General features: G+C 42.4%; 2 protein-coding genes across 2 annotated transcripts; one reads left to right on the top strand and one right to left on the bottom strand.

Annotated features, from left to right (window-relative positions):
* Positions 1-983: 983 nt before the first annotated feature.
* Positions 984-65,441, top strand: tprn (taperin). Its single transcript, XM_052037268.1, has 4 exons — positions 984-3,476; positions 56,819-57,017; positions 60,090-60,217; positions 61,919-65,441. Exons 1-4 carry the CDS (start codon positions 1,038-1,040, stop codon positions 61,979-61,981), a joined length of 2,829 nt encoding a protein of 942 aa, XP_051893228.1. The 5' UTR covers positions 984-1,037; the 3' UTR covers positions 61,982-65,441.
* A 13,409-nt stretch (positions 65,442-78,850) lies between these two features.
* Positions 78,851-91,331, bottom strand: ssna1 (Sjogren syndrome nuclear autoantigen 1). The gene is made up of 3 exons (XM_052037307.1): positions 91,166-91,331; positions 81,849-82,048; positions 78,851-79,115 (listed from the first exon to the last, which is right to left on the bottom strand). The coding sequence occupies exons 1-3, from the start codon at positions 91,323-91,325 to the stop codon at positions 79,029-79,031; spliced, it is 447 nt and encodes a 148-aa protein (XP_051893267.1). The 5' UTR covers positions 91,326-91,331; the 3' UTR covers positions 78,851-79,028.
* Positions 91,332-103,832: the final 12,501 nt, after the last annotated feature.

Below are 103,832 nucleotides of genomic sequence, written 5' to 3'. Positions count from 1 at the left end.
GTATCTTCACCGTGCCTCTTGCAGGGGCTCACACTCACTTCTTGGGGGCAATTATGGATGGCTTTGCCGATGAGCCTAGCATCCATAAATTATTACATTCAAGCCTGTAAGGTTACAGACAAGCATGGAGACACAAGTGGTAAAGGAGATGAATAAGAAAATATACAGGGTCTTCTTAAGCTCCTCTTTACTCTTTGGAGAGGAGGTTGAGGGGAGACATGATAGAGGTGTACAAAATATTAAGAGGAATAGATGGAGTGGACAGCCAGCGCCTCTTTCCCAGGGCACCAATGCTCAATACAAGAGGGCATGGCTTTAAAGTAATGGGTGGCAAGTTCAAAGGAGATGTCAGAGGGAGGTTTTTTACCCATAGAGTGGTTGGGCCATGAAATACACTGCCTGGGGCAGTGGTGGAGGCAGGTACATCGGTCAAATTCAAGAGATTGCTAGATAAGCATATGGAGGAATTTAAAATAGAGGGATATGTGGGAGGAAGGGGTTATATAGTCTTAGGCGAGGTTCAAAGGTCCGCACAACATCGTGGGCCGAAGGGCCTGTATGGTGCTGTACTGTTCTATGATTCTATAATAAAAGCAGGAGTCGGCCATTCGGCCCCTCTTGCCTGCTTCACCATCCAAATAAGACCAAACCTTTTACCTCATCCCCACTTTCCTGGGCTAACCAAAGATTCGTTCGACATATTGCAAGATAATAAGTCTTGGAAGTATCTCCAGAGGAACAGTTGAAGATCAGAGGAAGTTAACGCGGGTTTGAAGAAGTGGGCTGAAAGTTATCTGGGCTGCCCGTCACATCGAACTTCTCGCCCCCGCTGGGCTCGGCCACTCGGCAGTTTCCGGCAGGTGGCGCTGCGGGGCGGTCTGGGACCCGCCCACCGGTGACTGTGTTGTGGTCGCCATGGAGATGGGGGAGTGCCGGGCGCCGGGGCGCGGTGGTTGGCGGGACGGCGGAGGAGGGGAGCGGGAGGTCCGGGCTGGGCGGCACAGACGCTGAAGGAGGGAGGGAAGCGGTCGGTCGGGATGTCGCTGCTGTCCCGCACTCAGGAGCCGAGCCTGGACGCACAAGCGATGGCGAGGATGCCGGCGTGGAAGAGGGAGATCCTGGAGCGACGGAAGGCCAAGCAGGCGAGCCCGGCGGCGGACGGCCGGAGCTGGGAGCGAGCCCGGGCCGCGGGTCAGGGCGGCTGGGCGCCGAGCCCGGGCCGGGGGTCGGAGCGGCGACCGGAGGAGGAGGAGGAGGAGGGGGGTGGCGCCGTGCTGCTGGAGAGCATCGCTCCCGTCCAGGAGAACCCGTTCATCCAGCGGGAGAGGCGGCAGCGGCGGCTGGAGGAGCGGGAGGCGGCCCCAGCCCCGGGCCGCTCCGTGCCGCCGCTTCTGGAGCTCTACAGCCACATGCCGGGAGTCCGCACCATCCGCGCCGACAACATCATCATCATCGAGTCCGACCCCGACTACTTCGCCGAGGCCGGCCCCAGGCACGGCGACTCCCCTCGGGTGGGCGAGCTGCTGCGGGACGGCGAGGCCGCGCTGGCCGAGATCCGCGCCGCCGAGGTCTTCATCTACGAGGCGCCGCTGAGCCGCAGCGAGGAGAACCTGAGCAGCCTGGGCACCGAGGAGGCCGGCCCGGGGCACCTGCACGGCAAAGTCAGCCGCTTGCTCGAGAAGTTCGACCAAAACTACGTGAAGCCAGCCCGGTCGAGGAGCACGGAGAATCTGCTGGACGGCTTCTCCGCCAAGGACCGACAGAGCAAGCCACACTTGTTGCCAAAGCCCCTGGTCCTCTCCAAGCACAACCAAGCACGGTTGGGAACCCAGTCCAGGTCCTGGGGTAGCTCGCTCTCGGAGGCTGGGCGATCACCTGTCCCTGTCCCGGGCAGCGTGTCCCCCTCTCACCGCAAATCACCCCAGCCGTTCTCCCCCACGAGATATCCTGCTCCACAGTCTCCTGGCAGTGCGTCTGCGCTTTCCCACGTTGCCTTAAAGGATCAAGGTACCAGCATTTCCGAAGGTAGACCTTACTCGGTGTCCTCTTATCGTAAGCAGTTTGAAGGCTTGCACAGCGATGGATGGCAGAAGGATCTGCTCCTTAGGAAAACCCCATCACACAGGAACAACGAGAACGTTTTGAAAGACTGTACCGACAAGGGGGATAAGGTAATGGAAAATGGTCACCCCGAAGTTGATTTTATGGGGAACGATGTCCACTCAGTGAAGGAAGGAGAGACAGAAAACGAACTTCAGGCAAATACAAGTGACATTGGGATTGGCCATGTACCCACTCCTCTTAAAGCATCCAGCATGGAGGTTTCTCAAGGAGCTGAGAAGTGGAGGCCAAAATATGAAATGGATCCAAGAAAATCTCCAAAATCATTCCCTGAAGTACTCCCACCTATGGCAGCTGATGGTTATGGCATCTCTTCACCTGTGAATTCCAGTGCCACTCCTGTGGGGAAGGTGATGCAGAACCATAAGGTGGGAGGTTCAGCCAAAGTCACTCCAAACCAATGCAATGGTGTGTCTGCTTCCACTAGTCTCAACAACTCCTTTGAGATTGTTCCTGCCACTCCTCCAGATTTTACATCCATTCCAGAAGATGATGTCCAGGCAAGAGCATTAGCAAATCTTAAAAAGCAATCCAAGAACTCATTTGTTGTGATTCCAAAGAAAAGAGTGGGTGCCTCTGTGGCATCCAGAGATGTTTGTGATTCCAGGGAAACGAGCAATAAATCCGATGAAAAGCCAAAACCTGACATTAGTGCTTCCACTCCCAGTGAGATTCAAACAGACAGAATTTCAGGTGTTTCACAGGAAAGAATCAACCCATCTGACTGTGATCAGAGAAAAGGAAAGCTATCTGATGCAGAACCTCCTCCTTCCAAAGCAGATTTTGAGATGAAAGAGACTTTAAATAAGCCGACATCAAAAGGTAGTTATGATGTCTCTTCTAGGCACATGAGTGCTCAACTTTCATCGGGGGAAGAAACTTCAAGCATATTACCTACTGAGTTGTCAGAAGCAGAGCAGGATGCTGAATCGAGTGTAATATTAATTAGAAAAGGCGATCTCCCTGTCACTAATATAGATGATATTTTGGTGACAGAAGAAATTCCTAAACAGCCAACCATTGCAAAACCATCTGTTAAAAAGGACAAGCCTTTCAATGAATCCTTTGCTGGGCTACACCACCCCTTCATGCAACGAAAGAGTGGAAATACCTTCACTGTTGTTCCTCAACGAAAGCCAGCAAACAGTAGTCATGAGGTGTCAGTCAATGCAAATGACATCTCTCATGCAAATGGGGCCGATGAGCAGCCATCTGAAGAACTTGAACCAGCACTTGCCAAACTGGGGGTGTTATTAAAGAAGCGCTATCCAGCTGCTGAAGATATTCAGGTGATAGGAGGATATCTGTCATTGGAGAGATCCTGTTTATCTAAGAGTGGTTCCACGAGAAAGAAGGTAGGCATCTTATTCCAAGTGAAAACCTGCTGCCCATATGCAAGGTGAATTTATGTGGAGAGGTGGTGGGGATTGCCAAATTTTTCCATGTACGTTTGTCCCAAAAAAAGTTACCAGGATGAATTATGTGATTTATTTTCCATTGTCTATTCTTGAACATGGTCTTGTGAGAACATTCAGGTTAAGTTCCATCCCGCTTGTATTTTATCACCTTCTTAAGAGTCCGTTCTCCAGTCCACTTTTATTTTCCAACTTCACAAATGCACTGACAGTAGTTTTGTGCTCTCATGAAGATCCCATGGTCTTCAGGGTGCTATTTTCACTATCGAGAAGGAATGAACAGTTCAGTGACTTAGTCTAGTGATCCATGGTTAAGAACATAGAACAAAACAGCACAATACAGGCCCTTCAGCCCACAATGTTGTACTGACATTTTATCCTACTCTAAGATCTATCTATCTAACTCTCCCCCTCCCCCATCATTCATGTGTCTATCTAAGAGTCTCTTAAATGTATGTAATGTATCTGCCTCTGCCAGCAGTGCGTTCCATGCACCCACCACTCTGTGTACAAAAAAAAACTTGTCTCTGACATCCCCCCCAATACCTTCCTCCAATCACCTTAAAATTATGCCCACCTTAAAATTATCACCTTAATGTTAGCCGTTGTCGCCCTGGGAAAAAGGTCTCTGACTGTCCAATCGATCTATGCCTCTTATCATCTTATACACCTATATTGTCACCTGTCATCCTCCTCCATTCCAGAGAGAAAAGCCCTAGCTCGCCCAACCTCTCCAAAGCTTCCACATCGTTCCTATAATGATGTGACCAGAACTGAACACAATACTCCAACTGTGGTCCAACCAGAGCTTTATAGAGCTGCAACATCACCTCGTGGCTCTTGAACTCAATATCCCGACTAATGAAGGGCAACACACCATACGCCTTCTTAACAACCCTATCAACCTTTGCGGCAACCTTGAGGGATCTATGGATGTGGACCCCAAGATCCCTCTGTTCCTCCACACTGCTAAGAGTCCTGCCATTAACCTTGTATTCTGCCTTTAAATTTGATCTTCCAAAGTGTATCACTTCACACTTTTCTGGGTTGAACTCCATCTGCCTCTTCTCAGCCCAGCTCTGCATCCTATCAATGTCCTGTTTTAACCTACAGCAACCTTCTACACTGTCCACAGCACCACCAACCTTAGTGTCATCTGCAAACTTAGTAACCCACCCTTCCACATCCTCATCTGTTATTTATAAAAATCATAAAGAGCAGGGGTCCCAGAACAGATACCTGCGGAACACCACTGGTCACCGACCTCCAGGCAGAATACGCTCCATCTACATCTAGCCTCTGTCTTCTATGGGCGAGCCAATTCTGAATCCACACAGCCAAGTTTCCCTGGGTCCCATGCCTCCTGACTTTCTGAATGAGCCTTCCATGAGCAACCTTATCAAATGCCTTACTAAAATCCATGTACACCACATTCACTGCTCTTCCTTCATCAACGTGCTTTGTCACATCCTCAGAAAATTCAATCCAGCTCGTGAGACGTGACCTGCCCCTCACAAAGCCATGCTGACTGTCCCTAATTAGCCTATGCATCAACAAATGTTAATAGATCCTGTCTCTAAGAATCTTCTCCAGTAATTTGCCCACCACTGAAGTAAGACTCACTGGTCTGTAATTCCCAGGGTTATACCTATTCCCTTTCTTGAACAAAGGAACAAGATTTGCCACCCTCCAATCATCTGGCATGACTCCTGTGGCCAGTGAGAATGCAAAGGTCATCGCCAAAGGCGCAGCAATCTCTCTTGCCTCCCATAATAACCTTGGATATATCCCATCTGGCCCCAGTGACTTATCTATCCTAATGTTTTTCAAAAATTCCAGCACATCCCCTTTCTTCACATCGACATGCTCTACCATATCAGCCTGTTGTACACCATTCTCGCAAACATCAAGGTCTCTCTCACTGGTGAATTCATTGAGGACCTGCCCTATCTCTTCCTACTCCAGACACATATTTCCTCTTCTATTCCTGATTGGTCCTACTCTCACTCCAGTCATCCTCCTATTCTTCACATACTTGTAGAACGCCTTGGGGTTTTCTTTAATCCTACTTGCCAAGGCCTTCTCATGCCCCCTTCTAGCTCTCCTAAGTCCATTCTTAAGCTCCCTCCCGGCTGCGTTGTAACTCTCCAGAGCCCTGTCTGACCCTTGCTTTCTGAACCTTGGGTAAGCTTCTTTCTTTCTCTTTACAAGATATCTTGCGTCTCTTGCGTCACTCTACATCCTTACCCTGCCTCAATGGGACAAACTTATCCAGAACCCTATGCAAGTATTCCCTAATCAACCTCCACATTTCCGTTTTGAACTTCCCCAAGAACATCTGTTCCCAACTTACGCTCCCAAGCTCCTGCCTGATAGCATCATAATTCCCCCTCCCCCAATTAAGTACTTTCCCATATCGTCTGCTCCTATCCCTCTCCAAGGCTATGGTAAAGGTCACTGGTTATGGTCACTGTCTCCAAAATGCTGTCGCACTGAGAGATCGGAAACCTGATCAGGCTCATTGCCTAGTACCAGGTCCAGTATGGCCTCTCGGCCTGTCCACATACTGTGTCAGGAATCCTTGCTGGACACACCTAACAAACTCTGCCCCATCTATCCCCTTTACACTAAAGAGGTGCCAATCAATATTAGGGAAGTTGAAATCACCCATGACAACAACCCTGTTATTTCTGCACCTCTTCAAAATCTGCCTCCCGATCTGCTCCTTAGTGTCTCTGCTGCTGTTGGGGGTGGTGGGGGGGGGGGAGGTCTGTATAATACTCCCAATAGAGTGATCGCTCCCTTCCTGTTTCTGACTTCTATCCACACTGACTCAGTAGATGATCCCTCCAGGACGTCCTCCCTTTCTACAGCTGTGGCACTGTCCCTGATCACCAAAGCCACTTCCCCACTTTTTTGACCTCTGTCCCTGTCCCTTTTGAAACATCTAAACCCCAGAATATCCAGCAGCCATTCCTGCCCTTGTGACAGCCAAGTCTCTGTAATGGCCACAACGTCGTAGTTTCATATACTTACCCACGCTCATCACCCTTGTTCCTGATACTTCTCGCATTAAAGTAGACACACTTCAGCCCATCCAACTGACTGCAATTTTGCCCTTTCAACTGCCTGTCCTTCCTCACCTTCTTTCTACACGCTGCATCTACTTCTACACTAAATGCACCAGCCCCTAACCTATCAATCGGGTTCCCATCCCCCTGCCAAACTAGTGTATAGAAATCACCAACAGGACGGATTGTAGATGTAGCACTGTCTGAATGCTTAGGGCATTTTTAAAAATTTCTGATCAGCAATCCACTTCTCCCAAAAATAAATCTTGCTTTGTTATCCAGGCAGTATAATTCTCACGCAGGGGATTATTTTGAGTTTAAGTGGGATGATGACTGATTTTACCAGGAAGCTAGTTATAATTTGGAGCTGCTTAGCAGGTTCATTGGATTACGCAGGAAATATGGGACACAAATGGGTTACGTGGCCCCGCCAGCCCATGCTGCATTCAGATCTCCTTGTTTTTACTCAATAACACCTATTAGCTTCACCCTCTTCCTTATGGTTCGTTCACCTTTCTCTTAAATTCGTTTATGCTATTTGCTTTAACTTCTTCCTTCGGGACTGGGTTCCATGTCCTCAACACTCTTTGGTAATGAAGAATCTTCTGAATTCACTGCTGGATTTCTGTGCGATCACCTTAATTTGATTTCCCCTAGTTACATACTTCTGCACAAGTGGAAATGTTCTCTTTATCAAAATCTTTCATAATTTCAAAGAGCCTGGTATGTTCATCCTTTCCATAAGACATATGAGCAGAATTAGGCCATTCGGCCCATCGCATCTGCTCCGCCATTTGATCATGGCTGATTTATTTTTCCCTCTCAACCTCATTCTCCTGCCTTCTCCCTGTAACCTTTGATACCCTTGCTAATCAGGAACCTATATACCCAATGACTTGGCCTCCACAGCCGTCTGTGGCAATGAATTCCACAGATTCACCACTCTCTGGCTAAAGAAATTCCTCCTCAACTCTGTTCTAAAGGGATGTCCTTCTATTCTGAGGCTGTGCCCTCTGGTCCTAGACTCTCCCACTACTGGAAACATCCTCTCCACATCCACTCTATCCAGGCCTTTCAATATTTGGTAGGCTTCAATGAGATTCCCCCCTCATTCTTCTAAGCTCCAGTGAGTACAGGCCCAGAGCCATCAAATGCTCCTCATACATTAACCCTTTCATCCTGGGATCATTCTTGTGAACCTCCTCTGGACCCTCTCCAACGCCAGCACATCCTTCCTTAGATATGGGACGCAAAACTGCTCACAGTACTCCAAATGTGGTCTGACCATCTCATTATAAAGCCTCAGCATTACGTCCTTGCTTTTATATTCTGGTCCTCTCAAAATGAATGCTAACATTGCATTTGCCTTCCTTATTTACTGTCTCAACCTGCAGGTTAACCTTCAGGGAATTCTGCACCAGGATTCTTAAGTCCCCTTGCACCTCTGATTTACGAAGTCGCTCCCCGTTTAGAAAATAGTCTATGCCTTTATTCCTTCTACTAAAGTGCATGACCATACACTTCCCTACGCTGTATTCCATCTGCCACTTCTTTGCCCATTCTCCCAACCCGTCCAAGTCCTCCTTTAGACTCCCTGCTTCCTCAACACTACCTGCCCCTCCACCTATGTTTGTATCATCCGCAAACTTGGCCACAAAGCCATTGATTCCATCATCCAGATCATTAACATGTAAAGTGAAAAGTAGCAAACCCAACACTGACCCCTGCGGAACATCACTAGTCACCGGCAGCCAACCAGAAAAGGCCCCTTTATTCTTACTCTTTGCCTTCTGCCGGTCAACCAATCTTTTATCACTGCTAGTACCTTTCCTGTAATGCCGTGGGCTCCTATCTTGTTTAGTAGCCTCATGTATGGCATCTTGTTAAAGACCTTCTGAAAATCCAAGTAAACAATATCCACTGACTCTCCCTTGTCTATCCTCCCTGTTACTTCCTCAAAGAATTTCCTGATGTGCACACCCTCATATTTCATTCTACATCCTTTCCATAGTATACCATCCAGAATCATGCATAGTACTCTGTGGTCTGACCAAGATTCTGTGCAAGTTGAACATAACCTCCCTACTTTTCCATTCTGTCCCTCTAGAAATAGCTCCAGTTTTGTCTGATTATTTTCTTTTAATGAGCTTGCTAACCTGCGGTGCATCTTCTAGTGCTTGATGGATTTGTACTTCAGGATCTTTTCGATCCCCTACCCCATGTAGAACTTTACCGGGTACGAAGTGATCCCGCACCCCCCTTTTTTTTGTCTAACATTTATTTGCATTGAATTAATTTGACATTTGTTTGTCTCTGCGGCAGTTTAGTGTCCTTCTGTCCAATTTTATTCCTCAGTATTGACTATTCTACTTGCCCCCATCCCAAGTTTGGTCTCAACTACAAATTTAGTAGTTCTACTTTTGGTTCCAGATTCTAATTATGAATTTGCATTGTAAATCATGACAGTCCCAGTGATGATTCCCCTGAAGCACCTTACCTAGTGTTGTGAAGAGCTACCTTTTGCTTCCACTTTCTGCTTTCTGCCCAGAAGTGATCTAGCAATCCATTCTGCTATTTGGAATGAGACACTGTATTCTCAGGCCTTATTGGACTATTATGGGGAAACGTTATTGGAGGACTTTAGAAAATTTAAATAAATTGCATCTAATGCAATATTTCTGTGTGCTCTGCTGCCTCAAAATATTCAAAAGTTTGGCCAAGATACTTTATTTTCATGCTTCTAGAAGTGCCTCTATCCTCTGAGGATGGTTCCATTATTTTTGTATCAGTGTTAAGCTGACGGCCTGTAATTCCTCGGGCACGTGCTATTCCCCTTAATACAGGTATTGCATCGGCTATCTGCTAGTCCTCTGGCACAATGGCTTTCTGTAACAAATTATTAAATATGTGTAGTAATGTTTCTACTATCCCTTTCCTTCATTCTTTTAAAATCCACTTGAACCAGGGATTTATGGTACGAGTTTGATTATTTACTGCTCATTTTTCTATTAGAAAAGCACTCCTCTCATCATCTAATGTTGCATCCACCTGTTTTATCTTCCTTGAAAGTATGAAACAAAATTAGCAAATTAATATTTTTGCCAATTCCCTAACATTACCCACGGCATTCTTCTATGTCTTCATTGCCTTATTGCCATCCCATCCTTTTCTTTCCATTGACATTTGTGAAATACTTTACTATTTATGTTCCCTGATAAGTTAATATCATACTTTCTCTTTGCCTAACTAATCTTTTATTTATTTCTCTCATAATCCCTTGGCAGACAGAGTGTAGTGAATCTCTCTGTATTCTCTGCCCCCAAGGGTGTTGGAGTCCAGATCATAAGGTATACTTGAGGTGGAGATCGATAAACATTTGAAAGATATAGGAATTGAGGGATATGGGGAACCGACACAGAAGAGACCAGTGCAAATCATATTGAATGGCAAAGCAGACTTGAGGGAACAAGTGGCCTCCTCATGTTTTCTTGTGTTCTTGGTGTTCTCTTTTTACCATGCAGCTCTCAACTGTCTATGTACTTCATGCATGTGTCTCTTCTGACCCTCAATTCATGGATAATTGAATACATAATTCCCTTTAGTGTTTAGTATGTTCTTTTTGTGGAATGTTTTTTTCTTGCATTCTAAGTGCTGTTTTAAATCTTTCCAAATTGTTCAATTTTGTTGTTTGTCACCTCTGGTCATTTCAGAAACTGCAATCTTATTTGAATTGGAGCTATTTTAGTACTTTTCATGAAAGCTTACTTTGATTTTCATCTTTGAATTCCTGAGAGATTTTGGAGTAGATGCAATCTTGGGCTTTTGACAGCTCCACTTTCTGAATACATGTGACATTCAACTGTACAAGGTGATGAATGTCATTCTTGTGCCCAGTGTATATTTTAGTTCAGTGAAAAGGATTTCTTGATTATAAGTCTGATCCTTCATTCTGAGCTCCTTTAACTTGGCTGTAATTAGTTGGATTTCTACAAGAACCCAGAGGCTTTCAGGCTCATCTGGGCAACAGCAGGGATGTAAAATACAGATAAATCCATTGCAACGAATAATCTGCTGGAGGAATTCAGCACGTTGAGCAGCATCTGCAGGGAGAGGGGGGGAAGGAATTGTTGACATTAATCCATTGCACTGGACTGTAAATGGTAAACACAGGTTTCAGCTTGGTTGTAAAAGGCTGAAGTGTTTAAAAACATTGTGCTACGCTCAGTTATGGTGATAGTAAATCTCAGTTGTTACTTCAATGAATTACTAGATACTGTTTTTCACACATGGAGTGAGCACAATACTGTAATCTTTGAGATTTATTGAAGATTTTTTGTTTTCTGTTGTAAGTTCTAGTTTTGAAAATTCCTCATGCAGAGAATGTGGATATTGGTCCTTCTGAAAATTTACTGTGGCACTATGTTTCAATTAATGCAGGAGCTTCCTCATGTTGCTATTGAAGGATCACAAAAATCATGCTTTTTTTCTTTAAATTCTTGGTCATACAAGGGAGATGAAGTATTCTGCTTTTCTTTTTACTTGCCTTGACATATGCAATACAGTTGACGGATGGTTACCATGCACATGGTATATCTGGGGGTAAGGGGCAGGTCCAGACTGAAGAACACCATTATCTGGGCAGGGGTTCTGGATCAAGTGTGAGGGTCATGTACTGGGACATGTGGTACTCCCACTTGTGAGTGCTAAGGAAACATATTATTTCTACATGTGAGTGGCAGTAGAGATTATAGGAGCTGTGTGCAAGAGTCTATGGTTTTCTAGGATGTGAAGTATGACATTGTGAAATGGAGTTCTTAACTTGTCATGATATGACTTTCTTATTGTGCTAATTGCAAATTTAGTGAGTTGGATTTAATTGTAAACTGGTTGCACCCTCTACATTTATCTCATCACTGTATCTTGCATTTATTATAGCTGTGAACATGCTGATTGTTTGTCACCTGACATCTATGTAAACAGTCCCTTATTTGGATCACACAGCGAGTGATAAAATGAGTCATCTGGAAGGGTTGAGAATCATCCTGTTCATGACGTGATCTAAGCTCCAAGTGCACTGGCAGATTTTTATCTGGTTAACATAGCTAGTCATTGTTTGGATTTCTGATTGGAGTTGGCCCTTGTGAATCATCAGCAGGTGGGAGTAGGTGATTTAATGCATGAGTTGAATCATACTCATTGTATGCTTTACGTGAGAGACTGCTTTCAGTTTGGTTCATGGTGTCCAAAATTTGATGTTAGTGTTGAGTGTAAACCAAGATGGTCCAATTGTTCACTCTGCAAGTGTGTGCATTGCCACTTATCTTTTGGGGTTAGTGGGGTATTGTTACAATGGGATGTGCCACATTAGCGGTGTGGGTGAAAAGTATATCACAATTTAATATTAAAATAAATGTCGCTGATGCCAGAAATCTGAAGTAAAAGCCAAAACTGCTGCAAATACTCAACAAGTTGTGCAACGTCTGTGGAGATGTGGTACATTCACAAAAAAAAGTTTCAGGTCGATAACCTATAATTATAACTGGAATAAATTTGAAGTGTAACAAATTAAGGTGCAGAGAAAATGGGGGGAGTGGGGAGAAAGCAACAAACAATCTGCTGTCGACGTTTTAGGTCAAAACCCTACATCAGGACTGACAACTCCTTTCCCCACAGATGCTGCTCGACCTGCTGAGTTCCTTCAGTAGATTGTTTGTTCCTTCAGCTTTCAGCATCTGCAGTCTCTTGTGTCTCCAAGCAACAAAAGGGAACCATGGCACTGTGGAATGAAGGAAAGATTAATGCTAGGATGGGAAGGATGATGGGGCAACGCAAAAGAGGGTGGTAATGGGACAAGTAAGAAGAGAGATGTGGAGGAGGTATAAATGAGTAGCAGAATCATTATCTGGTCATTGAACTTGGTATAAAATACTCCAAACCAGTGTCCAATTGCTTGGAAATCCTGATGGTTTGGCATCTGGCTCACTTATTAGTCCAGAATATGAGCTAGGGTCCAGAATGCAGGCAGGGTGCATGGCCAGAGCCAGAGATCAAGAGTGCAGTAATGGTTAGGGTCCACACTGAGGGTTCTGTATGTGGCCGGAGCCAGTGTCTGGAGTTCTTGGGTCTGAGTCTCCCTTTGAACCTGCTGGGCTCGCTGGAAAATTTAGTATACCACTGTGCAATATATTTAAAGAAAAGTGTATTAATGGGAGTAACATCCAATGGTCTGGAAAATCTGCTGGTCCAGCACTACCAAAGTCCCAAGTGTGCTGGATCATCGGAGGTTTACTGTATTAAAGCCAGAGGTTGTAATCTGCTTGGTTAAAATATGAGGTTTGTGCTCCTTGAACATGGAACGTTGTGTTCATCTTCATCGGAACATCAGCTCATTCCAGCTTTCTGGAAAAAGCACCATACAATAATTTCAGAGAATGAACTACGATGTGATTTGTGTCGTCTCAAATCTATTTTTAGGTTCTCATTCCTGTATGACCCTCTTTGCCATGCACAATCATATTTTGGTCATGTAGTCCCTCTGTGTTCCACCTTGTCACAGATTTTTCACTTGTCTTCTTGTCTTTGCTTTCTAAGCTTTGTTTATCTCTAACTCGTTCCAGTATGATAAAAGATCATTGACCTGATACCATTAACTCTAGATGCTGCCTGATCTCCTATGTCTTTATATAATTTTATGATTTTACAACAAATTAAGATGTTGATTGGAAGCATGAAGGGTGGGGAACAAACACTCTCTAACGGGCAACCTGAAGAATTAAATCCTTCACCACTCCCCCAGGTTGCTTGTCAGCTGCTATTTAAGGCATACTATTTATCTTGAAATTTCCTGCTTTATTTACACTGCATGGACTGTACATGGTTAACAGTGTGCTAAATATGAGTGTGGTATCCAAGGAGAAGAATAAAAAATAAGGGTTATTTACCTACTGCCCCAGTGTTTTATATGTTTGGGAGTTGCAGCCCAAGCATTTACGGTTGTCTAATCAACAACGTTCTTCCATCATGGAGACAAGAAGAGATTCTGCAGATGCTGGGATAACTTTCTTCCATCATAAGGTCAGAAGTGGGGAAGCTTGCTGATTGTGCAGTATTTAATTCCATTCATTTTCTTAGCAAATTAAGTAGTTCATGCCTACATGAAGCAAAACCAAGGCAACATTCAAGCATGGGCTGATAGGTGAAAAATAGCATTTGTACTATGAATATATTGGACACTGACCAATTCCAACAAGAGGGGCTCTAACCTTCCATCCTTGATGTTTAGTGGCATCAACTTTGAGTCCCCCACCATCAACATCCTGGGAATTACCACTGATTGGAATCTCAACTGGACCAACTACATAAATATTGTGGCTAAAAGAGCAGAGGCTGGTATACTATGATGAGTAACTACTGAAACCTCAAATCCTTTCCACTATCTACAAAACAAGTCAGTATGAAATATTCTCCACTAGTTTGGATGAGTGTGACTTGAGAAACACTCAAGAAGCACTTCAGGCCCAGACAAGGGTTTCAACAGTAGGTGAGCTGCGCTGGAGAAAAGGTTGAGCAGTTTCGTTGGCGGTGTGGATATGTGCTTGGAGCTAGTCTCTTTGTCAACTATGACAATAAATGTAGACAGTCTGATACAAGCTTAACATCCATGGGAGGGGTTGTCATGGCTGTGGCAGTTAGGATTAACAATGGTCTTACTAGTATGTAGTTTCAGGTAATTACTGCCATCCAGTAATGGGAATCAGGTAAACAAGACAAGTCAGGAACAGGGGAGAGGTTGAAGCAAATGTTTGGTGTGGTCATTTGGTGGCTAAACTACTGGACTAGTATCCAGAGGATTATATTTTATTATTCTGGACATGTTGAAATCCCACCTTGGAAACAGTGGAATTTAAATTAAATCTAGAATTAAGAATCTTGACTGTGACCATGAACATAATTAATTGTTGTGTAAACACTTCTCCATTTCAGTAATGGCCTTTTGGAAATCTGGCATCCTTGCTTATTCAGACTGGGACCCTCAATGCAGTTGACTTTTAACTGCCCTCTTGAAAGAAGCCAATCAATTTACAGGAGAGTTCTTTGAAATTTGCGGCACTGCATTAGTGTATAGCCCTAAAATTTGTGCTCTCTGGAGTGGGATTTGAATTCTCCTTACCTGGACTGTGTACTGTCGACTGAGCTGCAGCTAATGTTATTGGAATGCAGGTGGCTCAGCATGAGAACAACTTGCTTGTACTTTATCTGAATTGTCAGTCATGTGCACAAGTCTCTGGAATGGGGTTTGAATCTTGATCTTCTGACACTGAGACAAGAATGCTGACTCTGAGCTAGCACTAAGATTAAGCAAAGGTGCATTTAGACATTTTAAGTTCATTAGTAGAATGATGAATGGTTTGTTCACAATTTCAATCCATTAATCTTGCCTGGAGGATTCTTAAGACAACTCTTTTGGGATAGGAAATGGTGACTGCTGCTGTTCTGCTTGGCTTCTTATTACTGTGCTGTGGTTTTTTAATAATCCATGATGAGATGCAGAGTTTTAAGGACCTGTTTCCACTAATGAGTTAACAGGAATTGGAGCTCAAATTTCACATTCCCCTGTGGCATTTAAACAGAACAAAATGCAGCAAAATATTTGTCACAGCAAGACTGTTCTTTAGCAGTCTCCTAGTTTTCAGTAGAATAATGTGGAACTAATTAATACTTCGAGCAGAACCTGATGATCTGTACTTCCCAACCTTTTGTAAATTACTTCTCCCCTTTGTATCCCTGAACTGAACTCAGTTGACCTGGACCACCTTGTAAGTGATGTATTAACAGTTTCTGCAAAGTATAAATAGTGCCTGCCTTGTGAGTTCATTTTTTATAGCTAAGTTATGACTTGCAAACTTTGTACTATGATGACTACACAATGGGTTAGTTTGAGGTTTGCAGATAAACCACACCTTCTATGCAGTTTGTCTGGAGTCCACTTTGTATTTGTGTACGAGTGTTCCAAATTTCATCATCCTTCTGTGTGAGAAAATATTTTCCGATTTTATCTGGAGCAGCCTTACTCTATCTTTAAGATATTGGATTGAATTGAGTGACTCGCAACAGATGAGAAATAAAGGACCGCAGATGCTGGAATCTAGATGAAAAACACGATGATGCTGGAGGAACTCGGCAGACCAGGCAGCATCCATGGAGAAAAGCAGGCGGTCAACGCTTCGGGTCAGGACCCATCTTCAGGACTGCATTAGTCCTGAAGAAGGGTCCTGACCCGAAACGTTGACCGCCTGCTTTTCTGCATGGATGCTACCTGACTTGCAACAGATGTATCCTTGGGGATCTGCTGTCTGTCACTGTTCAGGCCTCAGTGCATCAAGAATTTCTGTCTGCTCTTGGCCTAACACAATCGTTCATATTACCTTAAGTCCAGATACCATCACATCCCTCTCTGCTGCTGGCCACAGCACTGGTCCCAGCTAAAGAACACTGAAATTCTGGAGAGAAAGTCTGGAAGCCCCCTACATTTACACAAAGATGGCTAATATAAAAATGGGGCTGCTCACCCTGTAGGGAAAAGGTAATTAAGTATAAATGATTTGTTTATTCCACTTTGCTTTATTTTCATTTTATTACTGATTGCTAATATAATTAAAATATTTTAACAAGTTCATTCTTAATTCTTTAAACTTTATATAATTTTACCTTTTTGAATAAGTTTTTATCAAAGATCAAAAGCCTTTGTCAGGGGCAAACCATGAAAGACTGCCAGAACACACTGGTGATGCAACCTTTGTGCTACATCGCCCAAGACCTTTGAGCTACTTGGAAGCTGCTCCACAGTGTGGGATGCCTCTGAAATGAAGGAAGTCAGTTTGTTTAGCTTTTTGTGCCCAAAAAAGATAAGAGTGGATATGTGGCATCCAGCCAATGGGCTGGGTGCAGCCTGATTTGGCCCCATCTCCTTTACCTTTGCTTTCCTCCACCAGAGAAAATAGTCTGAATCTACCCTATCAATTCTGTTATTTTAAACCCCTAAACCGAAGGGATCACTTAGAGATATAATGGCCTGTAGGGTGAGGAGTGCACGTTCACCAGAATGATATTGAGCCCTGGTTGTATACAAGCCAAATTTATACAACCAGGGCTCAGTATCATTCTGGTGAATGTGTGCTCCACACCCTTCAAGCCATTATATCTCTCTTCACAGTTGGTGGCTGAAATTGCTTGTAGTTCTCCGGAGAGGGTCTGCTTAAGGCACTTCCTTATTTTTAGTTTCAGTCCTTGAGCAAAGGCCATCAATCCTGTGCATTTGTTTTAGTGAACACCTACATCCTTATTTGCTGCTCATAATATCTCACCCTGAAGTAACTGTCTTTCTTGGATAACCTCCTCAATTTCTTAAATCAAACTCCATCTGCAGAAACTCAATTTGTCAGTGGAGCTTTTGTAATTTGCTGTTTCCCCTCGACAGAACTAACAACACCTAATGTACTGTCACTCACCAATTTAGCTATGCAACCCCATTTTTCTTTCAATTTAATGAAAAGCTGAGGTGTTAGTCCACCACCTTGAGTATCACACATCAAGATCCCATCCCATAGAGAATAAGTGCTCTTTCATTCTGTCTTGGATAATAAAAACAATAAAAATATATAATAGCCTCATAACCACCTAATTTACCTGTCCTGCTATCTTCAGAGATCTGTGGATATGATCCCTCTGTTCCTCCACACTGATCAATATCCTACTTTCTTGTATATTCACTTGCTTATTTGCTCTCCCCATATACAGTACATCAGATTGAATTCCATTTTCCACTCCTGTGCTCGCCTAATCAGTGCATTGATACCTTCTACAGCCTAGAACTTTCTTCCTCTGTATCAATCACACTGAACAATTTTGGTATCATCAGAAAACTTGTTAATCATGGCCTTTGTTTATAAGTCCAAGTCATCATCAATATATTGAACATAAGGTAAAGAACCAAGTCCAAAATACTGCAGACTGCCACTGCACATTGCTTTGCAGTCAGAACGTTTCTGCTAGCCATTATCCCTTGCTTTCTCCTACTGAGTTATCTTGTCACATTTTCTCGTGTCCCTCAGGCTTCTACATTCTTGGTCAATCTGCCATGTGGCAATTTATCAGTTATCTTGCTAAAGTCCATGCAGACCTGTATCAACCCTCAATATTATCTCCTCAAAAGGTTCATTTGATAGTCGGATTTGACTTGCCTTAACAAATTCCCACTCACTCCTTCATTAACCTTTCTTCCTTTAAATGCTGATTTATGCTACCTCTCAATCTGTTAGGCTGACTGTAACTACTCAGGTGTTCACTTCCTCCATGCTGGTGGACTTGCTTCGGGCATGGTGTTGGTGAACTGCCTCGGCATTACAAAAGGATGGAGCCTAAGCTATTTCCTTTCTTGCTCTTTTGAAGAGGCCCGGACATATTAACTGGGTGGCGCGGTAACGTGGTAGTTAACGCGACGCTATTATAGCCCCAGTGATCGGGGTTCGATTCCCATCGCTGTCTGTAAGGAGGTTGTACGTTCTCCCGTGTCTGTGCGGGTTTCCTCCGGGTGCTCCAGTTTCCTCCCACATTGCAAAGACGTACGGGTGGGTTAATTTGGGTATAAAATGGGCAGTGCGGACTCGTTGGGCTGGGAGGGCCTGTTGCCATGCTGTAAATAAAATTTAAAAAATTTAAATTTCAAACAAACAATCTGCTGGAGGAACTCTAGGTTGAGCAGCATCAGTGGAGGGAAAAGAATTTTTGGTGTTTTGGGTCAAGACCCTGTATCAGGATTGAGAGTGAAGAGGGAAGACAGCCAGTGTAAAGAGGAGAGGGGGAGGGGTGAGACGGTCAGTAGGTGATAGGTGGACGGAGAAGGGGTGAAGGATGACGGTTGGGGGGGGGGGGGGAAGGCATGGAGAGGGGTGGAGTTGGGAGACAGGCAGGTTGATGATAGATGGAAACAAAAAAGGCAGATGGAGCCAGGTAGGGGGAAGGGACGATCAAGGTAGAGACATCTGGGGGAGGGAGGTGTGATAAGCAGGAACACAAAGGCCACCAGTGCTGGAATCTGTTAAGAAAAGAAGGTGAAGAACAGAGGGAACTAGATGGGGGAGGGTTTCAGTGGGTGAAATATGTGGGTAGAAGGTGGATGGAACCAGGATGGAAGGGGGATGAAAATGGGGGGTGAGGTATGGAAACGGGAGGACTGGAGTAGGATTGGTAGGAGAAAGGGGGTGGGGGACACGAGCTAAGGGTTATCTAAAATTGGAAAATTTGGTGCTCATACTATTTGGTTGTCGACTACCCAGGTGGAATATGAGATGTTTCTCTGGTTTGCATTGGGCCTCATTCTGGCGATGGAGAAGGTCAGGGATGAACAGGGTGGTATGGGATCGGGAACTGAAATGAAATATTTTACCCTGGATTGGCAAATTGTCCGCTGTTAATGAAGACGGTGCAAACTGTTCATTTGGAATTTTTTGTTAGTCCTGTGAAGTACTTTGAGGTGGTGTACCACAGTAGAGGTCCTGAATACATGCACTTTGTTGTTAAAACTTGGCTAGACATTGTAGAAGATCTATGGAAATAAAACCCTCAATTGTCCAGCTCTTCAGTGATTTTTTTTCTAGATAAAGCAAAATTTAGGCAGTAGGGTATTGCTGTGGGTATTTGACATTCTGTGACCTTTGCTCTGCTTCAAAAGGTGATAATGACAATGATCTGGCATAGGAGGTGTCTAGCTATCAACATAATATGGGCTAAGTACTGAGCAGACAATTAGAATGCAGTTAGAGCCTTTTTTAAAAAGGGTACAGAGTTACCGAGTGTAGTGAGAACCTGTGTTGGTTTCTGCGTTGTTTATTGGTTATTACAAGTGGTTGGTGGTTTCGTGCTAGTACAAATGCTTGACATTTCCTGAAGGTATTGTTCAGTGTTGGGCCCCGTTCTATGTTAAGTGCTTTTTGTTTAAAGGAATAGCTCACAAAAGAACTTCAACCCAGTCACTGGATTACCTTTGTCCGAGAATTGTTCAGGAAATCCAAAAAATAATTGATAAAGGATAGGGAGTCATTCCCTTGGCATTTGCCCCATAGTTAATTCTTTTATATCTTCGTTGTTCGGTAAAGCCATTTGTTTCCTGATTATGCTGACTGACTTTTGCATACGTGGAAGGCTAGAGTTGCAGTTATGATAATTGGGTGGGAAAACTTTTAATAGTTAAAGAACACGTGGTAGGGAGGCATGTCTGTTCAGTGGCAGGGTGGCAAAATCAGTTATACAAAGGTACAGTGAAGGTCTATATATGCAAATCATTTTGAAATAGGTTTCTAAAATTGTGTGATGTCAAATATTATGTTTCCAATGGGGCTTTATGACAGTTAAGATATTTGAAGAAAACCCCTATTAAGCTTTTATCATTTTTCTCAATGAACCAATAAAGGAGAAATAAGCAATTAATTGACCTTGTTTGCTGTCATATAATCAGTGTCTGAGGATTTGTGGAGTGTCAATCTTTTATTTACATTAAATTCCTTAAATTTTATGTTATGCAAATCTGTTGGAATAGATTGAGTTTCTGTTCTAAAGCCTTTGTCAGTGGTGAGTTGTCAAAGGTTGCAGGAGCACCAGTGGTACAATCTTGGTGCATATCGTGTGAGGCCCATTTGCCACCCAGGGCCTTGCGGGCTGATTTTTAGGTACAGGCAGTCATTGCTTTTCTGCCTTGTATGTTCAGAAACGGTACATGTGGATGGGTGACCAAGTCCAGGCAGTGGGCTGCTTGCAGCTGATCTGGCCCCTCATCCTTAAGCTTTGCTCTCCTGCACCAGAGAAAGTTGTCTCTCTGAATAAACCATATCAATTTCTTTCATCATATTAAACACCAAAATTGAATAGAGGGCTCATCTTTTAATGCAAGCCAGATTTATATGACCAGACCCCATTATCATTCTGGTGACTGTGAACTTCACACCCTACAAGATCATTACATTTTCTTTCACAGTTGGTGGCAAAAACGGCGTACAATTCTCCACAGAATATCTGCCCTTGTTAGGTGTGCTGCTCACATTCACTTGAATATAGGCCAACAATATTATGCCTTTTAATGAATGTCTACATCCCTTTCTCATTTACTGCTTGCAATATCTCACCATGAAGAAATTATTCTGATTTGTCTCTCTTGGATAACCTCTCATTTTCATATATCAAGCTCCATCTGCACAAACTCTGCTCACTTAATTTGTCAGTGGAGCCTTTGGAGTCATCTTGGTTGTCTCTTATCATTTGTTCTTCCAGTGAACAAAGTCAGAGAAGACTCAAAGGTATAATTACTCTTGTATTATAAATGTCATGTATGAATTTCAAGCTGCCACCATCTCTCATTAGAACTTGTGTTTGTTTTATTTTGCAGCTTGAAGTAAGTGTCCACATTTGTTTTTTTGAAGGTCTTGAGTTCAACTGAGCAAGCTATCGATTGATTTGAAGGAAATAGGTGCTTTATATGTAGAGTTTAATCAAGATTGTTGATGCGCTTTCTTTATCTACACTTTCAGGAAATAGATTTATACTGAAGGACTTTAATTAATCTGCATATCTTTCACCTGATTAACGTGCAGAGAGGAATTTTTTTTATTATCTTGTCTGATTATACCTGATTGGGTATCAGTTAGATATGGAAGGGTTACTGAATTGTGATTGTAAAGTGGTGCTCCTGGTCCTAATCTGAAAGATGTTTGTCACAGTATGTCACCATATTCCTGATATCTTTCTTAAAAAAATCTAAAAGTTTAAGGCAGAAATAGATAAGTTCCTGATAGGCAAGGGAGTTGAAAGATTATAAGGGAAAGCTGGGAATGCAGAGCTGGGGTTAGAGTTAGATCAGCAGTGATCTTATAGAACGGTGGAAAAGGCTTGAGGGTCCAAGTGGCTTACTATTGTTCCTAACTCTATATTTGTACATCCAGTTGTCTCCTCACTCACGAACTACCAGAGGAAGAATGCTATTTTATTTGCCTTCAAACACACTTTAAAGCTTTATCCCCATTCTTTTCCCACCCAAGAGAAAATTTTCTATATTTCCTTTTGAAAACTCTTAATATTTAAACCCTCGGTAAGAAGAACTATAAATTATTTAAATACAAGGAAATGGCTGCTGAAAAAGGCAGTTGCTAATCTTGTGGAACAGTAACCACAGGCAAAGTTCACAGGTTAATTTGATAATGGGGTGGGGTTGCCGAAAAACTGTATTTCCTGTGAACGAAAGGTGTTTGGAGAAAGCAGATGACATAGGGCAGTTTTGTTCCAAACGGCCCAGCGGATGGATGATTGGGTGTAGTAAATGGGTGTTGTCCTTCTGCTGTACTTAAACTATCAAAAGGTCTTCAATAAGGTGCCACGTGAGATTATTAAACAACATTTAACTGCTTGATATTGTGAGTAATATACTTGTGAGCATTGAGGATGGGTTGGCAGATTTAAAAAAAAGTGTCCTTTGCTGGTTTGGATGCTACAATTAGTGGGGTGCTGCAGAGATCAATGTTGAACCCCAGCTGTTCACAATCAGTATGAATGATTTAGAAGAGGAAATCTAATTTATGCAAGTTTTCTGATGATTCAAAGCTTGTGGTGGTGGTGTGGACTGGGAGGAGAATGCAGAGGTTTCAGGGGAATATGGACAGGTTAAGTCATGAACAAGGACATGGGAGATGGAGCACAATGTGGAAAAGTGTGAGGATATCCACTTTGATAGGAAAAAAGTATGTATTTTTTAAAATGGTGAGATAGTGAAAAGTCTTGATGTTCAGGGAGACCTGGGTGTCCTTGTATACAAAACACTGAACTTTAACACACAGTTACACCAAGTAATTAGGAAGGAAAATAATATGTCACCACTGTCATGGGCCGATCTCAAACAATGAGGAGACAGTACAGGAAGGAGGTAGAGAGTCTAGTGGCATGATGTCAAGACAACAAGCTTTCCCTCAATGTCAGCAAAATGAAGGAGCTGGTCATTGACTTCAGGAAGTGGGGTGGAGTACACACTCCTGTCTGTATCAGTAGTGCTGAGGTGGAGGATATGGTTGAGAGCTTCAAGTTCCTAGGTATAAATATCACCAACAGTTTGTCCTGGTCCAGCCATGGATGCTACAGCCAACAAAGGCATACCAGCGCCTGTACTTCCTCAGAAGGGTAAGGAAATTCAGCAAGTCCCTGCTGACTCACCAATTTTTATAGATGCACCATAGAAAGCATCCTATTTGGATGCATCAGTTTTGTATGGCAACTGCTCTGCCCAAGACTGCAAGAAACTGCAGAGAGTTGAGTGCAGACCAGTCCATCATGCAAACCAACCTCCTCTCCACTGACTGTCTACACTTCCTGCTGCCCCGGGAAAGCAGCCAACATAAGCAAGGACTCCTCCCACCCTGGTCATCCTCTCTTCTCCGCCGCCACCCCCTCCCAATCACAAGATACAAAAATCTGAGAGCACGAACCACCAGATTCAAGGAGAGCTTCTATCCCACTGTTATCAGACTCTTGACCGGACCTCTCGTATGCTCAAAGATGAACTCTTGATCTCACAATCTATCTGGTCATGGTCCTCGCACTGTACTCATCTACCTGCACCACACTTTCTCTGTAACTGCAACATTATATTCTGCACTCTGTTCCTTTTTACTACCTCAATGTATTTGTGCATGGCATGATATGGCTGGATGGCATTGCAAAACACAAGTTTTTCACTGTATCTAGGTACATGTGACAATAATAAGCCAATACCAATATGTTAACCTTTATTGCAAAAAGATTTGAGTAGAGTGCTCCAGTTATATAGGGCTCTAGTGAAGGCCACATTTGGAATATTGTGTACAGGTCTGGTTTCCCTACCTCTACATCAAAGGCTCATCAGATTGATTTCTGGGATGGCAGGCTTGTATGAAAGATTAAGCAGACTGGGCCTATACCCTTTTAGAGTTGAAGACTGAGGTGTGATTCCATTGAAACATCTAAATGTCTTGTCAGGCTTGACGTGGTAAATGTGGCGTTGTTTTCCTGTGACTGCAATGTCCAGAGATGGGGGTCACAGAATCAAAATAAGGAGTTGGATCTTCAGCACAGCTTGAAGGAATTTTTCAACCAAAGACTAGTGAATCCTTAGAATTCTGTCTGCAAGTCACTGAGTATATTCAAGCAGACTTTTGGATATTGGGGGAAAACAAGGGACCCAGGAAAGTATGTCTGAGTTGAAAGATCAGCTTTGATCTTGCTGAGTGGCCTACTCCTATTTGATAAAACTGCAGCCTTCTGCGGGACAAGGAGTATATCATGAGGGTGCCTGGACACAATAGCTAATGTGGTTGTGACTTTTTTCATTTTCCATTTATTTTTGATCCCTGGATTATCTACAATCGGTAGAATTATAATTGAAATTTAGCAGTGATTTAGGATGGTTACGACAGAAATCAGTGTGAATATTGAATGAAGTGAGTATATTTATATGGTCCTTATCTTAAGGTGTGCATAGACTGTGGACCGATTCCATCTCCTCTTAGTCTGTGTGCTAATTTAGAGTCGTGGAGATAAAGCACGGAAAAAGGCCCTGTAGCCCACAGAGTCAGTGCCAACCATCAAACGCCCAATTTAACAGCAATCTAACACTAACCCATTCTATCCTCCCCACGCTTCCATCACTCCCCCCAGAACGCTCATCTACATACTCGAGTCATAGGGAGAATCAGCACGGAAGGGCAGTCTACAGTAGCCAATTAACTTCATGTGACCAAATCACACTGCTGGTTCTTTAATAAACTCTTCCAGCCACAATAATTTTTCTATGAACCCAATTTGATCTTGCAGCTATCTAAAGCAAATTGTATGTAAGCTCGTGTGTTGCTAAAATGTTCAATCACAGAAAATACAATGCATTTTTTACCGGCTCAGTCAGCCCATCAGACGGGGCTGATTGCAGCATCCCACAATGATTTGGATAGTAGCACAAGATTTAATGTTCGAGTGAGTGAAACAGCGGAACTTTAAGAACAGCAGTGAATTTTAAAGGCCAGTTTCACAAAATGGTATGAACCCAAATCAGTCATTTCTTTGTATTCGTATCATGTTTGTAGTTGAAGGGTAGTTTATTTTCCTGGCTGGGAATTCAAAAATAAAGACTCTTTTGCAGTATTAATATTATGGGTGAACTATGGAAGGGCAACTCGTTGCTCTACTCATTTTTTTTATTGGAGGTTGTGCCTGATCTGAATACATAGCAGAGATAATGCTAATGGGGAAATTTGGCAATTAGTCAAGAGCTATCCACAGGTTATGGCAAACCAGGCAGTGTACAGTGCTTTGATCTTGAACTGACCCATCATTTTCATCCTGACTGTGGCGTTGCTGACTCCCCATATTTAATTGTATTCTCTTGGGTAAATCACCCAACTTGCATTGTAAAGCATGATAAAGAACAATTTCTCATTGGTCTGCAGACTGGTCTCCTCCAAGTATCTCCTCCCCAAGTCCATCTTTTCCTTTGGGAGACTTCACATTAAAATTGGGAAATAATGTCGGATGATTCCATTGTTCTTGGAGAATGCAGACTGTCCTGAGTCACTATGTCGAAGAGTTTTTGCACCAGGGAGTATCATTGGTTGACATGGGCCTCAGCTGTTAATGACCCCATACTAATCCAAAAGCCACTCAAATTAACAAATTTCCTTGGAGCCCAGAAGTGCCATGTATCTAATTTGGCAAGACACTCACTAATTTGAAGGATCATGATTTGAACAAGAGGAAAGAATTATGAAATGGTATACTTCTCAATCTAATACTATTTATTTCAAAAATAAGGAGGTTTGGAAAGAATTTTGCATTTCCTTTTGCCCTTTACCAGATTCAAAGAGGGTCTGTCCTGGTCAATTGCCCTTAAATTACTTTTATTTTTTAAATCCACCACTGTCAATATCATTTGCAGCACAGCTGTGTCTTGTTCTCCTGAGGGTTGTGGCTCTCTGCAACAGAAATGGCTATTTGAATTTCACACTCCTGACACTTAAATGATTACAGGACAAGATGGAAATTGCAGGGGGACTTGTGTTAAGGAACGAGTTGTCTTTCTGCAATATGGTAATGTATTATTTGGTCCCAGCACCAACAAAATGGTCTCATTCTGTCTTCTTGAGGTTTCAGCTGAAGTATCTATACGGTAGCTAGTGTATTCCAGCTGGGCAATTCTCCCTGCTCATCTGACCACATTGATTATGCAGGTCAAATTGCAGACTGATGCTAATTTCTTTTCATATTTGTAAAACAAAAGGTACTCTTGCAGCATTATTACTTTTGCTCTTGCTTCCATTCACCTCAAGATTCTAGTGCTCACACACTTACAAAACAGATTGTTTACAACTGAGTCTCGAGCAGTGTCTTATTTTTCTCTAGTCTTCTGAAGATTTGCATTCCGGTGAATGCATTCAGATGCAGAACAAATTGCAACTAATTCCTTTGAGAATATTTGTGGAGTCACTTTAAGATTCACTATTCCACACACATCCTCTAAGTGGCTGGTTTCACCCAATTGTATGCTGCTATGTGTCACAGAGACTGCGGTTCAGAACAGATCAGCTTGCTGTGACTTGGCATTCCTTTCAAGTATGGTAAATAATGTAGGTGTCTCTGGAGCTGCTGAATGATAAAGGATCTCCCTACAAGACTTTAATGCGCTACTGACGATGCATGTCCTGGATAAAATCATCTTTCAATTTGAAAGATGCCTTAATGGGCTAATTGGCATTCTGTTCTGGGATGCATATTGCTCCCTGGGACATTTGTAATGTTTCCAGGGTTCTGGCTCTTCCACTTCTCAGCACAAGTGAATAATGAACAGTTTGAAAGCTGGCTCCTCTGTAAAGATCTGCTGCTGTGCATTGTGGTTAAGTAGGGCAAGATCATCGGTGGTGTTTCACTCAGTGTCGTGGTACTGCCTGATGGAAACAAGATTAGCATTCTTTTATTAAATCTAATCCTTGTTGGGTAATTAACGGTTCCTCTATTGTCATACAGCCGAGAGGCATTCCTGTCTGATGTCTGGAGAGAAAGATCTTTCTCGTTTCTACAAAAGGCTGAGAAGAAGCCAGTTGCAGTCCAGACAAATTAGGATGTATCCTCTGAGTCGGACCTAGACCAGCAGTGTTTTTTATGGGAGAAAACGTATCGGAAGAAACTCCACTGAATTAAAGAGTATACCACCCTCTCTTCTCAACCCACCCTTTATGTTAAAAATATCTCCACTGACAAACTGTCTCAATGTCAATAATTGTGCTAGGCTTTCTTGAACAGAAATAATCATCTCAATGCCAACAACACTGGAAGGAGGTCTTTCTGAACAGAAGCATTCATCTCATTGTAACATTCATCTAAATGCAAAAGCAGCTGCCTTGTGCTGCTGTACTTTTTTTCCATATATTCACTTCTTTGAAAATCTATGGCCAGAATAGAAAAAAGGAAAGCTTTGAGCTCTTGTCCATCTACCACTGGGCAGACTGTGTCATTTTAATGACTCCTTTATTTGGCTTTCAATTGATTTTATAACTTTATTTCAGGAAAGAGGAACAGATGGGGAAACTCAAATAAAATCTAGATCCAGTTTTTTTTAATGCTAAAAATCATTCAGCCAAGCAGGGTTTATTTTATTCCTGTGCAGTGATTAGAGATCAACGGCTATTTCTGCTTTGGGTATGGGTTTTGACTGCATGCTGAGTGGAATCTTGCCTGTGGCTGCAATGTACCATTAGTTTATAAGCTTACGTGTTACATGCTTTTGGTTTTACTGGCTGTAGAGCACCTGTGGCTGTAGTGAGATCAAGAATGTTGCTGTGTAATACACCTCAATTTTTCTTTCTGCCGATTCTTTAATTTACTCAGTCGCATTCATTTCTGCCATTGATCTTTTTCTATTCTTTATTTCTTGCCTCCTGGCACCTAGTCACATTCCCCACTTCCCCAGAGTCTTGTTCCCCACCTCCTGCTGTCCCTTTCATTGTTCAGGTTTGCTTATTTCCCACTTGGAGCAATTTCACTTTCAAAATGGGGGAGTAGTGGACCTTAGTGATGCTCAGCAAAAGGATTTGAGCCTGTGGAGTTGCGTCAGTAGGGAGGCTGAACTAACTGTCAAAAGCAGCAACCAGACCCAGAAAGTTTAGCAAACTGTTTGTGTTCAGGACTTTCTTGAGTATTAGTACAAGTTTTTGTTTTGTCATTTGAAACTTTTCGGTATTCGGGATCTGGAGTATTCGTTTGGTGAAAGCCTTGTAGATGTTGTAATGTCAGTGATATGCAAGCTTATTGCTTATTCTCCATCCAGGTAATAGATCCGTAAAGCTAATCAGCTGTGACCCTCCACTGCTTTTTAGTACAAGTTTCTCCCATCTGGCAGGGAAGGAGGATATTGGTTACATGCAGGATGGCTGCAGAGTGAGAATAAATTGGATAAATCTCTGGGGTTATACAATTGGCTGATGTTAGTAACACTGTTGTTGGGGGATACTGTTTACATTGATGTGTTAAAATGGATGCTTGTTGTGCAACCAATTTCTTCAGGATAATCTCTGCTGTGAAATTAGAAGTACAGTTTTCAAGGAGGGCCAGTATCTGAGACACACATAATTCTTAACAAAACAGGCTTTGTCAGCACTTGCTGTAAGTATGGTTTTTGACTTTGATACCCCTTTATGAAATGCATGCAAGTTTGTGTGAGGACATGGTGATACAGAGCTGATCTATTTGGAATTGCAGAAACTCCAAGCTCAATTTGAAAATACTTTTCAAATGGACGTTAAAACCATCAGAAATTGGATCTGCACAGATTGGCTTCAGAGAAATCATAAAGGGTTGAAATGAATTTGTTTCATCTTCATAATTACAGTTCAGTCCTATGCTCATGAGTATTCTGATTAATGAAGGATGTTGGTAAATAGGCAGACGCTCCCTGACCATAAAATGTTGGCATTGATTAAGCAACTGTTTTGAGAAAGTAAACTTGAACAATGCTATGAGTGAAAAATGAAAGGTCCTCCTTTTGTGGCCCTGGTGGAGAACAGGTCACTTTGCTGGTGAAATTGGATGCAAGTTTTATTCTGCATCACGTGTGTACACAGTTCTGAATGTGGCCTCCAACTGCAGTGCAAAAGACTTGGCCAAAGTGACAAAGCAAGATATAGCAGCATTTGAAAGGGTGACATTTCTAACAGAGACCCCTGGTTAAAAGTGAACCCATCTTTCCCCCTGTAGAAATTAGTGTTCTATGCATTGGATGTGGTTTGATTGAGCTTCCAAGAGAGATTTAGCTAAAAATACAGAAAGGTCAGGTTGCTTTCAAATTCTGCCAGTGATTGAGATTTTAAAAAAATGTTTCAATAACATGTTACCATGTGCGCCAACTTTTACAATGGAAAAAAATATAACACCATTACCTTTTTGTTTCTTGCAAAGGTAGCTTCCTAAGGATTATTTTCTCCATTCTCAGGAGTTTGTGCTTCAAAATCATTGAAGTGGTTTCAAAAATAAGTTGTGCATGCTTGTGTGTTCAGTGAAAATGTGTTGACAGGAAGTGTCTTCGAATAGCTGCCTCTCCCGGGACTGCAGTAAAGGAGGAGAACTGATGCTGTGGCCAACCAATACATCTGACTAAGTGGATGTGCGTAGAGGATGCTAAATATTTCAGATTTAATGGCTGAAGGTCAACCAAATTGCAGTCAGCTCCCTCCTCCACCTGTGCATTTCTTTCGACATCAACACTTGGTTTCAGCAAATTCTCAAAAGTCCAGTGTAATTATATATTGAGGTGATAGGTCGTCCTTTGAAATCTATTTGCATTGTTATTCCTTAATTGTAGCAACTGGGTGGTAGAATTTGGGTTGTTTTCAAGACCTGTACTTGATCTGAGAACCCTACAAGTGTAAACATTTGTAGATTTACTTCACATTTCCAGCAATTTTGTTCTCTACTCTAACCTCATCCTACCTACGCCTCCTCCAGGTAGAGCATCTGCAGGTAACAAGCCTTCACCATCCCCTCTCAGCCAGCAAGCACCACTATTGGCATCATTTATTCTCTCTTGGTCTTCACCCAGCCACACACACTCCCTTTGTTCTCTCCACTCCTCCCCCTCTTCTGCAATTTAAAATATGCTTGTTTTCTAATTTTGCCTAGTTCTTATAAAAGGTTACCAACCTTTAAATGTTAACTCCTTCTCTCTTCATACTTGCTGCCCAACTTGCTGAGATTTCCGGCATTTTGTATTTTTAAGTCTTGATGCTAAAAGCTTAGGTTGCATGTATTTCTGAAATGCTGACAGTTGTTAGTACTGTAATAATGCTTGGGTTTGAAACAAAAGAGACAGGTGCCCCCCTTATTTTTCACCTTCAAGGCAACTTTGTGCAGATGGCTAACGTTTTCAAAGGAGTGTGTTGTGCTGTTAGTGATCCAGGAAGGTGCAGCCAAATTTCCAAGGAATCAGAACACCAGTAATGTATGAATAATGTGTGAAATAATCTCTTTGAACTTGTTTCTTCTCTGGAGCCAAAACATTTTTTGAGATTGAGGTTTGATGTGTTCATGAAGTTATTTTGGTTCCTGGACTTGCACTGAGATGAGCAGAAACACACACTCCCTGAGCCAGGTGAGTGAATTGCCTGGCACTTGTTGTACAAATCAGGGTACAATAGTGCTCATTACATCAGTAGTTGGGGAGGAAATAAGGAAATTAAGAGAAGATAAGATAAGATATCTTTATTAGTCGCATGTACCTCAAAACACAGTGAAATGCATCTTGTGTTCTGGGGGCAGCCATGTTTCCGGCAGCAACATAGCATGCCCACAACTTCCTAACCAGTATTGTAGAGTAGTGGTTACCGCTGTTGTTTTAGTTATTAGCTGATTTGCTCTTTGGTAACAATATTGGAACATTCTTGGGAATTAACTTTTGAGAGTCGAGAGCAAGCAGGAATGCAAGTTGACTATCGACAGATGTAAGTTGGCTCTGTCAGACAGGATTCATGGTTCTGGTCATGAGCAAAATAAATCTGAGACAAGAATTGGTGCTGATGGTTCTCCTACCAAACCTGCCAATGAGGAAAGGGCAAAGTGAAAGAGGGCAACAGGCACCTGTGGGACTGTACTCCAGCAGATTGGTCCCTTTTGAGTTGAGAACATTAACAAAATTAAAGATCTAAGTAAAAATAAAATGCTGATTAATACTTTAACCAAATCTTGTCCCCATCTTGACTTTGGTGTGCAATCCTTGCTCAGTCACTTTTAACGACGATACAAAATGAAATGACAATCCTGTTGGAATATTCAAGTGCATGGGAGAAATGCATGCAGCAGAACAAAGCTGCTGGAGGAGGATGTGGTGTCTGTGATGAGTTTTGATACTTTACTATTTGTGTAAAAAAAAAGGAAATACCAGGAACCCACGTTAGAACAGAGTTGTGGAGGATTGATGCTTTGTTAACAAACTAATCTGATCTCCTCTAGTGGTCCAATTTTTAATGGGAAGAGAATATTTTGTGGTGCTGTAGAATTGTATAGAGGATGAAAGCTTCTGAAAACAGAACCCAAGCAATCAACCATCACCATTAAAACTGGCATTTGGAATATTTAATGTATTGTCAATGTATTAGTCAGCTTCTATTGTTCAGGCTCTGAAATTGCACATTATGATTTTTAAAATATTAAAAATGTATGAGAAAACAAGCTGACATTTCCAATTTTTGAATTTCCTCTCGCTACTGGTCTGAGTTTTGATAACTTTTGCCTTCTGAGTCAACAGTCCTGCTGCCTTACAGCTCCAGAGACCCCAGTTTGATCCTGACCTTGGGTGCTGTTTGCAAATCCTCCCTGTGATCATGTGGGTTTTCTCTGTATGGTTTAATTTTCTCCCACGTCCCAAGGATGTGCTGGCAAATGACAAAATAAATCAAAGGGGAGAGAATGGGCAAGTGTGAGAGAAAATAAGTTGTGTGGGTACAAGAAGGTAAAGAGATGGGGAATAGGACTAATGGGATTGTTCCCCTGGGAGCCAGCGTGGAAAGGCTGAATGCCCACCTCCTGTGTCTTAAATATAATTTCAATGATGAAGATATTTTGTTTATGGACATCCATTTCCTGAATTGTGTTTGAATTGTAAAATACTTGCTGGATCCTCCCCGAGAATTAAAATATTTGCAAACTGCAAAAAAAATTGCACATCAATGGAGGGTGTGTCTGTACTGAGTGATGTAGCTCTTCCTACCCTCAAGCTAAGGTGGAATGTAGCCATTTAAGTGCTTATTTTAACATAATTCTCCTAACAAGGAGTGTCCTAACTGTAATACTCTTCCCCTCTTTATTTATTTGAGAACTGGTCACATAGAGCCATTAAGGAAGAGATTCCCATGTTGGGTGAAAGATGAACCAGCAGATCCAGAACTCTCTGGGGGTGAAAGAGATAAAGAGGAAGATTTAAAAAAAAACACGCTGCATGTGACAAGGTTGTAAATACCAATGAGAACCAAGCTGATTGCAAGAAATATCGGAACGGAAGTTAAAATGAAGACAAAAATGGGAATGCGTGTCTACCCAAGTTGGTGTTAAGGAACTAAATAAATATTTTGTATCTGCTGTCACCAAGGAAGAGCCTGCTTCTAAAATAATAGTAAAGGATACTGGATATGATTTTAAAAACGAATAGCATGGAGGTATTGAGACCAGATGGGATGCATTCAAGGATTTGAAGGAAGGTATGGGAGGAAAGTAGATTCGCGGAGAAATACAGCATGTAAACGTGTCCTTCAGCCCACTGAGTCCACATCAATCACCCATTTACACTGATCAGACATTAATCCCATTTTTATTCTCTCCACATTCTCATCAACTCCCCCCAGATTCTACCACCTATACACCAGGGGCAGTTTACAGTGGCTAGTTACCTATCAACCCACATGTCTCTGGAATGTGGGAGGAAACGGATCATCTGGGGAAACCGATGTAGTCATAGGAAGAGTGCAAACTCTGCACACAGCACCTGAGATCTGGATTGACTCTAAGTCTATGGTGCTCTGAGTCAGTGGCTCTACTCGCTGTGTCCCTGTGCTGCCCCATAATGTTCCAGTGCTCTTTTGACAGAGGGAGGGTTGGTGCCAGAGGACTGAAGAGAAGCAAATGTTTACTCCCTGTTCAAAAAAGGGAAGTCCAGTAACTACAGGCCAGTTGGCTTAAGCTCCGTGGTGGGAATATTTTTAGAAATATTGATCTGGGATTCATAGTCAGTGGAGGAAAATGGAATACTTGAGGCAAGCCAGCATAGAATTGATAAAGGAAAATCTTGTTTAACCAATTTAATGAAGTTCATGAGGGTAATGCAGTCAGTGAGGCTTTTGATAAAGTGTTGCATAGCAGGCTTATCAGCACAGTTGAAGTGCATGGCATAATAAGGACATTGATAGCATGGATATAAAGTTAACTAAATAACAGACCACAGAGAGTTGTGGTAAATTTTTTGGACTGGGGCAAGGTGAATAGTGGTGTTTCCCAGGGGTCAGTGTTGGGATCATTGCAATTTTTTGAACCACATTGATGACCTAGACTGGAGGGTACAAGGCACGATTTAAAAATTTGTGGATGAGATAGACCTGACAGTATTGTGAACTGCACAGAGGACAGTAGTAGATTGCAGCAGGATTTAAACCGACTGGTAGAATGGGCAGATGATAGTAGAAGTTGTTTAATGCGGAACACGTGAGATGATGCATTTTGATAGCAAGAATGAGGGTGGCAAAATAGGATGCTGCTCTATAAGAGGTGCAGGAGCAGAAGGTCCTGGGGGCACGTGTGCAGAAATCGACATTTCAGGGTGGGTTGAGGAAACACTTAAAGGCTGGAATTATGTATTCTAATTTTCAATTGAGTGTAAAAGCAGGTAAGTCGTGCTGAAATTTTAAAACTCTGCTCTGGCCTTAACTGGAGTATTGTGTTCAATTCTATTTGCCACATTGTAGGAAGGATTTGAAGGCATTAGAGAGGGTCCAGAAAAGGTGTTCAAGAATAATTCCTGGGTGGGGGAACAAGAATGGATTAGGAAGGAGTGCTTTCTTTGAAGAGCAGATTGAGGGGAGATCTGATAAAGTCTATAAAATGATGAAGGGTCTGGACTGGATAAATAGTGGGAGGCTGTTTCCTTTGAGGGAAGAACTTGGCAGCTGGGTTCACAAATTAAAGTGTGCGAATGAAGTGTAATGTAAGGAAAGTCTTCTCGCGCAGCATGTGCTTGGGATCTGGAATGCACTGCTTGCAGATGTTGTGGAGGCAGTTTCATTTTGGCCTTCAAGAGAGAACTGGATATAGGACTGGTAGCTAGAACTAGAGCTACCCTGGTATAGATCTAGCATGGACATGTTGGGCTGAACAGTGTCCTGTGCTGTAACCATTCTATGATTCTATTGAGATTGAAAATTAATGCTGAATTTTGGCAACTTTATCCTCTGATATAATGGATATGTAATGGGTTCAGGTGTAGAACCTTTATTACCTTTTAGAGTTGGGAGATTATCATCCAATTGAACTTGCTCTGTACTTGAGCCTCAAACTCTGTGCCATAGGGTATAGACTGCGGCAGTTGCACTTGGGTCAGCCGTCTCCATTTCTGACTGTCCGTGTAATGGCTTGTTGAATGAGAGGAGCTGTAATCTATACAGTGTGTGTTTAAAATTAACAAAAGTAATACTGATATTCAGCAGTTTCCTATCGGGCCTACATTAATATATGTCAAAATAAAATTAACTCTGAGTCTCCACCCTCTGACTGCCAGACTGTATCAGTATGTTCTTCTTTGTTTCCAGATTGAATAGCCACTGTAATTTGTGAGTAGAATCTGTGGCAGGCTGGTGCTCTGGGTATCTTTTGAACAAGTGAATTTCAGACCTGTTTTTTGACTGGATGTCCTTGCTGTGTGTACAATGTGGAGACTTATGGGTAGTTCGTATTGTAGAAAATATTTGAATAAATTATAAACCTAGGGGGAAACTCCAATTCTTAAAAAAAGATATTTTTGTTTGGGATCTGAGTTCACTGGTAAGGGCAGTATTTATTGCTCATCCATAACTGACTAGCCTGCGAGGCCATTTCACACAAGCTGTAATAATCTTTTTTTTAGATTCCAGTTCTTTAATTTTACAGCCACCATTGTGGGTTTTGAACTTGGGTCTGTAGTTCCGGGTGCCTATATTACCGGTCCAGTAATTTAACCACTGCACTGTAACCGAACTCCATGTGGCTGTTTAAAATACTGCATATGGATAATGCGTTAGAGAGGTGCTGTTTTGGAAACTGTATAGAGCTCTGAAAAGGTCCTGTCTCATTTGAGTAGATGATATATTCATCAGACTTCACTGTTCATCAGTAGCAGTATTTCATCTGATAGTAAAGGAGAACATCCTTTGAAAGAGCAACCACACCTTGCTTTTCGATGCTGAAGCATCATCATCCAAACTATTGCTTGCTCATTGTGGTTCTAAACCAGAGTCTGCATGACTATTCTTGGCCTAGCTAACATTTGTGTTTCATTAAGAATTCCCCTCAGCCAAGGGCTTCAGTGAAGGAGACCAGGTTCTGGAAAAATAGCAGCAGCAACTTTTTGTTTTAATCTGAATGTTTATATTTTGTCAGCACAAATTTTAGGGGTTGACTTCTTGCTGTTCTATTTCTGATACCAGTGTGTGATGGTGGGTGGGGTGATTGCACTGAGGAATGCAGAGTATTATGGGCTTGGTATTAGCTTCACTTTTTTTTATAGTTCACCTTTTGTGCTTTGGGAGTGGCGTGGTGCTGCACTTAACTCAAGTCGCATTGCTTTTGAGGTTACCCAATATTCCTGCAACAGGTAATGATACTAATTGCAGTGATGGAGCTGGTATGAGTGACCACACACTACACTGACTCATGTTTCTATGATCTTTCCCTGATAAGCACACATGGTTGGTAGAAGCTGGAGTGTAATTATTTTTTACAAGCTTGCATTTTTGATCAGGCCTAGACTATAGTTGGAGACGATGCAGGTTTTGCATTGGGCACGATTGTCCTGGACCTGGATGTGCTATCTGGAGTGCCTCCCTGCCAAAAAATATACTTTATTCATGAAATATACAAGAATACAATCAGCACATGTCATTACTTTTATTCACTGCATCGAACGGTTCAATACATTCACTTACAATGTACCAACATCACTAGTTTCATCCTTAAACATTGCATCAGTGTCTGGGCCCTAGACCGTGGTCTTTCCCCACAAAGCCTTTGCAGTGACGGCACAGAGCTTCATTGTGTCCCTCAGCAAGTGTGCTAGTCGGCAGCATTTGGTTGTAGACGTCTCTTTGTCCTGGAAGACCAGTAAGTTTCGGGCAGACCAAAATGTCTTTTTCATCAAGTTGATAATCTTCCAGCAGAATTGATGTTTGCCTTGGTGTGCATCACTGGGTACCGCCCAAGGAACATGGAGTCCTGCATTTACCGGCTGCTTAGACAAAACTTTGATAAAGACCACTGCATTTCTTTCCAGGCCTCCTTGGAGATGGATGACCATCTCATCTGCATCACAGCTACTTTGAGGGCAGCTTATGGTGGATTGTGTCTGGCTGTGCGAGAAGGATCTGATGGGGGAGGGTTCTTCTCGCCACCAGTCAAGCGAGGTCTTGTTGTTTTTCTGTCGATGAGGCATTCCACCGAATGACTTTGACGTTCTGCTCAGGGAATCATCTGATAGTATCCACCACCGCTGCCTCCCTCATGCAGAACACTGCCTGCCTGCCCAGAAGGCTGAATATTCCTGGAGGCATCCTGTGAGGTGAATGAGTTCAGAGGTAGGTAGGTCTCAGCAGCATATCGATGAGATCCCACTCCTGTAATGCCCCGGTGGGTTTATGAACCATTTATAAATACCTCCAATAGTCAGAAACAATTAAAGGCTATTCAAATTAATTCAATATTTAATTTAATAATTTAAAGATGTTTAATAAATTAAAATCATTTAAATAAAGTAACATAATGCAAACCTTTAGAGGCACTTTTTCCACAAAGTTGGAGACATCATTGAAATAAATGGATTGTAGCTAACCTTGAAATTAAATTGAAGGGTTAAATGCAAAGGTGAATCCAGTGGGAATGGGAGATTAGATGCTCCTTTATCCAACATTTTAGTTTGTTTCAGACTCAGAATTTGGCTGAACATGCACAGAAGTCCAGAACAGTTATAAGCTCCAATTTAATTGGACAATCAACACCAACTAAATTTCAACTAAAGCCAAAGGATGACAAAGCCAACACAATAGAATGTAATCCAGAGAGAACATGACCACACAGTGCAGAACTTGGGTCAGACAGACCTTAAGTACTGAATTAGCTTCCAAACAGTTCTGGTCAGGCTACACCTTGGGGACAAGGTTCAGTGGCCAGACTCAGTCTGTGGTTTAGTTCTTGTCAGACTGCACCTGGAGTTTTGGGACCAATTCTCAGTAGTCCCAGCATGAGTGCTGGATCCAGTTCAGGTTGGCAAGAGATGAGAAAAATACTCAAGCTTTGGAGGCAGAGCACAATCATGAGATTGGTCACTAGTCGGAGGATTGAGTTATGAGTAGACTTGGCAGGGTTCTATTTTTATCCATAAACACCTCCAATTTCACCTGACCCTGATTAACAAGAATTCCATCATTAGGTTTAAGGTTCGTGTATGCACTCAGTCGCCAACGAAAGTTTTTATCTTTTAATTTATATTTCTTCTGTAAAGTTACTGATAGTGAACAATACAAATTCAAGCAGGTATGATTTATTTGCTTTTTATAGTCAAGTTGAGTTTATTGTCATATGCAGAAATACATGCATGCACAGCTTCAATGTAAAACTTGCTTGCAGCAGCATCACAGGCACATGGCATTAGAGATGCAACGTACACAAGAAAAACAAATTATACAAGGAAGGACACAATTAAAACATAAAAACCCGAAGTCCACTGTAGTGCAAATCGGTCATAGTATTTCACGATCACATAAAACTTTTAATTGTGCATTGTCTATGCCCACGTTCTTCTTTTTGTGCACTCCTGAAAGTTATAATTGATGAAATGAAATTTGGGCTTTAATTTTGATTTATCTATCAAAATTATTAACAATCAAATCCTATTATCTTAAGTTATAAGGAAAGGATGGAGAAATGAGATTTTCAGTAAACTTGCACTTTTAAGATAACAAACAGGAAGGAAAAGGTAAATCAGAATATTTAGAAAGAATTTGAGGTTGAAATGTGGAAATGAAGTGTACAACTGATACAAATAAAATTTAGGATTGCTACTGAGTTTTTTTTTCCCCCCTCAAACATTAATGGGCTCCCAGATATTTTAGTGTAGGTCTTGCCCTGAAGTAATTTAAGAGCCAATTGCAGCTGCAGTTAAGGGATTTGGTGTGCAGGCATGGGTGAACACGGTGTCTGAATAACATTTCTTCCCAATGATTTTCATGTGATCTTGTATAAAAGACCTGTCTCAAGAAATTCACTCGTGTTCTGGTTTCAATGATTTTCATGTATTATTGAATATTAAGATAATTATTGATGCATCTTCGAACAAGTAAGAGAATTATGAAGGATTATCCTGACCTTAATGCTAACAACATTGTATAGCTGCTGACGTGCCGGCAGAACACTTACTGCTATTTTATTGTTATCGAGCAGTTAATTTTCCACCTTACTGGAATAGTTTAAAGTAAGCATTTTTATCTCGAATCTTGTCAAGACTGTCAACTGGCAAACCCTTAAAAGAAACAGAATTTAACTCCAATACCAATAATGGCACATATATATCAAAGTTGCACACAGTTCATTTTATTTCTTGTCGGGCATTGAGAGCGATGTAAAATGTGATGAATTTCCCAAATACATCTGTAACATGAGAGGGTTCAGTGAGATTTCGTGATGTGCATATTTTGGAATGAGGTACTTATAAGTTCTGAAATCTGTGTTCATTTATTTAATTCTCTTTAATAAATTTGATTCATAACTTAGTCTGAGAGCTATAATGTGTCGGTGTTATTTGGACACAGAAAATGAGGTTGCTTTCAGTGATTTGTCAGCAATGTGTTGTTCAGCCAGGTAGATGATCATCTCAGATACATTTTGCAAAGAATTACGCACTGATTCATGGATTGCAAGAACTTATGGGAACGGTAAACTGCATGACTTAAAGGCATGTGTAAAACAGCCAAGTCTTAAAAATAGGATTGGCCCTAAGAGACTGTTAGCACCAAGCTGCTTTCTCCTGTTCCACTAATCTTTACAGCAAATTATTGCACATGGGTAATTTTCCTTTCAGCTAGCAATAGAGCTGCCAATTGATTGTCATAATGAGATTACAAATTAATGTGTTAATTATGTGTATTAGTGGAGAAAAATAATACCTCACACAGGTCACAGTTGGTCAAGCATGCCACAGGTAGAGCAGGTGGAGTCTTAAGTGTAGTCAGACCCAGATCTGGACCCAACCACCTGGTTCCCTCACTCCTCTCCCTTTGCAGTGGTACATCCAAACAAAACTATTCTTAAAGTGCAAGATTACTGGTAACGTAAGCTGGCTATTTGATGTTGGGCCACAGTGGTGGGACAAAGGAAAGAACAAGGGGCTGAAATTGGATGAATTGTGAATTGTGGGACTAAAATTGGATGAATTGTGGGACTAAAAGTGGTTAAGAGATGGGGGCAAATCGAGAGAGGGATTTGAACATAAATTTTAAATTGTAGCAACAAGGGGGAAATATCTTCCACTTGTTTATTTGAATTTAATGGCAAAAAAGTCTTTGAGCACAAGGTAAAGTTATTGTATGATTAGAAAACAACATTGATTTTTTAAATCATCCATCAATTTCAAGAATAACGTCAGTTTTATTGACAATCCTGGTTAGTTTTTAAGCATACCAGCAGACATAAATGGCATGGGTGGAGCATTTGAGTTGGTGTCCATGATTGGACGTATGTCTTAAAGATAAATTGCTAGTTGGTATCAATGTAAGAAAGTGAGGGTGATCCTTCTGTTACAGTTTCTGGGTTGTCAGTCTTGGGTAAGTAGCACTAACCTATTCAAGTTACGGGATGACCATCGAGTGGAGAAAGTGATACAGTGCAGCAGAGTAATTGCCCATATCCTGCAGGTATAATTCTTTCAATAGCACAGCTTTTTTAAAAATCAGATTTGGTGATATAAAGGGTTCATTGACGAGCTTTCCTTTTGTTTTTGTATTTGAATATTTTAATGGGCTGGTATAAAACTGGCATTTGGTGGCTGTGGCCTTTTTATGCACACTTGGACTTTCCATTGCTGCTGGGTGTTGTTTTGCAGGCACGTGAGCTTTGTTACTCGGGTTGTTTGCATGTGATCTCAGAGCTCCTTGCTGGACTTAATCTGGGTGTGAGCTTCCTGTTATTTGGCAAGCTGATTACCGTGTTTTTTAATATACTTATTTAAGGGCTATGGGTGTTGCTGGCAAAGTCAGCCTGAATTGCCTTTGAGGTGGAGGCGGTGATGAGCCATTGCACTGAACATTTGGAACAGTACTCTCACCATACTGGGGTTCCAGGATTTCAGTAATGAAGAAGCTACAGATATCTTTCCCAGTCAGTGTGGTGTACAACCTGGAGGGGAACCTGCATGTGATGCTGTTTCCTTGCACCAGCTACCCCGTCTTGCTGTTAGAGATTGTGGGTTTGGATGCCCTCAGGGCAGCCATGGTGAGTAACTGCAGTACATTTTGTAGAGGGCGCTTGTTGTAGCTATAAGGTGTTTGTAGAATGGTAAATGGGGTGACCATCAGAGAGCACTGCTTTGTCTTGGATGGTGTTGATCTTCTTAACAAGTTGCACTCAGCCAGTCAAGAGGAAAATATTTTGTATATTCCTTATTTACTGCCATATAGATGCTGGAAAGTCTGTGGGTAGGTGGATCATTCACTACAGGATATTCACCCTCTGACTTGCTCTTGTAGCATAGTATGTGGACAGACCAGTTGAGCTTCTGGTCAATGGCAATACCCAGGAAGTTGATGATGGGAGACTCTGGTGATGGTGATGTTGAAGGGTAGATAGTTCAACCTTCCCATTTTGGCGATGGTCATTGCCTTGCAGATGGTGTGGCACAAATAATACTCGCCGTGTATCGGGGTGAACTGCTTCATTTTCTGAAGTTGCAAGTGGATCGAACGTTGTGTAGTCATCATTGAGCATCCTACATTTGACCTTGTCATGGAAGGTTGCTGATGAAATTGCTAATAATGGTTAAACATAGGACACTGCCCCAAGGAGCTCCTGCAACAAAGGCAAAACTCCCTGACCCTCGTTATTGAGTACTGGAGGTCAGAATCGAACCTGGGTTGCTGGAGCTGTGCAACGCCTACACGATCTACAGTGCCACTATCTTGAAGGGCATTGGTGTCAGACTGGGTTTGCAGCAGCCTCTCCACCAAGTATTCTTGAAGGACGTGGATTTGCAATGCAGCTTCAATCACCAGTGAATCATTTTTCTCAATAGCCTTGACTGTCTTCTGAAAGGTGGCTATTTGTTTACTAGCAAAAGCACAGTATGGTGCACGAGTGTTCAAAGCTATTTCTCAACAGTGTTGAGGACTGGAAAAGATGTCTTCAGTGTCTCAAAAATAAAATTTGTCTAATGCTGGTGGGAATTTTTTATTGCCATATTCTAGCAATTTAGAACACTCTCAAGTTAGCAGAAGTCTTTAATTTCTTCTCCATGAACAGTGTAAATGTGAAAGTGATTATAAACTTTCACAGCAAAGCACTCCAGGTTAAGTGGAAATCAAGTCAACTGTTGGCTGTAGACAGTTAAAAATGATATGCACACCGCAACTAATTACAAATCTCTTTCCCTACCTTGATCTGCAATTTTTGCCATACATTGTTTTTCTCAGCTTGCTTAGTACTGCAAAAATTTGAGGCTGCACAAAATCCAACAAGCTTGTCATTTTCCTTGATCAGTTGTTGAAGAAATTGACATTGCAAGTCAGATCACCTTTTCTAGAGGAGATTTTGTTTTCACTGGGGTATTGGGAGAAAATAACAAAACTGAATTGGGAACAGTATGTGGTCCTTTTTTATTTGATGCATTCTACATCAGTGACATAAACACTTCAATAAATCAGTCAGTACTTCACAATATAATAATAGTAGTGATTGACAACGGCACCAATATGTTGTAAATGATCGTATTTTGTATGTGCAGATTAAAAATTTTGGTTGGAAAAATTTTTAAACAACTGAATTAACTGTTGCTGGATCTTGTGTGATCATGATCATCTTCTGTATTTTGTTTTACAAAGTGGTACACTTTGATCACTGTCCTTGTGCTTTCTACTGTCCTTGTGGGCTTCGAAAGTGCTGAACAGTATCACTTATGAGAAATTGAAAAGGTTTTCCTCCATGTGTCTGACAAATTTAAAAAGTTAAATTGTTTTTGAAGGTCCTTGTTGAAAGAACAGGCACTCTTTTGTGATGAGGTTAGTAAAAGGCTTGTTAACAAAATTAAGAAATAGAGAATGGATGGGATGGGAAAGCGGTGAATAGTGATAAATGGTGTTTTTTTTCATACTGGAGAATGGTCTTTCTCTTGTGTCCATCAACCAACTCCTGTACCTTGATGTTGACAAAATGCAAAACTTGAGAGTTGGTCTCAGCAAGATCCCAAACCATCCTTGGCCCATCTTCTGGCATTGGCAGGTGTTGTCTGGGCTGCTGCTTAAAGCGGTCACAGCTCTTGAATATTGTATCACAGCTCCATTTCATCACGTCAGTTCTTGACCAGCCAACTTGGGTTTGGAGGTGGTTGGTGCCTTCCAGGTGTTCCATTTTTCCTGTGCCCTACAAGAAGCCTTATGGTCACACAGACAAGATCTGTAACCTGTACCTGCCACCGATTGTGGGTAGTGCTGGCAACTGGTATAGCATGAGGAAGCTCCAGGGTACCCTAGTTTTTTTTTACAGTAGCATGACTGCGTAGAGAGTGTCAGGCATACCCTGCATGCTGTTCCCTCTCTGCTTGGCTGGCCACAGTTCTCTAACTGTTTAGTCCTATTCCACTGAGGAGCTAGAAGCTGTTCATTTTCTTTTGCTGCAGGTAGCTGGTCATGGTTTTTGCAGCTGTTGATCAGTATCTGGTCTTTTTTAATTTCTTGCATGGTCGGAGTGCTCCCATAGTGGAGAACAATGCTCAGCACTGAAGTAACATGGGGCGAACATGGGGGTTCTATTCATGGGAGGGATGCCCTCCATTTTGAATTTGCAAGCTTCCTGATGTTTTGGGCACTGACTTTCATCTCACTGTGTCTTCTGTGAGAGAGAGAGAGAGAGAGAGAGAGAGCATTTGTGCAGTGAGTGAACTGGGGACCGTTCCAGCTCATGTTTACATTTTTATTCACATTAAGATTGGAATCCAGTGGAATCTGACCTTCGATTTGTTTAGGTTTGGCTTTAGTAGATTAATACCATTGCAGTCAGCCTGGGTTGTATAGCTGTTCTAGTCAGCTCAATCTGGGCAGAACCCAGGAGCCACGATTATAAAAACAGGGAATCTCTCGTCTAACATTCAGTAAAGGTGTTGCTAATCTGTGACCCAACTTTGCTTCCTACACTTTGTTCATTTTCCTCAGCAGCTTTGGTTCAAGCAAATTCAATTGGATAATAGGTCAGTGTGGGATTTGAACTCCTGTCTGATGGATCATTAGTCTAGGTTTACAGATTACCAGTACGTCACCTGCACACCAGAATTCCTTGATTTTATAGAGTATTATCAAGCTGACTCTCTCTCTCTGTGGATGAGGTTGGTGGTGGAGAGCTGACTTAAACTGAGTGCTTCCTGTTCCATACAGTAGTCCACATTACTGCACTGAGTCCTGAGAAAGGGATGGGTTTAATGTCCAGGTAAAAATATGCTTTTTATTAAACTGGGCCTGCTTAAAGACTTGACAGCAATCATTTTTGCTACATTGATGTAGGTAACGTGATGAATCAAGTTGGAACTGATTTGTAAGTGATACCACTACTGGGGAGAGAGGAACGATGCCAGATTTTTGTTTTGCTTGATTTGATATTGTCTGTTTATCTGTTGCTGGGAATGGTGCTCTGTTTATCCATTTAGCCCCGTCTGAGCACAGAGTATATTGGAGAAAGATCATTAATGTAGAGTGTATAAATCTGTCTTCACTGATTTATTTAATGTAATTTATGCCGTGCATGCACTTTTAAAAGAAACACTCAGTACCTTTCAGCAAATGGAATTGGTTGAATATTAATTCTGTTCAGTGAATTTGGGGCATGCTTTTGCTCTGAAAATTAATGTGACTCTTGAAACACATGACAAGAACAGTTTTAAATGCATCATCTCCCTGTGTGCAGCAGTGAGCCCACTTTGCAACACAAATGTGTTTAGTAAAGAGCGTGGCAGGGAGTTAGCACAGATCATCTAAATCTCTGACAGAGAAGTGCATGGAACAAAATGCATAGTTTGAATGATCTGAGAAGCAGGATTTATTGTATCAGGCACTTGTAGGTAGAGTTCCTGTCAGGAAATGTGAATCCATCAGAGAACATGAAAGTAGCTTCCTCAGGGTGCAGTAGTGGGTAAGAGTTCAGGCTTTCTGATCAGTTTGAATTTGCATGGATGCAGGTTTCATGTACATTTGGTACAATTATGGCTGAATGGTTAGTGAATTTGGCAAATGCAGCATGAGTTTAGACAAATTATTGGACTTCACTTGCTGTTGGGTTACTGCACAAGGCAAAGCTTTCTGATAAAGTTTATTAAAGTATTTGGAATATCATTGTATTTTATATGTTGGTAAAAAGCTAATTGTCCTCTTCAGTAGCCTTTTAGTATCTTCATAGAGTTGATGCTTGATTATCCAGGGCATTGTGATGGAGCGTCTCCATGGATAATACAAGTATGAAGAATGCAGAACACCTTGCCCAATCATGAAGTCCAGAGGGTGGTGATCTTCCCCCCAGGACTCCAGCTGGGATAGTATTTTGCAGCAGGAATGGGATGTTTGGGTCCAGGGAGATTTTATGTGAGTGGGAGTGTGCAAGACTGATCCACAAATTGGATAATTCACTGCCAAATAAACAGGAGCTGATTGTAAACACTATATTGGCTAAGTGGCAAAGAAGAATTAGCACAAAGAGCTGGCAACTACTTACCACTTCGAGGTGGGCACTGGAATCAAAAGTAATAACTGCACGGTGCTGTAGGGCTATTCTATACCTGCTGAGCTTGAGCAAGGAATAAGAGAGTGAGATGCCTTGTGCAGGGCTTCAAAATGTAGGAAGGGGAAAAAATCTTAATTTCTCTGTGACTGGATTGAGAATGTCTTGGAGTTCCTGCGTGAAAAGCTTCTAGTATTATGGCATGAAAGTTGGCAGGATTCAACCTTGGCCCTGGTAGAAATGAAAGGAATCACAGAAATCAATAATATCTTAAACTGCAGCAGCACAAGAGAGTTCCTTTTGTATTGCTTTCATAAGGATGGTATGGGCTTTTGATAAATTGGGAGTTTATTCCATGCAACTGGAATTTGTGGGATATTGTAAATTAAGGAAAACCTGGAACAGGACTTTCTCCTGATGCATGGATGCAATTAGATTTGTAGGATCCAGAAGAAAACTCAGAACTATGGCACACAAAGGATGGGCAAAATTGTGCTTACTTTACTAATTTCCTTTCAGATTGTTTTTAAAAATGGAGAATATTTTGGCCGTCTTCAGCAGTTCATTTGGAATTATTGTTGCTCTAAGCTTTTCTTCTAAATAAGGAAATGTTAGACTTGAGCTGTCACCTCATAGTAGCTCAAGCAGACTTTGCAAATGAGCCAGAAAAGGGACTTGTATGGCGATGGGAATGATTGGATAAAATCATTTTGTCTCCTTCAGTAGCCTACTGCCTAAATTCAGGTCCAAAACTGCATTGCATACTTCCCTTGTAGTGATACTTTTGTGTGTGAATGTAGTGCTCATCAAAGTTGAGTCAGAGTCTTGAGTGGTTTTGTTTGAGCTGCACTCTATAGTTTAGGCACATGTTAAATGGCCATACGTTTAAATAAAACTTCGGGGATGCACTTCAGGGTCATTTACAGCTAAGGCTGCTAATCTTGGGTGATGAGCAATTACTGAAATAATGCTCATTCTCTTTTTATAGCATCAATGTACCAATGCATTGGGGAGTAGACGATGAGTAGTGTCTGATCAAGCTCTGGGTGCTGAGCAGTGCTGCCAATCAGCACGTACACTTTTGCTCGTGGGACCAGCATTACCTGGGTTACTGTTATCTCTTGGCTGGTTTGATCATTATGACCCCAATCATTGATTCAGAAACTCCTTAATTCCTAGACAGGTGAATTAAACTGGTGGTGGGTAACAGGCGAACAAATCTCTTTGAAGGCTCCATGACTACAAAATTCTATTATGAATATGACCTGTTGTGCACTTACAACAGAATAGGCCTTGCATGTTTAACGTTCTCAAAGACCTTTCCTCTGCTCATTCTGCTATTCCAGGTGGCAGTGTGGGGATGGGGATTAAGGGGGGTGGTGCTGAGAAGGGGCGGGGCATCAGTATCCTGAGTTGTGAAGAGCAAGAAATAAATATGGTTTTTACTGATGATTTGATTTCACTGAAGGATCTTGTCTTAGTTTTCCCTCCAAGCCATTGGCCCCAATGTGAGGAATAGTTTCTGGATGCTCTTTGGTACCCTCCCCAGATAATTATCTATTAGTCTTGACTGGGAGAGACTCAGTGGCCAAATAGCCAGATAAAATCATGTCCTGTCTGAAAGTCTTTCCCCACGTGCTTCCAGCAGTGGTTGTTAGTTGGCGATCATTAGTGCAAACAAATCTGCATTTTCTTCCTCACTAATCCAAGGAGACAAGTCCAGTTTTAGCCTGCTAACTGTACAGTGATAGAGACATTCGCAGTCAACGTCGTTTGGCTACTCACTGATCCATTTATGAGCCAATCTCAAGTTGTAGCCATCAGAAAGTAGACGTGTTACTGAGACTGCTGTGGATTAACAGGAGGCAGGCGATTGAGCTTTTAGTCTCCTGATGTTTGTCGGAAACCAGGCGTCATCCGTTCTCACAGGACTCTACCCTCCAGTGAACCATGAAGAAGGGTGCCAGTGTCTCTACCTTCTTAGACATTTAAGGAGAGTTGGCATGTCATTTGAAGACTCTGACAAACTTCTGCAGATGTACCGTGGAAAGCATTCTGACTGGTTGCATCACAGCCTGGCATGGAAACTCCAATGCACAGGAACATACGAGGCTACAGAGTGTGGTGGACGGTCAGTTCCGTCACAGGTACAGCTCTCCTCACCATCAAGGACATTTACAAGAGACTATGTCTGAGGAGGGTGACATGCATCATCAGGGACCCCCACCATCCAGGCCATGTCCTCTTCTCGATGCTGCCATCAGGCAGGAGGTACAGGAGCCTGAAGACCCACACCTCAAGGTTCAGTAACAGCTTTTTCCCCACTGCCATCAGGTTCTTGAACTGACCTGAAAAACCCCAACACTACTTCGGACTATTTTTTTCTATCTTTTAAACTTGCACTAGTGTGGTTATGTTTATTTTGTACACATGTAAGTTGTGTACTATTTATGTTTATTGTTGTCTTCGAAGGTACAGTGTTGCTGCTGCTGCTGCATAGAGCTAATTTTTGTGGCATTTATGCAGTGTGTGTATGCTTATGATGACAATAAACTTGAACTTAGTTGATTCAGAGGTCTTCACATTAGTCCCTTATGCCACTATTTTCAGTGTACTGCTTTCTTGCGTTGGTCTTGGTCTGACATTAAAGATAGTTTGAATCACGTAGACATCAGGGATTAATAGAGGGGTCCAGGAAGGATGGTCTTGTACTGAATTGTTATGTTGAGATGGTTGGAACTTTATTCTTTGTTCATGATGCTGAACTACAGAAATCTGGCAGATAGTCCTGCTGCTTCATGTCTATTTGGACCAAAATAATGTTGTATGATCAATTTCCATCATCACACAGCTACTATGAGCCATGCTGGTCCCAAGCTACTGTTCATCTGCTCCCTCAGTGAAAGATGAGTGTTGCTCTCATTGTAGGGGAAATGTACTTAAAGTACATCATCTCAGGCACATTTGTACCATAGAATGAATTGTCTTCATAAAAACAGCTTCCTGTGGTCTCTCTATTAATCTTCAACTTGCAGGGAGCATACCTGGCTGGACATTTGCATTGGTAATGTAGACAATTGTCCACTAAATCAGTCTTTAGTCTTGATGCCACTTAAAATGAAGCTGGACACAAACGTGGAATCTTAGATGATGTGAATGTTAATATATGTGTCCTGTTTGTAGAGATTTCATAATCTAACATGAGACAATTAAAGTTTGTCAGTGTATTTGTTTCAGTTTTATTTGCTGAATTAGCAAGTAAAAGACCCCATGAGTATTTGTACCATAGATATTTGGTGTTGGAGCTGTGTCAGAATATGTCTGATATTAGTGTGAATTATTGACGAATTTAAAATAGGTAAATTGGTTTATTATTATCACATGTAGCAAGGTACAATGAAAAACTTTGTTTTGCCTACCTTCCATAGTGATCACTTCATTACAATAGTATATTGAGATAGTACAAGGGAAATGATAACAGGATGCAGAATGAAGTGTTACAGTTACAGAGAGAGAGTGCAGTGCAGGCAGACAAAAAGGTGCAAGGCCATAATGGGGTAGATTGTGAGGTCAAGAGTCCATCAGATCATACTAGGGGACTGTTCAATAGCCTTATAACAGCAGGATAGAAGCTGTCCTTGAACCTGGTGGTACCTGCTTTCAGGCTTTTGCATCTTCTGCCCGATGGGAGTTGGAGAGAAGAGAGAATGTTTGGGGTGGGTGGGGTCTTTGATTATGTTGGCTTCTTTACTGAGGCAGCGAGAAGTGTAGACAGAGTCCATGGAAGGGAGGCTGGTTTCTGTGATGTTCTGAGCTGTGTCCACAACTCTCTGCAGTTTCTTGGGGTCACAGACACAGCAGTTGCCATACCAAGCCATGATGCGTCTGGATAGGATGCTTTCTATGATGTATTGATAAAAATTGATGAAGGTCAAAGGGGACGTGCCGAATTTCTTCAGCCTCCAATATCTCTGATTATAATATCTCTGCAGCAACATGACTAGCACATCAAGTTGGAGACTTCAGCAAGGTGTGATGTCAGCTGATATCCAGTGGAGACTGGAAGGGGTAGGTGAGTTGGTTTGATGTACCAGAGTTGATTGTGCTTTTTGTCAGATGTGTATATTGGCACCTCTTATCCAACACCCATGTGGAACCAATGATTAGTTCATTCTGTTTGATATTCCACAGCTGGTTTTCCTTGCAAATGGTTGGAAAGAGTTTAAAATTTAAAATACTTTAGGTCTACTTGCCTTGAATACAAGTAGCTGGGATCTGAATGAGCTCCTATCTTAACATGCTACACCAAGCTGCGTGATGGAATTAATGACTGGTTTTAATTTTAATTCTGTGATTACATTGTTGGGCTGTGGAGTACTCCTCTCCCTAGAACTGAGAAGCCTGATGCAGTTGGAGGGAGAGTGTGTGGCAACAAACACTGCAGATCCTCAAACTTCCTCGCATCCAAAACTTTGCTGTCCGTATCTAATCCTGCATCAAACACCATTTGCCCATCATCCCTATCTCCACTGGGAAGCTGAAAGGTAACGACTCAAATTTAAAATTCTGCCTTTCATAACTTTGAAATAAAGCAGAAAATACCGTAAAAGAGGGGAGTTGAGAGGATGGTGATGTGTGGAATTCACTGCCTGAAAAGGTGGTGAAGGCAGAAACTCCATTTTATTCTTAAGGTACCTGGATAACCACTTAAACACAGGCTGAGAGCTCAGAAGTGGCAGTAAATTAGAAGGTTCATTTTTGGCTGGCATGTACAAGAAGGGCTGATTAGCTACCTTTTCTTTCATAGAGTTTATGATTCTATGATTTATTCAGTGTCTTTGAGACACCTCTGAATTGTTGCTCCCTGCAGGAACATTTGCTGAGGAAGCTCATTAACTTAATTGAAGGCTTTATTTTGTGCTGGAGTCTTTATTACAGAGAAATGATAAACAGCCATACTAACTAAGCAGGTTGAGGTAGGTCAGTCTGTGTGGAAACCCAACTCTTCTGCAGGATTTATTGCAAATTTCCATGGTAAAGTACAGTAACTTACTGAGTGAAATGATTTTTTTTTGTTCTCTGTGAATGATGTGACAAGCCTTTGATTTTGTGCCCATCCCTAGTTGGAATGACAGCTGAGTGACTTGCAAGGTCACTTCAGCAGCCACTAAATGTCAATCATGTTATGTGAGCCACAAACAGGTTTAACAGGGTTGTTGTTAATTTTCAGTGAACCAAATGATTCTTCATAACTGTTTGATGGCCTTCATGATAATTTATGAACTGACTCAAAAATACCAGATAATTGAATTCAGTTTATGAACTTTAAATTTATAACCTTTCACACATACATACACACACACACACACACACACACACACACACACACACACACACACACACACACACACACACACACACACACACACACCCCTACCTTATGTACCATAACCACTGGGCTGTCATCCCCAGTATGTCCTGGTATACATTTCTTATACTGTAATAATTATTTTGTCCTGATGCAGGGTCTTGACCCAAAACATCGACCATCCCTTTGACTCCACGGATGCTGCTCGACCCACTGAGTTCCTCCACTTTTTTTTTGCTCAAGTTATTTTGTATATTTCTTCAAAAGAATCACCGAGTAATTTAACTAAATGAGAAACAAACATTGACAACCTCTGACACCACAGGTGATTTGTGGAGGTGGATGGGGGTGAATTCCATGTATTCATTTAAAAAAAAATAACAGCATGGGAGTAACCCATTTGGCTAATTGCATCCATCCTTGCCAAAGAAGGGCTACTTGGGTTAATTCCATTTTCTATCTGTGCATTGTAGAGTGGGGATAAGTACATATAAAAGTATTTTATAAGTGCATGGAGGATCTCTGCTTACATCACTGCTTGAACCCTAACACCTGGGTACAAAACAATTTTTCTATCTTCATTTTGAGTCCATCAGTCAATACTGAACAAATTCAAGGCCCTGTTTGTTGACCATTCTGTTAAGTTTCCTCCACACTATCCAATCTGACCCCCTTTAAACTTGTACACCTCTGTTAAATCTCTCTTCAAATTCTTCCTTTCCAAAGGAACAAACTGATCTATTCTCATAGCTAAAATTCTTACTGGTAAAGTTTTTGCAGGCTGGCAGCCTCCTTGTGAATCTTCATCCTCTGGTACTGCACCAAAATAACACAATATCTGTGACTTTGAAACCGTGGTGGTTCTTCAGAGACAGAATGCATGTATTCCCTATTTCAATACTTGAACAGGACAGAGAGAGAGTCGTTCCACTGATCTGGAAGATGCTTCTTTGTGTGGAGGACCAGGTTTGCAATCAAACCACTTCAGAAGCTCTCATGAGGAATGTGTTTCATTGACGTGGTACACAACTATACACTGACGTTTTCAGTTTTGTGGAAAGTACCATAGACCTTGAGAAGCAAAGGACTGCAGATGCTGGAATCTAGATGAAAAACACTGACGCTGGAGGAACTCGGCAGGCCAGGTAGAAGGGTCCTGACCCGAAACGTTGACCACCTGCTTTTCTCCACGGATGCTGCCTGGCCTGCCGAGTTTCTCCAGCATCATCGTGTTTTTCATTTACCACAGACCTTGCTGCTGCTTTTACAGCACCCCCTTCACCATCCCTGCTGATTGGTTCTCTGCCTCCCCAGCCCAACAACTGCTCTGCTCCCTGCAGTAAATGGCAAACGCAATGCAATCTAGAGAGGTGTGAAGTAATACATTAAAAGATGCAACAGAGCAAGGAAATATACAGTGAATGGGAGGATATAGAACATAGAACAGTACAGCACAATACAGGCCCTTCGGCCCACGATGTTGTGTTGACCTATATAAACGTACTCCATGATTGATCTAACCCTTCCCTCTTACACAGCCCATAACCCTCCATTTTTCTTACATCCATGTGCCTATCTAAAAGTCTTTTAAACGTTCCTATTTTATCAGGCTCTACCACCACGCCCAGCATTGCGTTCCAGGCACACACCACTCTGTGTGTGTGTGTCTTGTTATATGTGTGTCTGTCTGTCTGTCTCTGTCTCTCTATCTAAAAGAAACTACCTCTGACATCTCCCCTAAACCTTCCTCCATTCACCTTAAATGGATGTCCTGCCCTGGGAAAAAGGTGCTGGCTGTCCACTCTATTCCAATATGGAGTGGTGTAGAGAAATAGAGTTTTTGAAGTCTATGTCCATTGACATGTGTCAATAAGTTGGATAAAAAGGCAAATTGGATGCTTTCCTTAGCAGAGAATTTATCATATTTTCTTACAAGATACAGGGAGGCTATTTCAGCCCAGCAAGTCTATACTGGCTCACAGAGCAATCCTATTTCACACTAGTTTTCCCTGTAATTTATTCCCAACACTCCTCCACCTCCCCTGCGCCCCCCCCCCCCCCCCCATTCTATTGCTTACCTACATACTATGAGCATCTTTGGGATGTGGGAGAAAACTAACACGTTGCAGGGAGGACATTGCAAACTAAATACAGACAGCACCGGGGTTCAGGATTGAACCAGATCACTGGAACTGTGAGACAGCATCTCTCTGAGCTGTGGGTTACATTCTAATTGTAAACAAAGCCAGCTAAGCTGCAGCTTGAGTACTGCATGGACAAATATTGCCAAATTACAGGAAAGATGTGATGCACTGAACAGGATGCAAAGGAAATTTTGAGGCTGTTGCCAGGACTGAAAAATTGTAGCCACGAAGAAAGATTGGTAAGGTAGCAGTGTTTTCTTTGGAAGCTGAGAGGAGATTTAATTGTTTTTAATATTATGATGGGCCTAATAGAGTAAAGAAGAAGGAACTATTTCCCATGATGGAGGGGTCAAATTCCAGGGCAGAGATTTAAAGTAAATGGTAGGATTAGAGGGGAATCTTTTTAGGAGTCTGGAATTCTCTGCCTGAAAGGGTGGTAGGAGCAGAAACTCTCGCTATATTTTAAAAGTACTTGGTGTTTACTCAGAGCCATGACCAACAGGGCTACAGAAAGTAGGGGTAGCTCTTTGACTAGTGCTAGAAAGTGGGGATAGCTCTTTGGCACAGATACGATGGGCTGAATGGCCTCCTCCTGTATCATAAGTTTTCCTTGGAGTTAATGATTATGGAGAGAGAAACTGTTTATTTTTTGTGATGATGACTGATGAAAGATCGTTGACCTGAAATGTGTTTCTCTCTATAATTTTGCTTTTACCATATCTCCCATGTTTTTAAAAAGGGAAAGCCTCGTCCTGATAGGTGAGGCATAAAGATTTTTATTTGAGTGCTCAGTGAAAAATGAACAGCCACTAACACCCCGAGGCAGAAAGCAACATCACATTCAGAGGTAAGTGCTGAAGACAACACACTGAGCGATTCTTTAAAAAAAAAGACATTAAAATTATGTGTGTTTGTTTTAAAAATCTCGCTGTTCACAACTTCCTCCCATGAGAACTGGAACTGTTTGCCCTCTAAGTCAGGAAGCTTGACTCATTTCCTCTTTGTCCACCCTGAATTATCACTGAACTTCACTACATCAGCTTTATGTGGGAGTCTTTCAAGTTCATGTACATTTGCCCCTCTAACCAGAGTAAAATCCAGGAGTGAGGCTGTGGCAGGGATGGTAATTCAAAACAAAAATCTTTGTTGCTTAATTTGCCTTTAAAAGCTCTCTCTCTCTCTCTCTCTCTCTCTCTCTCTCTCTCTCTCTCTCTATTTTATATATATATATATGTATATATGTGTGTTTTTAAAGAATTATAGTGACAGACCTTTCCCCTCCAGTTCTATCCCCACTAGTACTTGTACCCTAGGAGTCAACTGGTAGAACACTTGAGTGTGCAAGAACAGTAGAGAAGGTAATGGAAGCAGCTACACAAAATAGTTAAGGAGGCACATAAGAGAGTTTCCTTTAATTAACCAAAACGTCTCATATCTTGCTCAGATTAGCGTGTGTGTGAGAGAGTGATGGGACAGGGCAAATTTCTTAAAGGAGTCATCAGTGACGACAGTGCCTATTCTATCCTGCTGACCTGAAAATGTGTTGTGGAGGCTGCGTGCCACTGAAGACCTGAGCTAAGGACGTGAATCCCTCTCGTTTGCTTGGTCCCAGGAATCCGATGCCAAGCCTGCAGGCAGGGTCTTGGGGACCAGAAATTCATGGATTATGTTGGGCCCCAACTCGAGATCCAACCCTAAATGAAGGTGTTCTGTACTGGTCCACTGTCTCTCTGTAACAGTGGGATAGAATACAAGTGGAGGCAGGTCTGTCGCTGTACACTGCTGGAGGACAAGTACTGGAGGGGAGAAATCTGTCACTATAAGACTTGGATACCATACTTGTAGACATGGATCTCCTGGCTCATGTAACTAATATTTATGAACAGCTTTTAAAGAGCTGTTACATGCAAAATAGAGAGCAAGATTTTTTGGATTGCCATCTCAGAGTTTACTCTGGTTAGAGGGGCAAATGTACATGAACTTGAAAGACTCCCACATGAAGCTGATATAGTGAAGTTCAGTGATAGTTCAGGGTGGACAAAGAGGAAATGAGTCAAGCTTCTTGACTTAGAGCAAACATTTCCAGTTCTCATGAGAGGAGGGTGGGAACAGTTAGATTTTTAAACAAAAGCACATTTTTAATGTATTTTTTGAAAAGCTTGGAGTGTTATCTATAGCATTTGCCTCTGAACTTGGAGTTTGCTACTACCTCTGAATGTTGGTGACTCTCCTCCCCCCCCCCCCCCCCCCCCCCCCCCCACCCCACACTCAGCCTGTGACCCCTGACACCCATACCTGTTGCACAGTAATTATGCTGGTTGGTGCAAAGCTCTCTTTTGCCCAGCCTTGCCATAGTAGAAGCAGATTAATGCAGGCTGCATTATGTTTTAGTCAGTGTCTCACTGCAATCTGTTATGCTTCACCTGGTCTACATGCAAGTCAAAGATGGTGATAGACTGTGTATTTGGATATTTAAAGGAATTGAGGAAAATTGGGCTTCATGAAGGAAAGTGGCGCTGAAGTAAAATAAGGGGCGCTGAGCAGGCATGAGTGCTAAGTTATCTACTGCTGCATCTGTTTCTTGTGTTCTTATTGTGTGTGGCCTTGTTTCTCTTTCTTTCTGCCTCTCCCCTCCCCATACCCAACCCTGCCCTTAAACCACCTTGTTTATCATGATTTTTATATATTTTAAAATGGCTTTGATGTCATTTACCAACTGTTTTGTTGTCCTAACGTCCTTTTAATTTTCAGTTTTCACATTGAGATCTCTGTTTCTAATAAGTTTTCTTTTTTGCCTTGCACTACTGTGTATAATCTTTTGACATTCAGTGGGGGTCCAGCTTTCTCTGTCTCTGTGAAGATGTGGTCTGAGCTCTCAACTCTTTGAATGCTTCCCACAGCCTGGTCACTAATTCACCCTCAAGCAGCAGTTTCCAGGCCATACTTGATAGATCACATCTTGACCTCTTGCCTACCTAAGCTAAATTTAACTGAATTCTGATTATTACCACCAAAATTATCCCCCACCGCCCAGCTTCCTTTTAGCAAGTGTAGAACTGTCACCTGTCTTGTTGAGTTTGCCATGTATTGGGTAAAAAAGTTTCCAATGCAATTTAAGAACTCCTACCTCCTCTATATTTTCAGATACTGATGGCTATCTGAGTTGATATCTGTTGGTGTAATAGAAGTCTCCTACTTTTACTCTTTTTCCCTATTTGAACTTCTCAAAAATATACCGCTGTCTTGTATGTTCCCAGCAGTGTGATTGCTGAACACCTTTGATACCTCAGGCTTGGCTCTGGCTGTATTCCTCAAAGGACATATCGTCCTTGCTGCAATTCAGAGCCGAATACTACTTTAGTGAGGAGGTCACAATTGGGGAATGCCTATAGTACCTGCCTGATCCTATTGCCTCTCAGGCTGTTACTCACTCTTGTGAACAGTGCCATCTATCCATAGCCCTCAGCCTCATGGATGCGCTGCTGCACAGTCAGCTGCTACTGCAGTTCTGGAGTCCGAAGCTGGAGCTCTGGCTGATGATGCTCCCTGCATGTGTGCTGGTCCACTCATGCTGGAGTTGCCCATCGCATTAGATGTGCAGTTGATAAGACAAAGGTACCCCACATTGCCTTTTTTTTTAATTAACTATTAAATAAACCTCATAAATGATATTAAGACTTGTCATTGATCTGAACAAGGAGAAAAAGCATTTGTACTCACTCAGCAGCTACTTTCCCCAGGCTGATATCACTTCAGAATGTGTTTTTCTTCCCTCTTCCATCATGCTACATACCCTTGTCTTATGGCTGTCTGATTATCTCTTAAATTAATTAATGTGCACAGTGTAAATTGTTTAATAAATCAAGTTCTATCTTCCCCATTGCCTGTTTAATACATTATCCTAACTTCAGTAAATTAAAAACTGAGTTATCATCCACCTGCTGTTGTGCAGTGACAATAATTCTCTGGGCCATTTGGCCGCTGTGCTGGCTCCCAGCTCTTCACATTCTTAATTTTTGCCTGACCCCTTGCTCGCGTTCAGCTCTTGCTGTCCCATAGCCTGTTTCTTTATGCTGAGTGCTTACTCTCAGTGGCTGCCTTGTGTCCCACTACTAACTCTCAGCTCCTGTGTTCTCCCACCCTTGGCTGCTTTCTCCCCTGCCACTGCTCTCAGTTCCTGCCATCTCCCATTGGCCTTGCCTCGATTTACATTCCTCTCACTTGTACTCCTTTACCCTTCTCCCTTCACCAACCACTAGCTCTCACCTCCGGTTAGATGCTGCAGTACCGTTCAAAACCGCTTTTTAAACAGATTAAAACTGAGCTTCTGCTTTGGAAGAAGACTGTTTGAAGTTCATGGCTGGCTTACTCATCTGTCCTTTTGTTTTTCTTTTTTGCCAGATGAAGATTTCTTTCAATGATTCTAGTCTGCACACGACATTCGAATACCCATCTGAGAACTCGCTTATGCAAGAGGAGGAATCTGAAGCGAGCGAGGATGATGAGGAGGAGCAACCCCTGATGACCTTCCCACGTCCCAGCTACACCAGCTCCCCCACGTCTGCGAGCAGCCCCATACGGACTAACACTATGGTCTCGGGTATGTGTCCAAATGGGAGTACGTGGGGAGCATCAGATGCATGGCCCTAGGGCCTCCAATCACATGAAACCTCTGTACCCAAATTATTGTCTAAGGGTCTCTCTTCCTACAGAAAATTAAAGCCCTCTGTCAAACTCACCACTTTCCATCCATTAACTGGTGAGTTTGGCAGTGTTCAACCCACATACTCGTCACCCAGTTGTAAGGTGGCTCACAGTAGCTAAGTGCTCTCAGTTGAGCAATAAATTGGTATTTTCCAGCAGAGGATCCACAAGGACGGCTATGGTAAGAAACCAAATCACTTCGGTGCACTCAAAGTACTTTCATTGGAAATCAAATCACACTGTTCATCAAAGTAGCAGGGTATTGATCCTGTGCAGTTCATGAGCTGAGAGAGTCCCAGGGAGATGCAGCATGGAAATCGTCAATCATCCATTTACATTAATCCCATTTTTTTTTATACAGATCAGGACAGCAAAGAACAGGCCATTCAGCCCATTATGTTGCACCGATCCTGATGCCAATTTATACTAAATGTTCTCTTCCTGTGTATCATCCCTCTATTCACTTCATGTTCATGTGTATATCCAAAAGCCTCTTAAACGCCACCAAACTGCCTGCTTCCACTACTACCCCAAATTTTTTCTCCCCACATTCCCATCAACTTCCCCTAGACTCTACCACACACCTATACAGTAGGGACAACTTACAGTGGACAACTAACCTACCAGCCCACACATTTCTGGGAGGTGGGAAGAAACTGGAGAACCAGGAGGAAACCAACACAGTCACAAGGAGAACATGCAGATTCCACACAGACAGCACCAGAGGTCAGGATTGCAACTGGGTCTCTGGCACTGGCTGTACTAGCTGCACCACTGTGCTTGATGTTGCTCAATGTCCTTTAGCACACACCTTCTCACTTTGATTACGTTTGTTGAGGAAGAGTTCAGTGATTGGTTCAGCAAAGCCACTAATTCTGCCTTTCATTGAGGGACACCTGCAGAGAAGTCATTCTGGTATTGGAAGGGTGAAGGAAAATCCCCAGATCTACTGTCCACCTTTACAAAACTAGGTTGGGGAGCAGGGAGTCTCTGACGAAGTTGCTGGCACAACATTCAGGCTGAATGCTGGTGCATGGAAATAGAATAAATCAAGAACTTTCAGTAACCAAATCAAGAACTTTCAGTAACCAAATCAAGGGTGAAGCATTGGCTGAATGTAATCTGATGAAAGGCTCTGTCAATGGGTTGCAAAACTAGATGGGTTTATGCAGTACAACTTAATTAAAAGTAGATGTAGGTGAGGCAAAGTAATTGCTGGCTTTTGTGGATGAAAGCATGTTTATGGGGAGAATTCACTGTTTAAATTACAACAGGAACTTTAAATCACTCTGGTTCTTCATTTTGCTTAGGAGTTTATTGTTATTTTATTGGATACTAATTCAGAGACCTGGACTAGTGACCCAGAGGGATGAGTTCCAATCCCATCATAGCAGATGGAGAATTTAAATTCTGTTAATTAAATCAATCTGGGATACAAAGCTAGTAGCAACAATAATTATCATGATATTAACAGATTCCTGCTGGTTCGATAAAGCCTTTTAGGAAGGAAAATCAGCCAACCTTGCCTGGTCTAGTGTCTGCGACTTCAGATCCATATCAGTGTGTGTTTGACTCTCTGCCCTCTGACACTGACAAACTACCAAGTCCAGGCCATGCCAGCAGCATCTGCATCCCTTGGAAAAATATTTTTTTTTAAAATAGCTACATTGAATTACTTCTAAAATATAGGTGTACAAGTACAAATGTATTTGAGCATTTATTTTCATGATGAGGGTTCCTTCAGACCAATGTCGAAGTTCCATTTGAGACCTAGCTTTGTTTCAGGCAGAACTGCAGCAACAGCATTATCTAGTGGCTATAATAGGGTACTGCAAGCTTGTATTTAAATGCACAGTTGTAGTTACCCAAAAAAATCTAAAAAGCAGAGGAAACAGGGAAAGAAGAACTTAAGATGAATCAAGTTCGAAATGGAGATCCTAACTGAGCTATTTTGGTGTTTGGTTTATTAGTTGCTTTTCTGTTGATCATTGATCACAACGCAAACACAAGTAAGGCAATTCTTGATAATAAACATTTATTACGTTCACTTCAGACTGATGTGCAGGATGGTGAGGTGAATGAGATTCTCTCAGAAAAATATCAGTGGTGGCAAGTACATTTTGCTGGTTCTGTCTCTGAGAGGAAGTAAACTTTATTACATAACTGACAAAAGTCACAAGTACATCAGGGCATGCTTACTAGAGTGGATCATGTGGTTAATTGAGCAAAAGGTGATCAGTTGAGGTTTAGCATTGTGCTGGACAGTGATTCTGAGTCTGGGGAAGGTAAGTGTTAAATGTAGAAAACAGGAGTGAGAAGACCATTCAGTCCTTCAGTTCCACTACTCAGTACAATCATGGCTGGTCCTATATCCAGACGCCGTACTCCTGCTCTCCACTGTCCCCCTTGATGGCATTTGCATTTAGAAATCCATCTACCTCGAGTGAGTTGTTCTGCACTGTTCTCTGGTAGATAATTTCACAGGTTCACCACCCTCTAAGTGAAGAAATTTCTCATTGGTTAGAAGTCTTACAAAAATCTGGTTTTCTTCCAAAATGGGGGGAAAAACTTGGCATTAATTTTTGATATTACCTGTTGCAATTTGATGCAGTAACAGAAAGGACCTGTTGTTTAAGGAGAGAACAGACATTCAGAAGTTTTTGATGTACTTGCTACCCTCCAATGGGTGAGAGACTGACATTAATACATAGTCTAAATCACTTTGTGAACTTCTGTACAATTTCAGTTCTGGTCTGTTCATCTTTTGAGCTTTGTAAAATTTCATGCAGCTTCCGGTCAGTGGAGGTGTGCTCTGATCTCACCCACTCCACAGGATAATTTACAACAAACTTGGCAATTTGATACTCAGGTGGCCATTTATGATCTGATATAATTCCAGGTTTCTCTTAAAGCTGATGATTTTTTTTTCCTCCTTTTCTCCTGTTCTCCCTCCCACCTTTTGGAGCAGCTCTGTCAAACTACACACCTAAACACACAATGCCATTTGACACATGGCAGGAGCAGAAGTTGAATGAAACCTTATCCAGTAGGGACAGCGCACTGCAGAGTACAGAATCCACGACAGGGGACGACATGGTGAGTTTATTCAGTGACTAAGTATGACTGCTGGCTGATGTGGCAACCTTTATGTTACAAGCCATGGGTTCAACACGTGAGCATTCCAGATAAGATCCATAACGTTGACAGGAAAACCATAGGCACATGTATTCTGCAGCATTACACCAGTGACAAAGCAGTGTTATAAACTTTAATTAAGTGAGTGACACATCAGGACCTCCTCCCTGTTCCCTCCTAAGGGAGTATCATGAGTTATTCTAAATTTGGAGGAGATAATTCAGGATTATTCCCCAAAGTACAGCTAATTGCCTTAAAGGATAAACTGTCTGGAGAAGTAAAGGAGAAAGCTGAAAAACTCTGTGGGAATTAGGGTTCCATTTCATGCAATACAGGCACTCGTACTGGGGCAGGTTGTACTTGAAATGAAGTGAACTCCTTGTAGAAAGAATAAATATAGTAGTAGAAAGGATGTCAAGTCCAATGTAGAACACAGGAGGAGGTGGCAACATGCAGACTGTTAGCGGTTACCTAATTAAGAGGTCCACATACAAATACACTAGAAATAGATGTTCTGGAAGCCCAGTAAGAGCTTAAAGGCCATCGTAGAGAACTGGACTGAAGCTAGGAGTGAGAAGTATCTGGATCTGGGGAAAGGAAGAGGAGTGGGGAAAAAAACTACAGTGGTAGAAAGGAACATTAATAATAATTTCCACATGAACTGGGAGGAGCAAAGTAATTCCAATTGAGAAGGGGAATTAGGGAACAATAGTGCTTGCAAGACTTGTGTGAAGTCATTGACACGCATGGTATGTTACATGCGTGGCACCAGGGGAGTAGATATCTCATGTAGACTTGAAAGGATGTTGAAGATCAAAGGAAGAATCTAATTGTTGTGGCCCACATTGGGTCCTGTTTGGACAATGCCAGATTCTAGCAGCTCAAGAATCTCATGGATTAAAATCTCCTGAATTTCATGTGAGCAATGCACGGATTGATGTTAAGCTAAACACATTTGGTTGATGAACTTGTGACTAAAGAATTGTGTGGGGAGATTGGTCTCATTTCCTGGGGCACGCCCTTCCTGTCCCAGTATTGGTGTCACTGTACAATTGGAACAGACTCCACTTTATGCAGTCTGGGACCAGGAACCCAGTGGACAGGATAAATAAAGTGGCTACAAGGACTTCAAACTAGTAAATGGCATTTGGGAGAAGGTAGGGGTATAAAAGTAGTAGTATTACATATAAAGATAAAATCAAATGATGTAATAACTAAACTGAAGAAAAACAAATTATTCAAGTAAAACATTAAAGTAGCTCAAAAAGCATTAATCTTTCAAGTGACACAGTAAGTCCTGTTCCCCAAAAACACATGAATAACTTGGATGAAGGTAATGAAAAGTTTATTATTTGCATTTGCTGATGATACTAAGTTAGGAAGCACAATCAGTAGTTGTGCAAGCCTGCAATAAAGTATAAAGGGTCATAAAACCATGACAAATAGGGTTTAATGCGGGAATTTGAGATCACTCATTGGATTGAAGTGGAGAAAGAAGGGAATTCAGGTTCTCTACACAAATCACAAAGGTACTACATGGGTATAAAAGAAAATCCAACAAGGGTAATATCATCGCTTTATACTAACTTTTCTCCGATCCTGTACTATACTATTGTAGTTTAATGGTGTCCAGCACTCATTCCTGTTCCATTTTGCCTGCAGCTCACACCAGCAGACAGCAGCTCCCATTCGGATTACAGCAGTGAACCAGCACTATACTTCTGATCTGAAGGAGGTGGGATCTAGAGATGGTAACAGTCCTTCTTTTGGGACAAGGTTGCCAGGAATTATTAGGATGGCAAATGCTGGTCACGTGCCATCTGAGATGCGGCTAGATGTCCTTCAGAAAAAAAACTCACCCTTCTCATCGCAGTTTTCCAGGCCACACTGCACGTCCCAGGACCAAGGTTAATTTCAAGAGAAATTAAATTTGTTTCGTACATTCCTTTGGGTATCTCCTGTGCCTCAGAGAAGACCAATCTCCAGATTACATGCGAGACATTGCAGCACTGATGTGGCAGCCTTGAGGCTCAGAGACTAGTTACTGATACACTGAGTTTGCTATGTTTGCACTTGCTCTTTAAGGGCTCTGACCTGTTTCTAAATCATTCCTGGATACTGCCGGACCATGGACGTTGAAGCTCATTCTGAAAGATGCTAACTGCTCAATTACTCACTGGAGAATTAGCTTTTGTCCTGTCTTTTGTGGCTTTGGCCACCTTTGTCTTTGAGTATTGGGCCTGCAAAGGCACAGACCCTAGTTTGTGTTTTCCGGATTGACTTCCAGTTGTATTTGAGATTGCAATATCATTAAGTGTGTATGATGTACCGTGATAGTTTGTAACTTCCATTGTGCCACAGGTTTCACTGATGGTGGTACTGGTCAAAGGGTTTAACTGTTCCTATTTTCTGTGCTGACTTCCTGTTTCCTTAACGATGTAATTAACCATCCTGGCACTTTGACTTCTGAGCGCCTCCTGGTGAGGCATGGAGGCTGTGAGAGTGCCAAACTCCTCGCATTTGAAGACGGAATTTCTTTATGGAATGTGTTTAGTGCCATGTATTTACTGGGTAGTTAGGCCAGTGGGAGGGAGTTGCTAATTACAGAAGGGCAAGAGTGGAGTTGGATTTTTATGTGTGGCTGCTGTTCCATAGGAATGAAAATATGTTGATGCCTCGAAGTGAGATGTCAAATTTTTGTGTGGCTTTCAAGTGAATGGTGATTGAGGACAAAGCTCTTCTCTCTTTTTGGATCCATTTAGTCCTAACACACATTCTGTACCTGGTCTACAAAGGTTCTTGTAAATTGAACCTGAAGTAAATGTGCAGAGAAGTGAATGCTAATGAGAGCAGGAGTGTTGGAATTGAAGCAGAGATCATTTCTAGGCTGCTGGTAGTTTGATGCCACACCTGATTAGGGGATAGACCGTGTTGTTGATTTGTGCAGACTTTTTCTATTAGTATAGGAAAGAAATGTATTCCCAGATCCTTCAAAGAAGATCCCCAGTTGAACAAAATATGTGACCAGAAATTCTCTTTTACCTTTGACTACTGATATGGTCAAGTGAACTACTGTGATGGGGAAAGTCTATAAGATGTGTTGCTTTAGTCATTGTCTTGGAGACTGCTCTTCTGTGACTGAGCTTTGAAGCAGTTAATGCCAATACTAATTCTGATGCAGCAGTAACTATTGGATAAACTGGAAACTAGAAAGAAAAACTAATGATTCAGATTATTCTCAGTCCAGGGAACTTCATGCCAGCTGAATTATGTGCAGAGAGATATTTTGTTTGTATTTGATATTAGCACTGAATTTATGGGAGAGGGATGTTTAAAGGTTGCAGAGATAGGTTTGCAGGGCTATGTTAGTTCTGTGTCAGTTTCCAGATTGTTGAAATAAAAATGTTCTTTAATTCAATGGGATTCAGGGCAATGAACTGTGAGAGACTGCAGGAGAATCCTCATGATTTATCTTCTGTTCTCAGAGGATGTTGAATGTAGTTTAAACAGTCAACAGACCCTTATAATTTTCTGATTATAACTAGGTTTAAAATGTTAAATCAGGAGTTGGAAATAGAGCACTCCTTGCAATAGCATTAGGCCTGATGATATCTGGCTCTTTGGCCCATGAAGTATCTCCTATTACACTCTGTATTCATGTGGAAATGTAAACCTGCAGATGGGAAACATCAGGATCAAATGCACTCCTTTCTCCCTGGGTTTAAATCCTGCCTGGGCTGAGGTATTTGAAGAAACCTGTCTGTCAACTTTACGTTGAAACTGTTTTCAAGTAGTTTCCCTTTTTTTGCCTAGGTTCTTGGATAGAAGTCCACAGTCTAAAAGCAATTGTATTTTATAGTTAGGGAGTTGTCTCCCTCATGGTGATAAAGGTGGTGGTTGAGAGCAAGGAGATCATCTGCAGCTTGGTCAGGGGTGATGTAATGGGGTGGGCATTGCTCCGATGTTGGTGTTGAAAGAGTTGAGCCAGGTCATAACTGTATAAAAGCCATCAAGATGCATGAAATTATTTTATTCTGACCTGCACTTTAATACCAAAATATCCATTTTTGAGATTATAGTAACTATTTGTTTTTCTGTCTGAGGGTGGGCTTAAGTTTGAGTGCAGGCTAACTGCCTGTTATTGTGTCAATTATTCACGAGCGGACATGTATGAGGTAGGGTGATTGTTGCCCAGCTATGCCCTCTGCTTTCTACCCACTCCCCTCCAAATTCTCATGTAATCCCATGGATTTGTGATGTGCAGTTAGGATAAGAAACACTGGAAAATTAGAAAACACCAGGAGAGAGAACCAAGGTTAATCTTTTGGGTAGATTGTCTCGTGATCAAAACATTGTCTAGCAAAAGACTTCTACCTACACAGTTGATGTGTTTTTTAATGTTTTAGATGTTGACAGCAAACTTGTATATTCTACTTTTTATTTATTAATGGAGAAGTTTGAGGTTCAGCTGTAGTAGGATTTACATTAAGCTAAACATGTTTTTGATAAACAGTTCTGAGCATTCCTAAGCACAAGGGGCCTACACCATCTGACCACTCTGAAGAATCTTTGAAGAGAATTAACCATTCTCTCTACATTCCATGTTGGCACACTCCAAATACCTTGAAACCAACTAACAGCATTTTTATAGCCCAGGGTATGTTGCAAGTGTTTTATTCACAGCTATAGTATTTGAAAATAGTTTTCTGAGATCTTTGACAACAAAGCACCATGTGTGACAAAACAAGTTATTAAAGGAACGAGGAATTCTGTGCGAACTTGCATAGAAACATATTGTAATTGGCTGGCAGTCCAGAGCAGTGCATCATCATAGGACTGGATGCCAGGTGAAAGAAATGTTATTCCATGAAATTCCATATGCACTATACAATTTTGCACTTAGAGATTGAACTGAAAGGAAGAAACTTGCCACCGTCCAGTCATAAGGCCAAACGTGTTGCTCTTTTACTAACCTCACCTTTAATGCAAATGCTAAGAAAGCACATTATTTAAAGAAAAAAACACCTCAATTATGGACACAACAGTCTGCTAGAGAAGAGTTTCTTTCTTTATAGTGATATGCAATGCTTATTTTGATAGAAATTTTGTATTTTTGGTTGTAGATGTAATAATATTCATAATGGTTTATGATTTTCAGAGATGATTTAAAATAAAAAAAAATATACTGGCAATAGCTTGTGTGTGAAAAGGCGTCTAAAATCAATTCATCTTTAAATATTATACATGGAAACAGCCACACACTACTTGCCCCTCAAGTTTGTTCTGCATTGAATTGAATTGTGGCAGATCTGTAATTGAACTTGACTACCTGTTTGAATCCTGTAGAAGTTAGTACTGTTATTTTTTTTGCCTGAGGGTTGGCTTAAGTTCGAGTGCAAACTAACTGCCTGTTGTTGGAACAATATTCACAAGTGAGCCAAGCCAAACATGTAGGAGGTAAGCTAATTGCTGCTCAGCCATGCCACATCAAAGCTTCTGCAAGGCTTATATCAAGGTGCTCACGTATGTACTCTTTAATTTGACATTTTCTGCTTCAACCATCCTTTCAGCCTATGACTTCCAGATTCCCCACCTGAATCTCTGCAACTTCGCTAATATTTGTCCCAATTACCTTAAACCTTTGCCCACCAGTTACAGGTCTCTTTGCCAAAGGAAAAAGTTATTTAATCAACAAAGATTCATAATTTTATATACTTAATAAATCTCCACTAAATTTACTCCTTTCCTGAAAAAATCTTAGTCTCTCTACTGTCCTAAATTCTCCTGTCAGTTCTCCAGTCCTGACAAACTCCTTTTGAATGATAGTTGTATCAGTGGATTAAAATTGAGGCACATATTCAAACACTGTAGAATTTAACTTCAGTGAATTAAGTAACCCACTGAAGCCTTCATGAACACTTGGGGATGTGTCTAAATAGGAATAAGTGTCTACAAACCAAGAGCTTGACCTCTGTCTATCTTAGGATCTCTGACCTGTCCCATTGGCGGTAAGAGTGGCCCTTGTGGTCAGTCCCCATGAAGTGCCAAGAAATCAGCTCCAATACAGGCAAAGAAGCTTGATGCTGAATTTTATCTAGTGCCCTGGTGAATCAGAACTCTTTCATATTGAACAACAAGTAGCAAGGGCACAGAATATATCCTGGGTTAAGGACTTTGATGTTTATCATGAAGAGTTACTAAGTGGCTGTTGAAGTCATGAAGAGTGTACAGCCAGGTGTGATTGGCAGCAAGGGTTGAGAGAGCCAACAGAAGAGAAAAAAGTTAAACTAATCTTACATTTAGCTTCACTGGAACAGTGTGGAAGCAGGAGCCCGACTAGGAGGGAGACAAAGCACAGGGTCACCAGAGTTCTGCAAAGCAGTCACCCTCTCTTTATCCAATATAAGTAATGGATGATGAGCAACAAATGCAGTGATCTAAATTAAAAAATGCAAGTAAAGAGACAACACTCCACTGGTTGTGGTTATTAGAGGCCAATCATCCCAATTTAGGATATGACTGCAGGAGATCCTTAGGCAAATGTCCTCGGCCCAACATCTTCAGTTCCTCCCTCAATGAACTTCCTCACTTCTGACCTTGCAGTGGAAGGCTGTTTGCTGATTGCACAATGTTCAATTCTATCTACAACTCCTTAACAAATGAAACAGCCCATGCATTAAGGCATAGGCTGATAAGTGGCAAGCATCATTTACTCCACAAAACTGCCAAGAAATTACCATCTCCAACAAGCTTGTCTAACTAGTTTTTTCAGAAACCTTACCATTGCTAGGTCTCCCATAGCAACATCCAAGGGTTCACCATTGTTAAGAAACTCAACTGGGCCAGCCACATGAAGTATGGTTACAAGAGCAGGGCAGAGGCTGGGTATCTAGTTGAAAGTAACTTGTTTTTTTTGACACTTAAGTCTTTCACAGCTCAAGTCATGATGAAATACTCTCCACTTGCTTGGGTGAGAGCAGCTCCAATAACATTCAAGCAACCCAACACCATCCAGGGCAAACAAGCCTGCTTGATTGGCACCACATCACCAGCTTAAACATGTGGTCTCTCCACCACCAACCTACTATGACTGCGAGGCATACCAATTACAACATGCACTGCAGTTACGTGCCTAGACTACTTCAGCAGCTCCTCCCAAACCCACAACCTCAATTACCAAGGCCAACAAGTGTATTATAACACTATCGGCTGCAGATTGCCCTCCAAGTTGCATAACAGCCTGACTTGGAATGAAGGACTGGTGATTATATTTCCAAATCCCAGAATTCCCAATCCAACAGCATTCACCACAACCTCAATAACAGTTAGGGATGGGCAATTAAGGCTGGCCTTGCCTGTGATGTCCATATTCCAAGAAGTGAATAAAAAGTCAGCCAGCAAAGGTTTGGGGTCTTGTATGTTGGAAAGGGAGGTAACATCCTTGTGAATCATTTCTGCACCCTCTCCAGCTTAATGACATCCTGGGTGACCAGAACTCTGCACAATATTCCAAGTATGGTCTCACATTGCAACATGATGTTCCAACCCCTGTGCTCGACGCCCTGACTGATGAAGGCAAGTGTGTCAAATGTGGCCTTCACCATCCTGTCTACCTGTGTCGCCACTTTCAGTGAACTATGTACCTATACCCCTAGGTCTCTGTTCTACAACACTCACGAGGGCCCTACCTTTTATGGTTTAAGTCCTGCCCTAGTTTAACTTACCAAAATGCAAAACCTCACAGTTTACTGAGTTAAATTCCATCTGCCATTCCTTGGCCCACTTCCCCCAGTTACTTGTGACCAAGGAATCAGACCAAAGCTCTGCTGTCCGGCTGCATCGAGTTATGAACTATGGTGTGCAATTAAGCAAAAAGAGCTTGTTCCATAAACATTTCCGTCATCAGTGAGCCAGGACATGAATGCCAAAAAGCAAGTTGAAGGGTTTGCTATCAATTTTAATCAGAGTACATAGTGGATAAATTTCTCAACCTTTTTTCAAGGTGTCCAGCAACAACAGAAGTCAATCTTAAGCCAATGTAACGTGAAGAAATAGCAGACAGCACTGGTTATGGCAAAGGCTAATGGAACCCGACAATATTACAGCTATAGTGGTGGAAACATATGTTCCCAAACTAGCTCCACTTCCATCCAAGTTGTTCCTGTGCAGCTACAACTCTGCATCTACCAAACAATGTGAAAAATTGCCATCAAAACCGGACAAATATGACCCACTAATTACGACTCTCAAATCATTCGCAAAGGCAGATGGAAAGTGTCATTGGTCAGGCCATTAAGTGGACTGATAGCAACAACGTGCTTAACAATCAAAAAGCAGTAAAAACAGCAGATGCTGGAAATATGAAACAGAGAGAAAATGTAATACACAGCCGGTCAGGCAGCATCTGTTGGGAGAGAACCAGAGATAACATTTCAGGTCAATGACCTTTATCATTGACTTGAAATGTTTCTCTCTCTACAGATACTGCCTGACTTGCAGATTGTTTTCAGCTTAACAGACAAAGGAAAGAACTTTAAATGTGTACAATGTTCTTGGTAAGTACTTTTCTGGCCAAACAAGGAAGCTGGCATTGCTGGACTCCACTCTGGAAATGATATAGTATGCATCAGTAGGAGAACATACAGGAAACAGTAATCATAACATTTTGAACTGAAATGGGAAAGGGTACAGACCACTCCAAAATAAAAATAGTCAATTGGAGATGTGCCAATTTCAATGGGAGGAAAACAGATCTGGCCCAGCAAAATTTAAATCCAAGTTTGGTGGGCAAAACTATAATTGTGCAATTTTATCGTGGAGGTGTTTCAGCTAGTTCTGGGAAATTAAAGTGAGAGTTCCTCGGATGACTAAACAGTGCAAAGCAGAGCAGAAGTAGAAAAAAAGCATGGCAGATGCCAAGTTTTTAAACACACGGGAGAACTGGGCTGATTATAGAGGATTTAAAAGGGCAATTAAGGAAATGGGAAAAGGAGAGAGCATGAAAAAAGACTGGCAGCAAATATAAAAGGGAATCCGAACAAAAAGGGTTGAAAGGGAGAATGATCAGAGAGCATAGTCTATCACGGAGGCGGAGGGCACAGTTAAGATGCTAAATGAGTACTTTACATGAGTGTTCACCAATGAACAAGATGCTGTTGGAGTCTCAGCAAGGAAGATGTAGCTGAGATTCTGGATGTGCTAAGATTTGATAAAGATGACATGCTAAAACTGCTTGCTTTACATAAAATGGATAAATCACCTGCTACGGATGTGATGTGATAAATCTCAGGTTTCCATGGGAAGCAAGGGAGGAATAATCAGGATTAAGCCACTTGGATGAGTGTGAATTGATTCATGAAAGCCAGTGTAGATTTGTTAAACACAAATCAAGTTTAACTAATCCATTAGAGTTTTGATAAGGTATCAGAGAGCATCAAAAGAGAGAAATGTGGTTAATATGATTTATGTGGATTTCCAAGGGTCTTTTGATAAGAGCCTGATCAGGGTTCAGATCTCTCGGTGGGAGAGCATTTTGGAGACAGTGACCGTAACTCCTTGACCTTTACCATAGCCTTGAAGAGGGATAGGAGCAGACGATATGGGGAAGTATTTAATTGGGGGAAGGGGAATTATGATGCTATTAGGCAGGAACTTGGGAGTGCAAATTGAGAACACACTTTCTTGGGGAAGTTCACAATGGAAATGTGGAGGTTGTTTAGGGAGTACTTTCATGGGATTGTGGATAGGCTTGTCCCATTGAGGCAGGGTAAGGATGGTAGAGTGAAGGAACCGTGGTTGACAAGAGACATAGAACATCTTGACAAGAGGAAGAAAGAAGCTTACCTAAGGTTTAGAAAGCAAGGATCAGACAGGGCCCTGGAGAGTTACAAGTTATCCAGCAGGGAGCTTAAGAATGAACTTAGGAGAGCTAGAAGGGGGCATGAGAAGCCTTGGCGAGTAGGACTAAGGAAAACTCTAAGGCATTCTACTCATATGTGAAGAATACAAGGATGACTAGAGTGAGGGTAGGACCGATCAGGGATAAAAGAGGAAACATCTGCCTGGAGTTGGAAGAGGTAGGACAGGTCCTTAATGAATACTTTGCTTCAGTGTTCATCAGTGAGAGAGACCTTGATGTTTGTGGCTGATATGCTAGGGCACGTCGACATGAGGAAAGAGGATGTGCTGGAACTTGTGGAAAACGTTAGGATAGATAAGTCACCGGGGCCAGACAGGATATATCCAAGGTTATTACGGGAAGCTAAGAAAGAGATTGCTGCATTTTTGGCGATGATCTTTGCGTCCTCACTTGCCACAGGAGTAGTGCCAGATGATTGGAGGGTGGCAAATGTTGTTCCTTTGTTCAAGAAAGGGAGTAGTGACAACCCTGGGAATTACAGGCCAGTGGGTCTTACTTCAATGGTGGGTAAATTACTGGAGAAGATCTTAGAGACAAGAGTTATGGGCATTTGGAGAAGCATAGTCTGATTAGGGACAGTCAGCATGGCTTTGTGAGGGGCAGGTCGTGCCTCACAAGCCTGATTGAATTCTTTGAGGATGTGACAAAGCACATTGATGAAGGTAAAGCAGTGGATGAAGTGTACATGGATTTCAGTAAGGTGTTTGATAAGGTTCCTCATGGAAGGCTCATTCAGAAAGTCAGGAGGCATGGGATCCATGGAAACTTGGCTGTGTGGATTCAGAATTGGCTCACCCATAGAAGACAGAGGGTAGTTGTAGATGGAGCGTATTCTGACTGGAGGTCGGTGACCAGTGGTGTTCCACAGGGATCTGTTCTGAGACCCCTGCTCTTTGTGATTTTTATAAATGACTTGGATGAGGATGTGGAAGGGTGGGTTAGTAAGTTTGCTGATGACATGAAGGTTGTTGTAGGTTACAACAGGACATTATAACATTCTCACTGGGCTGAGAAGAGGCAGATAGAGTTCAAACCAGATCATAGAACATTACACCACAGTGATACACTATGGAAGATCAAATTTGAAGGCAGAATACAAGGTTACTGGCAGGACTCTTAGCAGTGTGGAGGAACAGAGTGATCTTGGGGTCCACGTCCATAGGTCCCTCAAGGTTGCTGCACAGGTTGATAGGCTTGTTAAGAAGGCTTATGGTGTGTTGGCCTTCATTAGTCGGGGTATTGAATTGAAGGGCTGCATGGTAATATTCCATCTCTATAAAACTGATCTGACCGCATTTGGAGTATTGTGTTCAGTTCTGGTCGCCTTATTATAGGAAGGATGTAGAAGCTTTAGAGAGGTTGCAGAGATTTACCAGGGTGCTGCCTGGACTGGAGAGCATGTCTTTTGCGGATAGGTTGAGCGAAGGAAGATGAGAGGTGACTTGATAGAGATGTACAAGATGATAAGAGGCATAGTTCGAGTGGACAGAGACTTTTTCCCAGGGTGAAAATGGCTCACACGAGAGGGCATAATTTTAAGGTGATTGGAGGAAGGTATAGGGGGGATGTGAGATGCAAGGCTTTTTTTTTACACAGAGAGTGGTGGGTGCGTGGAACGCACTGCTGACAGAGGTGGTGGAGGCAGATACATTACGGACACTTAAGAGACTCTCAGATAGGCACATGAATGATAGAGAAATGGAGGGCTATGTGGGAGGGAAGGGTTAGATAGATCTTAGAGCAAGATAAAATGTCAGCACAACATCTTGGGCCGAAGGGCCTGTACTGTGCTGTAATGTTCTATGTTCTATGCCGCAAAATAGGCTTGTCATAAAGGTTGAAGGCCTGGAATAACAGGAGCTGTGGCCAATTTTTCATCCTCTGCAACAGGAACTAGAGAACAGTGAAAGGCTGTTTGTTTCTGGAAGTGTGCAGTGGAGTTCCACAAGGTTCAGGAGGCCATAAGACATAGGAGCAGAATTAGGCCATTAAGCCCTTCGAGTCTGCTCTGCCATTCGATCATGGCTGATTTACTTTTCCCTCTCAACCCCATTCTCCTGCCTTCTCCCTGTAACCTTTGATGCCCTTACTAATCAAGAACCTATCAACCTCCACTTTAAATATACCCAATGACTCGGCCTCCACAGCCGTCTGTGGCAACGAATTCCACAGATTGACAGTGAATTCCACAGAATTCCACAGTACTATGGGCCATCAAAGATGCCTTCCGAGCCACCCCTTGCCCTCACTTTAGTAAACCTGACCACCAGGCTGTGCTCCTCCTCCCTACATACCAACAGAAACTGAAACAGGAGGATCCAGTACAGAGAGTCATGCAGTGCTGGTCCAAGGAAATAGATGAGCTTCTATGCGACTGCTTTGAGTCCGTGGACTGGTCCATGTTCAAAGACTCAGCTGCCAGCCAAGATGAGTATGTCCCCACCATCACGGACTTTATCAGCAAGTGTGTTGAGGACTGTGTACCGAAGAGGACAATACAGGTGTTCCCAAACCGGGAACCATGGATAAACCGGGACATCCACTCCCTACTGAAGTCGAGGACTGCTGCATTCAAATCAGGTGACCCTGACCTTTACAAGAAATCGAGATATGACCTCTGGAAAGCTATCAGGAATGCGAAGAGACAATACTGGTTCAAAATAGAGTCCTAGACCAGCCGTCAGTTGTGGCAGGGGCTTACAACGCTATAACAGGCTTCAAAACAAAGACGGGCAGCATCACTGACAACAGCGCATCCCTTCCTGATGAGCTTAATGCATTCTATGTGCGTTTTGAACAGAAGGGATGTGGAGTGTCACCACCCACCCTGACAGCCTCCAATGCAACTGAACCCGTGGCTACCGTCGAGGATGTAAGATCAGTCTTCTGGAGAGTGAACCCAAGGAAAACATCTGGCCCAGATGGTATCCCTAGCCGTGTGCTCAGATTTTGTGCTGATCAGCTGGCGGGGGTATTTGTAGACATATTTAACCTCTCCCTGCTTCAATCTGAGGTTCCCACCTGTTTTAAGAAGACCACCATCATCCCGGTACCTAAGAAAAACAAAGTAACATGCTTTTATGACTACCGACCAGTGGTTCTGACATCCACCATCATGAAGTGCTTTGAGAGGCTGGTCATGGCACACATCAACTCCAGCCTCGCAGACAACCTCGACCCACTGCAATTTGCCTACTGCCGTAACAGGTCTACATTGGATGCCACCTCCCTGGCCCTACACTCAGCTCTGGAGCATCTGGACAGTAAAGACACCTATGTTAGACTATTGTTCATTGACTACAGCTCCACCTTCGATACTATAATTCCAAGCAAACTCATCACCAAACTGAGACCTGGGACTCAGCACCTCCCTCTGCAACTGGATCCTTGACTTTCTGACCAACAGACCGTAATTAGTGAGGATAGGCAGCAATACCTCCAGCACGATTATTTTCAACACTGGTGCCCCACAAGGCTGTGTCCTCAGCCTTTATACTCATGACTGTGTGGCCAGATTCTGCTCTAACTCCATCTACAAGTTTGCAGACGATACCACCGCGGCAGGCCATATCTCAAATAACGAAGAGTGGGAGTACAGGAAGGAGATAGGGAGCTTAGTGACATGGTGTCATGACAACAACCTGTCCCTCAATGTCAGCAAAACAAAAGAGCTGGCCATTGACCAGGAAAGGGGCCTGTTTATATCAATGGTGCTGAGGTCAAGAGGGTTGAGAGCTTCAAATTCTTAGGAGTGAACATCATCAATAGCCTGTCCTGGTCCAACCACGTAGGGTCCATGGCCAAGAAAGCTCACCAGCACCTCTACTTCATCAGAAGGCTAAAGAAATTTGGCATGTCCCCTTCGACACTCACCAACTTTTATTGCTGCAACATAGAAAGCATCTTATCTGGTTGCATCATGGCTTGGTATGGCAACTGCTCTGCCCAGGACCACAAGAAACTGCGGAGAGTTGTGGACACAGCCCAGCGTATCACAGAAACCAGCCTCCCCTCCATGGACTCTGTCTATACCTTTTGCTGTCTTGGTGAAGCAGCCAGCATAACCAAAGACCCCACCCACCCGGATCATTCTCTCTTCTCTCCTCTCCCATCAGGCGGAAGATACGGGAGCCTGAGGGCACATACCACCAGGCTCAAGGACAGCTTCAATCCCATGGTGATAAGATTATTGAACAGTTCACTTATATGAGATGGACTCTTGACCTCACCATCTTTGTTTGACCTTGCACCTTATTGTCTACCTGCAATGCACTTCCCTGTAGCTGTGACACTTTACTCTGTATTTTGTTATTGTTTTTACCCTGTACTACCTGAATGCACACTATACTTCCTCAATGCACTATGTAATGAATTGATCTGTACGAACGGTATGCAAGACAAGTTTTTCACTGTACCTTAGTACAAGTGACAATAATAAACCAATACCAATACCATTGCTTTTTGTTATAGGTCAATTCATTACGCACTGCAGTTACATTGAGTTAGTTAGTACAGAGTGCATTGATGTAGTACAGGTAAAAACAATAACAGTACAGAGTAAAGTGTCACAGCTGCTGAGAAAGTGCAGTGCAATAAGGTGTAAGGTCACAACAAGGTAGATTGTGAAGTCATAGTCCATCTCATTGTATAAGGGAACCGTTCAATAGTCTTATCACAGTGGGGTAGAAGCCATCCTTAAGTCTGGTGGCACGTGCTGTCAGGCTCTGGTATCTTCTACCTAATGGAAGAGGAGAGAAGAGAGAATGACCCGGGTGGGTGGGGTCTTTGATTATGCTGGTTGCTTCGCCAAGACAATGAGAGGTAAAGACAGAGTCCAAGGAGCGGAGGCTGGTGTCCGTGATGCGCTGGGCTGCGTCCACAACTCTCTGCAGTTTCTCGCGGTCCTGGGCAGAGCAGTTGCTGTACCAAGCCGTGATACATCCAGATTAGTAATTTGGACAAGTACACAGGGCACAATTTCTGAATTTGTAGAGGACATAAAATTTGGAGGCTTTTTGAACTGAGGATAGGAATAGATCAAGGAGATATAGATACACTGGTGGAATTGGCTGGTAGATGGCAGATGCAAAGTTTTACTTTCTGGTTGGAAGAATGAGAAAAGGTGATATTAAGAGGGCACGTTTGTAAAAGGGATACAAGAACATATTTTTGGGTATTTGGGTCATTGAAAATGACAGGGCAGGCTGAGGAAGTGATGTGGTTGAACGCTTTAGAAATAAGAATTATAGAATATAATAGCAAGGAATACACGATGAACCTTTAATAAAGCACTGGTTCACCCACAACTGTAATACCATGTCCGGCTCTGGGCTTCATACTTTAAGAAAGACAAAAAGTCTTCAGAGAGGGAGCAGAAGAGATTTACCATCAAGATTCTGGGGATGAGGGACTTGCAGGCTGGAAGAGATGGGGATGTTCTTCTTGGAGAAGAGGTAGTTTTAGGGATCTGCTCGAAGTACTTAAAATTATGAAGGGTATCAACAGAGTAGATTGAGAGCAAGTATCCCCATGGGCAGACAAGTCAATAACTAGGGTCACAGAGTGAAGGAAGGTGATTGGCCAAAGAACCAAAAGTGATGATGAAAACTGTCTCTATACAGTAAGTGGTTAGGGTCTGGAATGCATTGTTGGGCTGGAGGCAGATTCAATTGTAACATTCAAAAGATATTGTGTTTCTGTGGCATTTTTTGTTTTTATATCTGCTCAACCATATTCAGTTTGAGTTCCATCAGGACCGCTTGGCTCCAGAGATTCATACTTTGGACTACTTTAATGAGAACAAGAGGAGACACAAGTGGTCAGCATCTGGAGTGCATTGCCTATATGGTTCTCAAACATAAAATGAATCAGTATTTGGGCAGAAAAAAACTGTAGAGCATGGGGATTAGCTGCATTGCTCTTGCAGAGAGCTGGCACAAACTTTAGGGCTCCTTCTGTTCCATTGTCATTCTATGATTCCTTACCCAGTATGTCCTATGTGCCACTCCAGCTCACCTCATGAACTTTTAACTGCCCTCTAAAATGGCCACAAATCACCACTCCATAGAAGTTAGGGATGGCCAGTGAAGTTTGCTTAGCCAGTGACATCCACATCTACTGCTCATACACAATAATCTTGTTGCCTCAGTAAAGTAGCCAACATAATCAAAGACCCCTACACTCCGGACATTCTCTCTTCACCCCCCCTCCCATCAGGCAGAAGATACAAAAGCTTGAAAGCACGTACCACCAGGCTCGCTTCTATTCCGCTGTTATAAGACTATTGAATAGTCCCCCAGTATGATAAGATGGACTCTTGACCTCACAATCTACCTTGTTATGCCCTTATGCCTTATTGTCTGCCTGCACCGTACTTTCTCTGTAACAGTAACACTTTATTCTGCATTCTGTTATCGTGTTCCCTTGTACTACTTCAATGCACTGTTGTAATGAATTGATCTGTATTGTTGGCAGGCAAAACTAAGTTTTTCACTGTACCTCAGTACGTGACAATAAATCAATTTACCGATGTACTGATAGTTATTACATCAAAATGCTTTTCAACTGCACAACTTATTTTAGTCATAGAGTCAGGGTAATGCAGCGTGGAAACAGGCCCTTTGGCTCATCTCATCCACCTTGACTATGGTACTCAACGAGCTTGTCTTATTTACCTGCGTTTGGTCCATATCCCTCCAAACCCTTCCTATCCATGTACTTATCCAAATGTCTTTTGAATGTTGTTATTGTACCTGCCTCAACCACTTCCTCTGGCAGCCCACTCCATATATGCACCATCCTCAGCATGAAGTTTCACCTCTCTTGGAATGCAAGAGATTGAGGGGTGACCTTAAAGAGGTGTAAAATCATGAGAGGCAATGGATAGGGTGAATGCACATAGTCTTTTTCCCAGGGAAGGGGAACTAAGGACTTGAGGGCATAGGTTTAAGGTGAGAGGTGAAAGATTTAAAAGGGACCTAGTTTGCCCAACCTCTCCCTATAACTCAGGCCCTCGAATCTTGACAGCATCCTCATAAATCTTCTCTCCACTCTTTCCAGTTTAATGATGTCCTTCCCATAACAGGACGACCAAAACGGAACATAAAATCACCCACAATGATGACTATGTTTAAATAATCCAAGCTTTCCATATCTATATACTTTATTACAAAATAAAACTACAAACTCAAGTTTTTTTTTAAAAACAATCAAAAATCCCTGATAATTCCTGAAAGTTTATCCAGAATTGGCACCGTTTCTGTCTTACTTCAAACCCTAGAACTCTAGTAGCATCATTACTGGTTACTGAGTTATCATAGTATCCAATAAAGCCCCGCTGGTCTCTTGCATCTCATCTGTCAATTATTTTTAAATATTTTTAAAAATTAGCATGCATCAGTATCTCTCCATCGTTTATATTGAAAATGCCACACAAATCTTATTATGCCTCTCAGTACTTTGAGGTAAATATATATGCCACTCAATGATAAGTTAGTTTCGAGCTTTTGGTTTGGCCAAGAATTCATTTATACTGATCAAAAAAGTGTTATCGGTACCTAAGGTTACATTTCTTAACTAAGCACTAATGTTTATGTAATGCTTATCCTGTATTTTAGTCCCTATTGCCTGGATCCTCAGAGTTTTCCTTTAGTGCTGTGCTACTAGAAGAATCAGTATTTTGCAAGTGTAACGACGTATGTCTATGCTTGTTTGCTGATCATAGACAAGACCTTCAGAAAGCACTGCTGAAATTCTCCAACTCAATTAAATTTGTTTGAATTGTTCTCTTATTTCATTTAAGTCAATCCGTTCAGTGTTATATATCTGGCTCCTGCTGGTCAATGTTGCTGGCTGCATATTAAAATTGTTCACAACTTGCTCTCTCTGCGGCCATCGTCCCCCCCTGGCAAGTTGCATGTTGACAAGGGCATCTAAAAACCTGGTTTAAGGTCAGCATTGTCTCTTGTAGCTTTAAGCATTGAGCCATGAAGCTGTACCATCAACTCAAGACCCTAAACTGCTGGATTTTCTAATATCCATTTGAATGTATCCATGATAAGAACATATCAGTTTCCACATCCTTATCAAAACTTACCAAGTTCGTCTTGTCTGTAATTGGTTTAGTCTGAGCTTGTTTATTCTTTTTTACATTGAAGATATCGAACTAGAGCAAGCAGATTGATAAAACACAGCAATGAACTGGAAAAGTGAACAGATTACTTAAGATCAACTTGTTTGTGTTTTTAAACCACAAGTCTGCATGTATGTTTTCTCCCTTCTTTGTTTATTCCTTTTTATATACTTCCAACAGTATCTTAGGGTGTGAATCTTTTACTATGACTATAAGTCTGAACTCAGTTGTGCTATCTATAGATGCTGCCTGGCCAAACTTTAGAACTTTGTGTTTGACTGTTCAAAAAACTTATGACTGCATCAAGATTTTTCTAGCCAATGCCCAGAGACATTAGCTGTTCCTCTCCAGCAATGAACTTTCTTGGAAACACAGCATTTTCCTTCAATGCCGAAGTGATTGGGGGGAGTTCACACGATACAGCTATCACAGCAGTCATGGATCACTATTCCTCCTGCCATTGTAAAAGGCAGGTAAACTTCTGTCTAGTGCTGGAAGGATTCCCAACCACCCATTCTAATGACTATGTTTAAATAATCCAAGCTTTCCATATCTATAAACTTTATTGCAAAACAACACAACAAACTCGTACTTTCTTAAGCAATCAAAAATCCCTGATAAAGGTGTTATTTGAAACTGTACATCAGTTATCTTCTGTTAGGCATCTGTTGAGGACATTTCACACTGTTATAATTGAAGCTGATTGCAGAAAATCAGGAGTCCTATTCATCTCTGTTCTCCTTGACCTGATTCAGAGTTCCAGCTTCCCGTTTCAGGACAGTCAGCAGCGTCTGTGAGCTTTCCAGGATCTGTGCAAACAGAAGGGAACAGCACACCAACAGTGCATTTAACTGCTGCAGTGGAAGGACAGCAGGAAGAAAATGTAGGATTGTGTAAGGAAGAATTAAGTAGGCAATGAATCTTCTCCCTTGCAATTTGGAGTATGACAAAGTCATCTACACTGAAGCTTTTATTTATTCCAGGGTATATACAGAAGACAAAAGGTGGCAACAACAGATGGCAAATATGTCAATGTCAAAAGGACCTTTTTCACAGCACTCTTAGGAAATTAATTCTAAATCTGCAAATCACAACTAAATCATCAGTCAAGATGACTACAACTCACTGACTGACTTGCTGCAATTGGGAATAGTCATCCTGTTGCTGTGTCAGAAACTCCATTTCCAGGGAAGGATATCATACAAATCGTTGGCAAAACGCAACACTAATTTCTCATCCATGTACAGCCATGCTGCTGTAAATAAAAGGGGATCCTTCCTAATCCTAAGTCATCACTAAGCCTTCCTTCAGTCCAGTCCTCTTTCAAATAGCCTATGAGATTTTCTTTTCCATAACATAAATTTGGAAAAAGTACAATAAATATTGCACTTTAAGACCTTTGTTCAAGCAAAGCACACAAAAAAAGGTGAGAGAAGTTGGACGACTCTGTGATAGTGAGCTGGCCTTGATGATTTATTGCTACCTTGTAAGTTGAATACATTCAGTGGGTACTGCAGTGAATCTGAAGCAGAAAGACCATTTATACACTCCTCCCCCAGCGCTGTGACAGTACTTCCCATTTGCAAAGGGCTGATGACTCAATTGGGGCAGGGAATAGCTGCTAGAACAGACATGGGGAAAAGACGGATCATGCAATTAACAGTATAGACTTAACGGGACAAATGGCCATCTCTGTTGTACTAATGCTTGATGTTGATAGTTTACTAAAATATAATTCTGACGTCAAATTTAAATAAGCAATTTCTTAGTTAGTATGAGCAACTGATGAAGGTCTGACTCCCATGGTGCAGGAAGTTACGAGATATCAGATCTACTAGAAAAGTGAAAACACCTTCCACTTGAACAGCAGGGACTATTTAAAAAACAGAATGCAGTAAGATGCCCAGGCAGCACAAAGCTTCAATATGAAGGGTAGGAGGGAAGAGTCAGTTTCTCTTGTTAGGTGAATCAACAGACGTAGCATGATTTTTATTTTGCTTTATTATGCAAAAATGAATGAAGCTGTGCAAATTCATATCCTGGTCACAATTGGTACTCTGTACATTCACATTGTAAAATAAACCAGCTACATAATACTTAGCAGACCCTTTTTTCATTCCAGATATGATTCAGCTTCTCTTATTTACATTATCTCCAGACTAGCCTTTGTTCTTCCACTTATCCCATTACCACCACCCTTCATTTCACACTATTAAAGTTTTTTGTCATTTAGAGTCACAGAGATACAGCACGGAAACAGGCCCTTCAGTCCACCGAGTCAGCGCCAACTATCAAAAACTAAATTTAACATCAATACTACACTAACCCACTCTATTCCTTCCACATTCCCATCATCTCCTCCCAGAACACTCATTCACATACGAGGGGCAATTTACAGCAGCTAATTAACCTCCAAACCTGCACAGTGTTGGGATGTGGGAGGAATCTAGAGTACCCAGAGGAAATCCACAAATTCCACACAGACAGCAAGACAGGTGAGGACTGAACCCGGGTCACTGGTGCTGTGAGGGAGTGGCTTCACTGTGCCACTCTTAATCTCTCCTGCCTTACATCCCATCACAGATCTTCCCTTTCATTTTCTCTTCCCCTCCTTCTTTCCTGCATCAAGAAACCTGATAATCCCTATTTTTTCTCAGTTCCAATGAAAGGTCATTGATCCAAAATGTTAATTCTGCTTCTTTGTCCACAGATGCAGTCTAACCTGTGTATTCCCAGAGTTTTCTGTTTTTACTTTCATGAGTATGCTTGGTACACTGGAGAGTGGAGCAAACAGGAAAGACAAGAACACAGGGATGTTACCAGATTTTGATACTCTATTAGAATCTCCTACTCTGAGAAGAAGTGAGCTGGGGAGTGGATCATAGTGGGTGGAGAGTAGATTGAGAAGCAAGAGGGAGAACACTCCACCAAAGGACTCCAGTAAAGTTGAGATAGAAAAGAGGGAATCAATTTCTATTAGTTGAAGATGAGAACTACATGGAGGAAATAGATGCTTCAGTTTATCTGGCAAAACCCCAGTGCGGTGAGCCATTTTAACTAATGCCAAAGCAGGGATCGAAACTCTGATTAAGACCTATTTCAATGCTCCTGTATACACAGCAGGAACTTTGCACAAGTTATGTCAGAAGAGTAGTGCGCACCATCAAACATCACTGCAGATACTTAGCTGTAATATCCATGAAAGTGCCAGCAACTATTTCAGTTTTCTGTTCTCCAAGCACAAATGCTTAGGCATCCTTACAAAAGTATAACAGCACAGCCCCAGGATACAAAACGTGGATGCGTCTCAAAGGTGCACTCACAAAAGAGGTTTTGATTGCCTATGGTTGTAATCCCACTTAATTAAAATGAGGTCTGTGGTGAACCTGAACATAGGACAATCATGGATGCAGTAAGGAAAAACAACTGACAAAAGCCTTGGTTTTCCCATAGGTGTTCAATGTCATGACTGTGCATCTTGATGATTTTTCACACATTTTATATGATTCCAATTATCAGAATCTGATAGGTTTTGCACTCACCTTCATATAAGCAGCTTCAGTCTCTGCAATAGTTCTATCAAATTCATTTCGGGTGGCCATCTTGCGCGCCAGGCTCTCATTCACCTTTGCAAGTTTCTCTGTCAAAATGCGGATGTCATTCTGCAACTTGTTCTTCTGCTCTTCTTCCTGGAGAATGTGCTGGTTCAGCTCTTCTCTCTTTGTGCACAAATCCTCGATACCTGGCATAACAATCTGTTGTTAGGGCAGGAAATAAAACATCCAGCAAGAGTATTATCAAGAAATATGGACTAACGCAGTCATGAAGTAATTGAATAGGTGACAGATCGAAGGACTGAATGGACACTTCCTGGAAACAAGTTGTACTGTTCTCCAATACTCTCTTCCTTTTCCCATGCCCTCTTCTTTCCTTCTCCTCTCTTCATACAACATACAGAAATACATGGGTACAATCTAATAGCCATCACAGAGCTGTGGTTGCAAAGTGACAAAGGTTGGTAATTAAATATCCTGGGAGACTTCACTTTCAGAAGAGATAGACAAAATGAAAAAGGAAGTGGGCTAGCACTAATTTTAGGGAATTAATTAATGGCAAAAGAGAAGGATCTTAGCTGAGAAAAATATGAAATAGAATCAGTTTGGCTGGAGGTGAAGAACAGCAAAGGCCAGAAAATATTGGTGCAATTTATATAACTACTCCTAAAAATAGAAATATGGGACATAATATGAATCATGAAATTATAGATGCATGTAACAACAGTAGTAAAATAAACATGGGCATACCTAAATATAGACTGGGCAAGCCAAATGAGCAGTAATTTCATGGAGGATAATTCATCGAGTTTATAAGAGACAGTTCCCTAGATCAGTGCCATCAAGAAAAGATATTCTTTTACATTTGGTATTGTATAATGAGAAAAGGTTAATTGATGAACTGATGATTAAAAGGCCTTGAGGGAACAGTAATCATAATACAATAGAATCTTGCATAAAGGCTGAAAATGATATAGTTTAATCTGAAATCTGACTATTACATCCAAATATGGTAAACAACAAAGGCACAAGTTGGCAATGCTAAATTGGAAAACTACATTAAAAGGTATGGTGGCAAATAAGCAATGGCTAAAATATTAGACATCGTTGACAAGTAATATATATCGCTGTAAAACAAAAAACAAGAAAAGTGGTCCAGTCATTGCTATCAAGAGGTTAAAAATAGTATTAGGTCAAAGGAAAAGACATGATGTTGCTAAAAGAAAGCACTAAGCTTGCAGATTGATAAGATCAGACTGAGGCTTTGATAAAGGAAAATTCAAGAGTAGGCAAACTGTAAAAGCTTCCATAGATATGTAAAAATGAACAGTATTAACGTGGATATGAAACAAACTGAGACAGGAAAGCATATATAGGGGAAATAAGGAAATTCCAGAGAAATTAGCCTAATCTTTTGTATTTCAAAGTTAAAACACTGCTGATGTTGGAAATCTGAAATGAAAATATTAAATCCTGGGGACCCACAGCAGATTGGGCAGCAAAGGATCAGAGTTAATGGTACAAGTCAATGGTCTTTCACAAGATAAAGGAGCAGAAGTAGGCCATTTGGCCCGTCGAGTTTGCTCCATGAGCTACACTAAAACTATTCCTACCAAGCCCCAATTTCCGGCCTTGTCCCCATATCCCTTGATACCTTGACTAATTAGATACCCATCTATCTCCTCCTTAAACACCCCCAATGATTGGGCCTTCACGGCTGTATGTGGAAAAGAATTCCATAATTTCACTACCCTCTGGCTAAAGAAATTTCTCCTCATTTCTGTTTTAAACCGGTACTCTCTAATTCTAAGATTGTGCCCTCTAGTCCTGGACTCACCCACCAAGGGAAACAGCTTAACCACATCTACTCTGTCCAGTCCTTTCAACATTCTAAATGTTTCTGTGAGGTCCCCTCTCATTCTTCTGTACTCCAGCGAGTACAGTCCAAGAGCTGACAAACGCTCATTGTATGTAAGCCCTTTCATTCCGGGAATCATCCTCGTAAATCTCCTCTGAACCCTCTCCAACATCAGTACATCCTTCCTAAGATATGGGGCCGAAAAATGCACACAGTATTCCAAATGAGGCCTCACCAGTGCTCCATACAGCCTCATCAACACTTCCCTATTTTCATACACTATACCTCTCCAAATGAATACCAACATAGCATTCGCTTTCTTTACCGCCGATCTGACCTGGTGGTTAACCTTTAGGGTATCCTGCACGAGGACCCCCAAGTCCCTTTGTACTTCTGTACTTTGAACTTTCTCCCCATCTAGATAATAATCTGCCCCTTTATTTCTTTTTCCAAAGTGTACAACCACACAATTCTCAACATTGAATCTCATCTGCCATTTCTTTGCCTATTCTCCTAAACTAAGTCTCTGCAATCTTCCTGTTTCTTCAATACTCCCTACTCCTCCGCCTATCTTGGTGTCGTCTGCAAACTTAGCCACAAAATCATTTAGTCCATCATCCAAATCATTAATGTACAAAGTAAAAAGAAGCAGCCCCAACACCGACCCCTGCGGAACACCATTAGTAACAGGTAGCCAACCAGAACAGGATCCTTTTATTCCCACCCTTTGCTTTCTGCCTACCAGCCAATGCTCCACCCATTCTAATATCCTACCTGTAATTCCATGAGCTCTCGTCTTATTAATCAGCCTCTCGTGCGGCACCTTGTCGAAGGCCTTTTGGAAGTCTAAATACACAACATCCACAGCCTCTCCCTTATCCACCCTACCTATTTCCTCAAAAAAACTCCAATAGGTTGGTCAGGCAGGATCTTCCCTTCACGAAACCATGCTGGCTTGGACCTATCTTGTTTTGCACCTCTAGGTATTCCATAACCTCATCCTTGACGATCGATTCCAATATCTTTCCCACCACCGATGTCAGACTAATAGGTCTGTAATTTCCTTTATGTTGCCTCCCACCTTTCTTATACAGCGGAACTACATTTGCAACCCTCCAGTCCTCTGGAACCATGCCGGAGTCTATTGATTCCTGGAAAATTATCACCAATGCCTCCACAATCTCTAAAGCCACCTCTTTCAGAACCCGGGGGTGCACCTCATCCGGTCTGGGAGACTTATCTGTCTTTAGTCCATTTAGCTTCCTTAGCACCTTCTCTCTAGTAATCTTAACTGAACTCAGTTCTATCCCGAGGCCCCTGACTATCCGGTATATTGCTGATGTCCTCCACAGTGAAGACCGATGCAAAATACTCATTTAGTTCCTCTGCCATCTCTTTATCATCCATTATAATCTCTCCTGCACTGTTTTCAATTGGTCCTATATCAACCCGTGTCTCGCTTTTACTCTTCATATATTTAAAAAAACTCTTAGTATCCTTTTGAATGTTATCTGCCAACTTCCTTTCATAATTCGTCTTTTCTTTCCTAATGACCTTCTTAGTTTCTTTCTGTAGGTTTTTAAAAGTTTCCCAGTCTTCTGTTTTCCCACTAATTTTTGCTTCCTTGTATGCCATCCCTTTTGCTCTTATTTTAGCCTTAACCTCTCTCGTTATCCACATTTGTGCCTTTTTTCCATTCAGCACCTTTTTTCTTGGAATATATCTATCCTGCATTTTCCTTATTTCTTGTAAAAATTCTATCCATTTCTGCTCTGCTGTCCCTCCAACTAGCTTACTCTTCCAATCAATTTGGGCCAGTTCCTCTCTCATGCCACTGTAATTTCCTTTGTTCCACTGAAATATTGATACACCTGCTATCAGCTTCTCCTTTTCAAATTTGAAACTGAACTCAATCACATTGTGATTGCTAGTTCCTAATGGCTCCTCTACCTTTAGTTCCCTAATCACCTCCAGTTCATTACACAGCACCCAAGCCAAAACAGCTGATCCCCTGGTGGACTCATCAACAAGTTGCTCCAAAAAGCCATCTTGTAGACATTCCACAAACTCGCTCTCCTGAGATCCACTGCCTTGCTGGCTTTCCCAATCCACCTTCATGTTAAAATCCCCCATAATTATCTTAACGCCGATCCTCTGACACGCTTTTTCTATTTCTAACTGTAACTTATAGTCCACATCCTGGCTGCTGTTAGGGGGCCTATATATAATTGCTATTATTTGTCCTTTTACACTTGCTATTTCTTAGCTCCACCCATAAGGATTCCACTTCTTCTGACCCAATGTCCTTCCTTTCTGTTGATTTTATATTATTACTAACCATAAGGGCCACACCACCCCCTCTGCCTACCCACCTATCCTTCCTATGCACTGTGTACCCCTGGACATTCATTTCCCAATCATATCCGTCATTAAACCATGACTTGGTGATTGCCACAATGTCATATTTTTTAATCTGTAGCTGTGCCACTAGGTCATCCACTTTATTCCTAATGCCACGTGCATTTAAATATAGTATATTTAGGCGAGTATCTGCTACTGATTTTGTTGTACTTCTGTTGTTCAGCAAATTATCCTGATTCCTTCTTACCATCTTCACTGCACACTGTCTTAGACTTGTTCCTATATACCTCTTCCTCTATCCTAACATCCTGGTTTCCATCCCCCTGCCAGATTAGTTTAAACCCTCCCCAACAGCTATATTAAATATTCCCACCAGGATATTGGACCCCTTGGAGTTCAAGTGTAACCCATCCTTTGTGAATAGGTCATGCCTGCCCCAAAAAAGGTCCCAATGATCCAGGAATTTGAAGGGCTGCCCCCTGCACCAGTCACTCAGCCACGCATTCATCTGCCAGATCTTGCTATTCTTACTGTCATTAGCACGTGGCACAGGTAGTAATCCTGAAATTACTACCCTGGAGGTCCTGCTTCTCAACCTTCTTCCTAGCTCCTTGTAATCTTCCTTCAGGAACTCTTCTCTTTTTCTACCTATGTCATTGGTACCCCCATGTACCAAGACTTCTGGCTGATCACCCTCTTCCCTCAGAATATTCTGGACCCAGTCCATGACATCCCGTACCCAGGCACCAGGGAGGCAAGACACCATCTGGGTTTCATTATCGGGTTCGCAGAATCTCTCATCTGTTCCCCTCACGATAGAATCCCCAATAACCTCTGCATTACTCCTTTCCTGCTGGACCACAGCACCAGGCATGGTGCCAAAGTCCCAATCACTGTGGTCTTCCTCTGTCGGGTCATCCTCTCCAACAGAATCTAAAATGAGATACCGATTTTTGAGGGGGACCGCCACAGAGGTACTCTCTACATATTCTTTATAACTTCTGTCTATCTCCTGCTCACTCTCCCCAATCAGCTGAAGGTCATTGAGCTGCTGCTCCAGACTCTGAACACGTTCCTTGAGGAGCCGCATGTCAATGCACTTTGCGCAGATGTAGTCATCGGGGAGGCTGGTAGTCTCCCAGGGTCCCCACATCTGGCACTCCAAACATAAAACTAATCCCAGATGCATACTGCCATAAACTAGTAATTTACCCCCACTCACTGGATGTCTTCCTCTATGAATAAAATATTTTGTTATATTCTCCAAGAAAGACAAAGTCTGGAAATGGTGGAGGACGGTGGGTCCAGAGTAACACAGGTTCAAAAAAATTAATGTCATTAAGAAACTGGAATTAGAAAAATTACTAGAACTAAAAGGTGATAAATCCCTAGGACCTGATGACCTGCATCCTAAGATTTTGAAAGAGGTGACTATGGAAACAATGGATGCAATGGTTGTCATCTTCCAAAACACAGATTCTAGAACGGTTTCCACAGATTGGAAGTTAGCAAATGTTATCCCTCTATTTAAGAAGAGGGAGAGAGAGAAAACAGGGAAAATAGACCAGCTGGCCTGACATTAGTTGCAAGGAAAAAGATTATAAAGGAAAGTAGTAACAAGGAACTTTGTAAATAATAATATTGAATTAAATCAAATTTAACAAATCTTCTGGATTTTTTATTGAATTAGTAGAATAGATAAGGGTGAATCAGTTGATGTGGTGTAGTTTAACTTACAGGAAGCCTTTGATAAGGTGCCACACAAAGGATTATTAAACAAAATTTGGGTGGATGTTGCTAAGCTAATATACTGGTGTGGACTTAAGTTAACAGACAGAAATTAGAGATTAGGAATCAATAAATTATTTTAATAATTTTCAGGTTGGGAGACTGTGGCCAGTGAAGTGCCATGGATTGGTGCTGGAGCACCAGCTATTCACAATCTATATCAATGATTTGGATAAAAGGATCAAGTATAATATATCTAAGCTTGCTGATAATACCAAGCTGCATGGTAGTTGACTGTGGGGAGGATACAGAGGGGCTTCCAGGGGATGGTGTATAGAGGGGCTAGGTAAGTGGGCAAGGACATTGAAATTGGAACATAATGTGATAAAATGTGAGCTCATCCACATTGGTAGAAAAAGGACTTATTTTTAAATGGTGAGCTATTCAAGGGTGCTGGCGTTCAGAGCAACCTAGGTGTTCTTTTATATAGATTACTGAAAATAACAGGCATTAGGAGGGCACAGGGTACCTTGGCCTTCACTGCAAGAAGAATAGAAATGTCTTCATCCAATTATATTGGGCCTCAGGAGATTAGATCTTAAATATTGTGAACAAGTCTGTGACAGGTGGAGTCAACAAAGGTTTATCAGACTGATTCTTGGGATGGCAAATTTGTCGTATAGTGAGACATTTAGCAGACTATGCCTACGCTTTGTGGAGATTAAAAGGATCACAAATGATCTCACTGAACATAAGAAATAGGAGCAGAAGGTGGCGATTTGGCCCAAAGAGTCTGTTTAGCCTTTTAATTAAAGCACGGTTGATCTTCAACCATAAACATCATTTTCCTGTCCTACCTAGCCCCATATCCTTGATTTCTCTAATACCCAGAATCTATCAATCTCAGTTTTTAATGCAAACAATTACTTTTAATACAATCAATGAACAGGATTCCAAATATCTGTTAACCTCGGAGTGTAGAATTTTCTCCTCATTTAATCCTACCCATGATTTTGAGACTACTATTCCCAGTTCTGGAATCCTTCTGGCCTTAACCTATCCTGTCAAACCCAAGCATTTTTTGTCTAAATGAGGTCACCACTCATTCTTCTCAGAGTCTTAGTCCACTCAATCTCTTTTCACCTTCACTCTCTTTACAAACAAGTATATCCTTTACTTAAGAAAAACAAAATTGTGCACAATACTCCAGGTACAATCGCACCTTAATGATGGAGTACAATGTGGAAAAATGTGATGTTATCTACTTTGGTAGAAAAAACAGAAATGCTGAATAATGTTTTAAATGTTAGCGATTGGGAATATTGATGTTCAAAAGGATCTGCCTGTCCTTGTATATAATTCACTACAAGATACCATGCAGGTGCAACAGATAGATGGTATATTGGCCTTCATCGAGAAGATTTGAATACAACAAGAAAATGGCGCATTACAACTATAATAGTGGATTCACATTTGTTACTTCAAATCTGTAGGAATCATTCCAGGAATTTATAGAATTTTGGAAGATGATAACCAGTGTATCCACTATCTCATAGCCAGCACTTTCAGAGCTCTGTGACATAAATCATCTGGTCCTTTTATCAGTTTTTGAGTTCATTGACTTCTCCAGTAATCTTTCTTGACTAACACTAATTTCTTTTACTCCCTCACTTACACTGAACCCTTGATTCATCAACACTTCGAACAGTTTTTTTTGTCTCTTCCCAGAAGACAGACAAGGTGTGTATTTAATCTTTCCTCCATTTCCTTATTTCCCATTACTAATACTTCATTCCCTGTCAAGGGGGCCTACGTTTGCCTTCACTTTTTTTTCCTTTTTCACATTCCTAAACCTCTTACAATCTGTCCTTATGCTTCTTCCCATTTAGTCTCATCTTCTATTTTCCTTTATCAATTTCTATGTCATCCTTTGCTAAATTATAAAACATTCCCAATCTCACTTTGTCTGGCAACTTTATAAATCTTTTCCTTAAATTTAATCCTATCTTTAATCATGGTTGGGTCCTTTTTTTGCTGTGTCTCTGCACCTTGAATGAATGTATACATGTTGAACAACATTTATTATGTATTTAGCAGCCAGCCACTACCACTGTCAAACTGTGTAATGTGGTTTCTCAATTTACCTTAGCCAACTTGCCCCTCATATACCTTCATAGTTTCATTTGTTTAGATTAATTAGGTGCACAATATGTGATTTCCCTGTTTGAGATGTCCAGAGCCAGGGTCACAGTCTCAAAGGAGATTGGTCATTCAAGAAGGAAATTTTCAATATTTGGAATTCACTACCCAAGAGACCATAAGATATAAGTGTAGAATTAGGCCATTCGGCCCATCAAGTCTGCTCTGCCATTCAGTCATGGCTGAGTTTTTTTTCTCAACTCCATTCTCCTGCCTTCTCCCTGTAACCCTTAACACCTTTACCAATGAAGAACCTATCAATCTCTGCCTTAAATGATCTGGACTCCACAGCCACAGCTACGAATTCCAAAGATTCACCACCCTCTGGCTGAAGAAATAAAGGACATCCCTTTATTCTGAGGCTGTGCCCTCAGATCCTGGACTCTTCTACTAATGGAAACATCCTCTCCATGTCCACTCTGTCCAGGCCTTTCAGTATTTGGTAGATTTCAAGGGGATTCCACCAGCAACACCCAACCCCCATCCCCATCATTCTGAACTCCATCCAGTACAGGCCCAGGGACATCAAACACTTGTTATATAGAATCATAGAACAGTACAGCACAATACAGGCCCTTTGCCCCACAATGTTGTGCCAACCTTTAAACCTCACCTAAGACTATCTAACCCCTTCCTCCCACATATCCCTCTATTTTAAATTCCTCCATATTGCTTATCTAGTAATCTCTTGAATTTGACCAATGTACCTGCCTCCACCATCGCCCCAGGCAGCATATTCCATACCCCAACCACTCTCTGGGTAAAAAACCTTCCTCTGATATCACCCTTGAACTTCCCACCCATTAAAGCCATGCCCTCTTGTATTAAGCATTGGTGCCCTGGGAAAGAGGCGCTGGCTGTCCACTCTATCTATTCCTCTTAATATTTTGTACACCTCTATCATGTCTCCCCTCAACCTCCTTCTCTCCAAAGAGTAAAGAGGAGCTTAAGAAGACCCTGGAGGCCCAGTTGCTGAATATAATTAAGGCAGTGATTGATACATTTTGTATATTACGGGAATCAAGAAAGAAGCGGAGGAAAGTAACACCTACGTAAAAGATTTACCATAACCTTAATAAACGCCAAGAAGGCAGAGGGGCCGAACAGCCAGTTTCCCTGCCTCCCGCCCCAACCCGTCCCACCTCCTCATCCCACTTACATTTGACCAGTTCGTTGTTGTATGTCTGCAGCGCGGCCCCCTGCTGGGTCATGGCGGCGGCTCCGGGCCGCTGTCTCCCCGTTCCCGCCGCCCCGGTGCCCGCGCCGCTCCCGCCAGCCGTCTCCCGGCAACAACCAACCGCCGCCCCGCCCGCCGTCATCAGCCTGCGACCTGAAGTCGCATTGATTAGACGTACAGCGCTTCACCCGCGCTCTCGATCAGGGCATCCTCCGTGGGGAAGGTCGTCCCGGTGGCTTGTCCGGGATCCGAATCCAGAACCGCACCGTGACGGGTATTGCTGAGAGAGTAAGTCTCAGGGCAATGGGAGAGGGGCAGGTAGAGAGGGAGAAGGAAAGGTGGAGAGGGAGAAGGACGCTGCCCTGACGTGACGAGGCCCACTGGTGGTTGAAGGGAGTGTGGACAACAGATTTGAGTGTCAACCCTCGGATAAATTATAATTCAGTTCAAAATCATTAACCGTAATTCTGTCCGTCGTTTACACCAGCCCTTTCTATGTCACATGGGCTTCCTGGTGTGTTGATCACCATATGCCATCCTTTGAAAGGTTTAACTTTTATCACAGGTTACCCAACAGAATCAAGAAATAGAACGGTTTCATTGTTCACTAAGAAATTATTGCTACTGTGATGAAGCAACAAACACACGGCCCAAAAATTGATGTACTATTCCCTCGCAATGGACTGTTTGGTCAACAGTAGTCGAGGTGTCTCCGTATCTGTGGTGGGCAGCAACGGCCGTCTTCTTCTCAAGTTAATCAAGGTGTGAAGCCAACGGCAGCATTGAAAGATCCACCTCACAGAGCTCTCACTGGCTCCGTGATTTTTCACCCTTGTGTGCAAACTTATATCCTGTTTTAGAGGGCTGACAAATGCTCCCTCTCCAACACTATCCTAATTATCCCAACCCATTAATAAGAAATAAACCAACTACTCCCTGACTCCCCCTTCATCTCATATTTTTTAGCCCATTATTTCTGCTAAGCCACTCTGAAGGCAGTTATCTCAATAGATTAAACTGTTTTATGTGTCTACAGATGTTGACACCGGGATCTCTCTTTCTCCTATCTGTGTGTTCTGTTTTATTTCTCCGGTGGAATGAGGCCTGGATATTTGGGGCACAAACTGTTGTTTTAGAACTTGACTGGAAGCCATCTGTTGATGCTTTTAAGTTTAAAAATGGCAGTATCTACATCCTTCTTTCTTTCCTTGTATGGCTGTCTCCCTTGTCACAATAATTTGACTATTATGCATATGCTGTGTAGTTAATAGATTCATATGATGAATACCTCAGTCTTTCTAACAATATTCCTCCCAACAATTGCCAAACCTAAATTTCAATATATTAATGAAGTTGTGCCCAAAACTTTACACCTTTGAAGTAGAATATTGTTACAATGTGCTTCTCTACAAGAGCCCCTGGCTGAATTCACTTGCTCCCAGAATCTTCAATATTTCATGCAATTCCTTTGAAAAAAAAATTGAGCTTTGCTCAAACATTTGCTTGTGACAAAAAAAATTCCAGATTCCAATGACCCTATGAAAAGTATTTGTCCCAGAACCACCCCACCCTCCCAACTCTTTTCGCAATTAACTAATTGTAATCGAGTCATAGAGAACGGAAACAGAGCCTTCAGCCCAACTTTGTTGTTCCATAGCTATCATAATGAAAATGGTGGAGACATCGCCCTATGATTAACTTGCTCCTCTCCCAAAGACTTCTTGACCAAATTTTTACTGTGATTGAAAGGATTAATGGCAGATGAAAAAAATATTGCCAGTAGAACAGAAAGCAGAGAGATGTGGGAAGTAGCTTGTTTTCCAAACGGGGAGGGGGGGGGGCAGTAGACAGTGATTTTGTCTCTTGTCATCTATGCTGCCAATTCCTCTCAAAATCCTGCAGATGTTTTTGCACACAGGAAGTATGATGCAGAACTAGTATCAGCAATTTACCTTCAATCTTGTGCAGTTTGATCACTCTGATTCTAATTGGGGAGTAGGACCTTATAACGAATGCTGAATCTCTGAACTACAACGCTGGCTGTTCGTCTGCATGTGCTGATGTTGAGGAATTGCTTGTCATACTTTATTGAAATTTGGACTTCTAACATAGGACCTGCTTGTGGATCAGTGTGACTCTGAGACACTGAATTACATCAACTTAATCAAAGCACAAGATGTGAAAAATATACCAAAGCAGTTATTAAAAATTAATACTTTAAAGTACAGCTCACAATAAGTGCCTGAAAACATCAAACGTTTCAATGCTACGTGTCCGTCCTGGGCACAGGGCAGAACCCTGGAGAACACTGCTGGTTAGATCCAATAACAATTGGCTCCAGTCAGCCTTTCTTTTAATCAGAGACACAGTTTGAATTAGTCACAGATAAAGTCCTGATTCTGTAACATCTCAAAAAAATATATACAAAATTTAATCCATATCAGTGATGGACTCAGTGTCTCTGCTTCTTCCTTACTTTGCTTGCCTGTATGTTCTACATAAACTCTTTTTTTGTTCTAATTATGTTTTTTCTTGTATAATTTATGTTTATGTTTTTCTTCTGAATGTTGTGTCTCTAATGCTATGTGCATTTGTTGCTGCAGCAAGTAAGTTCATTGCACCTGTGCATGCATCGACTTGTACATATGGCAAACTTCACTTGACCTCTGGTTGTTCTACAAAGCAATTCAAAAAAAGAATAAAAATAAGTGCATGAAACAGTTGTTTCTTAATTTGTTCTGAGATTACATATTACTTTCAGCTTAGTACACATTGCTGTGGCACAGCCAGTCAGTATTTGGTGCCCTTTACATCACTGCACCATTGTAACTTGTATCAGTGCAGCATTAGATAGGCCCAGACAAGTGAGAGAAAGGCATGGTTGAGGGCTGGAGGAGATTACCAGAAGACGGGGGGATTTCAACACAAGAATGGAACCCTTTAATTGGAAACAGTGGTGGACAAAAACAGTGTAAAATAAGGAACATGGTCCATTAATTTCCTTCCAATATTCAGTTACTTTGCCAGACACATGGGATACTGAGGCTATTTTTCTATAGGTGTTTCAAGGTGATAATATGGAAACCCCGTTTCATATAAAACTACCTGGTGAGCAAGGGACATTGGACAATGACTTGGACTGTTAATTTCTCAAGAAAAGATTTACAACAGCAAACAGTTAATCTGCATGGAGTCATACAGCACGGAAATGGGTCCTTCAGCCCAACTGGTTCATGCCAAACAAGATTCCCATCTAAACTCGTCCCATTTGCCTGCATTTGGCCCATATCCCTCTAAATCTTTCCTATCCAGGTACCTGTCCAAGTGCCTTTGAAATGTTGATAATGTACCTGTCTCAATCACTTCCTCTGGCAGCTCATTCCATATACTAACCACTCTATGGGTGAAAGAGTTCCCTCTCAGTCCTATTAAATCTCTCCCCTTAAACCTATGCCATCCACTTCTTGATTCCCCAACCCTGTGAAAAAGACTGTGTGCCTTGACCCCATCTATGCCCCTCATGATTTTAAAAATAGGTACAGCAGTGTCCTTTAGAGAAGAGAGTTTGCTGTTCTTTGCTGGTCCTGCCTGTATACAACCACAATCCCCCTACAACGCTGAAGGATCCCAGCAAACTGAAGAGGGGATCTGAGGAGGTGCAGTTCGTGCTGTGTTTGCTATTGACAGCCTCAGGAATGAATAATAAAATCTTTATTGCTTGCCCAAAGCAATGGGATACCAAATGGAGACTTAGAGTCTTCATTAAAGATTGACAGCTTCCTGCCTTGTGCCTCCAAGAATCACAAAAAAACACCTCAGAATTCAAATCTCGATGAAGAGGGAAAACTGTCATTCAGATCTGTACGGCATAAACTGGGCCAACAAGCCCTCTTCAACATTCGCCACCCCACCCCCTCCTACGAGCCCTACAGAAACGGAGGTCTGGGCTGGCCAATGGTGATGGGAATATGCACTGTGAAGGAGAGGTTCTGCAAGGGTGAGCAATAGCTCTAAGCATTTGAAAAAGTGGGATGTAGAACAGGAGGCCCATTCACTGACTTGCCATCGAAGGCACTAGCAGTGCGAAGAGACTTCATCCACTCTTAAGGGTGGGCAGGTCAGTTCCAACTTAAACTCCGAGCTTTCAACCCATGTTCCAGAACTTACAAAGACCACCTGCCAACACCTTCATAAGACTGGTCACCTCTGTCATTTCTTGAACATAACTGCTGCAGAAACTTCCATTCATGCTTCTGTTCCCTCCAGGTTCAATGTTCCCAATGCTTTCCTTCCTGCCTTCCAATCTTTCAGCCTCTAAACGTGGACACATCCCAGACTCTGGGCCTTTATCCGAACTTCCACCCGGTCCTGTCAATCCTTTGTACACTGGTTCTTTGTCCACCAGCATCTCCAAGTAAAGGTATTGATTCTTGTCTTGACATCCCTCCCCCTCTCGGTTAACTCCTCCCACACGACAACTCTCTGGAAACCTTGCTTTCCTCAAACATACCTGAACCTTGCCCTCGGGAATTCTACACCACCCCACACCCTGCACTCATATCCCTCCCTCTGTTATTGAAACCCAACTTTGATCAAACATTTAGTAAACTATCCTAATTGTCTCCCTTGCCTCAGTGTGCTCAGCATTTTCTGTGAGCACCTCCAGACAACTTACTACATGAAAAGATGTGTTGGTGTTGCTGATATAAAAGCTTTCCTTGAGAGATTTACTGACCAGCTGTTGCTCCCTACTGCCTCTCGGTGAGGTGATTTTATATAAAAATTCTATTAAATTTGTCACGTAGATATCAATGATACTGCAGCCAATAAGGAACTGAATGGACTGCTCATTACTGTGAGTGACCCGCGCTGCAGACGGATGGCACTGCCACAAGTTGCAGCTGTGGAAACAGCCCCAAACACTGACCGGCTGTGCTGCAGCAACGTCAACGGGACGGGGCGCTAAACGGTGCCGAAAGCAACAGCTTAAAGAAAGAAATGAAAAACAACAGTTCCATGCATTTATTTTTATTGATTAATTAAAATTTCTTTGCAGAAAAACCTGAGGCTATACAGAGCACACAGGCAAACAAGGGAAGGAAGAATCAGACACACTGAGTCCATCACTGATATGGATTAAATTTTGTGTGTTTTTGAGACGTTACAGAATCAGGACTTTATCTGTCATGAATTCAATCTGACTTCCTGTTTAAACGAAAGGCTGAGTGGAGCCAATTGTTATTGGAGCTAACCAGCAGTGTTCTCCAGGGTTCTGCCCTGTGCCCAGGACGGACACGTGGCATTGAAATGTTTGATGTTTTCAATCACTGACCTGAAGTGTAACTTAAAAGATCAAATTTTAATCATTGTGTTTGGTGTAATTTTCACATCTTGCACTTGAATGAAGTTGATGTCATTCAGTGTCTCAGAGTCGCACTGACCCAGCAGAGATTTCTAACCCAGCACCACAGATTTCCCTTGTTAAAGCACGATCACCGATTCCTCAATGTCAGCACATGCAGATGAGCCAGAGTTGTAGTTCAGAGTTTCAGCATTCATTCAATGGTCCTTCTCTCCCAGGTGAATCAGATCGATCAAACTGCACCAGAGACAAAACAGATGAGTTATCCGTCCTTAACATTTCTTGTTCAGTACTACACTAAGTCTATGTAATGAATCCCATTGTCCGTGTTACAGCCGATCGATGGAATGAATTGCCGTGTTGCCCATTGCACCTGCTCTGTGCTGAATTCCCGTGCCGTGTATTGCACGCACCCTGTTATGGAATCCCTTGTTGGACATGACACCCGAGCCGTGTAACACACTCCCTGGTATTACCTGTGTGCTGCAATGAATTCCTTTATGCTCTGTAATGGATGGTCTATAAAATGGATCCCCCTTTGTTCTATTACACCACCTCTGATGGGATGTCCTGCTCTCTATCACACCTGCTCTGTGTAACGTCAGTGAGAAATGTGACCGTGGAAATACAAGGGAACTGAAAGTGAATGAGATTTTCTGAATGCTGTTTCCTGACTGCATAGGCATTGATGTAAAGGCCTCCACAGAACCACAGGAAGGTCCACAGATTCTCCCGTTTTTACACAGTGGGTCGGTATCTGCCCTGGTGGCCGTCTGCAGTTTTGGGTCTCAGGGACATGGTGTCCATTCCATCTGCTGGTTGCAACTGGGCTGCCAGGGCAACAAAGTGTTTCCACGTCCTCTCCTGGATGGAGGAGGAATGAAAGTTGGAATGAAAAGGGAAGTGGGAAGCTCTGTTGCCACAGACCAGTCACTGTAACGGTATGCTGCAGACCAACAATGGTGTTGTGGTCCGTCTGGTATCTTCCCCCCAGGGGTACACATCTCGTCACTGGGGCTTTGCCCAGACTGAAGATGTGACGCAGGTGGCATCTGCCCTGAGGTTCATGGAACTATAAGGTAACATCCATCTGGGAGTTCTCAACGTGTTCCCAAGGGTGCTCTGCACTTTCATCGTGACGCTTGTATCTGTGCAAGAACCTTTAGTGAGTCCTCTACCCGGATAATTGCATCCTGCACAGCCCCTCTCTGATTTATTCCTCTTCCATCCAAGGTGGATGACCTCAGACTTTGCCACATTGCGTTCCATCTGCCACAGTTTCGCCCACTCACTTATTCTATCAGGGATCGATTATTGATAAATTATTGATTAACTATTAATCAATTATTCTGTCTCCCTGTAACTTGTGGGCTCTCTACCTGAGCTCAGGGTTCATTCAGCAGTTCTGTGTTACACAAGGCACATCATGGCTCCTTTCCACATCACCGGCCCAGAGTTACACCGATTCAATCTCTCCATTTCCTTGAGAAGTGTCATAAAATCTGTAATTCTTCTGTCATCTGGCACCACGTCAATGAGAATAGAAAGAAACTGCTGCGTTTTCTACCCGTTTATCCCTCGGTTACAGAGGAATAAAAGTCCTGAAGTGTTCAGCTCCGGGTGAGAGGAGCTGGAAATGACCATTACTTACCAGAGCGTCAGTGGGTCACTCAGCCGTAGCACCAGAGTTTGGTCCGTTGAGCTAGTTTTCTGAAATAGGAGACAATTTGATACCTTTCTGGCAAATTCACTTTCAGTTTTTCTGCTACGTTGCAGTTTCTTTAATGGAAGAATCCAACACCCACATTTCTGGAGATACCTCCAGTTTGTCGGGACTAATTTATGCACCGCGGTAGCAACACTAGGTCCGAACACCACGCTACATTTTCCTTTCGTGATGTTGGATCGAAGAATGCACACTGATGAAGTGAGTCATCACAAGGTTCCGACTTTGCTGCTGTGAGTCTCGAACTCAGTGCTTAATGTCCGTGTGTAAAGGAGAAGAGGATGTCTGTAGATTACAGCGTGTTCAGTCCCTCATACCGTCACATACAAAAGGCACTGGAAACTTCCAGAAGTGAGAATATCACAGCTCCATAAGAAACATAGAACAATAAAGCACAATACAGGCCCTTCGGCCCACAATGTTGTGCCGGACTTTAAACCTCGCCTAAGACTATCTAACCCCTTCCTCCCACATATCCCCCTATTTTAAATACCTCCATGTGCTTATCTAACAACCTCTTGAACTTGACCAACATATCTACCTCCACCACTACCCCAGTCAGCACATTCCATGCACCAACCACTCTCTGGGTAAAAAACCTCCCTCTGATATCTCCCTTGAACTTCCCACCCATTACTTTAAAGCCACGCCCTCTTGTATTGAGCATTGGTGCCTTGGGAAAGAGGCACTGGCTGTCTACTCTGTCTATTCCTCTTAATGTTTTGTATACCTCTATCATGTCTCCACTCATCCTCCTTCTCTCCAAAGAGTAAAGACCTAGCTCCCTTAGTCTCTCCTCATAATCCATACTTTCCAATCCAGGCAGCATCCTGGTAAATCTCCTCTGCACCCTTTCCAATGCTCCACATCCTTCCTATAATGAGGCGACCAGAACTGGACACAGTACTCCAAGTGTGGTCTAACCAGAGTTTTGTAGAGCTGCATCATTACCTTACGGCTCTTAAACTCGATCCCACGACTTATGAAAGCTAACATCCCATAATCTTTCTTAACTACCCTATCCACCTGTGAGGCAACTTTCAGTGATGCTCCTCCACACTACCCAGGATCCTGCCATTAACTTTGTACTCCGCCTTGGAGTTTGTCCTTCCAAAGTGCACCACCTCACACTTCTCTGGATTGAACTCCATTTGCCACTTCTCAGCCCAGCTCTGCATCCTATCAATACCCCTCTCCAAGCTTCGACAGTCCTCCACACAATCCACAGCACCACTGATCTTTGTGTCATCTGCAAACTTGCTAACCCACCCTTCTACCCCCTCATCCAAGTCATTAATAAATATCACAAAAATTAAAGGTCCCAGAACCGATCCTTGTGGGACACCACTAGTCACAGCCCTCCAATGTGAATGTACTCCCTCCACCACAACCCTCTGCTTTCTATAGGCAAGCCAATTTTGAACCCACGCGGCCAAGCCTGCCTGGATCCCATGCCCTCAGACCTTCTGAAGAAGCCTACCATGTGGAACCTTGTCAAATGCCTTACTAAAATCCATGTAGACCACATCTACTGCACTACCCTCATCAATCTTCCTGGTCACCTCCTCAAAGAACCCTATCAGGCTTGTGAGACATGATCTTCCCTTCTCAAAGCCATGCTGGCTGTCCCTAATCAGTCCATGATTCTCTAAATGCTCATAGATCCTATCTCTTAGAATCCTTTCCAACAGCTTGCCCACCATAGATGTATGGCTCACTGGTCTGTAATTCCCTGGACTATCCCTACTACCTTTTTTTGAATAAGGGGACAACATTTGCCATCCTCCAATACTCCAGTACCATTCCCATTGACAACGAGGACTCAAAGATCCTAGCCAAAGGTTCAGCAATCTCCTCCCTCGCCTCATGGAGCAGCATGGGGAATATCCTGTCAGGCCCCAGGGACTTATCTGTCCTAATATTTTCCAACAGCTCCAACACATCCTTTCTCTTGATATCTACATGCTCTAGAACATTAACCTTACCAATACTGTCCTCAGCGCCATCAAGGCCCCTCTCCTCGGTGAATACTGAAGAGAAGGATTCATTGAGAAACTCACCCACTTCCACAGCTTCCAAGCACATCTTCCCACCTTTGTCTCTGATCGGTCCTACCTTTACTCTCGTCATCCTTCTGCTCTTCACGTACGTGAAAAAAGCCTTGGGATTCTCCTTAACCCAACTCGCCAAAGCCTTTTCATGTCTCCTTCTTGCTCTCCTCAGCCCCTTCTTAAGTTCTTTCCTTGCTACTCTATATTCCTCACGTGCCCTATCTGATCCTTGCTGCTTACACCTTATGTTTGCTGCCTTGTTCTAGTTGTTCCACCGCTCTTGTGACCCATGGTTCCTTCACCCTGGCATTCTTTCTCTGCCTCAGTGGGACAAATTTATCCCTAACATCCAAAGCAAGAGATCCCTGAACAACGACCACATCTCAATAGTATATTTCCCTTCAAAAATGTCATCCCAATAGCCTCATAATCTCCCCTTCCCCAATTAAATATCTTCCTGTCCTCTTTGCTCCTATCCTTGTCCATGACAATGCTAAAGGTCATGGAGCGGTGGTCACTGTCCCCCAAATGCTCACCCACCGAGAGATGTCACCTGACCCGGTTCATTACCTAATACTAGATCTAATATGGCATTCCCGCTAGTCGGCCTGTCAACATACTGTGACAGGAATCCTTCCTGGACACACGTGACAAATTCTGCCCTGTCTAAACCTTTGGCACCAAGCAGGTGCCAATCAATATTTGGTAAGTTGAAGTCTCTCATGATAACAACCCTTTCCAAAATCTGCCTCCCAATCTTCTCCTCAGTATCCCTGCAGCTACCAGGGGGCTATAGAATACTCTCAGTAGAGTAACTGCTCCTTTCTTGTTCCTAACTTCCACCCATACTGACTCTAGAGGGGATCTTTCTACATTATCCACCCTTTCTGCAGCTGTAATAGTGTCCCTGACCAGTATCGCCACCCCTCCTCCACTTCTCCCCCTCACCCCATCCCTTTTAAAACACTGATATCCAGGAATATTCAATATCCATTCCTGCCCTGGTGACAGCCAAGTCTCTGCAAGAGCCACAATATCATAGTCCCATGTACTTATCCAAGATCTCAGCTCATCACCCTTAATCCTGATACTTCTTGCATTTAAGTAAATGCACTTTAGCCCATCCACCTTTCTACTTTTATAGCCTGTACTCTGCTTCTCCTTCCTCAAAGCCCATCTACGTGTTAGATCTGACTTTTCCACATCCACTTCTTCCTCTGACCTACCCTTCTGGTTCCCATCCCCCTCGCAAACTTGTTTAGACACTCCCAAACCACCCTAGCAAACCTGCCTGCAAGGATAATGACCCCCCCTTGGGTTCAGGTGTAACCCGTCCTCTCTATACAGGTCCCACCTTCCCCAGAAGAGATCCCCATGTTCCAACTGCACCTCCTGCACCAACTCCTCAGCCGCGCATTCATCTGCCATCTTCTCCTTTTCCTACCTTCACTATCACGTGGCACTGGCAGCAATCCTGAGATTGCTACCCTCGAGCTCCTGTTCTTCAGCCTTCTGCCTAGCTCCCTAAACTCACTTTTCAGAACCTCATCCCTCTTCCTACCTATGTCGTTGGTAGCAATATGTACCACGACTTCTGGCTCCCATTATAGTGATACAAATTTCCCATCTCCATATTCCTGTGAAATTTGCATTGGGCTCCTTGCTCAGACAACATGCACACAACACCCCACCACCCACCAGCCAACCCACCCCTCCCTAATCCCCAGGTACCACCCATCAGATTGGGTCCATGCCCGGGATCCAAGTGCATTCAAAAAATCTCCAGTCCCGTCACGATGCCGATGTCCACCCCCCCAATGTCCCTCCCTCAATCCTCTCACGATTGGCGACTTTCATTCAAAGGAAATACTGATTGACTTGCCGATTTTTTTCCCTAAATCCTTTAAGAATTTGAAGAATCGTTTCTGCAGGTGTTCAGCTGCTGAGCAACACAACGAGAGACAATGGGAGGTGGTGCACGTCAGTGTTCAGAGCTCTGTACTCGCTGCAGGTCACTGGTGTCACTCAGCACTGGGGTTTCCACAATAACAAAGCTATTTATCAAGTTTAGGGCTACACTGCCATCAGAAAATAGATTTCCAATAAAAAGTCCACGTTTCATTCTGCGGTTTAAAGGGTCTTTACATAAAACCCCAGAATATGCCCGAGAACACCACAGCGCTGTCCTTATAACAGGCCCTCTTCCCCCTGGCGCAGAGAAGATCAGTTCAGGGCACTCGGGGATGGACAAGAAATGCTGACATTACCCATTATGTTCACCTCCTGTGAACAGACAAAATTGTGACCCAGCTGAAGTTTCCTCGCTCAGCACACACCACAGATGGGACAGGAGGAGACTGATCAACCCCCACCCGTTCAGTGGAATCTCGGCATCCCACACATCTCACTCTTAGCTCTTAATCTCCTCACAGCCGGACATAACAAACTGCAACTGATGTCAGTCCCGAGAACTCCAATTCCCTCAGAACCCAAGGACTTTTTGGGGAGGGTAGTATTTTTACTTAGTGGCAAACCTTGTTACCAGACGTTGCTCCTGAGCGGGTCGAAGTTTAGGGATTTGTGCCTTTGTCCTTGATTTCTGCACCAGAGGAAATTCTGCATCTGCATCCACTGAAGGGAACACAAGCTCAGTTTGTGTCCCAGGTCCTCCTGGTCTCCAGTGCCCCTCTAGTGACTCTGTGCTGGACCACTCCAAAGTCAATGCATCCTCCCTGAAGTGCAGGGTTCAAAGCTGAGCCAAGATTTCTGGACAGAACTGAACTACCGCCTGTCCTTGCCTCATTGAAGGTCGGTAATTCGGCCCATCAAGTCCGCATAGGCTCCATACAGGGAAATGATGATAACTCCACACAGACAGCACCGGAGGTCAGGATCGAACCTGGCTCATGGAGCTGTGAGGCTTCAGCTCCACTCGCAGTGCGCCCCAGTAGTAGTTTCACAATGGCCAACCCCCTCGCGAAGGTATTGAACCATTCCAGACTCTTACCCAGTGCTTGGCGAACCTCGGACTCGGAAACATCCAACTCACGCAGTGCCTCTTCTGAAATAGACAGACAGCGATGTATTGCTGTTCAGTTGAGATGGTCCCTGTAATGGCTTCTATATTCAAAGCAGACAGCTGGGGACCTTTGCTGTTTCCTCCTTGGATTACACAGAAGCTGCTGCACAGACTGAAGCCATCCGGTAACTGTTGTGTGTTCGACACCACTGCCTCCCCTCCCCACCCTGCTCCATCTCCAATCTCAGAACATTGTTCTACTCCTTTGTCCCACCAGTGTCCCCATCAAAACGTCAACGTTACCCGCTGAAGCAGTTGTCGACATTTCTCCCCGAGTAGAGCCGGGGAGTGGTGGGAGAGGAACCTCGCCCGTCACTGTCAGTACAGAGAGCTACAGAAGGAGATGTGAACACTTACCCAGCTCTCGCATCTCGAGCTCCGTCAGGGCGGAGTTGGACCCGTCCTCCTCACGCGGTGCTCCCTCTCTGGAA

The sequence above is a fragment of the Pristis pectinata genome, chromosome 23 (genome assembly GCF_009764475.1).
Source record: "Pristis pectinata isolate sPriPec2 chromosome 23, sPriPec2.1.pri, whole genome shotgun sequence".
Classification (NCBI taxonomy): domain Eukaryota; kingdom Metazoa; phylum Chordata; class Chondrichthyes; order Rhinopristiformes; family Pristidae; genus Pristis; species Pristis pectinata.
This window is presented reverse-complemented; position numbering and strand designations above follow the sequence as displayed.

Coding starts and splice junctions, on each gene's coding strand:
- tprn (XM_052037268.1), top strand. CDS start 1,038: ATGTCGCTGCTGTCCCGCACTCAGGAGCCGAGCCTGGACGCACAAGCG. Junction 57,018..60,089: donor GACTAACACTATGGTCTCGG/GTATGTGTCCAA, acceptor CTTTTGGAGCAG/CTCTGTCAAACTACACACCT. Junction 60,218..61,918: donor CCACGACAGGGGACGACATG/GTGAGTTTATTC, acceptor TTTTGCCTGCAG/CTCACACCAGCAGACAGCAG.
- ssna1 (XM_052037307.1), bottom strand. CDS start 91,325: ATGACGGCGGGCGGGGCGGCGGTTGGTTGTTGCCGGGAGACGGCTGGC. Junction 82,049..91,165: donor CAACAACGAACTGGTCAAAT/GTAAGTGGGATG, acceptor TTGTTATGCCAG/GTATCGAGGATTTGTGCACA. Junction 79,116..81,848: donor CTGAAGCTGCTTATATGAAG/GTGAGTGCAAAA, acceptor CTGTTTGCACAG/ATCCTGGAAAGCTCACAGAC.